Here is a 124867-nt window from a genome sequence, read left to right on the forward strand (position 1 = left end):
GCCTCCTCATTGCTTGGACCCAGAGCAGACCAACCTTGGTATGCCACTGCATTAAAGGGTAATAAGTGAAATGGAGAAAAATAGAGCTGGGATGGGAGATGGGGAACATGGTGGGGGATAGCTTGTAATTTTAAATAGGATAGTCAGGGAAGGCCTTATCGAGGTACACTTGAGTAAAGATCTAGAGAAGAGTTCCAAGCAGAAGAGACAACAAGTGCAAAGGCCCTGAGGCAGGAGAAGGTGAGCAAGGGGGCGGTAATTGGAGGTAGAGTGGTAATGGCAGGACAGGCAGATGCATCACACAGGGCTCTACAGGGCTTTCAGATGAATATGGCTGACCCTCAGAATGAGATAGGAGGGAAGCAGATGTGGCTCAAGTGATTGGGTTCTCATCTACCATATAGGAGGTCCAGGGTTTGATTCTCAGGACCTCCTAGTAAAAGTGAGCTGGCCCAAGTGGAGAGCTGGCCCACACTAGGGCTGGCTCATGCAGGAGAGCTGACACAGCAAGATGATGCAACAAAAAGAGACACAGGGAATAGACAATAAGAGATATAGCAGACCAGGAAGTTGAGGTGGTGCAAGAGATTGAGTACTTCTCTCCCACTCTGGTGGACAAGCAGACACAGAAGAACACACATCAAATGGACACAGAAAGCAGACAGCGAGTGCAAAACAAAGAAAGGGTGGGAAAAACTAAAAATAAGTATTTAAAAAAAAAAGAATGAGATAGGAGGGGAGAGCTATCACCTAACTCACTTTTTGAAGGATCACCCTGGCTGCAGTATGGGTAATCAACTGAAGGCAGGGGAGAGGGGGCATGGGATCATTTGGGAAGAGTGGGAGCAGAGAGAACGAAGAATGAGTTAGGAGTCTTTTGTAATCCTCCAGCCAAGAGATAATGAGGGATTGGCCTAAGGTGATAGCATTTAACAATAACGGTGGTGAGAATTGTCTTTTTTTTTTAAGGTAGAATACACAGCATTTGATAACTCAATGGATGTGAGATTTGAGCCTAATAGAGAGGCCAAAGAGGATACAAAGGTTTTCTGAACTGCCATTCGCTGAGATGGGGATAGCTGGACAAGAGCGGGTTTGGCAGGGAGCCTGGGGATGAACAGGAGCTCAGTACCAGAAGAAATGCCCGTTAGCTGCTCAAGCAGAGATGTCTTACAAGCAGTGGGTTCAGAGGAGAGATCCAGGCTGGAGATTTAAATTTGGAAATCAGTGTATAAATCATATTTAATGCCACAAGACTGGATAAGTGATGATAGATAGAGAAGAATTCAAGGACTGAGCCTTGATGTACTCCTCTGTACTTCCTTTGGCTGGAAGTGGAAGAGAAGCTAGCAAGAGACACAGATGCAAAAACAGAGTATCTATAACTGCAAGCAAGACAGTGCCTTCCATCTGCCCCATGGGATCTGTATTAGTCAGCCAAAGGGTTGCTGATGCAAAATACCAGAAATTAGTTGGCTTTTATAAAGGGTATTTATTTTGAGGTAAAAGATTATAGTTACCAGGCCGTAAGCATAAGTTTCTTCCCTCACCAAAGTCTATTGCCATGTGTTGGGACAAGATGGCGGCTGACGTCTGCCAGGGCTCAGGCTTCTTGGGTTCCTCTTTTACCAGGGCTCTGTTTCTCTCCAGGCTCGGCTGCTCCACAAGTCCAGGTGTAGACTATCGCGCAAAAGGCTCTGTCTCTCTGCCCAGGGCCTCTGCCGTGTCTAAGGAGCCATCTCTGTTCCTCTGTGTTCTTCTCTGGTGTGTTCCCTTCACAGGCTCCTACTCAAAGCTCTCCACCCCATCCTTTGCCATGTCTTTTACACCCCAATCAAAGCCCTAATCATAATTTAATCAAGTAAAAGTGAAACCTCACACAGTTTACAAACATAATCCAATAACTATTTTTGGAATTCATAAGCCATATCAAACTGCTACAGGATCTAAGGCCCCTCTCAGTTGGAATAAGAGTGGGCACCACCATTCCCAAATCCTCAAGATTGAGGAATGAGTAAACATACGGGGGAATGCAACTAAGGACCAAAGTAGATTTCTTATTATTCTAATAATGGAAGAACTTGTAACACTGATATAAAGATAGTGGTCACTAGAGGTTCTGAGCGGGAAGGAGGGAAGAATAAGGTAACATGGGGCATTTGGGGGACATTGGAATTCTTCTGCATCATATTACAATGACAGATACAGGTCATTATGCATTTTGTCAAAACGTATAAAATTGTGCAGTGCAAAGAGTAAACCATAATGTAAATGATAGACCCTAGTTAGGAGCAATGCTTCAATATGTGTTCATCAATTGTGACAAATGTACCAATGAAAGGTGTTATTAATAGGGGAAAATGTGAGAGAGGGAGGGGGTGGGTTTATGGGTATCCCCTATATTTTCAAAGTAACATTTATGTAATCTAAAATTTCTTTAAAAATAAATTCAATAAATAAGTGAATAGAAAAAAAGAGAAAAAGAGATGGAACAGACAAACTAGAAGGGAAGTGTGGGGACCAAAGCCCATGGCACTCTCTTCAGATGCCTTTCATCTTCTCAGTGAAATGAGAAGCAAAGCCATCCCTTGAGAAGGCAAGAGGTTGATTTAGGGAGGAGCAGCTACAAAATCATCGTCTAGGTTAAGAAGGGCAGTGAGTGGGGCCCTGACTCTGTCGTAGTACTCCCCACACAATATCCCAATTTCTCATTTAATTCTCTTTTCCCCTTTCCCCATTGGACTGTAAGCTCCACGAAGGCAGGAACCTTGTCTTTTCTTCATCATTGCTCCCTGGTGCTGGCATAGTGTCTGCTGCATACAGAAAGCACTTATTGGATAATGAATGATTGAATAGTTGAATGAATGTTCAAAAATCACAGGGGACCTGAAACTTGTTAGCCTTGTCCTAAGTGGTCTCCAGCCAGATTCCCAGGGCTATTCTGACTCACATACTTATATTTGCAGCCAGCAAGTCCCAGGGCTACCCTGGGCCAGTTGGTGACATCAGGCAAGACTCTGCCTTAATCTTCTCTCTCTAGTTGTTGAGTTTAGTAGGGGCTAGGTTTAGGGCTCCTTACAAAATGACCAATTTTATCTATGTGAAGCATGCCACATTTTGTTCATCCCTTACTCTTTTTTCCCTTTCCCAGTCACCCTTGTGTTGTCATATTTATTCCCAAACCCACCAAGGAGAGCACCATGGCACCAGTGTTCCACTATGGGCAGAGAGAAAGTTGGGAGATTCAAGCACATGACCCATTAATTTTATAGGAGTCATTAAAATTCAATGGCTTTGTCAAGGTACAGAGAATGGTATTCTATTAATATTACTAATATTCTATTAATACTGCTAATAGCTTAAACTCTTTGAAATCTTCTGGTCCAAGTCAGAACTGTGGGGCTGTGGGGAAAGGGTCCCGCCTGGGATGAACTAGGACAGGGGTAGGACAGGGCATCCTGCAGGACCCTTCCAGCCTGGGAGTCTGGGTCCTCATCCCAGGTCCATGCAGCCCGAAGCCTGTGGACAGGCAGTTCCCACCAGACTGCACTCAACCAGAACAAAAAACCCAGAGGAGACCCAGGGCTCCACCACCCCGTCCAGCCCATCCTCCTCCAAGGTTGAACCCATTATGCAACCCTGTCAGATAGACCTCCTACTTCAGGGTGAGCAGCCAGTTTAAAAGTCAACTGCCAGGGAAGCAGACTTGGCCCAATGGATAGGGCGTCCGCTTACCACATGGGAGGTCTGCGGTTCAAACCCCGGGTCTCCTTGACCCGTGTGGAGCTGGCCCATGCACAGTGCTGATGCACGCAAGGAGTGCCATGCCACGCAGGGGTGTCCCCCACGTAGGGGAGCCCCATGCGCAAGGGGTGCACCCCATAAGGAGAACTGCCCAGCATGAAAGAAAGTGCAGCCTGCCCGAGAATGGCACCACACACAGAGAGCTGGCTGACACAACAAGATGATGCAACAAAAAGAAACACAGATTCCCAGTGCCACTGATAAGGATAGAAGCGGTCACAGAAGAAGACACAGTGAATGGACACAGAGAGCAGACAACTGGGGGGGAGGGGAGAGAAATTAAAAAAAAAAAGTCAACTAGTTGCAGTATAGCCATACAATGGAATGTTATTCAGCCATGAAAAGGAATGAAGTTCTTTTGTACATCAAAGGAAATTATCAAGAACATGAAACAACAACCTATAGAACAGGAGAACATAGTTTCAGCCCATATGTATTAGTCAGGGTTCTCTAGGGAAACAGAACCGACAGGAGATATTTGTAAATTATTTGGGATTTTTAATAAAATTGTCTCATGCTACCCTGGGGATGCAAAACTCAAAATTCCACAGAACGGGCTGTAAGCCAGAGCCTTAAATAAAGGTCCTCAATAAGTTTCCCAGGAGATACTGACTGTCTGAAGTAGAAATGGGAATTCTCTCTCTCTATGCTGAAATTACTTCTTTTTTTAAGGCTTTCAACTGATTGGACGAGATGTCACTCATTGCTGGTGGCAGTCTTCTCAGCTGATTTGGATGTAATCATCCATCTATGCAAGCAATTCACTGATGATTAAAGTCCATGAAATCCTTTTTATTACAATTAGCCCAATGCTTGCTTCACCAAACAACTGGGCACTATTACCCGGACAAGTTGACACACTAGCCTAACCACAACACCATATATTAGATAAGGGTTTAAAATCCATAATATATAAAGACCTTTTACAATGCAACAACAAAAAGACACACAACCCAATTTAAAAATGGGCAAAAAGACATAAATAGGCATTTCTCCAAAGAAGATGTGCAAATGGCCAATAAACACCTGAAAAGATGCTCACCATCAACAGCTTTTAGGGAAATGCAAATTAAAACCACAGTGAGATGGGAAGCAGACTTGGCCCAGTGGTTAGGGCGTCCGTCTACCACAAGGGAGGTCTGTGGTTCAAGCGCCGGGCCTCCTTGACCCGTGTGGAGCTGGCCCATGCGCAGTGCTGATGCGCGCAAGGAGTGCCGTGCCACACAGGGGTGTCACCTGCGTAGAGGAGCCCCACGCGCAAGGAGTGTGCCCCATAAGGAGAGCCGCCCAGTGCGAAAGAAAGTGCAGCCTGCCTAAGAATGGCACCGCCCACACGGAGAGCTGACACAACAAGATGACGTAACAAAAAGAAACACAGATTCCCGAGCCGCTGACAACAACAGCAGTGGACAGAGAAGATGCAGCAAAATAGACACAGAGAACAACCCGGGTGAGGGAGGGTGGAGGAGGGGGAAAGGGGAGATAAATAAATAAATAAATAAATGAATCTTTAACAACAACAAAAAAACCCACAGTGAGATATCACTTCACACCAACAAGGATGGCTATTACTAAAAAAAAATGTGGAGTGGTGAAATAACAAGTGTTAGAGAGGATGCAGAGAAACTGGAACTGCAGTAGTGCATTATTGGTGGCAATGTAAAATGCTGCAGTCACTGTAGAAAACATAGAATTACCATATGACCTAGCAATTCCACTTCTAGAAATAAACCCAAAGAGAGTGAAAACAGGGTCCCAAACATACTTCTACACAAATGTAATAGCAGCATTATTCACAATAGCCAAAAGCTGGAAATAGCCCATGTGTCCATCAACAAATGAATTGATAAACAACATGTGGCATATACACACAACGTGATCTTACTCAGCCATAAGAAATGATGAAGTTGTGAGACATGCTGCAACTTGGAAGACCCTTGAAAAAATTATGGCCAATTAAACAAGCAAGACATATAGGGAGAAAAATTGTATGATATCACTTATAAGAGAAGACTAGAAATAGCAGAGTCACAGAGATAGAAAGCAGATTAGATGTCACCAAGGGAGAGGGTGATGGGATGAGGAAGGGAGAGGGGAAGTGTAATAAATTAATAAATAAAACCTAGCACATAATGAGCCCCCGGTACCCCAAGGTGGGAGAGGGCAGCCAAGTCCTTAGTCACCTGCACACTGTCACTTGTGCAGACCCACGCGCCTGTCCATAAGCCCTGCCACCCTGGAGGAGGGGCTCTCTGAATCCCTCTGCCACTCATATCCCCCAGCCCTGCTCAGCATGTTCCCTTCCCCATGGCCCCTCACCCTTGGCTTGTTTTTTGCCCTGGCAGAAACAAGGCAAGCCTAAAATATAACAGCCAACTGGCAAGTGATGAGTGAAAAAAACTAAAACGAGAAACTTCTCTATGATGAAAGACACCATTAACACAATTGAAAGGCAAGTGATGGTCTGGAAAAAATACTTGCAACCTATGTAACAAACAAAAGAATAGTATAATAGATGTATAAACCCATAAGCAAAAAGACAAACAACCCACTAGAAAAACAACTTGAAGATATGAATAGGCTATTCACAGAAGAGATATGGTCAATAAACGTAAGAAGATGTGTTTATCAATACTAAAATAACTTTTTGCCAGCCAACATATTGACAAACCGTATTTCACAAAGCTTGATTCGCTCCAGAACTGACAGGGTTATGGGGAATAGCTTCTCCAAAAAAATTGTTTAAGGAATAAAATTTGGATATATTGTACAACACAGATCAATCACAAACACATTATGCTAAGTGAAAGAAGCCAGTCACAAAGGTCAAATATTGTATGATTCCATTTATAGGAAATATCCAGAATAGATAAATGAATAAAGACAGAATGCAGGACAGTAGTGGCCAGGGGCTTGGGGGTCGAGAAAGAAGGGAGCGCTGCAGGGAGGAGTGGGGAGAGGGAGAGGGTAGAATGGAGACAAATTGCCTAGTGGATTAGGTTTCACTTTCCAGTGATGGAAATGTTTCGGAATTGGATAGATGTGGTGGTTGCACAACACTGGGAATGTGTTAAATGCCACTGAAGAGTTCACTTTAAAATGGTTAATTTATGTTGTAGCTTCACATCAATAAATCATTAAAAACAAATAAAAATGTGACGAAGGAGAAGCAGTTGTCCTAAGTGCCTGCCAAGGCCTGTGTGTCTGTCATCTCTCTGTCCTCGCCTCGCACGCTGGGTCCCAGTCCAGAGAGGGCGGGGCGGGGCCTGGCCCTGCCAACTCCTGTGACAAGGGACACGCCGGCCTGGAGTTCCAGGTCCCGGGCCCTCACTGCATCTGCTGCTTCGGAGCGGCAGCTTGGCAGCATCTGGGGAAGGGGGACTGTCTTCCCCGAGAAGCCTCCTTTGTCCTGGGGGCATCAGAACAGCAGCTCACTGCCCCAGAAAAGGCTTTTAATTCCTATCCCCATCAAGCTTGAGAGCTGGCTCTGGGAGGAAGGAATTCAATTATTTATGTTACGAGTATTTATTGAGAGCCTACTCTGTGCTGTTTCGGTGCTTAGGTTACCTGAGTGAACAAAACCAGCAAAATCCCTGCCCTGCGGAGCTGGTCTTCCAGGGGAAGGAAAGGTCGGGCTCAGGTGGCCCATCAGGCTGTGAAATTGCCTTTCCCTTTCAGGAAAGGGCGCTGCGGCCCGTGCCCGTGCGTCCCTCCCATTTGCTCAGAGGCAGGGCCAGCCTTGCCTCCCGTCAGGGCTTTTTTTCACATGACAGAGACCCAGAGAGGGCTCGGGATGTGCTGAGCGCATCAGCAGACTCCATCACCTCCTCGGAGGAACTCAAAACCACTCGGCAATCAGCAGGATCAGCCCCCGGCCACGGTTGGTGGCACGCCCAGCGCCCGCTGCGGGGGCCCCTGTGGGGTCAGCTCCCTGCCACCTGCTTCCTGCCTCGGCAACCACACGGGAAATCCCACCTTCTGAGGAGGTGGCGTCTGTCACCAGATAAGCAGCCCTTCTCGGGCTGTCGCTGCTGCTGCCCACTTCAACAGGAAAACACACTTTCTAAGAAGCCAATCTCCTGCGAGTTGTTTTCCTGGCAACTCAAAGCAGCTTGAACATCTGCAGATAGCAGGGAGGGGGTGGATTAAAGTAAATGCTCCTTACTTTTTAAAACACCCACCACGTCTCCAAATCCAGGGTGGCTTCCCAAATATAACCTTTTAGAGGAGTCCAGCAGCGGAGGTGAGGAAACCAGCCTCGCGCCCTGCGCCTTCCTCGCCACTCTGGTGTGCTGCCCCAGCAAGTGCCCCCGTGACGAGGCGGCGATGAACGCGGCAGGCACCGGGCAGTGCTTCGCTCACTGTCGAGCAAGCATGCACATCTGCATTATTATTATTTTCTAAATGGGCTCCTTAAAGGAAACAGATGTGCGGAGCCAGGGAGAAGATAGATCCGAAGTTGTCTGGGATTTTTGTTGAACGGAGGTAGACACGTCTACCACTGCTGCGCTCCTGCCCCAACCAACTCCCCATCAGCAAGCTGAACAAGACCGATGTTCACAATCACTGCAAGCGTCAACGTATAGAAATTAAGTCTTCATGGACAACTGTGGAGGGGATTTCCAGGACAAACACACAAGTACCTCCATGGTATGTATAGTACAATTCCTAAAACTAAATAAAATAATAATCATCAAAACATGGAGACAATTTGCATGAGAAGTTTCTTTGGACGGTTTGAAAAGGTCAGACTGCCCCATAGCTCATCTTGATGGGGACGGTGTGGCTACACATGAAAATAGTGGGGGTCAGTGGCCTTGAGACAGCGCAGTCAGCGGTGAGCTCGTCACTAAGATTCTACCTCCATGGTACCAATGGCTCCTCCCAGCCGCTGATTACAGTCAGACTGGAAAGTTCCATTTGAAAAAATATTGGCGATCATCAGCCGCTCTTTAGCTGGACCATGGGTGTGAGGAGAACAGGAAGTCTGGCCTGTCCTGGGGCCACAGGGCACCAGGGAAGAGAAAGGGGAGAGGACACCCCTCGCTCCTGGGCACCAGGCTCACCCGGGCTGTGGCAGACACTTTCCACCAGCCTGTTACCAGCGATCAGAAGGGACTTTGTGGCAACCAAATTTGCAGCATTTAAACCAAAATTTTGCCCCTTCCCCACAAGTCAGTAATGGTCATAATCATGATATAATTTATTAATTTAATTTTAATTTTATCCCGCCCCAAGATGGCTCCCTCATCTTGCTCATCTTCTCTAGGAGGCAATGGGAGCCAAATCCAGTACCTCCCATGCAGGAGGCAAGTGCCCAACTGCTTGAGCCACTTCCACTCCCTGCTGATTGCATCATCTGCTGGTTGTGTCACCTGCTGGTTGCTGTGTCTGCTGGTTGAGGCATTTGTTCCTTGAGACATCTGTTCGTCTTCGTTAGGAGGCACTGGGAACCGAATCTGGAACCTCCCATGTGGGAGGCAGGAGCCCAATTGCTTGAGTCACATCTGCTCCCCAGAATCTACTTTTATTTCCTATTATTTTCTCATCACGTTGTCTTTAATTATGCATATGGGGCGGGGAGGGCAGCTGTCTCCACTTCTTCTAGGGCAGGGAAAGTCTTCGTCAGCAGGTCCAGGGCCTGGCATTGTGTCTGGAACTGTCAGAGATAAATGAACAAATCTCTTAAATTTGGTTTCTAAAGTCAGTGGCTCTCAAAGCGGGGAGGGACACCAAAGGGTAGGGCCGTGGGGGCCTGGGAACCTAGTGTTCAGCTAAGGGGAGGCTCAACTTAGTCTAATAAGAAATTCTGCAGCAGTGAAGCAAAGATTCCTTCCCCTAATTCCAATGGCTTGCCTGGCTCTGTTCCTGAATATTAGCTGGAGTAATAAGGCTATCACCCACGAGTCCCGAGCATTCCAAAACTGTCCTGTTGTTCTTCCAAGAGTTAATGATCTTCAGACCTTAAAAAGATCCTGTAGTTTTGGCTGGATATCAAAATCAACTACCCACAGAGGAGCGGATTCCAGGAGGCTGAGAGCCTTACTCTGTGCGTATGGGGGTGGGGTGGGGTAGGGAGGTAGGACAGGGGAGAAGGGCTTCTGTTCAGACTCACATGCACACAGTCACATATACACACCCACAATCACTCACACCTGTGCACACAGGCACCAACACCAAAACTGAAGTATCAGCTGATCTAAGGAGATGATTCACTTTCTGCTCACTCAGTGATATGCGTGTGGTGTAAAGTTGACGTTCCCCTCAGATGTAGTCTGGTTTATGCCTTCTGTGGCTTGCCTGTCTTTTTTTTTTTTTTTTGTCCCAGATCCAACTCAGAGCGTCCTTAAGTATGACATGCATGACATGCAAAGTTTGATTTGGGGGGAATGGTTTATCAGCCTTCTTGGAGTTTTCTATATTCTCTTCTTTCCCCAAGATGACCTTCCCCTTCCCAGACTAGTCACAATGATGCCCTAAATACTGGTTAATAATAGCAGAAAATATCCATGTGATAACTGCCTCCACGTTTAGCATAGAACTGTTGTCAACGCACTGGTCCATCATATCACTCTCCAGGAGCCCCTCTGAGAAATTTCTCTCAGAATTCGAGAGGTAAATTTGTTTCTTCTAAGGAACCAATATACCTCTTCTCCACCCCCCCACCCCCCCCCCACCCCCCACCCCCACCCCCCGTCCCATCCTGGGCCCTGGGAGCCTCAGAGCTAAATTTTATATTAGTATTAGGTGTTGTATATTTACTTCCCTCCTCCTTCCCATGGTCCTGAAAAATGGGATGACTGCTTTAAGTCTTTAATGTAAGTTCTTTGTTGTAAGCTATCTTTTTTTTTTTTTTTTGGTGGCAAAACACAACCTATGCATGATCTTAGGGTAAAATGGAAATAAATGCAGGATCCTATATTCAAAGAGAGGAAAACAGCTGCATAAATAGTAAAGAATAATTTCTTATGAATAAAAGTTCCTGAAAAAGATGAAGGGGTCATTGTGGGGCACAAGCTGATGAGGCAACAGTCACTCTGTGCCAGAGGGAAGCTGGGCCGAAGAGCCTGGGTATTTGGGTGTGTGTGCACCGTGAGAACCCTTCCTTCTCCAGGGTGCTATTTTATTTCAATACTCCATGAAGGGAATAAAAAAGCTCGGGAAGCAGATTCTGCTGTAGCACAATGAATCTGGTTGGGAAAAGAGAACATTTCCTGCTGGTCAGGCCAGTCAGATCCTGGGGTGCATGTCCAAGAACAGACTCCCCATTCTCCCGGCCTTTAGAAACATCTCATGGTGGGGGATGGAGGGGACTGGTATGAGTAGGGCCGGGTCTGAACAGAAGGGTGTGCTGCTGCAGTCTTAGAACTCCTGCTCTGCACATCACACCAAGACCCAAACTCAAAAACACACCTCCTTGCTCTGCCGCAGAGCCAGCTCCTGGAAGCCTGGCAAGAAGGCCTACCTCCCTGCACGGTCTTAATTCCCCCTTATAATCCTCCACAGCCTTCGTTCCTGGAGCTGCTGTGCTGGGTGTGCTGGCACCAGTGGCCATGTGAGCCATGCTGGCCCCTTTCCCTGACTTTTTTTTTTAATATAAATTTTGAAATGTGACTTTGAGATGAAAGTAAGAATGCCAAAAGGAGGCCGATGCTTTCTTGTGCTCAATTACAGCCCTGGGGAGTACCCCACACAAGGAACTGCTCAGAGCTCCAGCCAAGATGAAATCTGCTTTTCCAATAAGCACTTCAAAAGGCAGAGGGTGTTTTTGGCTGGTTTCAGCAACTGGGAAGCCAACAGTTAATAGGGCTGGGCACTGAGGCAGGGCTCCCTGCCATCAGGGAAAATCTGAAGCGGCTTTCACCGCAGTCGAAGTTATAAGGCACTTGTCTGGTTCCCCCAACCTAGTGGCACGAACCCTACTTCATTGGACCTCATTGAGCAGCTCTTCAAGATTAAAGATTTCAAAATCGCAGTTAATGACTCCCCATACAATTTTTTCTTCATTATTTTTCAGGCCAAATTCCTTTATAATAAGTTCTAGGTATGTTCCAAATTATTTTATTGAACTAGAATTTTGTTGATTTGAATATAGGACATACCAGGAGTGTCGATAATAATGAAATGAAGATGGTAGTGGTGATGATGGATGGATGGATGGATGGATGGATGGATGGATGGATGGATGGATGGATGGATGATGGATGGATGGATGGTTGGGCAGATGGATGATGGATGGATGGATGGATGGTTGGACAGATGGATGAACTGATGGATACCTGGATGGGCTGGTGGTATAGGTGGCAGTAGTGCTGTGAGATAAGCAGGGAAAGTTTTAGCTGTTCCATTTCACAAACCTGGAAGCTGAAGCTCCTCAAATCAAATCAAGTCACCATAGTTGAACCTGCTCTAGAGCCCAAGTCTTCCAAGTCATGCTCTTCCCATGACACCAGCCACTGTCTTCACTAACACGGCTGCGTTCTGACTGGGCATTGGCATTGGCCTCCTGCCCAGCACTGACCTAGAGCTTTCCAGACTCTGTCATAGTCATGGGTACATTTTGCCTATTTGCACTGCTAAGTATTAGTCAATGATCAAGTCACCAGGAGAATCAACACCAGGACTCTGGGTTTCCAGCTTCACCCTTGAAGCTCTAAAGCCACATCTGGATTTGGGCAAATAGTTCCTGATCTATTAGGTGAAAGTCTTGCATGAAGAAGAAGCACTTGAGTGTGGAACAAAGATTTTTAGATCAGTGTGTATAAATGATTTGTTAAAAATACATACATATTCCCAGGCCCCATTCCCCAAGCTTCTGAATGAGCAGGTCTAGGCCCAGGAAGCACGTTTTCTTAGGAGACATTGAAAACATTTATTTCTCTGAAGTCTTGCTTCAAATGTCACCTTCTCAATGAGGCTTGTCCTGACCACTATATTTAAAATTGCAACTTGCATACCATTCCCTCACTCTCCATCCCCTTTTTATTATAGCACTCATCACCTTCTAGTATACCATATAGTCTACTTATTTATTCTACTTTGTGTTTGTCTTTGTTCTCCCCCAAACGTGAAATCTCCATGAGGGCAGGGTCTGTTTATTCACTGACGAGTCCCCAGATCCTGGAGCAGTCCCTAAGTGGGTAACTATTTGTTTAAAATGACCAACTGAATGCTTCTAATGCAAGTGCCCCGTCGTGCACACTTTGAGAAACGCTGGTCAAGGGGAGAGTATGAGCTTTGATATTCTCCAGACAAGGATCTGGACCCCAGCTCTATTGCTTGGCCTTTAGACAAAGTCCTTAAGCCCCCTGGGCACCCATTCTGTCTTCCCTGAAATGAAGATGGCACCGATGGCCTAGAATTGCAACAGTGAGGGTCCGTGAGAAACCAGGCCCAAGGCAGTCCTCCACAGACAGGACTTCTTTTCTCTTTCCTCATCTTACAGGTGAGATTTTGCTTTCAAAGGCCTCTGAGCAGAAAATGAATCTGAAACCTCCCAGGTGGGAGGGAAGTGCAGTTCCCTGTTTCTCCTCAGGTGGAGAAGGGCAGGGAGGAAGAGCTAATGGAGGTCACCCGCCAAGGGGAGCATGTGTCATCCTGCCGGCTCCCCGGCTGCCTCTCCAGCCCAGAGGACACGCATTCACCTCCCACCTTCCCGCCATCCCTCCCCACCAGCTGAAATGAACAAGCGGTTTCTCTGAGTAAACAGACTATAAATCTCGGGGTGGAATCAGCACCCCTCTCTCCGCAAAGGCGGCATCATTCCAGAGCTCATCAGAGACAGTGCTTGGGTCTGCAGTTTGGCTTTGGAGACAGCTCCCCCAGCCGTGCACACCCCGGGGCGAGCATTCCTCCCCAGACAGCCCCCACCGTGGCCCCGGAGTGCGGCCCACAGACCCTTGCCAGCCCCACCTGGAGGGACCTAAACTAGAGCTTGGGGGGTTGGGGTGAGGTGGGCAAAAGGATTTCCTGGTGGTGAACCTGGATAGGTGAATCTTTTCCTCTAGGTTTTATGAAGCAGATAGGATTTGGAGGCAGACAGAAACAGAAAACAGGGAACGTCTACACGCACAAAGACACACACACATCGCACACACAAAGAGGAAAAGAGGGCAACCCCTGCAAAGCAGAATCAAGCCATCTGTCCACGCAGAAGACAGGACAGTGGCGAGGACGCACGACCCCAGAGTCCAGAGCCTGCGTCCAAGCTCCTGCTCTGCTGCCAGTTGTCCAAAGGCCTTGGACCAGTGCCCCTGCCTCCCTGCCCTCAGGCTCTCACCCATAAAACATCAGCCTCGTGGCCCTCCCAGAGCTGACGTTTCACTAGTCCCCATCTGGCTTGGGCCAGATGCATTGCTGAGGCTTAGGGAAAACTGCCCAAATGTGCGGCCATCTAAATCTCCTTGTCCAGCCCCCACCCCCATTTGCGATCCAAATCAACACTGGGACCTTGACTTTCAGAGACCACGTAGGAAGGAGCAGGGTTTGTACGGACTCGCCACTCTTCTTCCCTGGCCTCTTGTCCCCTGTGGGGGCCAGGGCCTCTGAGGCTAAATCCCCTCTGAGCCCTTGGGATGCGGCTTCCACCCAGAGTCCCTGCTGGGGCTGTGACTCAAAGCTGCCCCAAGGTCAGACTGCGCTCTGGAATGACATCTGCCTCTGGCGAGCAGCTGCTCATATGAATTCAAAGAGAAACCAGGGTTCTTCAAATAGAACAGGCTCCCTTTCGAGCCCAGCCGCCACTCCCTCCATACCCAAACTGTCACACCCTGGCACCTTGGAGGAGCTCTGAATGGCCTGGCAGAGGTTTCTGAGGAAGGGGAACTGCCAGGAACCAGTTTTATGACCCTGAGCATCCCCTTCCCCTCTCTGGGCCTTGGTTTCCCCATCTAGGTTGGCCTAGCTCTCTGCCACGTACAGAGCCCGCCCACCTCACCGGCTGGCCCTGATGGGGGAGGAGAGATCTCAAATGGAAGAGATGAGGAGCAGGCACTTGAAGTCAGGGTTAGAGGGCTAGAGGCAGAAATCAAGCCTGTTTCCTATTTCCCAGAATTATTTCATCTTCTCCTCTTCTGCCGAAAGCCCGAAGAGTCCTCGGGCATCGGCCAGGCCAGTGGTGTTCAAACTCTTTTTTACCCAAACAGAGCCTTTCTCCAAAGGAAATCTCACACCAGTCAAGCCCAGGCTTTCAAATAGATGAGGAGGGGGCGCAAGCAGCGATGAAACGGAGCATTTGGGATGAAGGTGCACCAAAAAAGAAATGAAGAAGAGGAAGGAACAAAGGGTAAAGGGGCAACTCCGTCGAAGTGGCTGGGGATGCTGCAGGGAGGGGCGTCCTCAGGCAGCCAGAGGAGCCACCCGGAGCCTCACTGCCCTGCACTGTGTTTTCCACTACAGAATAAACTCCCCACCCCTCCTTACGGCAAGTAAATTTTTAGGAAAAGAAAAGTTTCATCAACTCCCAGGCCCCTCATCCTGACCACAGACACACAATGTTCCTCGTCAAACTGCAGCAATCCCCGACCCCATTCTCTTGTACCCCTGTATGAAGACCCATTAGCTTGAAAGCAGCAAGCCACAGAGCTCAGACAGAGAAAAGGGGGGAGCAGGCAGCAGGGAGGCCACTGAGCAGAGAAGGATGACCAGAGAAGGAGGGAGACAGACCCGGCAGAGCAAGTCCGTTCATGGCCCTGATCTGGCAGATCTGACCACCCAGAGCCCTCAGGTTCCTGGCAGGGCAGTGAGGAGGCAGGAAGCTGCCAGGGAAGCCGGGAAAGGACACTGGTGTCCCAGTGTCGTGAAAGTGGAGGAGGGACTCCCAGGTCTTTGGGGAAGCCTGACCAAAGGCTCCTCGCGGGTCTGAGCCCGATGGCCTGCCTGGAGGAGGTGAGCAGCCGTGCTGGCCCCCGGGGCAGGGCGATCTGTGCACTGGCCGCGATTCCACAGCACGGAGAACATCAGTGACGTCAAGCGCGGCGGGGCGCGGCCAGCGCTAACTAGGCGCAGATGCAGGGGAGAGGGCCGGGCTCCACGAGGAGGTGCTCCCGGAGCGCGGGGCCCCCAGTGCGCGGCGGGAAGGAGTCCGAGCCCGCCCGCCGACTCCCAGCAGCGCGATAGCGCGCCCTCGCGGCCGTGGCCGGGAGCGCGCTTTCCGGGGAAACCAGCGGCCAGCGCAGCGAGAAGCCCGGGAGCCCGGTCAGGGCCTGACATCCAGCGCTCTTTGGCCTCACGTTTAGAATCACCTGGGAGTATTTAAAAATCCCGATGCCCAGGGAGCGTCTCATCCCAAAGAACCTAGAACCCCTGACAGTGGAACCCAGGCATTGGTATTTTTAAAATTCTCTAGGGGCTTCCTATGACGGCCAAGTTTAGAACCAGTTCGTTAAGGCAGTGGTTCTTAAACTTGACGGGGCTTCAGAATCATCTGCAGAACATATTAGAACCGGATTACTGGACCCTACCCCAGACTAGCCTACCCAGCACCCCCGGAGGGCCAGCCTTACAGCTCGAGTCCGTCTCCAGGTGCTGCAGCTGCTGCTGGTCCCAGAACTGCCGAGAGAACCGTCGTAAACTCTCGCTACTGCCACTGCTCTTGCTGGCGCAGGGATGTCACTGGGGAAATGGCTAAAAACACAAGTTTGGGGGTGCCACCTCGGATCCACAGCATCAAGGTCCACATTTTAACAAGAGGCTGGTGATCCGTAGGAGGTTAAAGTTTAGAAGTGCTGCTCCAAACGCCATTTGGTCAGGCCCACCACCCAGGCTGTGCTGCACGCTGACAAGAAAGAGCTCCACGACCTCCCCAAGCCCTCTAGGCCAGGGAGCTGGACGCTACTGCCAGGAAGATCTGGTCCAACTGTCCTGCATGACAGTTGGGGAAACGGAGGCCCAGAGGAGGGAGAGCCTGGCACAGGACCCTGAGTTCTAGGGTGACCAACTGTCCCCATTTGCCCTGAACTGGTTTCCCAGGACCAAGGACTGCAGTGCTAAAACCAGTGCAGTCCCCCTAATGTTCCCACAGGTCTCATCTACTCCTAAACATCCCCTCCTGCTCCCCAGGAGACAGAGCTGGTGCGTTCTCGCCTTCTCCACCAGTCAGGCGGCAAGGGCGCTAGGAGCCCACGGAGGCCAGCTCCTCCTGGCTGCTGGCGAGCAGGCTGAGGCGGCGAGCGGCGATGCGAAACACCGCGACGGAAAGCACGGAGGAGAGGAGCCAGGGCCAGGGGACGCCGGAGGGGCCAGGTTTGAAAGGCGAGTGTCCGCCACTGGCCCTCAGTGTTTAGACTCGGACCCAGTTCCTGTTCATGGTTGTTCTTCTGAATTCTCAGGGGGAGAGAGACAGGTTGGAAGCCTGGCCTCAGGCACCGGGAGCAAATCTGCACAAACTCTACCTGAAGTGGCACTGGCGCCCCAGCTTGGACTGCCATTCACGGTGGGTCCAACCTCTTTATTTGTTTGTTTATCCTGTTACATGAAAAGTTCAGCATGAATCCTGGGCCCCGAGCCAGGTGGCCTTCACGTGGAAGTCCAGTGGCCGAAAGGTAAGTGCTTTCCGCGGTCACCATCCTTGCAGTCCGTCTGAAGGTAACAGACCCATTTTGGCCACAGAGTTAAAGACCAGTTGGAGAGACTAGACAAAAACACAAATAAATGACAATAAGAGAGATATCATAAGACTGTGGCAGTTTTGATGTCCGTGAGGTGGAGGGAGGGGTGGCATTTGGAGTGGGCAGACACGAGAGTGGTGCCTGCCTGTGGGAAATCAGAGCAGGCTTCATGGTGGAGGCTGTGGGGCTACCACACTGGGGAGAGGTGGAGCTTGGACATGACATGTGAACCTTGACTTGTCTGAATTTGAACCTCATACTCCTAACTACTCCTCCAGTCTGTGCTCAGAGGGGTCGAGGAAAGACCCACCTCACCATCTATCAGGGTGTGTAAGTGGGATGGTCTGGCTGGAGAAGAAGGTCCCACTGAGACAGCCTAAGCTGGACAGGGAAGGAGGGGCCAGGGGAGGGCCTTGAATTCAACGTTGATGAGCTTTATCCTGGTCCTCTGGGAAGCCATCTGAGTTATGATGCAGGAAAGTGACACTAATGAAAATCTCAGGAAGATTGAATCTTTCTAGAATCTGGCACATTGCTGATGTACAAAGTTCTGGCTTTAAGGGAGCATGATGAAATAATCACTAATGGCCTTTATTCATGTATTAGTCAGCCAGAGGTGTGCTGATGCAAAATACCAGAAATTGGTTGGTTTTTATAAAGGATATTTATTTGGGGTAGGAGCTTTCAGTTACCAGGCCATAAGGCATAGGTTACTTCCCTCACCAAAGTCGATTTTCATGTGTTGGAACAAGATGGCTGCCGACATCTGTGAGGGTTCAGGCTTCCTGGGTTCCTCTTTTCCCAGGGCTTGCTTCTCTCTGGGCTCAGGGTTCCTCTCTTCCTGGGGCTGGCTTCTCTTTCCTCTGTGAGCTTAATTCCTGGGGCTCCAGCTTAAGGCTTCAGCATCAAACTCCAATTTCAAAACTCCAACGTCAAAAATCCTCAACTCTGTCCTTTGCTATGCCTTTTATCTGTGAGTCCCCACCCACCAACACCCTTATGACGTGGCCCAATCAAAGCCCTAATCATAACTTAATCTTGCCCAGGTACAGACCAGATTACAAACATAATCCAATATCTATTTATGGAATTCATAACCATATCAAACTGCTACAATTCAGTTATATCATTTTGGAGGACCACATTTCAATGTTCTGCATTCATTTCCATTCATTCCCAAAAAGCTCTTGGGAAACGACCAATTTTTAATTGTTAAATAAAAACAAGGTGGGTATTTGTTTTCCTCACATATGTCTTGCTTTTTTACATTCCCAACTACATTGCCCTGCTATCAGCCTCACAGAAAAAAAGAAACTGAAATTAAAAATTAACCAAGAGCATTTAGAATGTCAGTGAAATGAACAGCCCTGGTGTTAAAGAGCGCCCCCTAACTCTCTGGTTTATTGCTCCAACAGGAAGGAGAGCTGGGGCAGCAGGTCCTTGGCTCCCTGGGTTTGGGAAGCCAGCTGATTGGAACCAGCTTGCCATTCAGTTCAACAAGCGTTTACTGAGGTAGGTATCTGGGGGACTCGGAAAATGTCCCGGCCTTTGAACTCAGGTCACTCGTAGGACCAGCTCTGATGGAAGCACATATAAGAGGCTAAGGACAAAAGAAATAGAGGCTATGGAAATGGGAGTGGAGTGGGGTGGGGAATGGGGAGTTAATGCTTAATGGGTACAGCATTTCTATTTGGGGTGATGGAAAAATTCTGGCAATGTACGGTGGTGATGGTAGTGCAGCACTGGAAATATACTGAACACCACTGAACTGAATGCTTGAAAGTGGCTAAAGTGGGAAATTTTATGTTGAACGTTACCACAATAAAAACGAAAATGAAAAGACCATTGAATTGTCCAACAAAACGAGTGAACCTTAATGTAAACTATGGACTTCAGTTGATAATAAATTGATAATAGAGTTCAGTTGTAACAAATGCACCACACTAGTGCAAAATACTAATAATAGGGAAAACTGTCATTGAGGGAAGGTTGGTATTTGGGGACTTTGCACTTTCTGCATAATTTTTCTGTAAAATTAATTATTTTATTATAAAAGGCTGTGAAAGACAGAAGGGAGACTGATGCATGCCATACAGAGGGCAGCATTTGTGCCCTAAAAGAATCAAGACTTTTACTAATAAAAAAGAAAGGGCAGTCCAGGCAGCGGGAGCAGCCGAACAGAGAGGTGGACGGGAGAGCGCCGCGTTTGGAGGAAATGGCTGGAGTCCGGTGCTGCTGGAGTGGGGGGTGCAGCGGGAGGAGGGGTGTGCCCGGCTGCCAGGCAGCTGGGGACCAGACTGGCAAGGCTAGCCCTAAGGCATGGGCGGGATGAGGAAATGTATGGGGAGCCTCGCTTTAGGCTCTTGGTGTGGGAGAATTAACACATTCCAACAGGCCCTTGGGCCCTGCCTGGTGGCGGGTGGCTGGCTGCAGGCCCAGGTGGAAGATTGCTGGGGTCATCCAGGCCAAGGATGATAAGGACTGGCCAAGGCTGCAGCAGGGAGGAAGGAGAGGCAGGGAAGTTCCTGAGAAGTTCGGGAGGCCCAGGTTTTGACTCGGTGACTAAAGGAATTCTACTAGTCAGCATCCAGCCACACAGCAGGATCCACACTAGTATTTCAAACAGAGGGAACTCAATGCAGAGAATGGTTGCATGGGCCACAGAAAAGCTGAGAAGCTAAACAAGAGGTTGAGGCAGTGCAGAGGTGAGCCATGGGAGGGAGCCACCGCCACCAGACAGAATAAGAGGGGCCAAAAAGGAGGCTGTGGAACTAGAGCCCAGAGGCCAGGAGCTACCGGCCAAGCCGAAACTAGAGCAGGCCTGTTCAGTGGGAGCTCGAGTCAGGGAGGAGACTCGCCCCCGCTGGAGATGCTTCCTACAGCAGAGAATGAGGGGAAGACACACCCTGCTTCTCCCCTCCACCCACCTTCAAGTCTTCCACCTTCCTTTGGTCAAACCTACTTGGAAACCAGGAGAAAGGGGAGCCTGGGAAACTTCAGGTTTTCCAGAGGAGACAAAAGCTGACTCGTGCCTGAGTCACACTCTCACCCAGCTCAGAGCCTCCTGGGTGCAGCCAGGTAGGGAGGTGTCAGGAGGCTCCCTATCAGGCCGGCCCTCAGGTGGACGAGAGAGGACGGTGCCCTGCAGACAGGGCTGGCCTGGAGAGAACCGGCGCAATCCTGATGGATGCAGGATCACCAAACACCTGAAAGTAACTTGTTTCTCTCTCTGTTGCTAGAATATGAAGAAAAGAGTCGTATGTAAATCAGAAAGTAATGAAATGCAACCCTCTCTTTGGGCTAAATTCTACTTTTGGTGGTCAAGAATATCCTGTTGAAGCAACGAAGTTTGAAAACCAGCTTCAGCCAGTTGGCGGGACCTGCGCAGAAGCAGCCTCTTGCTGCCCTCACTTCAACTTGCTTAATTAACATAGTAAAATTCCCACCCGGGGTGGAGTTATCCACCCCTTTCTTGATCATGCAATGTATGTGCAAGCGTGATTTCCTGAACACACTAATCATACAATTATATAACCAGCTATGTGTGTTCCTCCATAGGATGGACGCTAATGCATAATCAAAGCAAATGCTAAGTAGTAACTTGGGTGTTTAAACAAGAGTGAAACTGCGGCACGGGGAGTTGGGTCTGAGTCACTTCAGACTGGCCTTGGCTCCTTACCTCTGCAGACGTAAATAAATGTGAGTTTGCCTAACTTGCGTGTTGAAGGCCCTGCTTTGAGGCCTAACAATCCCAGTTCTGAGGACAACTAGCTGTGTGACTTTGGGCAAGTGAAGGATGCTCCCTGAGCCTTGGTTTCCCATCTGTAAATTAGAAATAGCACCTCCCCCAGTGTGAGACTCAAAATCACATAGAAGGGCTTTGTGGACAATGAGGATCTATCAAGGATGGCGATGTCTGGCCAGGGCTTAGTGATGCCGCCAGCTAGGCGAGGCGTTTGGAAGGAGGGCTGGGGCTTCCTGGGGTGACCCACCCATGCAGAGGTGAGTACCATCGCCCCACTGCCAGTATGGGCTTAAAGGCTAATTTCTGGTGGCAGCCTGGCCACATCTCTGGTCATTCCTCTTGGGGCCAGCCATCCCTACTTGAAATGACTGAGACAGCAGTGCAGCTGGTGGAACCCCAAATAGAACCAGATGGCCTTGTCCGTGTGAACCTTGGACCTGTGACCTCATCAAGAGGCAACTGAGCTGAGAAGAAAGACCGTAGGTCTGCCAATCAGCGCTGCGTGTGAGAAAGCTTTCGTGAGAAAGACGAGATAACGCAGAGAGTACATGTCACACTTAGGAGTCTGTGGACAGTTGCCAGGGTCCTTTCTTAGGAAAGGCTGGAGTTCATTCATAACTATGTCCTTCTTTCTTTTCATGATGTCAAAATGTCCTTATATGAAATTACAGTAACAGTAGACAATGACAATTGATAGTCTTAACTAACAAAATAAATCCCCAATTTTTTTGCTGTTGTTTTGGTTTTTGTTTGGTTTGTGTTTTGTTTTGCCTTACTGGTCCATGACATCTAAATGTGGAAACACTGACCCAAATGTCCACCCAATTCTCAGCCCGGTGAGGTGGGGCCTGAGGGACGCACACAGCACAGGTGGCCCTGGTGCGTCCCTCGGGAGCACCACGCCCCAGCACAGGTGCATCAGTGCGTGGTGTTTCGACAGCCACACACTTACCTGGGGGGGGGTGGGGGCAGAGCAGAGAGCAACAAAATGGGGGCCTTTCAGCCACCAGCTTTGGTCCAGGGGTACCTCCCTCCCCACAGAAGGCTCAAACTTCCTTTCCTGATCCAGCTGAGACGTGAATTCTTCCCACCCTTCCCCCTAGAGTCTCCTTCACAGCCACTGTTGAGTGGGGGGTCCAGTCCAGCCCCCACGTAAGTGCAGGGAAGGAAGAGACCTTGAAATCAGCTGGACCTGGGCCCCAGAAACGGTGTGCAGAATCTTGTGGGTGCATTCTTCCTGGACAGGAGCCATGTCTTTGCTCCGATTCTCAGAGGGGTTGTCCCCCCCGGGGGCATGGACTTCAGGTGATGCTCGCCCCTCTGCAGCCCCCGTCCCACTGCTCCTGCCTCACGCAAACTGCTCCAGCATCCCAGAACTGCAGGGAGTTGCCCAAACACCCTGTGCTGCTTCAACGCCTGACTGTAGTGGAAGCTGCCCCTCCACCTGGACTCTCTCCTTCTTCACCCCTTCTTCCCAAGCACTTTTTTTCCTCTGGTCTTTAAGATTCCCATCAAGCATCACCTCCTCCAGAAAGCCTCTCCTAGACAGGTGAAGCATATTGTATTTTCCATACCCTCATCCCATCCCTCAGGTTCTTCTGCCTGACACTCCTCCCACCCAGAGGTGGATTCTGTGTCCCTGTCCCCCCAAATCCGGGTGGAGCTCAGGACTGTCCTGACCAAGGAAGGATGGTGGAAGTGATTCTGTGGGACTTCCAGGCTGGGTGATGGAAGGACAGGGCCTCTGCCTGGCTCCCATTCATATTCTCTCTGTCTGCCCCCCATCCCTCCTTCCGCAGCACTTGCTCTTGGACCCACTTTACGTGCGAAAGTCCAGGCCACAGGGAGAGGGCGTGTGCCTGGCAATGGGCATCGACCCCAGGCACACCAGGTGAGGCCATGGACAATTGTGGAGCCAAGTGTCCCCACTGAGTCCTGTCTGCATCCTGACCCACAGAAGCCACCAGAGGAAATAAATGATTACTGAGTTTTAAGCCACTATATTCTGGGGTAATTTGCACTACAGCAATTGCCAACCAACCCAACTGAGTGCCCTTCTCTCAAGCCGCATGATCCCTGGGCTTCTCTTGGCAAGAGCATTTTTCCCCAAGCTGCATTTGTTGGCTGGCAGGACCATCTGTCCATCTTCACTGCCCTGGGCCCAACACAGTGCTTGGAGCTCGAGGGCACTCAGCAAACATTTACCCAGTGAAATCCAGGAAATCAAGAGACTATTTGGTGTATCAGTAATGAATCCTTAGATGATAGAAATTTGAGCTTCTGCTCTAAACATATAACATCTTTTAAAGTGAATGAAATAGGGGTAAGAATATATTCACTTAACCTTTAAAGTTTCACGAATCAGTCATTTTCGGCCGAGGTCTCTGATTGGACTTGCAGGGGTTTTTCTGTGGAGCAAATGGATGATGGATGAAAGGAAGTCTTTGGCCCCAAAGGCAATATGCCTCTGCAGCCTCGATGACCTCAGGACCCACCAAGTTTTACTTCTTTTAATTTCTCTAACTGTGACTCCAGAGCTTCCCCACACACAGGCAGGCCTGGTCCAGGGGTGCACCACTCCCTCCCTCCCGCTTGCCCTGGCCTTGGGCAGGGCCCCGTCAGACCCCCCTCCCCAGGCTCTACCCCCAGGGAGTGCTCACCCAGGGCCCCCAAATGCAGAATATCGCCTCTGCTCTCCCAGACCAGGCTCCGCCCTGGGCCCCTGGGCCTGTGCTCCTGGCTTGGAGGGTGAAGGAATTTCACTGTAATGCAGACCTCACCAGGAACACTTGACAGTTCTCAAAGCATTGTCTCCTACATCACTTCACTTGACCTCCATGCCCATCCACTGAGGCAAACCCGGCTGGGATTCGAGTCCATTTTACAAAAGGAAGCACCTTTTTCAGTGGCACTGAGAGTGCAGCCTGGGACTTCTGATTCTGACTGTCACACCCCTCTAGGACCACTGTCAGCCAGGCTGCTGCTCATCGCAGTGGTGGGTGGTGCTGTATGTACACAGGGCCAGCAAAACCACCCACGGACACATGACCGTCCCAGTTTAGCTGCTGGCGTCCAGCACATTCCTGGACCTCCTCAACCCACACGGTCAGTAACTGGAAGCGCAGGAAACCTGAGTGCAGGTGAATTAAGTAGGATTAGGCTGGTACTTCTGCTGCCAAAAGAAACACACAAGCACACACACACAGCAAAGGAACAACAGAAGGACAAAACCTTTCCTCTGCATTCCCGAGCCAATTGCAAAGAACTGCTCTGGAATACGTACAGTTTGGGTTAATTTGTGCTCCCTCTCCTTGTATCAAAAATAAGACTCAAGTTAGCTGTGCTGTGTCTAGTTCACAAATGTCCGCCGATGTAAATATTTAGAGGATCCGAGCCTGTGTCCACACACGCACACAGCCCTGTCTCTGGAGCTAGAATTCTCGGGGTGAGGATGCGTTCTGGAATCCCTCTTTCCACACCTAGCCCGTCTGGTCACTGTCTCTGAGGACAGCTTTCCTCGAGCTGAGGGACGGGCAGGCAGGAGGCTGCGCGCCGTGCGGCAGCCAGGTCAGCTTACAGCTAGCTGTCAGCCCGGTTACTGACGCCCCAGCGAGGCCATAAATAACAGCCTTGGACCCGCAGCAGGCCGCCCGCCCCCAACAACTCCCTCCTCCATCAATCTGCCCTAATGACTGCTTGGCATTCAGCCTTCCGCCGTGACCCGACCCCGGCCCCGGGCCTGCGTTTCTTCCCAGGCACAGAACGGGTCAGCTGGGAGCACATGGCTTTGAGAGGTCCCGTGTCCTGTCGTTCACTTTATGGATGCCTGAGAGGGGGCAGGCAAACGCTCGTCACTCAATACACCCCCCTCCTGAGACGGGCTCCAGCAGGCCGCGCTGTAGCGCTGTTGTTCATCTGGTCATGGCAGATTCCACGCCACAGAGGATCCAACTCAGCAACTGCTTCCCTTGGCCATAGCCCAGCTCCGTAGTGGGTGGGCAAAAGCCAAAGGATACCGTAGCTCAAGTGTTTACACTTCTTTTGTCCTGGCACCAAGTGGCAACTACCTTTTATTCCTACCTTTCGTTCTTAAGCCTTATTTGCCTCAACTATCTCACCTAAAAACATCCCACCTAAAATCACTTCCTCCTCCTGCCCCTTCTCTTGATTTCCTGTGATTGAATTTACATAAATAAAATACTCATATGAGTCCCCTCTACCATCCAATAAAACAGTTTGGTATTTGAATATCTTTAGATAAAAAAATAAAGGATGACCAAACGACTGTTAAAAATTGCACTCTATCAGTACACACACCCACACCATCATTTTAAGCCTCTGTGACCTCAGAGCTGTAGAGGATAGAACAGCTGTAGAGTCAACCCCTCCCTTACATGTAGGAAACTGAAGCCCAAAGAGGCAGTGACTTCCCTAAGGTCACAGATGGAGGGCCCAGGTCTCATCGGTCCCAGCCCAGGGCACTTGGGCGGCAGAAGCAGCCAAGGCTGGTTCTCCCCAGTTAGACACTAAGCCCCTTGGCCCAGCACCTGGCACAGAGCAGTGGACACTGGCAATGCTCTACCCAGACCCCTGGGGGCCCTCTTGCTGGTTCCACATGCCCTATCTCAGCCTCTGGGTGTTTTTGCTTCTAACACCAGCACCTTTGACTTTGGAGAACTGTCCCTGGACCACTGAACAGCTTTACATCCAGGGGTGGGGGGCAATCTTGAGTTTGGGCAGACTCTAAGAGATAACTCAAATTCTACTGTTTTTCTGCAGGATCCAGCTGGTTCTTCACCTGCAATCATACCCTGCTTGACTCCCCACCCCCTTGCCTGTCCTGCTCCCCACCCCGCCCCATGCCAATGTCTCCTGGGATCGCTTCCTTTTAATAAATCACTCGTATCTGGACTCTCATCTCAAGGTCTGCTCCTGGGGAACTTGACGTATGACACTGGTAAATATTTGTTGAATGAATGGATCTTACCCTAATACCAGCTAGAGTGAGGTACTAATGGAAAGTAACCTTTGGTTAAAGGAAAGGGCAAACTAGGGCAAGCAGCCCCAGCAGAGGATGGTCAGCAGTAGAAACTGTGTTTAAGCTTCCTGAGGGCTGAAGCCAGGATTGATTAAATCTCCAGTTACCTCCATTTAAAATTGCTCCAGTTGGTTATTGTAACCATGGCGACCACCTAGCATAGCCGCAGAGGGGCCTGGTTGTTTCAACATTCCCAAGGACACTCTGTTTATCTGGAGCCTTCTGCAAATTATCAGTCTGGATTGGCTCATCTCCTGGATAACTCAATGCTTACGTAAAGTGATGAAATGTTTAATATTTACCCTAATTTAACATTTACACTCTTTTTAGAGCAGATGCCACTTTTTGCTGCTGCTTTAAACAGAGGGAACCTACAGCAGATGCCTTCATCCCACCCTTTCTCCAGCAGTCACTTCTTAGAGAGGTCTGTGAGAGCTCAGCAGTGAGGGAGCGGCCCCTCGCTGGCCATTTTCTTTGTCAGGCAGCCTTCCCATTTGCTCCAGCAAAGCTGGAGGTGGGGGGCAGTCTCAACCAGCAGTGACAAGAGACGGCTGATAAATACGCTGCATCTTGTCCACTAGGAGGACGGTCTGGAGGTGTTCTGGATGCTTCCAGGAAGTCCTTATGGAATCCAGCCTGGTTGTCCCCAGAGCAGCCTCCTTGGTGCATCCTTGTGGTGGTCTTTCTTGCCTGTCTCACAGTCCTGATTTCTGGGATCATCTCCCAAATATACAGCACCCAAGTCCTTGCCTTGAGCTCTCAGGATAACACAAACTAAGGCATTATTTTACATGGTTTAGACCAGGGGTTCTTGACCATTTTTGTTCCACGGATCCCTGTGCCAGTTAGGTGAAAACCACAGACCCCTTGCTAAGTCCGCACTATGCTGGGTATTATTTAATAAACGTATCATACCCGCACCCCACAAGAATAATGTTTTTTGAATTTCAATTCAAGCTCATTGACCCCTTGGGAAGAACCCCTGATTTAGACTTTCTCCAGGCGATATGGAGCCATGATTATACATGTCAGCTCTTACTCTGTGCTGAAGCAACGCATTGCTCTCAGGAGAGGCCGAGGGGCCCTTCATGAAATGGCCGGGGCTGCTCTTCTTTTCTAGTGCTTGTGTCTGATTTTGCCATTTTTCGGCCTCACCCCTTTCTTTGTTGTTAACAAAGTGCCTGCAGCAGCACTTCCACCCTCCTGCCAGTTTATTATGTTTGTCTTCAATCTACCACAGTCTGGAAACCATTATGGCCAAATTGATAGACATATATCTAAAGGAAAAGTGAACAGACTCTGAGTGCAAGAATGTTCCTTTGAGCAAATGCATGTGTTTTCATTGGAGGCACTGGAAACCTCTTTTGGTTTCTCAGGAGACAGTTTTGTTTCTTCCTGGTTTAGAACTCCATTTTGAAGAGTGTAGAGTTTGGATAGTGAAGTTTCGTTGAGTGAGTTCTTATATTTCAATCTGCTTGTGGGCAAATGCACTGAGTCTAATACTTCTCTCAAATGCCCTAGGGCTTTTGGCTTGCCGTTCATTAGGAAATGCCAGGTTCATAGATCTAATTTTTAAAGACTCCAGGAGACTTCACAAGTTGCCAGCTTTGCAGATGTCAAAACAATATCATATACAGACACACAAATGGTAGTTCACAGACATATTTCAGAAGAAAAATAAAATCAAGCAGGCCTTGATGCTGCCCCATTCAGCTTCCAAGTCTAACATACAGGTCCCCTTTCCTCTCCTGAAAATTTGTTCATTCCCCTTGTGGGCAGGAGGAATTAGGTGCTCACATTGGCTCCAGGGTGACACAGCGAGATCTCTCTTAGGAAGGAATTCTGCTCTGAGGCTCACCTCCTGTATTCATCAGGGTTCTCTAGGGAAACAGAATCAACAAGAGATATCTGTCAATATTATGCGATTCTATAAGAGTCTCTCACCATGACCGTGACCCACCGTGACCATGAGGATGCACAAGTCCAGGTCCCGCAGGCAGGCTACAACCAGGGGCTCTGATGAAAGTCCAGTGAAGGCCCTTGAAGAGTTCTGGGAGACTTTGGCTGTCCAAAGATGAGCTGGGAAATTCTCACTCCATGCTGGAATCACTTTCCCTTTTAAGGCATTCAATTGATTGGATAAAGCATCACTCACTGCTGATGGCAATCTCCCTGATTGATGTAACTGTAATCAGTTATCTATGATTTACCACTGCAGTAAAATCAATGGTGACTAAAGTCCATAAATGCCCTTGTATTACAGTTAGCCCAGTGCTTGCTTGACCAAACAGCTGGGCACGATTACCTGGCCGAGTTGACACAATAGCCTAACCATCAGGGGTCCTGGCGCAGGCCTCTGGGTGCCATGGTTGATGGGCACAGCTGATTAAGACCACAAAATAGTCAAGCTCTGGGCACATGGTAAGAACAAGCTCCAGCAAGACCGTTGCCTGTAACCCACATGGAAACCCTGGGCAGGGTGAGACCAAAGGCTCCGTGGAGCTGTCTACTGAGTGTTTTCTGTGCCTTTGACACAGGGGTGGGCAAAAACTTTTGGGGTACTGTTGTTGGAAAGGTTAAAGGAGAGAGGGAGGCCATTGCTGCAGGGATCTTCCTAGGAAGGCGGTTGTATTAGGGTTCTCCCTGGAAAACAGAACCAATGGGAGATAAATATATATAATGTAAATATAATGAGATTAACTATAGGAATTACTTCATAGAACCATGGGGATTGGCCAGGACAAATTCCATTAAGCAGGCTACAAATTGAGTGCTCCAATTAAGGTTTCAATAAATTCCCCAGAAGAAGTTGGCTGGCAGAAGTAGAGAAAGAAGTTCTTCTTTCTGACTGCTGAAATCATTCTCTCTCCCTTTGAGGCCTTCAACTGATTGGATGAGTCTTCTCCCATTGCTGAAAGCATTCTCCTTTGTTGATTGTAGATGTGATTGCCATAGATGCAATCTATTGACTAATAATTAAAATCCACAAAACATCTTCACAGTAACAATCAGACCAGTGCCTGCTTGACCAAACAACTGGACACCATTACCTGGCTAAGCTGACACATGAACTTATCCAACACGGCAGTGAATGGGGAGTTTTCTTCTTGAATGGGCTCAGCCCTACATGATGGTCACATGCTCCCTGCTGGTTGGGGGACTAGAAGTCCAGGCAGAGGGAGTGCCTGGCTCCATCCCAATGCCATGGCAGGAAGCCCACAAAAACTGGTATTCTGGGCATGGTTGTAGGTGATAGGAGAGGTCATGGTTGTCTGAAAGGGTATCAGGATTGGTGAAATTGTTGTCATCATCACAGGTATGGCAGATTGAAATACAAACCCATGTTCTTAATCTTAATCCATTCCTGTGGGTGTGAGCCCATTGTAAGTAGAATTCTTTGATGAGGTTATTAAAATGTAGCCAACTGATTCATAATGGGCCTTAATCCTATTACTGGAGGCCTTATAGAGAAGCCACAGGGAGAAAGTCAGGGGGAGATGCTAGAAGCTGGAAATAAATGGAGCCCGGAAGAGAAAGAGGAGGACATGGCCATGTGACAGTAAAGCCAAGGAACCCCACAGGTTGCCAGCAGCCAGCTTCCAAACACCACAGACTTGGAGGAGAAAACATTGCCTTGCTGATGCCTCGATTTTGGACTTCTAGCCATGAGCCAATAATTTCCCACTGTTTAAGCCAACCCATTGTACAGCATTTGTTTTAGCAGCTGGGAAATTGAAGCACTGGGGTTGGTCACTTATGTGTGCTTTGGGGGCTGGAGTTAGCACACAGGATGTGGTTGGAGGCTGAATGTTGTTGGCTGCAGGGCAGCTGGGTGTGGGAGGTTGTTAGGGTGTCATCAGGACTGAGCGGTTACAAGGACACTATGGATGCTCCTGAGGCTGGTGCTGCTTCTGCAAGGGGTCTATAAGCAAAGCCGTTCTGTGCGCTTAAGTCATGCTGAGTATTACACAAAGGGTGGCAATGCGATACTGACATTTCACCCTCGTGGGAATCCTCTTGGAGGACCTGTAAAGGATGTCTGAGAGCTTAGATGGGAATGCAAACAAAGCCCCTCCAGACAAGCTTACTACAGTGGTGACTCCAGAAAGAGACTACTCACATTGCAAGAGAAGAAACCACATCACACTGTAAAGATGTGGTTTAATTTGCCTCCTAGCTGAAAACTATGAGTTTTCCAAATCCATGATTCCTCAAGGCAGAGCTGAAACCTAGTTATGAGAAAGGACCAGCTTCTTGGTTAAGGGAATTTGACAGAAGCACAGAGCTGCCAGAAGTTCCAGCTTGGACTGCATTCCCGGGAAGGTAGCATTGCATAGCTGGACTGGGAGTGTCCACAACTAGTTTGAATTGGTTTCCCCTGTGTGTGCTTGATTGGGACAAAGAACAGGAGACAGGACCTTCACAAGGAAGTTGCTTTCCAAATTCACCATTTCCAACTGAAGGAGCTTCTAAAAAAATCTTGGTCCCATTGCCTCGAATGTTCAGTTGAACCAGGTGTACCAGGTTGTCCAGAATCCTGGGACCTGGTCTCCAACTCTGTTCTCTGCATATAGAAGGGTTTTCAGCAAGGACAGTCCCTGAAAAATGCTTTTTTGGAGGAAGGCAGGGATCTCCTCTTTGGCCATGTGCACAAAGGTCAGGCGGCATCCTGCTCCCCTGAGCAGAAAAGGAATGTCAGTATTGTCCAAGAACAGTTCTTCCCAACTCTCAAGGTCATTAAACAATCCATTCTCTTCACTGATTGTCTTTCTCAAGACATGAGTTTCTGCAGCTGGCACAGTGGTACCTGAAGTGCCTTAGAGACATGCCTCATGAACTGAATGCTCTAGAAATCCTTTTACACACCAATCCTTTCAGATTATCAGTGGATCTGGTTCAAAGGTCTGGGGTAAATGCTGCACTTTCACTTTTTTCAACGTTGCAGGACCTTTAATGCTTCTTATCCAATAACCAGAATACCCTGGACCACAAAGTATCTCTCTAGGAAGGCTGACCCCATCATCTCTGGAATTGCTGTGACATCCGGCTTGACAAATAAAGCCTGATGGGCCAGCCCGTTGGAACCAAACAGCACATGGCACACAAGTCATATTGCTCTAAGAAAGAAAGAGAAAGCTCTCTAGAGTCACCGATGGACGAAATCTGCCAGGCAACAGCCCACTAAAATGACTTCCCCGTCTACCACGGGACCACGGGCCCCGGCCCTGCAGGAAGGCGGCCAGCGCTGTGCTCCATACTTGGGGTCCATTCGCAGCAGGAGGAAGACATGGCCTTCAAGACGACCTTCGGTCCTGAGCTTCTGTGACCACTATATTGCAAGAAGCAGCCACTTGTAAGAAGGCGCTCCTGGGGATGTTTAGACTGAGGACAGGGTGACCTGGGAATGGTTGAAGGGTCATGAAGGCTGCTTTCACACTGAAAGGCTTTTGCGGGGACAGGAGTGTCCACTTGTTTTAGGCTAGGAGGGAACATTGCAAGGAGGCTTGTCTGCACAGTCAGAACTGCCCAGGAAGGGTTGGGCTGGCTCAGGAAGGAATGCGCTGACCATCAATGAGTGCGACCAGTGGGCAGGGAGGTTGCAGAAGCAGCTCTTGAGCAGTCAGGCTAAAGGCCATGATGGAGCTCTGCAGGCTGGCAGTGCCCCGGTTGTCTAGCTGCTCCCAGAGTTCTGAGAGTTTAGCCCCAGGCCATGTGAGGAGGTGGACACCTGCCAGAGATGTAACAGACCTCGGTGGCCTGGGACCGAGGTGGGGCCTTCTGCATACCTGCTGAAGGGAATATCTGGGCTCAAGGCTTTCAGTCCCTGGTTAACAGATGAAGATGAGAGGCCCAGAGAGAGGAAGTGACTTGCTCAGTCACAATGTAGAGGCAGAAGTGATGCCGCAAATCAGGACTCCTAGTCTTTTCTTTCCTTCCAAATGCAATCTGAATCTCTACTCACCTTCACAAAGCCTCCTTGGTAAAGTGGAGATGAGGGTGCACACAAGCACGGGAAGGGGGAGCTACGGAGGAGGAGGAATGCAGCGCGGGGAACAGAGGAAGGCCCGCCGCGAATGTGGCACCTCCAGCTTCCTCCTTCTGTGTGCGCTCGAAACATTCTTCTTTTTCCAGCAAATAATTCATAACACTGCATTCAGCCTCCCCAAATTAAAAAAAAAAAAAAACCCACAGGTAACGTAATCAGGCAACAGTGAATTTAAAGATAAACTCTTCTAACTTCTATATAAATTAGAAACGAACAGTCCTTTATAGTGAAAATCATTATAATGAAATCATATCCCCTTCAGTATACAAATGCTTCAGTTAGATCTCACAGGAGGACACGTGAGGCAATCAGATGCCTTCACCTGCTTATAAGGAATAAAGGATGAACGTAAGAGAAGTCACGTTTCGCTTATATTTGATATTCTGAAATAAGAGCTAAGCAGTACCAAGGTGAAGAGATTTTCCAAACTGCTGAACAATGCTTGGCAAAATTCCAAAGAAAACGAAGCACAAACTTTCCACTATTTTCACGGCAAGGGCTGTCCGGGAAAACTCAGTACGCGAACACCACTTTGTGTTTATATGTAAAACAGTAGGTTCTAGACTGATGTCGTTGTAAGCAGGATTCTTACCCACATCAGCTTCAGGCTGGACTCCCGCCCCAGCATTTCCCAACGCCACCAGGTGGCGGCGCCGCGCGGTGGAGTGGCACAGCCTCCGCGGTCCGCGGGGACTGGCTGGAGACCCGCGCTGCGGCTGCTCCTCGGCGCGGTGCGGACCCGGCACTTTTCAGAGTTGCAGAAGATAGGTGTTACTGCAGCCCTGCCCGCCGGCAGGGAAGGGGCCCCGCACACCACGTCAATGGGCTCGGCTACGTCCGTGGACCCCGGTTCGGACTTCCCCGGAATAAAGCACGGCCTCCGGGTAGGAAAGGCGGACAGGACGGACAAAGCTCCGCGGCGAGCCCCTCGCCCTCCTCGGCGGCGGGTTCCCGGCGGGCAGGGGCGGGCCCGGGACGGCCTCCAGTCCCCCTCCCTACGCGGCTGGGTCGCGAGAGGCAGACGCCTGCGGAGCTGCTGTAAACGACGGAAGAAAGCTATTCTTCCACTGGGCCACAGAGGGGCGCTCAGAGACCCAGCATCGGAACAAACTCCCCGCGAGTTACTGGCTTTGAGAGACCGTGAAATGTCTGGAGATCTGCGCCTGATGGAAGCAACTGAAAACACAAAGTGAGAAAGAATTCACTATTGGATTTGTATGGTGCTAAATGGTCTAATCTTTTACAGCACCTTCCAGTTCCCCAATATGCACTTGCTAACACACAACCTTTTTGTAAATTGCATTACCAGTCCTCTCCAATAAAACAATATGTAAACTGCACTTTTAGCTTCTTTCCAGAAACAAACCAACAGGAACAGGTAATACAGGTAAAACTTGAGAGTGGGGCATATGGAAATTGGGAGTGGGGCATATGGGAATCCCTTATGTTATTTTATGTAACATATTATGTAATCTAAGTATCTTTCAAAAATAAATTAAAAATATACTAAAAAATAGTGGATATTAACTAATTAGGTCTCAGTGCTCTTAAAGTAGAGTGATATTTATAAATGGGGAAAATAGATGTAGCCTTTAATGTTTTGGTACAGGACTCATCTTTCTCAAGAATTAATTTCTGTAGACTTCAGAGGCTTTCTGAGGAAAAAAGAGATGGTCATATGTAAGATTTTCTTAGCTTGATTCTAGTCAACCTAGTGTTGACTAAGCACTTTAGTATTTTTATTCATCAGATACCAACGTCAAGATCAATTTCAAGACCTATTCAGGGATTTATGGAACCAGGAAATGGCATTCTGAAGCATCTCTTCAGCCTCATGACTGTCTAATTCTCTACCTGAATTGGCTTGAAGATTTAATGCTTTTGAATTTCTGCTTTTTGACATTTGTGATGGAGAGTTACACTTATAAATTCTCATATCATCTTTAAAAAAAAAAAAAAAAAGCACGAGTCTCTCATCCCCAGTGAGAAGTGGAGCATGGAGAGCTGCCAACTTCCAATACTGGTCCAAGCAGTTGGCCTCCCTGGGAGACTGACTCTGATGGAATCTCTTCCCCTGCTCTTTGTGACCCTTTGTTCTGTGCAAGGAATGAAGTGTTTATTTACACACACACACACAAATTGTTGTGGCCAAGTAATTTGCCAGTATTTGCTCCACCATCCCACCCCGGCTCACCCCCCTACACACACCTCGCATCTAGAAATACTACCATTAATGACGCTGAATCAAGATAACATTTTATGAGAACTTACCAAGTTTCATTGTTTTGGGTACTTTACATGGATGCACTATTTTTCTCTTCACCAATAGCACTGTAAGGTGTGTACTATTATGCCCACCTCGATGAGTAAACTGAGGCACAGAAAGGTTAAATAACTTGGCCAAGGTTACAATACTGGCAAGTGTCAGGGACTCACTGAAGAACTGCAGAACAGTCAAAGCATCCTGGCCGGGAGTCCTGCCTTGCTGGAAGAAGGTGCTGTGGAATGACTTAGCCATCCTCATGCTGCAAGAAACAAGGCAGCATGCACCACCTTGTAGCTTCTTCAAAAAAGCAAAATATAACTGAGAGCATCGAATATGATCAAATAAAAACATCAAGATAAAAGTTATAAAAACATTTTTAGGCAGTTTTGTGGCTTGTTTCGTTCATGCACTCATCCACAGCATTTTATCACGTGGGTCTGACAGGTCTAGTATTTATTCCACTATCCTGGGCCCATAAGACCTAGAACTGAATCGTGCGTGAGAAAAAGTCAATCCCTGGGCTTTCACCCCTGGCTGTGCTTTAGAATTTTGGGGAAGTTTTAAACACCAACCAAACAAAAGCACCTGATACCTGGGTCCCACGCAGGCCAATTGATTCAGAACCTCTGGAAGTGGGGCCCCAGCACCTTTTTGTTTTCAAACTCCCGGTGTTCAACCCTAGGGTTCAAACACATTGAGAATCAACCTCCTTGTTGTATAGATGAAGAAACTGAGGCTCAGAGTGGACACATAACTTGCCCAAAGCTTTATGCTAAGGAAGGGTAGAGCTGGTCTCCTGACTTTCATTCCAGAGCCTGTCAAAGGCTTTTGGGCCTCGCTCTAAGGAGACAGGCAGCAGGACTCGGGGACCTCTGGGTGTGCGGCACACTCACAGCGGCCTCTTCACCCTGCTCCCTCTCCGTCTGAGGTGGTGGGTGCTCAGCACTTCCTGCTTCCTGTCAGCTTGAGACCTTCCTGGCGCCCCCCAGAAACCAGGGCCTCTGCTGACTCTGCCCTGGCCAGCCAGACCCTAAGGACAACATCTCTCCCCTGTCAGGTGACTGGGGTCGGATGAAGGGCAGGACACCCAGGTACCTTTGGGATTCAGATAAACGACGAATAGTGTTTTAGCCTCAGTGTGTCCCGTGCAAGATTTGCATGTTTGTTTGCTAAATCTGGCCATCCTACCCATAGAGCACAGTGACTCTGGTCCCATCTAGCCCACGTGACAGGGAGAGCAAGCAGCTTGCCCAAACCACACAAACCCTGGTTGGCAGACAAAGCTGTTTCCACAACACCATCAGGCACGGAGGGAAATTCTTCTGTTTTAATTGAATGAAGAATTGTGTTTTGGAAAAACTGGTAACTGAGAGAAATGCGTGCTCCTTTATCCCTGCTCATGGGCACACGACTAATGGACCACGAGCTGTAGCTCAGACAGGCATTCATTTCATGGGGATTCATGAAGCTCTTCCTAAGTGCAGGCAAGGAGTTTCCTTCCCCAAACAGTGGCGAGGAAGCTAGCCCTTGGGCCTCAGCCTTAGAGCACCAAGCCTGGGGGCATGAAAGAGCCGAGGCGCTCAGAGGCTCCTTGGCCTTCCTGAGGGAGGCAAAGCTTCCCGAACTTGGAAGGACCTGATGAAAATCATTCTTAAACTAAATTGCTGAAATGGGGGAGAATCTGTTCCTTTGGTGAATATGCCACACTACCAACCATTTGCCTTAGAATTTAACCGATTTAAGCCTTAGGAAACTTTTTTTTTTTAAGGACCCAGTGTTGATGAAGAAGTTGCGCGTCCTTGTCTGATGTGGCGCATCTTGCCCCTCCCTTCCCCTACCCGTGCCCCTGCCCCCGGGGAACAGCTTTGCTGTCTTCTCAGCCACCCAGGACTAGGGCTAGGCTCACCCCAGGTTTCTGCCTCTCCCCCCAGCTCCATCCTCTTCCTTCCTCACCAGACCCTTTCTTTGACTCAGACCTGCTAGGTTTTTCTCCAGAGCAGCTGCACCTGCCAGCAGTACATGGGGATTCCCAAAGGTCCGCCTTCTGGCCCACACTTGGCATTATCCAGCTTTCTAGGTTTTGCTGGACTAATAGGTTTAAAGTGATACCTATACTGTTTAATTTGCATCTCCCTAAGTCTTTTACTCTATCTGCACATGTGCTGTTAAGTTGCTGAAAACTTTTCATTCTGTTTTGCTAGCATCTCTTTTCCGTGCATCCCTGGCCCTCTGGGCACTCATCTTGCCCGAAGCGAGGTTCTCCTCAGAGTTTTCTCTGCCTCTTGCTCTCCTCAGCCTTCCACCCGTGCAGCTGTCTAAGACACAGGCAGGAGCAAGTCCCTCCTCTGCGTGAAGTCCCTCAAAACCTCCCGACACATCCTTAATAAATATGCAGGCTTCTCACTCTTTCGGCTCTTCCTCCTTCCAGGCCCTGTAAAATCAGGCTCCACCTGGCTTTACAGCCTTGTCGTTTCCTCCCCTGTCCCCATCGAACAGCTGCTCCAGGCACCACAGCCCTGACCTCAGCCGCCCTGCCATCTCCATCACTTGGCTCATGCACTTCCGCACACGCCTGCAGTGTCCTCTCTGCTCTGCCTGTTGGCCCCCTCCAGGCCCGGAACCAAATGTAGCTTCCTGAGGTCCCCCCCAGCTGTGGCCTCCACCTCCTCTGAACTCCCCAGCGCTCATCTGGCTTCACCCCTCCCACGTGCCCGCCTGGTCTCTCCAGCAGGCTGTGAGCTCCTGGAGAGCCTGCTATGTTTCAGATTCATTTCTCCCTCCCCCAGGCCAGCCCACGCCCCAAGCAGGGAAACCAAGCTGCTCCGCAGTTCACTCTAGGGAGACACAAAAAGTCTGGGGCTGGGAATGGAGATATGGACAGAGCATTCACGGAGAAGCCAGCCATGAAGACAAAGGGAGATTGGAGACCAGCTCCCAGCTCTTGGGCTTGGCGATCGGCTGGGGGCAGACATTGGTGTCACCGTGTTTGTGACCGTAATGGCAGAGAAGGGGGACTGCTGAGCAGACAGATATCTCTGTACTGAAAAAAGCTGAGCCTGATGTGAAGATTTGGGGCCATCGTTGTGGAGGTGGCATCTGACTCTGTGGCGTGCATGAGATGGTCCAGGGAGGCAGACTGACAGCCAACCCCGAGGAGATCCACATGTAACAGGTGGCTGGGGAAGACAGAGACAGAGAGGCCTTGGCTGGAGAAGAGGGATGACTCAAAAACCAAGGGAGAAACATGTCAAGGAGGGAGTGCGCCACAGAGTCATTGCTGTGGGAGGTGAAGAAACTAAGGACCTGCCGACCCAGCTCATTCGCCCTCCCCTCTCCTCTCCTCAGTGCTTTTCTTTCTCCCTTGACCCCCAGAGAACTCCTGCCTAAGCCCAAGCCCGGGGCTGGCCCAGCCCCCTCGGGGAGCAGCCGCCTGGACTGCTGGGCAGGCGAAGCCTCAGCCAAGCCCCTGGGGACTCCGGGTGATGAAGCCCAGCAGCTCGCGTCGACCGTCCCAGGCACCCCCCATCTTGGTTTCTTCTGGTCACCAAAGCCAAGGTTTCCCCACACTCCGAAGTCAGCCCCCCTGCACCTAATCTTTCTGGTCTCTTCTGCTTCTGTCACCTCCTTTTGTTTCCTCTATACCAATTAAATGCAAAATCCAGGGAGAAAACTAGAAAAAGATGTTTGACTTCTGACCTGGACGTCAGAGGGGGTGGGCTTCAGCTGAGTAACTGGAACCGTCGTGAACGCCCCCCAGGGTTGGAACTTCAGAGCAGAGACGAGAGCAGGTGGTATTAAATAATAGAAAGACACTGGGCTGGGGCCGGGGCCCGGGATTTTATTCTCCAGACCAGGAAGCAGCTTTAATGGGTGCTTTGCGAAGCATAAAGATGGCCTTGTGAAGTCTGGGACTCCAAGGAGGGGTGAGAAAAGAAGGGAGGGGAGGAGGCTGGGGGAGAAGCCTGCCTGTCCCGCCCCACCCCGCCCGGGCCCCTTCCCCACCTTGGAGAGGTGGCCGCCACCCCTGCGCCTGAGAAGCCCGTGCCCCGGGGCTCGTTCTCCCGTCGTCCCCAGCCCTGGCCCGGCACTGTGCGCCCTCACTAGGCCCCCCCTGCCCGAGCCTCAATCGACACGGTGAGCCGCACGGAGCCGCAGCTCGACCTCAAGTCCCACTCCTGACTGGCATTGAGCATCAGTCCCACGGCGCCCAAGCCCTGCCGGGGAGACAGCTGAATGTGCAGCCGGCGACACCGGGCGTCGTCGCAGGCCAGCTCCACGGTGCCCTCGGGGTTGCTGTAGGTGCACTGGCTCCGGGGCGCCCTGTCCTCCACGGCGGGATCCCAGCTGCCTCCCGGCCCTCTCACGTCCAGCCCCGGGGCCTGCAAGTCCAGGCGGTGGCGCGCGGCGGGGCACGCCAGCTGCTCCTCCTTCAAGGCCAGCACCGTCTCGCCCTTCAGGTGGGCAGGGCCCACGCAGTAGGTCTGCGAGTTGAAGAACCCGTCGCTGTACTGGAGCAGCCAGTTGAAGAGGTAGGCCAGGTGGCAGTCACACTGCCAGGGGTTGCCGTGCAGGTCCACGTGGAACAGGTTGTAGTTGGCGTTGAAGATGCCCTCGGGGAGCGTGGTCAGGAGGTTCCCGGAGAGGCTGAGCCGCTCCAGCCGGGACAGGTTCCGGAAGAGGGCTGGGTGCAGGGCCGTCAGGTTGTTGCTGTCCAGATAGAGGTTGACTAACTCCTCGTGGTCCCGGAAGACGCCGGCGGGGAGGTGCGTGATGGCGTTGTGCGAGAGCGTGAGGGAGCCGAGGCTGGACAGGTTGACAAAGGCGTCCTCGTCGACGCTCTCCAGCCGGTTATGAGACAGGGACAGCCCTACCAGGCCCCGCGTCTGGGCGAAGAGGCCGGCGGGCAGCCCCCGCAGCGCGTTCCCCTGCAGGCTCAGGAAGGTCAGGTTGCCCAGCGAGGAGAAGACGGAGAGCGGCAGGTGCCGGAGGGCGTTGCGCTGCAGCCACAGCTTCTCCAGGCAGAAGAGCTGCGAGAACACTTCCGGGGACAGCTCCGAGATGGAGTTGCTGTCCAGGAACAGTTCCCGCAGGCTGCGTAGTTTGGCAAACACGCCCCGGGGGAGGCGGGACAGAGCGTTGTTGCTCAGCCTCAGCGTGTGCAGGCCGGGGAGCGGGTCAAACAGCGCCTCGGGCAGCTGGGCCAGGCGGTTCTGCGCCAGGTTGAGGGTTCTCAGCCGGCGCAGGGCGTGGAAGAGCCTCCCGGGCAGGGCCTGGAGCCCGTTCCCCTGCAGCTGCAGGGACTCCAGGGCCTGCATGTCCTGAAAGAGACCCTCGGGCAGGCTCTCCAGGCTGTTGAAGTTGAGGGTGAACTTGCCCAGGGAGGTCAGGTTGGAGAAGATGTGGGCGCTCAGGCTGGACAAGGCGCTGCCGGTGATTTCCAGGTCCTCGAGCCGGGGCAGCCCCCCGAAGGCGTCCGGCGCCAGGTGGCTGAGCTGCGCGTTGAGGAAGACCACCTTGGTCAGGTTGGGGCTGCCGCTGAAGGCCCGGGTTCCCACCTCGGCGAGCGAGGTCTCCACGAACACGATGTGCGTGGCGCGGGGCGGGAGGGCGGGCGGGACCGCGGCCAGCCCCTCGTCCGAGCAGAACACCTCCCGCGCGAAGCAGTCGCAGCCCGCAGGGCAGGGCTGGGTGAGCCTGGCCAGCAGCAGGAGGGAGGCCCAGCACCACCGGGCTCCAGGAAGCATCTCCTAGATGCAAGCAGGAAGAAAAAGAGCAAACAGGAGAGGGGCCTTTATCAAGGGCAGTGGGCACGGTGGCCAGAGCACGGGTCTGAGAGCCAGAAGGCAGAGCCAGGCTGGGAATCAGGATCGGCCATGGCGGGAGGCCGCCTGCTTGGCAGCGACGACCACGCCTATTCCTCCGGCTTTTTTGTTAGGTTTAGTTTTTTTACTAGAGAAGTTGTCAACTTAAAACAATCATGCGCATTTCCTGTAATCACCCTCCACCAACTCCTTACGTTGTTGTGGAACATTTGATACAGATGAAGAGAGAACATGCTCAGACTATTACCACTAACTGTGGTTGGTGGTGTACTCCTGGCATTTTTTCCATACACCCCCTATTATTAACACCACATATTAGGACTGTACGTTTGTTATAGCTCAGGAGAGTGTTTGGCTTGAGCAGTCATCGCCCCAGTAGACCTTTGAATATTTTCCTTAGTCCAAAAGAAAAAATCCCACGTGCCTCCATTATTGACCCTTAGCATTGATAAAGTACCTTCTTTGATGCGGATGCAAGAATATTACAGTATTGCTGCTAACTGTCGTCCGTGAGTTACATTAGCTGTATTTTCCCCGTGCATCACCTTATTCTTACCGCGTGGGAACAGCGTGTGTCATTCCACCTCACAGCAAAGTAGGGGGGCCTGTCTCTCGCCTCCACGTGACACTGAGGGTGTCACGGGCCTGACCACAGTCCAAGTTGGTGGCAGTGGCAAAGAGCAAGTTGGTGGCAGTGGCAGGACTGAGACTCGGGTTTCCTGGACTTTGTATGTCCAGAATGGGAGGAAAACTAGAAATAAGCACAGAAGAGAGGTATAAAAGGAGATGATGGGAAGCAGACTTGGCCCAGTGGTTAGGGCATCCACCTACCACAGGGGGGTCCGCGGTTCAAACCCCAGGCCTCCTGACCCATGTGATGAGTTGGCCCACGCGCAGTGCTGATGCACGCAAGGAATGCCCTGCCACCCAGGGATGTCCCCGCGCAGGGGAGCCCCACGTGCCAGGAACGTGCCCTGTAAGGAGAGCGGCTCAGCGCGAAAGAAAGTGCAGCCTGCCCAGGAGTGGCACCGCACACACAGAGAGCTGACACAACAAGATGACGCAACAAAAAGAAACACAGATTCCTGTGCCACTGATAAGGATAGAAGCGGTCACAGAAGAACACACAGCAAATGGACACAGAGAGCAGACAACTGGGAGGGGGAAGGGAAGAGAAATAAAAAATAAATAAATCTTTTTAAAAAATCAATTGTTGATTTTCAAAAAAAAGGAGATGATGGGGATCATGGGATTTTTTAAGATTATGTATCAGATATGGGCAGATTCTTCGGGGGACATCTCTAAATCATAACTTCCTGGGTTTCTGAATTTCAGAATACACCAGAGACTTACTCATGAGGTGATTCTCACCCCCTGCTCTTTGCACCATCTGCCGATGGCAAGTGCAACTGCAAATAAAAGAATCACAGGGTCTTTTCTGAAATGAGGCAACAGGCTCCTCGGTGCTGTCGCCAAAATGCTCTCCTTGCACCCACCCCCTACTCAGCCCCAGTGGAGCCTATTGGAACTTTCAAACGTTGTAAGAACAGGAGGATTCCAGCCTCAGGGATCCCACAGATGAGTAGCTTTGTTAAAATAAGGCAAGGGGGCCAAATTTTATTTTCTAAATACTGATTTAAAGGATGTTATTTTTTAAACTTTAACCATTTACCCATCGGTCACAAATTGGTGACACAGCTTACAAATGTGTTTGTGTACTCTTTGATGGTCTTTTTTCTATATGAACTAGTAGCTAACATTTAAAAATTGGGAAATTCCATATTAAAAGTCTAGAATGTGGGGGGCTCGCATTCTCACATGGCTTAGTAACCTCTGCCCCACTGGAGGCTGGGCACTTTCTGCCTGACTTCTGTTTCCTCCCACTTCACCCATGTACAGGGCTTGTGATGGCTCAGATTCCATGAGTTCAAATCCCAGGGCATCACTTTCTAGCAATGTGACCTTAGGCATATTACTTAGTCTGCCGTGCCTCAACTTCCTTATCTGTAAAAAGGGATAATAATAGTGCCCACCATACTAGGGTAAGTGTGAGGCTTAAATGATTACATATAGATAAAGCTTTTGGACCAGGGTCTGACAAAGAGTGAGCAATTAATAAACCATGTTTATTGCTGCCAGCCACCATCATTACAGAACAGGTCATTTGAACATCAAAAAAGTAGGAAGAATGAAACACCCTTTAAATTGAATACATATGGGTTTACCAAAAAAAAGCAAAAACCCTCAAAACATAATCGTAATGTTTCTAAATTTACTTCTTAGCAGTAAGAATTTGCAAACAGAGCAGTTTTGGGGAACCTGGGCCCCGGAGGCCGCTTTGCCAGTTGCCTCTTTGCTGTCCTCTGCTGGTGACTTCCTCCATCTGCAAAAGGTATCCCATGCAGACCCCGCGTTTACAAAAGCTTCCTTGAGCCTCCTCCCATTCAGACACTCACTCTCAGTTTTTCCAGGAATTGTGTTTGCCTAATCAACAGAGAAGGAACAATTTCTCCCTGAGCAAACGCATAGCCACCTCGAGGCTCTTCCGACCCACGCGTAGTTGCTGCAGGAGGTGGATTTGTGTACCAGGTAAGGAAGGACCAGCAGCTGACCTGGGATAAACCTGACTCCTGCGATTGCTCCTTCCAGGAAAAAGGTCCTTGGCGCTAAGGACCTGTGAGGGAAAGGAGCAAAGCAAGTGTGCCTTGTGGTTCTGCCCCCTCTGGACACGCCTTTCCGAGTTTAACTATAATGCATGAGACTGTTGGTTCTCTTGAGGTTGGATGCAGAGAAGACAGATAAAAAGCAGAGGGAGAGGGACCAGGTAGTCATTGCCCCACCCCAATCAGACACTGCCCCCTGGGCTACTCCCAGGTGCCTACACAAAACCCCCAGGAGTCCTGGAAAAAGTCTTCCCGGTCCACCAGGAACAAGGCACCTGGAGGGTTAGCTCTCCATCTTAGCACTTAGTTTAGTTCCCAAAATACCAGTTTTCGCAAGATGGTTGTACTCGCCCCTGCAGCCCCAGCATCCAGCACAGTCTGAGCTTATTGACCTGACGTCCATCCCCAAGACGGGCTGAGCGCGGCCTCAGGAGCAGCCTTGAATCCTCCCCAGGGTAAGAGGCGAGCAACTCTTACCTTAACACACCAGTCACGCTGCCCTCTAACGTACCACTCCTTCCCCCCCTCTAAGTGGTTCTCAAAGGCGGTTTCCAGAAAATATTCCACTAGAGTGAGGGGCCACATGATACCAGCTCATAGGAGGATGAAGCAAAGCACCTGCCTGAGGTACCCAGGCATCAGCACAGAGCTTGGGTTGCAACCCACATCTCTTGGTTTTGTTGGCTGTGCCTTCCAGGAAAGCCCTGACCAAAGCAAGGCGTGCCTGATGAAAAGAAAACCAGATCCTTTGGAGAGAGTGTGCCTCATCTTATGAGCCTCTTAAGACTGGTCTCCTCTTGTCCCCTTGGCCTTGGCCTCTGAATTTTAATCCATTTTCATTCAGAAATAATGTTCTTTAGAAGCTTCCACCAAAGGAAGCCCAGCTAGTGCTAGAATTCAGATCTTGAATCAAAACTATAGCATCGGTGGCCCAGAAAATCAAGTTTAGGCAAATGGGCTTCTACTGGGTTGGGGACAGGTGGGTGTCCTGTCTGAGATGGGGGCTGAACTGAGGGGGCTGTTCCCACCTGCCTGCTGTGCAATTCCTCATAGCAAACCTGGAAGTGCTCAGAGCAGGGAAACTGGGGCTCCCAGAGCTGTAGGGACCTTTCCAAGGGCACACGGCTAAGAAGCACGGGGCCAGGATCAAGCCAAAGGTGTGAGCTCTAAGCAGGTGCTTTCTACACCACGAAGCTTCCGCACTGGGGTGGGGGAAGGCAGGCACATGCTCACAATTGCAGGACCCAGGATGAAAGGATAAAAGAGGGCCCCTCCCACTGTCTGCTCCCTTCCCACCCCTGCTCTTCCTGGACTGCAAGTGGAGACCCCACCCATAAGTTCCCACAAACAGCTGCCCCTTGGCCACCCCACAGGCTGAGGGGGATGAGCTTTTATGACATGATCGGCCCTGGGAAGATGTGCCCAGCAGGCAGCCCACACAGGCCATGGGGCCTGGGTACCTGCAGTGTGGTTTAAAATGGGGGTGCAGCCTCTGGGTGGGCATATCCCCTGGATCTTGCAGGCTTCTCACCTCAGGTGAGTGTTCTGGTAGGAGGACGGCCAGACAGGGCCCTCGGAAGTTTAGGGCAAGACCCCTCTTGCTGGTTCTATGGGGGCTGGGGAAGGGCAGAGGATGGTACTCATAGTGAGGATGCAGAGCACTGGTAATTTCCAGACGATCCAATCCCAGCCTGAGACTTACTTTCCCATCACTGGCCCAGTTGCAATTTTGGAGTGACCAAGAGTTTATGCTCTGTCTGACCAGATTGTCTGATTCCATATTCTGTCTCTGTCCCTTATTAAGCTGTGCAGCTTTGGCTGAATTACTTAACCTCTCTGTGCTTCAATCTCCTCACCTTTAAAGCAGTGATTACCATGGTACCTTGCTTGGGGATCGGTTGTGAGAACTGAAGGAGAAATGCATGGAAAACTCCAAGCCAGAGCCTCACACACCATGCGCCTCAGGAACACTGAGCTTCTGGTTGTTCTGAGTTGGGCCCGTGTTCGCCCAGCTCTGCTCTGAAGCAGTAACAGTGGTTAGGCAGGGAAAACCCTTGAGCTCCTCCAGCCGCCCCACTCACCCACCAGCGAGGCGCCGCTCTGCAGCACTTTTCCTGGCTCTTTCTTTGCCAAGCAAGGGAATCAAGTATTGCTTTGTCCTTGGGTTAGCGGAGCACAGATTTTGAGGGGCCTCGTCAAAGCGCCCTGGACTTGCGTCCCTTCCCCAGCCAACAGAGGGGGCCCCGGGGCGGCCGCCAGAAGCTTCCTGCTTTTCATCTGGGAAGCCTCCTCTGCATTTGTGCCGAGACCAGCAAATGCCCACAGAAATGTTCCATGCGTTCAGCCAGCCAAGGAGCCTGGCTCTATTGGTTGGCTAGCTGCCGACGGACTCCTTCCTGTCCTCAAATTGCTCCGAGGCAGAGGCATTTCTGTGTGTGCCCCGCACCAGTCTGTCATCCAGCACAGAGCCGAACCTCCCGCTTTCCAGAGGGTGGTGGGAGCCCAGCCCCCCAGCCCCAACCCCCCAGGGAAATCCTGCCTGCTCCCAGACCTCAGTCCCCTTTCCCTCAACCCAAGAAAATAAGTCAAGCGACTGGGCAGTCAAGCCTGGCTTGGACCCCTGCCCCTGCTCCCTCCCTGCCAGCCCTGCCCCACCCCACTGCCCAGCTGTGTCCAAGGGAGAGAAGTAAACTTTCAGGGCCCCACATTCTACATCTGTGAGTTGAGAAGAATAATAATACCTAAGGTGCAGCATTTTTAAGGCTATCATGGTGACTAAATGAGATATCGGGCAGTGGGTTACAGCAAAAAATCGAAAACAACCTGAATGCCCTGCATGAGGGATTGATTCGATGAATTATGCTGCAAGGAAACAATGGAAAAGGCCTCTGCTGTCTTTTAAATGATGTTGTAGATTTGCAATAATTGACACGATGTTTGCAATATATTAAGAGAAATCTCAAAATGCTAACTTTTCAATTTTAAGGTATTTTTAGGCACAGAAAATATAATAGATTATACACAAAATATTCAGTGTTTATCTCTGAAAAACAGAACTGTGGGTGGTTTTATTTTTTTTTCCTCTTGCTTAATAATATATTTTCTAGATTTCTTCTAGATGAGCACATCTAGATGTGTGATGAGCACATCTCATTTTTGTAATAAGGCGAAAGCTGTGTAATGCTAACAGCTGAGATAATTGTGTGAAACACCAGGCACAGTTCCTAGCATGGAACAGGAGCTCCCTGGATTTCTTTCCCTTTCTGCATGGACAGAGCAAAGGCTTGAGGGCACTATCAGATGTGTCTGTGCTCTTGAAGAAAAGAGAGCTAACGTTTTGAAATGAGATGAGGCACGAGCTGACACCGTCCTTTCTTCAGGCACTCCCCACTCCCCAGCCTATGTCGTTCTTTCACATTCCAGCAGCGGTGCCTGACCTTCCGCACTTCTGCCCGCCCTCCCAGGCCAGCAAGAGCCACGCTTCCTCCAGGAAGCCTTCCTTCCTTGACTCCCTGCTTTGTGGGCCCTGCAGGTCACTCCCCGTCTCTGTGTTTCAGTCCACTGCTCGCACCAGAATACGAGCCCCCAGGGCTGGGACTGCCCCCCACTCCTGGCTCCTGCCAGTGGAAAGTGTGCATGAGCCACTCCCCAAATCTCAGGCCTCACCCTTCTCCCTCTTAGCGGGGTGGGTTGGCGCTCAGGCTCTGCCGGTTCCAGGACAGGTTCAAACGCTGGCACCACTACCTCCCAGCTCTATGGCCCAGGGCAAGTCACGCCTTCTCTCTCAGCCTCGATTTCCCCACCCATAATTACCACCCTGCCCTTTAGGGTTAAAAGTAGCACTCAATGGCATAATAAATGCACTGTATTGGATGGCAAACATAAAATGCTTAACACCGTGCCTGGAGAATAGTAAATGTCCAATAAAAGGCAGCTAGAGCAACCACGGACTTTGCCATCTAAACCGGAGCCCTTCTGAGTGACGGGACAACGGGCAGAAGCCAGGGCCGACCAGGCAGAGCTGGACACACGGACACCCCGCTCCCCCCGCCATCTGCCGTGAGCTCCCTGAGCGCAGGCCTGGGTCCCCTCCACCAGGAACCCCTGTCGTGTGACCTTCCCCTGCCTCTTCCCGACCCCATCCTGAAACCTCGGGGCTTCTCCTTGAGGGGAGGCACGCAGCTTCGGTAGGCCCAAGCCGTGAAGCCCTCTAAGCCTGGGAGGCGCAGCCAGCCCCTCCCCTGCCCTAGCCAGACCCCAGCCTCCTGCCCGTGGCCACCTCCCTCCCTGCAGACCCCTGGTACCCTGTAGTGGCCCCAGGAGACGTACCGTGAGGGGCTGAGCGGGTCCGGATGGCAGCCTGGCGCGTCTCGGGGGCAGAGGGTGTCTGGGCGGGCTGTGGTCAGTGTGAGCCTGGCCCCAGTGCTGACCAAAGTTCCGGGCAGCGGTTCCCCCCCTCGTGTGGCCTGAGTGTTCCCAGAAGGTCACCAGGGTCATTGAGGCAAGGCCTCTGAAGATTACAAAACGACCCTGACCTACTCCCACACGCGGATCCCCAGCGGGGCCAAACTCCAGCTAAGGCCGTGGGCCCGGCTCGCATACGACCGGCGCCTCCGCCAGGCCCTAGAAGGTTCCCGACAGCCTGGTCCAGGGGCGAGGCCTGGGGCCGGGGCCCCGCAAGCCTGGACTCCCGGGGGCGGCCCCGTGCTGGGCGGCCTCTGCAGGCACCTGCTCCGCTCTCGTCCTGGGAGAGAGTAAGACTGTTGTGCCTTTCTGCTTTGTTTTGTTTAATGAACTAATTCTCAAATCCCTCTCTGAGTTCGAAGAGGGAAAATAATAATAGAGAGGAGAATTTGGGCTCAACGTGGAGAGGAACGCTTTCACACTCAGGGATATCCATGAACAAAAGAATTTGCTTTGGGAGGTAGTGAATTTCCTCTCTGAGGGTGTTCAACTGGGGGCTGCAGAACAGGGTGAAAATGTGCATGTGTGTGTGTGTGTAAAGTCACACGCAGATACGTGCAGCTTGAGGAACATCAGGTGTGCGTGCGCTGTGTGTGGGGAGGGGAGATTGGCATTAAAGACTCCGGGGATATTCTCGGGATAAGGGATGAAGACTCTGATCTCGTAACTCCTCTCCCCACCCCCCAATTATCCAAAATTCTTAGGAACCTAAGTGGACCAAGGTCCAGAGGCAGGAAGGGCACATCAAAGCCCTGCCCTTCGTCGCTGAGGGGGTCTGGCCCTGGGATGTGAGGACATAATTGATCCTTGTCCTGGCCCAGCCCTCCAGGACAGGCTTCCACCTGGGAAGGGATCTGAGGAGCCCTGGAGATGGAGGCCGTGCCAAGCACTGGTGGGAGTCCAGAGACGCGTGGGATCCACCGTGTGCGCGTGCGGGGAGCACTGAGGGGGCTTCAGGGCCTGTCAGGTGGCAGAGGGGAAACCTCAGCCCAGGAGCCCGGAGGCCGCGCCACGGGGCCAGCGCAGCCACGGCTTACCTGAGGGGAATCCTTTCGTTTCCTGACAGGGTTTTTCTCCATCTATAAGATGGGCTGAACCTATTCTTGGGGCCCTGTCCAGCCACAGTGGCCTATAGCTATCACTTGTTACTGCCTTTCTGGTCCCCACTCACTTTTCAAAGGACTTGTCTCCCTCTAAGAGCTATTCCCCAACGGGGCTGCCTGGGTCAGGTTGCACCTGCATGCAATCCCCTCTCCAAGACATCAGTAGAGAACACACAGGTCTTGTGTACACCATTTATTGTTGATTCTGTACACCAAAGTTGTTGCAAGCAGCACCCAGCAAAAGACAGACCCCGACCCAGCCCACCAGGGCTCACACTCTGTAAAACCCCAGGGGCCTAGAAACCTCTAAACACAATGCTAAGCACCTGGGGCTATTTGTAATAATTCTCTAAGCAAGGCAAACAGGCTCTACTGTTGAAGGCAGCCTGGTGAGAACAATCTCTGTTTAGGTGAAGAAGAGACCTCAGACTGGGGGATTTCGCCTGGAAGTGGCTGCCAGCCCACCCTCTCTGAACCACAGCAATGCCCCCACCCACCCAGGACCACCAATGACTTTCCTAATTCTCTGGATTCCGTTCTGACGGTGAGATCTGCGGGCTGAACTCTTGGAGGGGCTAGCAGCTAAAGACTAGGACACACCTAAGGTCTTTTTAACAACTCTAGTAGCTCTCTGCTCTCCACAAGCCTCCTGAGCTGAGATAGTGGAGTCCGGAAACTGCTCTATGCTGACATTGGAAACGTTGTGAAAATTGTTTTGTTGCCCATGAAAAAGGTCCAGGGATGCTTCTGACAACGCTGTTGTTCCCTGAACTCTGAAGAGGAGGAGTTATACACCACACAGCCCAACGGTCTCCAGGAGAAGGGCCAGTTTTTCCTGAACTTATGCTGAATGTGTTTCCTGAATTACAAAGGTTTTGGTCCTTACAGCACCAAGTGAGGGTTCAATGACCAAAAGTGTGGGCAGCAATGAGAGGGTGGCTCGGTTTCCTTTTGTTTAATGATGAAAGCCCAAGGCAGGCCCCAAGGTTTTATACAAAGTCTGAAGACAGCATTAAAACCCACACCTATTGAATAATGTTACAGAAGAACAAGTGTTGTTCTTGTTCTTATCTTATCACAAGGGGCAAACAATAGTCTTATCACAAGGCTGCTGAGGACTGAGAAGGGACTGTTCGCCAGGGCTTTGAAGGGGACGAAGGGTCTGGCTGGCTTTTCTTATCTTTCTTCCAGCAGTGATCCTCCTACCCCAGCTGGAGGCTGGTGGCTGGCCAGGTGGCCAGGAAGCCAGTGAGCAGAGGGAAGAAACAAACTGGAACTCTGCACGCTACCCCAATTCTTTTGGGGAGCAAGCGGCTCATTCCAGCCCCAAGAGGTGAGATGCAAACACATCATTCTGCTGGAAAGGAGACTCCATCCAGTTTCTGTGGCAGCTCCGGGGCCAGACAACATAGCTTAGGGAGGCCGAGAGGCCTGGTGGAGAGGAGGAAGCCTCGTGGCTTCATCCAACGTGGTCTGCTGGACAAGGGAACAGGCTAGCTGGAAGGCCACGTGAAGGTCGGCCACCGTCCACCGAGGGTGCTCCTAGTGGGGTCATCTGAGGACACCTTCCCTCTGTGAACTTCTGACCAGGGAACACAGGTTGTCAGAGAAAAGTTACTCCAATGTCATGGCCAATGCCAAAAGTCCCCAGGACTTCTGGGTGCAGACTGGCAAGGCCACGCTGGACAAAGGATTCCTGCCATCGCTGGCCCATGTGTGCCCTTGCAGAAAGAGATGCGAGAGCAGCCTTACAAGGAGTCACCTGGTGGTCCTGAGTGGGTGGGATTCCATGCCAAGCCACGCCCCTTGACTGGAGGAGAGGAGACCAGGCCTCCCGGGCTGACCCCTGGATGACCACAGCGGGCTTCTGTCCCAAACTCTGGGCTCCTTTCCCTGTGGGCTCTGGCAAGCCATGCTCCATGTCCACCATTTGCTACAGATATTTTGAAAACACTTTGGAGACCCAGATTTACCTTGAGGAGATGAAGCCTATTGACTCAGAGTTTTCACGCCTCCTAGATTTCCTGGGACAGAGAGTGAAAAGCTCCAAAGCGCCCTGGTTCTCACCCACACCTCCAGGGAGCGGGAGGGGAGCTGGTCTGCTGTCAGCATCCTGCTGCTAAAGCCCTGAGTTCTTATCTGCCCTGGGGGTGGAGGACTAATAAAAGCCCCTCAAGATGGGGAACTCTTGCATGGGACTAAGGTGAAACTCTCCTTTTCACTGCTGTTTTCACCAGGTATCCAGAGAATGACATGAATTGCCATGTATATAATTTCTTTAACAGTGTGTAAAAGTGCAAAGGCAGGTATTCATGTAACTGTAACTCGAGCAGTAATCAGAGGATAACGCAGGACCAACAGTTCAACACTCATAACCAGACCGCAGGCAGGAGGAGCTCCCGAGAGAGCCCCAGCCCCACGCTGCTGGGCCTGCTGTGTGCAAGATTCTGCATTTCAGCTGCGGACAGACCGTAATGCTGATGGAGAATTTTACCACGACCTTAGAGGGATTGCTGGATCCCATTACACTTGGCTGTTCAATTAAAGGACCTCATCTCTGAGCTATTTCATTTCACCCAAACAGAGAATGAAAATTAAAAACAGATAGAGGCATCTCATGTCCATAAAAGGCTCGGGTGGAGGGGACAGCAGCAGATGGCACGTTGGCAGGAAGGGGTGTGTGGCCGCGTGGTCCTTTACTGTTGAGATGTTTCCGACGTGGCCAGCCAGGCGCCTCGTGGTCTCCGGATCTAATGAAATCTCACGTCCAGGTCGGAATGTTCCCACGTCTTCTCCTCCGTGCCAGGCAGCTGGGCCTTTGCAGGGACCGGCAGTGGCCGGGCAGCAGGGACTGGCAGTGGCCGGGCAGCAGGGACTGGCTCATGAGGAGCAGTTCTCAGGGAGCCCTCACCAGGTGCGGGTGACAGGGTGGCATTCCGCTTCCTGATCGGGCTGCTGATACGCAGGTGTGACGGGCTGCTGGGAATTCCTCAAGCTGTGCACTTGCCATGCCCCACTTTTCTGTACAAACATTATCCTTCGATACCAAGCTAAAAGCAGAAAACCACAAGGACCCCCAGGTACCAGGTTTCCTTCTCCACCCAGTACCAATAAGCTCAATTTAATGTTTTTATGGGTCAGAATTTTTCCATGATTTTATTCCTTGAATAAGGGCTACTATTTTCAAAGCAAAGTTGCAGTTCAGAAATATTCTCTAAAAGGCCGAACTTGTTGTGCTGGTGACTTTCTTCCTTTCCCAAATAAAAATCACAAGAGAGATGCCGAGGATGGCTCCATGTCCAGGAACAGAGCGCCGTAGCTTTTCCTTTTCTCTCTTACGGCGTCTTCAAAGCTGGAGCCCTTGGCAGCTCTGAAGAAACCTGTTAAATGGTTTGAAGCCTTCTTTGAGGAGAGTCCTCACCCTGCCTTTAGGAGCAGAAAATCAGGAGAGCCAGGACGCAGGCAGGAGCACGAGAAGGGAAATCAACTTATGTACTACTTGGGCGAGAGGGCGGCCCCGCAGAGAACTATTCCCGCCGAGGGAGCGGGCTTTGGAATAACTGAGTCTTCGGCGGCCTGGAGGGGGCAGGGGCAGCGGGCATCAAGAGCTTGTTCTTGGAGTAGAGGTGGTGAGGATGTGGAGGAGGGGTCTTCTAGAAGGAAGCCCAGGTGTGTGAACTGGAAATCCCCCAGGGTCTTTGCCATGGCCAGTTGGATATCCCTGGAGGTCACAAGACCCTCCAAAACCTGCTTTTCTGCGGAAAAAATCAGAGGGAGCAGGAAAAGGTGGGCGCACTTTTCTCTCAAGGCACAGAGAAAGTGATCAGCGAATGGGTCCGTGGACCCAGGGTGGAGGCAGAACAGTGAAATCCCCTGCCAGCTCTCCAGGACCCTCCAGCCTCCTTCCCCAAGCCCTGCCCACCCCCCCACCCCCCCACCCCCGCCTCTTTAACACTCGTTGGGTGCTTTCATCTGCATCAGGACCTCTTGGCTCCTCTTCTTGCAGCAGCAACAGGCGATGCAGGTAACCAGGGAGCAGATCAGGGCAATGATGCCGAGGACAATGGCAGCGATGGCCAGCCCGCTCTGGGCCTGGGTCAAGCCCCACGTGTCGCGGTCTTCGGTGGCCCCGATGGTGGTCAGATCGGTGAAGTCATCCCTGGATTTGGTGTACTCGGTGGAGTAGGAGACAGAAGTGGTGTCAGGAAGACTGGGTGTGTCCGAGTATTGGGGCGTTTCCGGGTATCGAGGTGTTGCTGGATAGCTGGGCGACTGGGGGACCGCTGGGACCTGGGCACTGGGGGCAGGCATGTTGATGTTAATGATGGTCAAGGGCTGGCCTCTGAAATTGGCTGGACTGAAACATACCGGGAGGGTGTCCGTCCCCAGCCTGCGCCCATTGAGCAGGAGCCAATTGCGGAATGGAAGGATGTTGGAGTCACACCTCCAGGGGTTATTATAGAGCCGCAGCTCATACAGGTTCCCCAAGTGATCAAAGATGCCCATGGGCAGGTTCTCCAACTGGTTGTTCTGCAACTGGATGGTGATGAGGCCATTGAGGTTGGCAAAGAGATTCCCTGGGAGCTGTCTGAGGTGGTTGTTCTGCAGGGAGATGTTCTGCAGGTTGACCAGCATGTGGAAGACGTTTCCATTTAACTCCTGCAGCGCGTTGGTGTGGAGCGACAACTCCCGCAGCTCCCTCAGCCCGTTGAAGGCACCTGGGGAGATGAAGCGGATCTGGTTGCGGCTTAGGACGAGGACTTGCAACTGACCAAGGCTGCTGAAGACGTTGTCAGGTATGGATGTGATGTCGTTGTCATAGAGCCATAGCTCCCGCAGGTTGTGCATGGGCCCAAAGATTCCTGGAGAGAGCTCCTTCAGGGAATTCCCAAAGAGTGTGAGCCGGTTGAGCTGGGGCAGTTGCATGAAGATGCCAGGAGGCAGCTGGGAGATGTGGTTGTTGGACAGATAGAGTTTCTGGAGGTTATGGTTGTTGTGGAAGAGGCCTGAAGAGAGCCCACCAATCTGATTGTTTTGGAGGGCCAGTTCCTGTAGGTTGCTCAGCCCATCAAAAGTGCCCATGGGGATGTCGGAGAGCCTGTTCTCATACAGCCGGAGAACCTGAAGGTTGCCCAGGTGTTGGAAGACCCTGGGAGAAAGTTGGGTGAGGCTGTTCCTGCCCAGATTGAGCTTGGTGAGGCCCCCCAGGTGGTCGAAGACGCCATCAGGGATGTATTCCAGGTGGTTGCCATGCAACTGCAGTTCCTTGAGGTTGCTGAACTGGGAGAAGTGGGCTGGCTGGATCTGCAGCAGCTGATTGCTGGACAAAAGGAGCGACTCGAGGTTGTTCAGCCCCTGGAAGAGGTCGAGAGGCAGAATCTGAAGCTTGTTGTTAGCAAGACTGAGATAGCGTAGTGAGCCCAGGTGGCGGAAGGCACCAGGCATGATGCGAGCCAGCTCATTCTTCTCAATCCTCAGGGCCAAGAGATCCGAGATATTGAGGAACGGAGACTCGTTGAGTTCGGTGATGTGTGTGTTAAGGATCTGCAGGCTCATGGCATTCCAGGGCAGAGGCGTGGGCACCGCCACGATGCGTGCCCCCGTGCACTCCACCTGGGAGGCCCGGGAGCAGGTGCACTCGCTAGGGCAGCCATAATAGGCAAACCCTATGCCCCAGGCCTGGCAGCCCACCAGCAAAAGGAGATAATATTTCAGCAGCATGGCCTCTGCAAGGAGAAAGCACACATTAGTCAAGACCATCCCACCTACACGGCAGCTGTTTCCAGGCCACCAACCTTCGGCTTCTCCTTGAGCCCCATCACTACATCCCCGATTTAGGCTCTTGCCCTATGCTATTGCCAGAAAGCCCTTTCCCCTTTCCCCATGATTCCCACTCCCATAACCTCACTCAGTTTCCCCTACCTGGAGTCTCTGCTTCCTCATCCAAATTTTCCCATACTTCAAAGTCTAGCTCAAACGTGATCCCCTCTAGGAAGCTGTCCTGGATCCCAGGAGTCAGAACTCATTGCCTTCCCACATGCAGGTGGTCTCCCCACCCTCCATTCCATGTCACAACTGGCCTAGTGTGGCATGCATATGTCCCTTCTGTCACCGTCGTTAGTCCATAACCTCTTCAGTAAGATTTACTAGTCAATAATCTTTCATCCCTACAAATCCCTTAAGGCAGGGATGGTATCTTATTCATCTCTGTATCCTGCACAGCACCTGAACATGCTAGTTGAACCCAGCCTCCTCTGGATGAACAGAGAATAAATGAGAAGAACAAATAATAGGACTTGAACCTGGGGGACGATGCTAAGGCCACAAACACGGTGGCTGCTGGGAGAACAGCACTCAGCAGAGGAGGGGAAAGACTACAGGAGTAGCTCAGCTTGCCTTCATCCCATCCCTCCACGCTGCCCTGCCCTGCCCTGCCTCACCCCAGTACCACTATCAACGGCCTTTGTTTATCCTTTCACACGTGCTCCATCTAGGTTTAATTCAAACCACCTCCACAATAAAAGGAAATTATCTGTCTGTACTACTTCCGGTCTTCCTGGGAGAGGCTGCTGTGGTTGAGCCAATGCCTGGGCCTGACTTCTGGGCACAAGTCCTAGTTTCTACAGTGAAACATTGGATGGTCTTGAGCAAGTCCCTAAATGTAGGATGCACTTTGAGTTAAAAGGCAGTAGGACCAAACACTTACGCAGACCCAGGGCCGATGTGGGGATGGTGCCAAATACATGAAAATGGTAGTATTTGAGGTTGCTGCGGCTGCTGATTTTATATTTATTTATACTTATGGGTAAATATGTAAAGTGTAGAGGATGTGGAGACACCGGACATGGGCACTGGCCCCTGCATGAATATTTAAGGACCACTAACTAGCTGTCCAACCTTGAATGAGTCACTTGAGTCACTTGAGGCCACTTTCTTGTCTCATCTCATTGGTGGGGGTGGTAACCTCTGCCCCCTCTCCTGAGCCATTGTGAAGACAAATGGGAGATGGCGATGAGGGCGAATGTGCATGGTTGTTACCAGGTCACCCATGCCGTGGGCTTCGTAGGCTCTTGGAAGCAGGCAGGCCTCAGATCACTGCTAATCGTCGTGTTCCTCATCACGACACTGAGGATTCCTTGCATATGTGAGAGCACCTGTAACTTCCACCTGATGTTCAAAGAGGCCTGTTATACCCGAAGCGCTAAGAATGGGCGATAATATACCCATTTTACGGATTCAGGGAGCAGGAAAAGAGGCTCGGATAAGGCCCAGGCTTCTAGACTCCCAGATGAGTTCTTTGTCATTGTTGTGCCTCCTTTTAATGTGCAAAAGTCCTGGGTCTGGGGAAGGATTTCAGATGATGGAATATTAGACACAATCTGGCTGGATGGAGAAGGTAATTCTCAGGTCTAAGCTCATGGGGTCCTGACCTGGCTCTACTCAGAATAATCCAGTCTTCCCTTTCAGGCCTCAGCCTGTCCAGCCCTCTGCCCCGCTATCAAGCTTACCCTGAGACTGAAGCCAAGTTCCTCCACACCCACCCAGACTTTGATTTTTCACTTTCTCATGGCCCATCCAAGTCCAAGCTGCAGTACCTTTGTACTTATTTTCACTTTTGCATTAAGGACTTAACTAAGTATTTAAAACTATGCGGGAAAGAGAGAAAGGAAGGGGAGAATGGTTTGGCCAACAGAGTCCAGATGCAAAGTAATTGGGCCAGACTAAGCTGTGGACACATTTAAAAAGATGAAGTCATAAGGACAATTGTCAGGGCCAGAACTTGAGAGCAGAAAATGAACTACCTAAATAAGGAGCACAGAAAAGACGGCTCAACGTCCATCCCAAGAGAAAGACTTACGACTTTTTATTGGTGGTTAAGTATATCTGAGTCAACAAAGAAAGAAGGCTGCCCATAAAAGCGAAGGTAATCTGTATCAAGTGTGGAACAAGGGAGGCGACGGTCTCACACTACACTGCCCTGATAAGGCCATGCCTTTAGTGCTGTACTCAGCTCAACCCCTGCACTTCAACAAGGCCAATGACAAACTGAAGGGTATCTAGAGAAGGGTGACCAAGATAAGGGGACCCAAAAACCAGAACATCTGAGCATGCACTGAAGGAACTGTGGATGAGTAGTGAGAATATGTGAGGAGCTCACAAGACTTTCTTAGGATACATGCAGGATGCCATGAGATTAAAAAAAGCAGCCTTGTTTAGTGTCGCCCAGGCATCATAACTAGTGAGTAGAAGCTACAGGGTAACAGATTTCAGTTCACCACCAAAGAGAGCGTTCTGGATTCAGAGTGGACAGCTTCATAGAGTAATATGCCATCACCATAAATGTTCAAACAGAGGCTCAGCAACCACTCAGGAAGGGCTGGAGAGAAGATTCCTGAATTTGGTAGAGTATTGGACTGGAAGACAGTTGATGTCCCGTCTATCCCAAAGTTTTTAGGATTCTGAGACTGAGTCCCAGAACACAGATATGAGATTCATCCCCCAGGACAATCGTGTCTGTGCTCACAGGGGTCTGTGTGGACAGGTGAGGGTGTCTGCCCATTCTTGTGTGTGCGTGTGTGTGTGTGTGCATGAGAAAGAGAGCTTTACCTCGGGACTAACTTATAAGTGTTGAAGCTCTAATTGCTCCCTGCGAAGTGCTTACTAGCAGTTGATGTATTTATAATGTATACTGCTGTGCCTAGCCTACTTCAAAATGGTGCTGCGGCCTGAATAGCAGAGTCTAAATTAAGTGGCACAAGCTGGCAACCCCAAGGGAGTCTCTGTTGAATTTCCCTACATGTAAAATGAGGGGTGGGAAGAGGACCAATCTCCATGCCGCCTTCCCTGAGTCTGCAATCTCCAGCTGGGAAGCGGGTGCCAAGCCAGCCCCAGTAGGGCCAGGGGAGATGCCTCACGGCCTGGGAAGAAGAGTAAGAGGCTAGCTCCCCTACGGCATCAGAGCCACTGTTGTCTAAAATGAGCCACACCTCAGTTCAAAGAATACTACAAGAATTTGTGGGTTTCACTCAGCTAAGATGGAGTTGAAGAAGGACAACCACCACACCATGGAGCCTAGAGTGATTACAACTGAAAATGGGAGGATTGCATCCAGCATCCATGTGGAATCTGAGCCTCCTCTTGACATAGAGGTGCAATGGACACAACCAATCCAATGTCCACATAGAAGAGGTGGCATTGGATTGGGAAAAGTGGACATGGTGGACGATGGGTATGGGGAAAGGCAGGAAGAGATGAGAGGTGGAGGCGTCTTTGGGACATGGAGCTGCCCTGGATGGTGCTTCAGAGGTAATCACCGGACATTGTAAATCCTCACAGGGCCCACTGGATGGAATGGAGGAGAGTATGGGCCATGATGTGAACCATTGTCTATGAGGTGCAGAGGTGCCCAAAGATGTACTTACCAAATCCAATGGATGTGTCATGATGATGGGAACGAGTGTTGTTGGGGGGGGGGAGAGGGGGGGTGGGGGGGTGGGGTTGAATGGGACCTCACATATATATTTTTAATGTAATATTATTACAAAGTCAATTAAAAAAAATAGTAAAAAAAAAAAAAAAGAATTTGTGGGTTTGTCTTTTTGTAAATCCTCACATCTCAGAGCCCACCAAGGCACGACAGTCAGTGGTGTCCTGTTTCCCAGCACTCGTTACTGCCACGGCTGGCACCGACTGCTGCAAATGGCTTTCAGCGAGCCCCGCTCTGGGAGGCAGCTGCAGCAGAAGCCGAGCTGGAGACGTTGGCCCTTGGATTTTCAGCAAGTGCTGCAGGCAGGCGTGGTGGCCCTGGTCTCCTCAGGAGCCCCACACACAGTGGCCTAATAGCCCACGCTGCCCAGTGCTGCTTGGCAGCCGTGACAGATGCCAGTTAAAGGCCCACGAAGCTAGCCTAATTACACCCTCCTCCCCAGGCGGCGGAGCGCGTCCTCGGTGGCTGCCGTTGGCCCGGCCCAGCCCCTGTCCAGGGGAGAGGGCGTCTGTTGAAGGCACGTGGAGTCAGCGAGCCCAAACAGACAGATGGACGGCTCACCTGGACACTCCAGAGCACTCCCTCCCCAGGGAAGAAGCCCTTGAATCAGGCCGCTCCAGCTATGTGTCTCGTTACCAAGAACACCCTGTGACTCATGAGCAAACACATAATTAGCCACGAAGCCCTGGGCTTTGCTGGTTTGGCGGCTCGGAGTTTTCTGCTTTCATACCATCATTCCCATTTCCTAAATACACGGCACCCTGGGAGGAGAAGTCACAGAGCGAAGCTTTTGCAAACAGCCCGGCTGACTGATGTTCTACTCTGGTCTTGACATAAAGTTGGAGCGTGAGTTTCAGGCAGGTCTCCGGGACTCAGTTTCTCCACCTGTAAAGACTTTCAAGGGCCCTTCCAGCTCTATCTTCCAACTGGAGGGAGAAAGGTGATTCGGCCTGCCGCCCCACCGTTTCTTCATGCCACCATCACTGAGGGACTCCTGCCCATCTTTCCAGGACCACCTTGCTTCAAAAGCTTTCCTTTTGTTAATTGAAGCATCTTCACATCCAGCCATAGCCCTTCCATGGACTCCAATTGCTGAGCGGGGCCTTAGTGATCCTCTGGTCCCACTGCCTCCTGGCACACCTGGGGAAACTGAGGCCCGGAGAGGGGACCTCCTTCCCTGGCCTGGGCCCTTTCCCCAACACGGGGTCCCCTAAACGTGGCCTCATTTGCAGTGAGACTTTACCTCAACCAGCCTGAGGGTCCCCAAGAGATATGCTCAGCCTTGGAGCTCCATCCAGCAACAGGTCAGAAGCCACCCCCTGACTGACAGGCTCCACTTGAGCACAGACCTCAATGCACCCAGAACTGCCCCCACCCCATTTCGCTCCACGGGCGTAACTGTCCCTTCCTCCAGATCAAGAAGTAAGAATCACCTGGGAAGCTTGTTTCAAAGTGTTGCTGGGAGGATTACATGAGTTAATACATGTAAAGTGCTTAGACTAGCTCATGACACAAAGTGAGTGCCCAATAAATGTTGGCTACAATTATTATACTTGTTGTTGAGTAAAATCAGGATCTCTGGAGGCCCCACCCACAGGGATCTGAATTCCAGAGGTCTGGGTGGGCCCGGGACTCTGCATGTTTAACAAATTCCCCACGCGACTCTGATGCAGAGGTCCCCAGACCACACTGAGAAACGCCACTTGTGGCCTGCACCAGCTGGGGCCACACCCATGACCTGTGTCTTTTACTGCCAAGAAGAACAGACAGAGAGGCAGGGACGGGGGAGGCCGAAGGTCGGGCCGCAGGCCTGGCCCAGCTCCCTCCGTCAGCAGTTCCCTCGGTGGCCCCTTCTGCATCCCCAGCAGGAACCCAAGCTTGTGCTGAGTTGAACTCAGCAGTAGAAGCTGCTTCCAGAAGCAACACTCAGAGCCCAGAGCATCCCAGATGCCAGGGCTTTTTGAGACCATGTGGTCATTCAAAAACTGAGGTCCAGAGGGAGGAGGGGGTTTGTCCAAGGTCACATCATCTGTTGGAAATGTGGGTTACCAGATCAGGGGCCTTAACCCTAGAGCATGGTGAACCCCTGAACTTTAAGACCTTGTGAACCTGGTGTCCAGGCAGTGGCTGGAGAGAGGAGGACGTGGCTTTGCCGCCTCCATCTGTAGGTGACCTGGGAGGCTCAGGTGCAATCAGCCTGGAGTTGCCCGGCATTACCACTGAGGGCAAGCGCTTCTCCCAGCTCCCAGGCTGCATGGTTGAGGGAGGTCCTGCTCTAAGTCAGCTCTGGGGCTCACATTGGCTCATTTTCACCTGGATGGCCTGGATGAGGGGACAGGAAGGGCGGGGGCAGTCTCCAGAAGGAGTGGCCCCAATAACGTGACCACACCGCTGATTCATGGGCCCCCAGTTGTGGGACACTCTACTCCAAACACAAAGCCTCCTTGAACCCCAAGGTAAGATAAGACAGAGCCTGCCACATCTTCATCCCCTAACTTGCACAATTGTTGTCCTCAATCTCTCATGGCCTTTATTGCTCATTTGTTTAAAAAGCAAGTCCTTTCCAGGCTCTCTTTTGGGGCTCTTCCCAGCTTTGGGGTGGGGGTGGCAGGAGAGAACCCACTTCCTGCAGGGGCTGGAGCAGGGCTGTAATTAGAGCAGCATAAGTGGCAGAAGAGATGGACAAACTTTCCAGCAAGGCAGGGAAAACCTCCCAAACAGGACTTTTTACAAAAGCAGCCAATGGGCTCCAAACAGCCCCTTCTTCAGGGGGTCAAGACTAGACAAAAATGGATCAGTCTCTGATCAAAGCATGTTGAAAGTGGCTTTTAACTTCTGTGTCCCAAAAGCCAAGGGAGACAGTGAAACCAGAAACTGCATTCGATCTCCGTGGTCAGGATTTAGGGAAGCAAATTGCCATGTGTAATCCCAGCCTTGGGAACATTTGCTGGCAGGGCCGAGTCGGGCAGCCTGTTCCGGGCTCCTCTCTCATCTCTTCTCTCTCCATGCCTGGGACTACTCCCACCCTCTCCCCGCCAGCCCCTCCACTTACTGAGCAAGCCAAGGTGGCAGCCCTCACCCCCACCGTCTGACATTATACTGGATCCATTCAGAACACTTTCCCCTGGCCTCGTCTTCTCCCAAATGTCTGTTTCATCACTGCTGAGCCTGCCTGACTCAAGACCACAGGGAAATTGGAATGTCTGGCCCTGAATTTACTCCCAGATGTTCCTTTGATACAGACTGGAAGAAGTGACTACCGTTAGAGAACTTCTAAAGTATGGAGCCAATGGTGCCAACACATGGTGCACGGTCCAAGATAAGGTGATAAAATCCCAGGTAATCCTAAAGAAGCTGAGAGTGTCATGTGTGGACATCCAGGCCCTTCAGTGTGGCGTGTGTGGCATCAGGGAGAGAGGCAGAGTTGCCCTCAGCTAACACCCTTGGCCCCAGAGGCAGGATGGCGCAGGTGGGCTGGTCCAGAACAGCCGTGGTTTTCCACGGTGGGTTCCTTGGCCCCAGGTCCTGCCTCTACCTTTCTGCAGAGACGCTGGAAAAGGCATTTTAAATCCACATCACCCCTCATCACAAAGTCATCCCTGCACAAAGCCACTAGCCTCAGTTAAGGCCGGACACTTCTGGCTGGCAAGGGGGGTCACCTAAGCAGGACCCAAACCAGTTCTGAGCCTATAGCTGAATTCCAAATTGGAAATCTGAACCAGGGACAGGCTTCTGTACCAACTCAGTCTATGAAAAGACATCTCTCCCACAGCAAACCCCCACGGGCTTGCCACAATGTAGGGTCTGCCGCTGGAGGCCACCACGGTAAGGGCAGGGAGTTAAGATGTGGGTTCAAATAGCCAGAAGCTTAAAAAGAGAATCTTTCCCCCACAAAGGAGCTGATGGTGGGAAAGAGGTAAGGTCCGTGGGTAACTGGTGTAACTTAGTCAACCTCATTTTGCCCTTCTAACACGTCTTCCCAGCACCCAAGTGCACATCACAGAATGACGGGAGCAAGGGGAGCAAGAAGCTGATCAGAGATTCTGCAGAGGGTCTTGTGGCCCTCGATGTCCTGGGCAGTGGGGCCGGCCACTACTCCTCTAAGTGGAGGCTCCAGCTGGCCGCGTCCTTCACAGAGCATCCTCAGGTGCCACGCCAGCCCTGCCCTCCCCGGGACCTCTGGAGCCTCTCTTGGCAGTGGACGTGAGGGTCAGCACATAAGGGAGTGGGGGGTAAAGGGAGGGAGGAGGGGGCCGTCTTGCTTACTTACCAGCAGCTCCGTGGAGAAGAGGGAGCCGGAGAGGAAGACGCGGCGGCTCAAGGCTGCAGCATGAGTGAGGCTCGCCAGGCTCTCCTGGTATTTAAGTTATCCCTGCGTGAGTCACCGCAGGGACAGTATCAGGGGTGGGGCTGAGGGGGGCGGGGGGCTGGGCAGGACCAATTTGGAGCACAACTGCAGCTCCCCGATGTCCGAGGTCGGAGCCCTTCCCAAGGAAAGCACAACCTGGCTTCTCAAGTTTGGAGAGTTTCCTTCTGCCACATGTTTAAAAAGACCACATTTTCCTCTTTCTTCCTGTGCCCCAAGGTTTCTTTTGGACTCACTCGCTGCATTGGACCGTGTACCCCTTCCCCACCACACATACACACCCCTTTCCTGGGGGTCTGGGAGCCTGAGCTCCGGTCCTGCACCAGCCGAGATCCAAGGACGGCTGCTGAGAGGGGCTGCCGCTTCAGGGCTCCAGAGGAGACTGCACTTCCTCTCCCTGTGGCTCCAGAGAAGGCATTCATTCTTTACTTTCTTTTTCTCTTTTATTAAAAGGGAATAATTTCAAATTTATAGCAAATTTGCAAAAATAACACGAAGAACACACCTGTGCTTAACCCCATTTGCCTATTAACATCTTGACAAAGGCATTTATTTTAAATTCCAAGGAAAGATAAAATTATTCCCACAATATGCCTTCCTAAAAGCGATGTTTTTAATTCCTCTCGACATCACCCTTTGTCCCCTCACTGCCACCTCCCAGCTCGGCAAACAGAAATGGCTCTGGGCAGGGGCGGGAGGTCACGGTGCACCTCAGGCACACATTCGAGAATGCAGATCTCCCCTAAGCCCTTGGTCCACATTAACCCTCGAACCTGCCGCTCCCCTCTGCCCGCCACCCCACTGCAGGATGAGAAGCCATTTCTATGCACAGCATCCCCAAGAGGGCCTGGGGGAGGGGATACAGAAGCCAGACGTGCAAAGGTGGGGAGGCTGGCAAAGTCCAGCATCCCCTGCGAGATGGAGCCCCAGCGAGGCTCAGGATGCTTGGAGCCGAAGTCACCTGCCCTTCCCTGGCTCAGGTCACCCTCTCCGCCAAGTGGGGAGAGTGAACTTTACATCCAGTGCCTCGTGGAAGGCCACGAGCCTTAATTAATGTTTGCACTGTGCTTTTAGATCTGCGATGAAAGGAAGGCATAAAAATGCGTAGTGTTATTACGGAAATACTCATTTGGATGAGTGGCCCTGGTCAAGCCATGCAGCCTGAGTCATGAAACATTCCTCCTCACTGTGCCACCATGATTCAGAGCCTGAAACGAAGCGCGCCCTGTCCATTAAGTGGCGCGAGCCCAAAGGAGCAGGCACTGCTGGGGTCAGTCTCCACCGCTGCCAGCCTCATCTCCTCCACCCCGGCCTCCCTACCAGAGGACAGGCCACGGGGGAAGCACCCTCCCTCTTGCTCTCCTGGTGCCCTCACAATCTAAAACCAGGGTCTTTTGTCTTCGTCTCCATAGAACCTGCAAGAATAAGCATACCCCTTTCCCTCTTTCCTTCCCTCCTAATCCCACCACGTGGCTACTCTGTGTGAGGCGCCGTGCTGAGAGCAGTGGACGACACAGAGGTGAATCACGTACATTTCTTGCCCATAAATAGCTGACACTGGGGGCAGGCAGGTAAGGAAGTCATTCACGAAGCACCTGCTATGGACCAGCGGCCCCGACGGTACCTACTTCATCTGAACCTCGTTTCATTGGCACCAGCCTCGTCACTGTTGACATTCAAGCCAGGTGATCTTTTGTCATGAGGGACTGTGCCAGGCGTTGCAGGACGCTCAATTGCATACCTGTCCTCTACCCACTAGACACCAGTAGCTTTGCAAACCTCCCCCTACCCAACCACAAATGGCAAACTCGACCCCCTCCCCTGTCAAGGACCAGTGACCTATGAAATAATTCTGTGAATTGCAGCTACGGGCACTGAGGCCCAGGCCAGTTAACCACCTTCCCCAAGGTCACACGCTAAGTGGTAGGGTCAGAGCTCAAAGCCTCGTCTGGAGCTTCCTGCTGTTGCCAGGACACGCAGGAGCTGTGGCAGGCAGGAGTGTGGCTGCGTCTAGAGCAGTGCAGATCCAGGAATGTGTGACAACAAGGGCTGAGGCCACCCACAGCACCTTCCTCGGGGTAAGGGCAGTACATTTGGGCACATTTGAGGGGATTTGATTCTAAGTTCACGCAGGAGGTGGCTTCCACTGGTGAGCAAATGTGGAGGGGGCTGGTGGGTTAAAGACAATAAAGTCATTGCAAGAGGGAGAGCAGGAGCCATCGGGCAAATGCTGAGTTTGGCTGGAGCCTAGGAGGCATCCGTGGGGTGGGCTTGGAAGGCTCCCTGAGGGGTGCGATGTCCCCTGAGGGCAGCAGGCAGCCGCCAGGGGCTTTCACGGAGGAGAGGCGCTCAGTCGGAGCGAGGCTGAGCAATGAAGCCTGGCAGCATTCCCAGGTTTCGCAGAGGACCCCTGAAGGTCTGCAGGGTGACAAATTTCCCAATACTGGTCCCATCCTCCTTCATCATCTGCCAGGACTGGGTTTCAGAAGTCACGAGGCCATGCAGGAAGGACCCAGCTCCCCGGATGTGGGTGGCTGTGGAGACCCAGCGACAGGACCTCTTGCGTTTCACCGGCACACTGGAACCCTCTTTTCAGGGGGAGGCACACGCTCTCCTCCAGGGAAAGCAAAGTGTCTCCTGGTCAGCCCCAGCAGCCACACCTGTCACTGGGGGAACTCCAGTGACCAGGGAAGAGCTAGCCTGGTTCACAGCCCGTGGGACTTCTCGGGGCTCTCCTTCCAGCTCCCAGCGAAGAACCAGATTAGCCAGGGGTGCTGCAGGGCTTCAAAGAACCCTGGTGTTTCCCAGCCACACACATTTCTCCATTCTGTTTAATCAGCACAGAATCCAGGGAGTTGGAGGTCGCGTCATCTGGCTTCCACGCGGTGGAGGAGACCCCTCCTCGGCACCCTCCAGTGGGGCTCGAATCCCTGCTGCATCCGTGCCAGAGGCAGGGATATCACGACCTCACCAGTAAACCCCCAGTAGGCCGGCAAGAGTATAAGAAGATGGATAACAGCAAGGGTTGGCCAGGACGTGGGTATAGAAACTGGTAGAGCAGTCGCTATCAGCATTCAAACTGTGTGAACCTCGCCAGGGCCAGCCCCCAGACGTGATCGCGGATGTGCACAAAGCTATACGTTCAAGAATGTTCACTGCACCGTTATTTGTAACAAAATATCATAAACAGCTAAATGTCCATCCACAAAGCAATGATCAAATACTTGATGGAAATCCATACAAAGGAGCCAATTTTAAAAGATGAGATACATCTTTATTTGTTAAGGAGGAAGATATATCAGATATATTAAACAAGGCAAGTCACCAGTTAATATATATAATAGGATTGCACTTATTGGTCTTTTTTTAAAAAATACATAAGTGCCACTGAACTGTGTACTTGAAAGTAGTTAAAATGGGAAATTTTATGTATGTATAATACACAATAAAAAATAAAAAACATAGCCCATAGAACTGTACAACGCAAAGAGTGAACCCTAATGTAAACTATGGGCTATAGTTAATATAATATAAAAATATTGGTTTGGCAATTTTAACAAATATACCACAAAAATGCTACCATGGATCTAAGCTCCCTCTCGATATAGAGGTCGAGTGGACATCACCATCCCAGGGTCCACAGGATGGAGGAATAAAATATGGATTAGAGTGGACTTATTGGTATTCTACCATAGAATTATTGTGACTTACTCAGTTTTACAAACTGAGGAGCAGCAACAAGAAAGAACAAAGCAGGTAAGATAAATTGCAGCCATCTATGTTAAGATGTATGTATATGTATATATATATGTGTGTATATCTTTGTCAATCCCTATGTCTATTTACATATAAATGTACGGAAAAAGATCTGCAAGGATATACAAAAAACTGTTACAGTAGTGGGGGAAAGTAGAAATGAATGAGAAATTTTTATAATTGTATCATTTTATGTTTAATTTAAATATATATGCATTCCCAAATTGCTTTTGTAATTAGAACAACTATTTTAAGAGATAAAAATACAGCTCTAGGAGTGACGGACTTGGCCCAGTGGTTAGGGCGTCCGCCTGCCACATAGGAGGTCCGCGGTTCAAACCCTGGGCCTCCTTGACCCGTGTGGAGCTGGCCCATGAGCAGTGCTGATGCACGCAAGGAGTGCCCTGCCACGCAGGGGTGTCCCCCGCATAGGGGAGCCCCATGCACTAACAGTGCACCCCGTAAGGAGAGCCGCCCAGCGTGACAGAAAGTGCAGCCTGCCCAGGAATGGTGCCGCACACATGGAGAGCTGACACAACAAGATGACGCAACAAAAAGAAACACAGATTCCTGGTGCCACTGACAACAACAGAAGCGGACAAAGAAGACACAGCAAATAGACACAGAGAACAGACAACCAGGGTGGGGGGGAGGGGAGAAAAATAAATAAATAAATCTTTTTAAAAAAATACAGCTTTATTTTTTAAATGTACCTTTCAGGGAGCAGATGCTGCTCAAGCAGTTGAGGGCCTGCCTCCCACGTGGGAGGTCCCAGGTTCAGTTCCTGATGCCTCCTAAAGGAAAAAAAACAAAAGAGATAATGAACAGACAATGAGAAAAACAACAAGCAAACAGACAAGGGCACCATCTCGGGGGTAGGGGAGGGGGATGTATCTTTCTATTAAATTGAAATCTGCCTCCTTGGACCCTCTGTGAGCTGATTCTCTCCCACCTTAGATTCCCCTGGCCCCAAGGATATTTGGCACCCATGAGCATGCTTGCTCCCTGCCAAAGCCCTCTCTTAGGTCTCTCAACACACCATGCACAGTGTCCGCCCTCAGCCATCTGCTTGCTCACATTCACTCAACAATTGCTCACTGAGCATTCGGTGCCAGCCAGGCCCAGGACCAGGGGGCAGTGTACAGAAATTAGCCAGTTCCGAGGGGGACTCAGACTCGTAAACAGCTATATTCACGGGCAGAGCACGTATGGGAGAGGATCACCCAAGGGAGCAAAATTCCTGCAGTTTGAGGAAGGCTTCCCCCGAGGAGGTGACGCTTGAACTAAGCCTTATAGGGTGAAGAGGGATTTGGGCATTTGGGAAAACACAAAGCACATTTGCAAAGGCACGAAGGCATGAAAGAGCACATCATGTTCAGTGTATGGCAAACCGTTCAAGACAACCAGAGAGCGGGTGCATGGGAGTGATGAATAGAAACCCCACCCTGGGAGGAATGCGAGCTCAGTTCAGGACGGTCTCGACCTACCTGGGACTCATTCCGTAGTCACACAGGGCCACAGGGCCACTGCAGAGTTTAGCAAGGAGAGACAGCAGGTTGGTTCTCAACTGGGAGTGAGTTTACCCACCCCAGGAGTCCGTTGGCAATGTCAGGAGACATTTTCTGTTGTCACAATATGGGGAGTGCTACTGGCATCTAGGGATGCTGCTAAACATCCTATAATGCACAGCGCAGCCCCCACAACAAAGAATTATCTGGCCTGAGATGTCGATAGCACCAATGTCAAGAAACTCTGGGGTAGAGAATGGAGAGTTCCAGGAGCAGTGTAGGGAAGAGGGGCTTTACCAGGGCTGGTGGGGACAGGGAGACCTGGTAAGAAATTATCACTGTGGCTCAGGTAGGGGATGATGCCATAATAAAGTGAGCCCAAAACACCATGAGCTTAAACAAGGTAGATATTTACTTCTCATCTAGGACGGGAATGGTTACTTGACTATACTGAAGTTTGAGTTTCCATCTGTCTCACTGTTCTGCCATGCTCATATCATAGCTGCCATCTCATGGTCTAAAATGGCTGCTCCAGATCCTGCCTTCACATTCACATTCCAGTCAAAGGAAAGGTAGGAAAGAGGAAGAGAGGGGCTCAATCCTTCCTCTTAAGGGCATATCCTAGAAGCTATACAGATCACTTCCAGTCACATTGCATTGGCCAGAACTTAGTTATGAGTTTGCACCTGCCTGCAAGAGAAATGTAGTCTTGAGTGGAACAGTCATATACCAAGTTAACATTCTTATAACTGTAGACATTGGGGTGAACCTTAGCCCAGGCCATAGGAAATGGGCAGGAAGGTTTCAGCCTGGCAACCAAGTGGGTAGTGATAACTTCAAGTAGGCTAGAGAAGTTAGGAGGACGGGCAGGTGTGCAGCAAGATGGCAGACTTAATTCTGGACAGATTGTATTTGAGGCTCCAGGTGGACTTTCTGGCAGAGTCTAAAATCTAGGTCTGATCTCAGGGGAAGGGTCTAGGCTGGGGAGAGTGATCCAAGAGTAGTAGCTGGATGTTACCAGAAACGGTGTTTAATCTGCAGCTGAGGTCCCACCCCATAAAGCTCCCAACTTAAAGGACTTCTGGAGGGGAAGGGAAAGGGAAGAGATGCATCCCATAAATGTCCTGAAATTGTATGTAAAAGTATGTGCAAATGTGCTATGGATGTGAACTCTTATGGGGAAACAACTCATCACTTTCATCAGATTCTCAAAGGGGTGTGGGGTGTAGAGTGAGGTGAGAAGAGGTTAAAAAAGGAAGCCTCAGGCTCCCCCAATGTTAGTGACAGATAGAAAAAGAAGAACTAACCAAACACACAGATAAGGAATAGTCAGCAGAGTAGTAGGCACACCAGCATGGAGCATTTTTGGAGCCCTTGGGAAATAGGGGGCGGTGGAGTTTAAGGAGAATGTGGCAGTCCATAGTGGCAAACAATTCAAGGGGGTTAGGAAAGGAGAGAACTTGGAGCAGTCCATGGGCCGAGGCCCTTGGTGTACCAGGAAGCCCTTTGTGAGGGCATGGTCAGGGGTGTGGAGGGGAGAAGGGGACAGTGTCCTCACGGGGACAGTCCCAGAAGGTAAGGCCAACCCTGGAGGGGACACGAGCTTCTTCAAGCTGGCAGAGAGGTAAATATGTCTATAGGCTGAGAGGAAATGTCCAGGGGAGAGGGAGGGATTGAGAAGAGAGTAAATTATATTTTCTTCTTGAATCAGACTCCTAAAAGCAAACTCGGCTCAGGTGTGGCTCTGGGTGTGGCTCCAGGTGTGGCTCCAGGTATGGTCTCCCAGTGGGCAGGAGCAGAAGTGCTCAGTATCACAGGAAGAGCTCCTGCTTCCAGGATGATTTTCAAATCCCAGCCCTGCCCATCCCTGGCCAAGCCTTAGGCAAGCGAATCTGCCTCTCTGAGCCTCCTTGTCGTCATGCGTGAACACAGATAACAACTCTCATCACCTGACTGATGAAAGGTTTAGAAGGAAATTCCTATGTAAAATTCCAGGGATGCTTAGTAAGTGGGGGTGCCTTCTCCCCTCCCCAGGCCCCTCTCTTTCCATGGCCTTTTTAACAGTTAGAGCAAAGGAAAAAGTCAGAGTCTTGGAGGAGAGGACTTTATAATGTCCCTCCTGTCCCAAAAGGGCAGGACTTGGTCTATTTAAAGTATGAGGCACCATCCTCACGTGGGGAGAACGGAGGCAGAAACATGGCAAATACACAGAATGATAATAAAAGGACAAACGCGCAGACAGTCACCTTCTTAAAATCCTGTGACAACTCCCAGACTCATCTCCAGCCATACCTGATTATTAGCATTGTTTCCCCAACAACAAGTTTCATAAAATTGCTCTTTGTGAAAGGCAGTCGGGTCTGCAAAGCCCCCGGCGTCGTGCCTGGCACGTTGTAGGCAGGGACAGAAGGCTTCAGTCAAGTCTTCCTTCAGAGGGCTGTTGCACCTTTGCCTCTGCTGAGCAAGTAGGGCTATGATAGGAGGACGCGTCCATCCTGAAAATGGCAGGGAGCCAGGAAATGGTTGAGCTGAGGGCCTTTGGAGTATCCAGGATGTGGAACTACTGCTCAGAAATGGAAAGAAAAAAAAATCTTAAGGTAATGAATGGCCAAATAAATTGTTCATCTAGGGCAATTTTGCCCTTAGAGAAATGTGACTATCCGTAAGAAATGCATTTTATATCTTGACCCTGTACACATGTATACATACATATTTACGACTGAAATAAAATGTTTTGAAATAAAAAAAGTTTTTTAAATTGCTCTTTGTGCCCAGGGTTCCTTTCCTGACAGGCTGGCATGTTTCAGAGTCATTAGTTTTCTGGGGAAGCTCTTTGCCCGGGAGAACCTCAAGTCTGGGAACAATGCGGGGGCAGGGGCAGGAGTATTGGGGTATTTCACATGTGAAAAAGCAATCTGCAGATTGAATTACACTGGGGAGAGTTGAGAGTTATCTTTTTTAAACAATTTTATTCACACACCATACAATCCACCCAAAGGCTCTCAGTTTAATCACGGAATTGTACATTCAACACCACAATCAATTTTAGAACAATTTCATTACTCCAAAAAGAAAAACCCCGTACTCCTTAGATTTGGTCTAGTACCACGGTTATCAGGGATGAAAAAAAATTACAATATTACTGTTAACTATAGTCCATAGTTTGCATTTGTTTTATTTGAGGATCTTTTATTTTAAGATTTATTTATTTATTTTATTTCTCTCCCCTTCTCCCCCCTCCCCGCCCAATTGTCTGCTCTCTGTGTCCATTTGCTGCGTGTTCTTCTTTGTCCGCTTCTGTTGTTGTCAGCGGCACGGGAATCTGTGTCTCTTTTAGTTGTGTCATTTTGTTGCGTCAGCTCTCCGTTGCGTGTGGTGCCATTCCTGGGCAGGCTGCTCTTTCTTTCGCGCTGGGCGGCTCTCCTTACAGGGCGCACTCCTTGCGCGTGGGGCTCCCCTACGCGGGGGACACCCCTGCGTGGCAGGGCACTCCTTGCGCGCATCAGCACTGCGCATGGCCAGCTCCACACGGGTCAAGGAGGCCCGGGGCTTGAACCGCGGACCTCCCATGTGGTAGACGGTTGCCCTAACCACTGGGCCAAGTCCGCTACCCTGAGGATCATTTTTTAATTGGTGAAATTAGATTCTATGAAATTTTAAATTATGCCTTTCTGAAACATTATCAAAAATAAAGAACAGGGAAACGCAGCCCAAGCCCCTGCCGAGCCGCCGGGTTGGGGGTCGGTGGAAGGGCGGGGAGACGGCGCGCGCAGAAGTCCGTCCCCTCACAGGGAAGCCCGGCTGCTGCTGGGCGAGGGCAGCGTCCTTCTGCCCTGTCATCTGGTCTTTTCTGTTTCCCCCTGTTTTCTGAAGTCGGCCTGACGGCTCCCACTGTGGCGGAGGCCCGGCCGTCGCCTGGGTCTGGAGGAGCCGCGCGCACCCCGCCCCTGGCGGCCGAGCTGCCTCCTCAGGAGGGACGGCGCTGCCGGGCCTGGGCCGCCGACGTTCCCTCCAGTGAGTCAGCCCGGCAGGCAGGGGGCGGGCGGCGCTACCGAGCCGGCGGGACGCGGGCCCGCCCCGAGCCCCGAGCCCCGAGCCCCGGGCCCCGGGCCCCGAGCGTCGCGGGCGAAGGCCAGGCCCGAGCCCGTGGGCGCCCGCGTCCTGCGGGCACGAGGAGGGGAGGCTTGTCCAGCCGGGACGCCGAGGGCGGCCTGGAGGGCAGGACGCAGGCCCCCTGAGGCCGAGGCGCTGGCGGGGTCTGGGGGCGGGCGGGCTTCCCAGCAGGGGCACCTGGGAGGAAAGGCCCCAAGGCAGGACAGGGGGGCGAGTTCTAAGGTGACTGGACGGTGAGGCCCTTGTTTGCCAGGCCCAAGAATTTGGATTTTTCTTTCCATTGGTGATTGGGAACTCAGCAAGGCTTTTCATTGTTGGTGTTGTTTCATTTGTTTTATTTTAGAGACTGGACCAAGTAAGGGGAAAGTTAAGGTTGTATATACATTACTAGAATCAATTAAAAAACAACAACGAGGGGATTAAAAAAATAAAAAAGAAAACAACGAAACCAGAGGCCTGCGTAACACACATGTAAACCACAGACTATAGTCAAGAGTGCAATTATAATAATGCTCTTTTATCAGTAGTAACAAACGTACCACACCTATGCGAGGTGTTAGTAATGCAGTATTTGGGAACTCTGTAATTTCTGCAAACCTATACCTTCTCTAACAGAGAGAGCGAGCCAGGACCCCCGACCCCCAGACCTGCCCCACCAGGCTCAAGGGCAGACTGAGTCCTTCCGCCAGCCCTCCCTAAGCTTACAAAATGCCTTAGAAACATTGTTTCTCAAAGAACCCACCTCATTCCTTTCCCTAGAAGGGTTTCAGAGTTTGAAATTAGACAGTTAACAGATGGGGCAGGGCTGGTTGTAGGGAGAAGGGAAAAGTTCTCTTTGGCCTGAAGCAATTTATTCGAGTTACATTTAATTGCATGTTTTAATATGAGACTTCTAAATTTTATGTTGCAATAAAAGAGCAGCCTTTGAAATGATTAAGCTCACAAGTTCGTCGTCCTCATGACTGGCGCAGCTTTCAACGCGTCACCACACCTAATTAAAAGTCAGAGGTGGTGCTGTAAGAGCTGCGCGTTTTCCTTAATTAGTACATGAATGAACAGGCCGGTTCTGAGTTCCCCACAAGACTGAAAGTTGCCCAGAAGCACAGGGGCATGTGGCCTCAAGCCAGGGAGCTCCATTCTCCCCCGACTCCCTTTGTCACACGCACCCCCGGCCCTCTCAGTGTGCAGCCCAAAAAGGAATAGGAAAATGCCATTAGCCAGACAAGCAGGTCAGAACACAGACCCTGCGCCTTAGCAAGTTGCTGCTTTCCCTCAGTATCAGCTTCCCCACCCACAAAGAGGGTGACATTACCCCCGTCACTAATTATGACAGTGTGTTATTTTATGAAAAAATCATATCTTTTCACCCCACCTCCTCTGATAAAGAAGGAGAAGGAAGGGAGGTAGGGGAGGGAGAAGGTGGGGATGGGAAGGAAGCAGGCAAAATTTGTCCCCACTTTGGCTGTTCCGAGACCCTCTTGACTGTGCACAGCCCAGCACACGCACGTCAATTTAGAACCTGATCTGCCAGCCTAGAGTGGCTGTTAGATAAATGCTAAATGACAGTAATGGTTCCACTTTCAGAGCCATCGCTGAATCCTTGGATTAAGTGCTGCCTATCATGTGCTGTTTCCCTGTTGACAAATTAAGGGACTTAGCCTTGCTTCTTAGGGCAGAGCACTGTGAAGACCGAAAGCCACAGCGGCGCTCGTTACACAGGGAGGGAGAATGGAGGCGGGAATGGACAGAAGGGGAGCCAGCCAGCAAGGGACGGGGGCAGAGAGCTGATGTCAGAGCTAGTTAAGGATCACCTCCTGGGCTTGCCCCATCCCTCCTGGGAGGCATTTTTGCACTTCCAGGCCCCAGCCTCATCTCAGACCAGAGGCCCCGGGTGTGTGGACTCCCTGGCCGTGCCAGGGAGCTAAGTATGCGTCCCTCCACCCACTCATAAACCGTGCCTTTATTTTTATCCCTCCTGGTTCCAGAAAGGATTTGAGGAAGCGCACACAAAATATAACGAAGATAAGGTAAATTAAAAGCAGGAAGCAGAGAAAGAAGAAAAACAAAAGTGAAGGACTGAAAGGGAGCTAGGAATGGGAGTAAAAATGAACATTTCAAAATCCTTGCTCAGCAGGTGTCCATTTGTGATCATTTATCCAGCTGCACACTTGTGATTTACCTGCTTTCCATGTGCATGATAGACAGATAAAAATCCATTTATTTTTTCAAAAAGGCTGGGATGCATTTTTGCCCTCCATCCTTCTCTCGTCTCCCCACCTGGAATGCAAACATGAGGCTGGAGGTGCAGCAGCCGTGGGAATAAACGCCACAGGCCACATATGGTAGAGCAAAGAGCAGACAGGAAAATAACAAGTGTTGGAGAGGAGACAGAGAAATTGGAAGTTCCATGCATTATTGATAGGAAAATAAAATGATGCCACTAGGGAAAGCAGTATGGTGGTTCCTCAAAAGGTTAAGCACAGAATTATCATATGACCCAGATAGTCAACTTCTAGGTATATACCTGAAGAAAGTGAAAACAGGGTCTCAAACAGATACTTGTCCCCCATTGTTTTAGCAGTATTATTCACAACAGAGAAAAAGTGGAAACAAGCCAAGCATTCATCAACAAAGGAACGGATAAACAACATGTGATACAGATACACAATGGAATATTATTTGGCCATAAGGAATGAAGTTCTGACACATGCTGCAAATGGGAGCACCTTTAAAATATTATATTCAGTGAAATAAATAAGTCACATAAGGACAAATATTATATATCATTTATAAGAGATGACTAGAAATAACAAATTCATAGAGGGAGAAAGTAGATTAAAGGGTGCCAGGGATTGAGGGGGGGTTGGAAATGAGAGTGATCAATTTGAAAGATTTTTTAAAAATATTTTTTTGTAAAGAAAGTAAAAGAAAACAGGACTGGAGAGTCCGATGACATTGTGGAGTAGCTGTCTGCACGCCCCAGGTCTGTCTCCGTGCTCATTGCTATGTGGGGCAAGCCATGCCCAACTTGGCTAAGCCAGCAGCCTCCCCGCTCCTGTGGCAGGAGCAACTGGAGCCCAGGGCTTCATGAAACTGCCTCGGGAGCAAAGAAAGATTGAGAAGGGAGGAAGGCAAGGCCAGAGGCTTCAGGGGCTCCCAACACGTGAGCGCTGAACCTGCAAGGGAAACCGAGGAGAGAAAACCAGAGAGGTAGAAAGTGCGGGACAACCTTACCAAAGTGGGTCATTTGCCTCGAAGCTTCTAGCAGGCAACGAGGTAAAGGAAATCAGGTCTGTACCTCCAGACACAAAGACAGTGGCTGGGAAGGAGTGTAAATAACCCTGAGGCGTAGGTCAGACAAGCATTTCTCTCAAAGGTGTTTGTACACAGACATCCCTTAGTACAAATGTTCCCAGCAAAAGCATCCTAACAGCAGACAGAGCTGTGAGTTCCACGGGACTGTTTCTTACAACCTCCCTCAGTGTGAGCCAATGGTGTCACCACAAACCAGGAAGCAAATTCTCAAGAGGACTCAATACGTGGGGTCTGGACCCCAGGTCTCTGCTCCTCTGGCTGGCTTGAGGGACATCTTTTAGATTACCAGGTGGGATGGATCACCAGCATGCCTCTTTCCAGAAACTCTCCTAAATATTATTCCTCTCGCCTGGTCTTTTTCTTCTTTTTTTTTTTTTTAGGGCTGGGATCAGAGATTGAAACTGGGACCTTGTATGTGAAAAGCCAGAGCTCAACCACTGAACCACCTCAGCTCCCCTGAGTTGGTTTTTTCATTTGGTTGCTTGTTGTTTGTTTTGTTTTCAGGAGGCACCAAGGACTGAACCCTGGTCCTCCCATGTAGGAAGCAGGTGCTCAGCCTCTGGAGTCACATGCGCTCCCATCACCTGAGCTTTTAAACCATGTTGGGTTGCCATGAGGCCAACTCTGCCCTCTTGGTCAAGTGTAAGGTGCAGGGCTTTCCCATCTCCAGAAAATACAGAACAACCCACGCTGGCCTTCACCTCTTCTTATGAAACCAACCTGCCTAAAAAGGAAGTATCTTTACATGATCAGTGGAGGAACTACTGGGTTAATCTGAGCTAAAAGCAGGAATTCCTCAGGAAGAAAGGAAGATGCAGGAGTTGGTGTCCAACCAGGCCTTTAAGTAATATCCCATAACTGAATCTATAAACCAAGACCACAGGGCTGGGCTCATTTAAAGAGGATGACATGGCAGGCCTGTCCAGATGATGACGCGCTTGGGAAGCCATGTCTTGCATGGAAGGGATGTGTCCTGTGAATCACCCCCCTCTCTTCCACTGGCCATCCTCAGTGAAGGAGGAAACCAGACCTGCGGTGCAGCACCACAGGGAGCTCAGTTGCCCACCAGCTCCATTATTCTGCTGAGCTGCCCAGGCTGCTCTGGTTACCCTGTTGCCTCAGGTTTGGTAGCAAACCTGTGTGATCCAGGAGTACCAGGGGAGGTCCTCGAGTTCACCGAGTCTTGCCCTTCATAGGACCATGTGGATGTCTATAGAATTGAAATGAACCCTTTCCCTTTACAGTTGAGGAAACTGAGTCTGGAGAGGAAAAGGATCTGCCCAGGGTCATGCAGAGAGGGGCAGAGCCAAGCAGGGAGTCGTGCACACCTTCTCGCTATCTTCCACCCTCCCTCCTTCCCTTCCTGCACCCTCTTCGCTCTCACCAGGAAGTATCTGAACCCAACACCTCAGACCTTGTGTACCTGCTGACCTCTTAGGTGCCTCCCCATACGCTGCCAGGGGAGAGCCTGCTTCACTGAGTATCATGGATGCTCAGTTACCTTCTGAACATAGTCATTCCTCACACAGTGTTGTGCGGGTCACAAAGCATTTTCTCATCCATGTTTCCTCCGTGGTTGTTCTAAGAACACACCAACTCCCAGCCATCCTCAGAGGTGAGAATAAGGCTGCAAAACCCCAGTGCACATTTATGTTTGCACTAGGAAAAATAAGATTCTGGTGCAATACGATGAGCTCTCTCTTTGTGGGCAAGGGGCAGGCAGCCTGTAACTTCTCTGGATCACACAGGCAGTGCTCCCAGTTGGCAGTGAGCCTTGGTCCCAATGGCAGCATGAACTGATCTGAGAGAACCTCACTCACCAGGCCTCCCTCCAACCAGGAGTCACAAGAACAACCAGCTGAGATGCATTTTTGCGCAGTGTGATGAGGGTGGTGGGAGTGTATGAGGGCAGGGACATTGGGGCAGGCCCTGGAACTGATTTCCCATCCATTCTGCAGTTGCTTGAGTGTTGGGAGGGAGACGGGAGGGTCAGCCACTTAGGTGCAGCCTGGGAAGGTGGGGGCAGGTGACAAGGATGGAAGTAGTCACTTCAGGACTCTTGTTCCTATAGCGTCAGAGTTAGAAGGGCCTTCCAGCCCAAAGTCCCATTTTACGGATGGTAACACTAAAGGCCCAGGGAGAGGAAAGTGCTTGCTCAAAGTCACACAGCCTCTGAGTAGCAAAGTGAAGAACCGAACCTCGATTGGAAAATGTGGCAGGATTTTCATCTAGGAACTCCTTGCCACTTTTCCATCTTCTCTCCCTGATGCCATCTCTGAAGTCTGGATATGGTAGGTGAGATACGGTGGGTCCTCTGTTCTGATGGTAGACCAGAGACCCATCATGGCATTACCGATCTTCACCTCTTGGCAGAGAGTCATCTCACTGAGCTCTCCGAGGGTCAATTGGCAGAGAAGGAAGGGGCCAGAACTAAGCTGTGATAAAGGGCTGAAAGGAAAGAAAGGTCAGAAGACCAAAGGGCTCCTGGAAAGGAGAATTCTGAAAGGGATGCCTGGGGAGGGGGTAGGGGTACTGGATGTCTAGTGGAAGGGGCACAGAGAAGGTGCAAAAAAACCGGACGCACACTTCAACCCCCTTGTTCTGGACGGAGCACAGCACCATAAAGTCTGTGTGTGAAGCCAGCCAGGGACATAAATTCCAAGGAGGCACCTGCAGACCAGCAAGAGGCCCCACCTGTGGAAATAGCAAGCTGCAAAAAAACCCTGTTATTGGACGGCTGTTTTTACATGTGTTTGTTTATTTGAGGACATGGACTGGCCCTAGGGCACTAAGCACCCAAGCCAACACAATGCCTTCAAATTGTCCCTCCACTCAGTGCAGACCAGCTTGACAATGCCTTGGTCAGTGTCCTAAATGACCAGTTCCTAGGCAGTAGGTTACACCTACATCCACCCACTTCAACCCAGGGCAGTACCAATTAATCACAGACTGGACAAGAGAGAAGGCATCATAAAGACTATTTTCCAGCCTCACATCTCTCTCCATCAAATACTGGAACTCCTTCTCCTGGAACTTGCACAGAGACGGGAGCTCCAGGTCCCATGTGGCCAGCCATTCCATCCTTGGATTCAGCCAAATTCTCCCTGCCTGTATTTCGAATCAGTTGGTCCTCATTCCATCCCTTGGAACCACATGGAACAAATCTCCTCGCTCTTCCCCATGCCAGCTCTTTAACTGGTTAAACATAGGAAACAGTACCCTAGAATCACCTCTTTTCCAGGTTGAACACCCGGTTCTTTTAACCAGTTTCCACATGACTGGTGGACTCACTCCTCCCTACTTTCCAACTTCATTCTTTTCTATTGAATTCTCTCCACTTGATTAATTACAGCTCCCCAGGACTGAACATGGCAGTCAAGTTGAAGAGCACATTTCAAATCACCCTCCTGCTAGAGGTCTAAAAGATGGCCTGTCCACACACCCTTTCTCACCAGATCTAAGCATCAGAGACTCAGACAGGAAGGCCACACTTTGCTCAGAGACAGCAATCATTGGCACCTTGTGGCTCATAGTTAAATATTTGTGGAAAACTGATTTTCCAAAACTAAATAAGGAAGAAGAATATTTAACTCTTTTAAAGGTAGCGAGGTCAAAGAAACCCCTATAGCACAGCATGTTTAGAAACTAACCTCTGTACTTGCTTCAGCAGCACATATACTAAAATTGGAACAATACAGAGAAAATTAGCACGGCCCCTGCACAAGGATGACGCACAAATTCATGAAGCATTCCATATTTTTTCTAATCTTTAAACCTATCATTACTATTTCATTTTCCTTTTAATTGAATTTGGCAATATAATAGGCTACATTTTTTAAGAAGTTTTGGACCACAGAGGGGTTCAGCTATGGCAGGGAAGGAATGCTGGTCTGGGGTGTTATTGATGGGGGACACATGGTTGGGAGGGAGTTATCTAGGGCATGTATATAGGGTATATAAAAATGTGCAGATATTCGTTGGGTATTTTCATAGTAGTTACAGTTACAAATGACAACTGAGGGAGTGCTGAGCTCCTAGCCAGGGGAGATCTGTCACATTCCCCAGGAGAACAGCAACAATCCCCCAAGTGCAAGGGCAAGGACCAGTGAGGAAGGATGGTCAGGTGATGAGTACTCGGTGCTGATGACTATGCTTGTGAGCCTGTGTGCCTGAGATTTCAACTGGGCCTGGGGCTGCAGGGTGCCTGGGAGTTGCATCCTGGGAGCCTCCATGCCGCTCGAATGTGGCCACTTTCTAGCCAAACTCAGCATGTGGATGCATTGCCTTCCTTCCAGTGTGGGACGTGACTCCCGGGAATGAGCCTCCCTGGCACCGAGGGATGACTACCAATCACTGACCAGTGATTAGCTAGAAAAAGACCTTGACTAAAAGGGGGAAACGGTAAAGACGAATGAGTTTATATGGCTAAGAGTTTTCAAAGAGGAGTCAGGAGGTCATGGGGTGAGGGGTCACACTTATGCATGCCTCAGCAGGATCCCAGAGACAGCCAAAGTAGATGCAACCCTAAGTACTGGTATTCCTGAGGGCTAGAGAGACACACAGGATCTTCAGTCATGGCAGATGATTCTGGAGTTTAGTGCCTTGTCAGTGGGCCCTACTTTTTAATTTCTGTTCCTGAGTGTGATGGAGTTGGACTCAGATGTGACCTTTGTACACATCCCTCTTCTATCACTTTTACTGAACCTGTGGTTGGTGCTGGGGTTGGTGTATACTCAGGAGACGTGAAGCTCTGGACTGGCCATGTGCCAGCTGGGCCCTGAGCCTCAGCAGAGTTGCAACACCTATTCTCCAGTTCGTTGGACTTATCCAGGTCAGCTAACAAGGAGGTGAAGATGGTCAACCACACCAGGGAACCAAGAGTGCCTACAACTACAAGCAAGAGAATTGCGTCTATCAGCCATGTGGGATCTATGCCCACTCTCAATATAGAGGTGGAGTGAACATTGCCATCCCAGGGTCCACAGGATGGAGGAATAAAACATGGATTAGAGTGGACTTACTGGTATTCTACTATAGAACTATTATGACTAGTAATGGAAGAAATATAGCATTGATGTGGAGAAAGTGGCCACAGTAGTTGCTGAGGGCAGGCAGAAGAAAGAAGAGATGTGATGTGGGGGCATTTTCGGGGTTTGGAGCTATCCTCAATGGTACTGCAGGGACAGATGCTAGACATTATATATCCTGCCATAACCCACTGAAAGTACAGGGGGAGAGTGTATACTACAATGTAAACTATAATCCACGCAGAGCAGCAGTGCTCCAAAATGTATTCACCAAATGCAATGAATGTGCCACAATGATGAAAGAAGTTGATGTGGGAGAAGTGGGTGTGTGGGGTGTGGGGTATATGGGAACCTTGTATATTTTTTAATGTAACATTTTTTGTGATCTAAGTATCTTTAAAAAAAAAACAATAAAAAATTATATTAAAAAAAAAAAGAAACTAATCTCTGTCAGGTCCCATTCTGGGTAAATGACTTATGTATTACACATTCATCCATTCAGGAGGTGCTAACTCTGAGCACCGACTATGTGCCGATCCCCGTACCAGCACCATGGGGGAAAACTAATTAATACACAGCTTTCATTCCAAGGATCCCAGTTAAGGAGATTAGAACATAAAGACCTACAGTGAAATGTGCTAGACACTGTAATCGAGGTATGGAAATAGGAAACCATTAGTTTCTTGTGTTTGCTTTACAGCTTACAACAAACTTAGTGGCTTAAACAACGCAAGTTTGTTACCTTACAGTTCTCGTGTCTACTAGTACAAAATAGGTCTTGCTGGGCTAAAACCAAGGTGTTGGCAGAACTGGTTCCTTTGGAGGCTCCAGGGGAGAATCTGTGCCCCTCCTTTTTTCAGCTTCTGGAAGTCGCTTGCAGTCCTTTGGCTCATGGGCCCTTCCACCATCTTCAAAGCCACCAGTGTCGCAGCTGCAAATCTTTCTCTGGTGCTAACCTCCTGCCTCCTTTTTTTCACTTACCAGGGCCCTTGTGCATTGGGCCCATCCAGATAATCCAGAGTACTTCTCCCCATCTCAAAATCCTTAACTGAACCACCTCCTGTGGAGTCCCTTTTTCCACATAAATTGACATAGTCACAGGTTCTGGGGACAAGAACGTGGACATCTTGGGTGGTTACTCTGCCCACCACACGGAACAACCCTAACTCTGCCTGGGGAAAGGATTATATTTGAATGGATCCTTGAAAGCTGAGCAAGAAAGCCTATCTGGCATAAAAGGGGAAAGATTTATAAGAAGAAGAAAGAAGCACTTGCACAAAGCATGGTACCAAGAAAGCCTGGTTGGTTTTTGTGGGTTTTTTCCCCTTTGCTTTCTTTTCCAGGAAGGAGCCAGCCTCTGCAGATTGCCTCTGTATGAGAGGCTCACTACCTTTCAAGGCAGCCCTTGACCTTCTTTTGTCAGCTCCGACCAGAGAAGACTCATCCTAAATTGAGCCCTGATGTTTTCATCATCACTGAAAATAATCATAGATCTCCCAGTATCCAAGAGTTAATTTAGATAGACCACAAAGGTGTACTGGGTAGTGGGAAGGTCATGGTAAGCAGGGGGCTGCTACATACCCAGGGAGCTCTCGAAGCTCACCCCTGAACAAAACTGTGATCTTCCTCAATGCCCCCAGGCAGCTTGCTGACCAGTAACTTACTAGAGCAATTCCATTCCCGAAGCTGAGTGGTCATCAGAATTCCACCGATCCCATCTCCCCTACACCTGCCCTACAAATCAAATTACAAGAATTTGAACTGAGGCCATAGCTTAAAGTACAAAATTAAAATTAAAAAACAACTTCAAAATTCTGATATTTTCATTTCTCCTTTGATGTCACTGGGAACATAAAGTGCAAACATAAAGGGTTTGGAGCCAAGAAGGAATCCCCATTCCCCCTGTTAGTCCCTTCTCACCAAGCAGGAATGCAGCTGCATTACAGGGGCTCTGACAGGCCTAGTCTGGTGCTCCCTGCTGGGAAGGTCAGGAGGATAGAGTAGGAGGCTCTGGGCTCTGTAGCCTGTGATGTGGGAGAGGCCTGTCTTGAACACCTCCATCCTAATACTTTCTCTCTCTCTCTGCATCCTCCATTGACATCGTTTGGTCCCAAGAGTAGCCTGGCACAAAGGAGTACAGCCTGGGTGCTGGAGGCAATGGACCTGCCTCCCCAGTGCACCACCCACCAGTGGAACTGCTCCCAGCTTCAGCCTACAAGGCACCTACTTGACTCTCATGACAGCCCAGTTTGGATGGGGAGACTGGGGTTCTAGAAAATAAAGGCACAGTATGTGGCAAAGCTAAGACCCACATCTTCTGAGTCCAACTCTCTGCTGTTCCCACTGCCCAGGACACCTCCGGTGGACTCCAGGTCCCTCCTGCACTTAGATTTCTACCTCTCTCTTACCTACTTTCTCTCCCACCTTACCTCCCTCCCCATTCTTTTTTCTTTCATATCCTTTTATCTTTATTCCTTCTTCTTTTCTCTTTCTCAGTAGCCACACTCCCTGAAAGTAATGCTCAGCTCTCAGGGGCCCCACTAGGCTTGAGGGTGAGGGACCAGAACCCCTGGGACAGGCTGGCTAGTCACAAACATGAGTACCCTCCTGGCAATTATGCCTTCCCGCTTAGCATGTGCCTGGGTCGGGCAGCTGACCCTGTCCACACCAGGGGAAGCAATGGGGGCGGAGGGCTTAGTCAGGCTCTAGGCCAGAAGCTGGGAGACTTCCGCTCATAGACAGCTCTGCCAGTCATGACCTGAGCTATGTTCCCATCCCACTCTGGACCTCAGGCTTCCCATCTGTAAAGTGGGGTAATGTTACCTATCTTCCAGGGTTGTTGTGAGGGTAAAGAAAATTGACCTCCCAGCGACAGGCATATATTAGCTGTTTAACAAAGGTTGGTTGAATATGGCAGCAGCTGGAACACAGAACCCTCCCAAGGGAGATGTCAGATAGACTTGGAAACATCATTATAGGCGCTGGGTCGATAAAAACCAGGACGCATCTTGAAGCATTTGACTCCCACGCAAAGGGAATAGAAAAGGGTGTCACTGGGCAGAGGCTGACAACTGTTTTTTTTTCTCCTAGACATCTCAGGACTCAGGATCCAGCCACTGGAGTCAATTAATGTCTGTTTCTTTATGATGTTGATAGAATCACCTTGTAACATTCCAGCTGCCTGATGAAGGTGCGAGCAGCTGCTGGGTAGTGAGCCCAGGAATTTCCCGCCTTTGGCACACCCTGGTAGTAATAGTGATTTTTAAAAGCTGGGAAGCCCAGAATGACTTCTCCCAAAACAGACCTGGCCAGTCCAACGCCAGCAGAGCCTTACCTGCAGTGGCTCCAGAAAGAGAAGCCAATTACACCACCATATGGGAAGAGTGTCGTAATGGTGGCAGCCCCCAGGGCGAGAGGAACCCAGGGCAAGGAAGGCCCAATTTGGCCAGGGGAAGAAGTCAAGAAAATATCCAGAGCTGGAAACCTGAAGAATGACAGTGGATGGACATTTAGCTAAGCATGCAAACTGATCACATCCAATTATCTCTTTTCCCACCCAGGGAACCCCACGAGATGGTAGCGAGGGGATTAAAATGATATAAACTTACAAGTCACAGGGTGCCTGAGAGGAGTGAGTCATCAATGGACTGGAGATTCCAGTAAGCCTATGAAACAGAGCAGCTGCAGGGGCATTAAAGTGGAGGAGAGCAAGTCACAGCTGAGTATGAATAGAGAGATCCCAGCTTCCAAATAGAACCATGGAGAGGCTTGAAAATTGATTTCTCTGGGTAAAATATAGGACCAGTGTGAGATATTGGAATAAAAATCAGGGCTCATTTGAATGTTATGGTATGGAATAGTCACTCCTACTTCCATCCCCAGGAAAACAAAAGAGTTCTTTAAAGAAATTAGAAGGTCCTAGAGAAAACAACCCTCAATAAGCATCCTGGCTTATAGAGGTTCCTGGAATAACCCTCAGCTTGTACCCCAGTACCCTAAAAGCTTGCCTGTCGATAACTGTTGCCCATATGCACAAAGCTCCCGGAAGTTTTTACTGCATGAACTTCCAAAATATTAACCAACAACCAAGGGTTTAAAGGAAGCAAGCAAGTAAGCAAGCAAATAACAACAAAAGTTCCAGATTAAACATGTAGAAAACAAAAGGAACTTTAAAAACTAAAAACTTTAAAAACTTCAGTATCCCAAGAATAATCCAAAAATAACTTGCACCCAAAACCAAAAATAATATTCTATAAAAAGGAACAATGACATCAGAAATTAAAAATACAAGTGCAGAAGTTAAAATTTTATTTAAAGGGTTGGAAGATAGAGTTGAGGAGTCTCTCAGAAAGTAGAAAAGAGAGATAGATTTAAAAGATGAAAGTAAAGAAAAGAAATAAATATTTTAAAAGAGGACAGAAAATTGTCAAAGAAACAATAAGAGAATGTCACAAAACTTAAAGACACACATCTCCAGAGACCCTGGAAGTGCCCATCAGAGTGAATGAAATAAAAAGCAATAGACAGCACATCATACTGAAATCAGAATACCAAGAAAATAGAGACATTCCAGAAGTCTTCCAAAAAAGGAAGGAGAGGTCACCTATAAAGAATGACAGCAAATTCTTACCAGCAACCTTGGAGCTAGAAGATAATTTGGATTTAGAATTCTATTCCCAGCCAAACTAGCAATCAAATATAAAAGAAGAATAAAGGATAAAGAAATTTGCAAGCAAAGACTTAGAAAATTTATCTTCTGTATCTCTTTTCCTAAGAAGTTATAAATGAGGGAGTAAAAGAGAAAGAGGATGGCATGGAGTTTTAGAAACAGGAAAGCAAGGAAAGAAAGCAGCAAAGAACAGCTCCAGGAAATAGCTGGAGAAGAGGCCAAGAGAGCAGCCATTCCAGAGTAGTTCCTAGAAATTCTAGAGAAGTGCTAGAAAAGAAATGCAATTATAGTATACTACTTGACACTATAATAAACAATATTTATAAAGAAACAATAATGTGAAACCCTTTTTACTGACTTTCAATTTTTGAGCAATCAAAAAATTATGGTAAGAGCAGAAAGAATATATAAATCATCAATCCTGACAGCAGCTGGGAAGTGGAAGGAACAGGAGAGCACACTAATTACTCACAGAGTGTGGTGTTAATAGAGAATGTCTGTAGTTAATGGAACAAGGTATAAAGGTGAAATTTAAAGTTACAAATGTAAGTATTAAAAGTACTATAAATAGTGCTAGAACTTTTAAGTTAAACCACTGGCAACTGCTGTTTTTAGGTCAAAAAGAGATGAATATCAGAAATTCCATATGGGTCAATCTAATAATGTGATCAGAAATACAGAATACCTCAGGAAATTAAGTGTAACTACTAAAAAAAAAAAACCTTTATTTCAACCAAGGATTGTCCAACCATAGTTAAATAACAAGAAATTAAGGATGGTAGTTGGTATATTTGACCGGTAGTTAAGACACAGTAAAATCCATGTTTGGAAAGAGAAAAGAAAGACTGAATACTTTAAACATCATTGGAAATTTTATTATGTATGTTACAAAAATAAAAGATAATGACTAAAAGAATAATAATTTTTCAAAAATCCAATATACAACTTCCAAGCCAGGAAAGAAATAAAGAGAAAGAGAGAGAGAGAATGAAAGATTTAAACTTTATCAATCCATGAGAGGGCATGAAAGGAAGAGGAAAAAATCAAAGAAAGAATGGGTATTAAAAAACACAAAATAACTTAGTAGTAATAATAAAATGTAACCAGCTAAAATAAATGTAAATAAATCAATTTTGCTTATTAACAGAAAGATATTAACTAGATAAAATTTAGAAAAATTCAGTTATATGTTGCTTATAAAAGATACAACTAAAGTGAAACTAAAGAGATAAAGTGAGTAAAGTGGATGTGGCTCAAGAGCTGGGCACCCACCTACTACATGGGAAGTCCCAGGATCGGTTTCCAGTGCCTCCAAAAGAAAATGAGCAAGACAGTGAGCTGATGCAATAAGATAACACAATGAGAGACACAACAAGCAGGGAGTAGAAGTGGCTCAAGTGATTAGGCACCTCCCTACCACATGGGATGGTCCTGGGTCCAATTCCTGGTGCCTCCTAAAAAGAAGACAAGTAGACACAGAAAACACACAATGAACAGACACAGAGAGCAAATGTTGAATTCCACCAATGAGGGGGTGTGGAGAAATAAATAAAATAAATCTTTAAAAATATATAATTATACATAATTATAAAAGGTTAAATTCACTAGGAAATTTTAATAATCTTAAATATGTGCCTAATAATATAATATATACATTATATATACATGTTTATACAAATTGAAAGAATTATAAGGGGTAATTGACAAATCCACAAAATCAAACTTTTCTCAGTAATTAATTGATCAGTAAGTTTACAGAACAATACAATAGAACAACACAATTAAGCTTCATGTAATGGATATATATAATATCCTGAACTCAATTTAGAAAAGAATATAATTTTCTCAAGCACATAAGGAACAAAATTTGATTATGCACTAGGCCATAAAATAAGTCTCAAAATTTTTTCATGAATTGGGATATACAGACCACTATTAAGTTAGAAATTAATAATAGGTTTAAAAAGCATCAGAATAAAAAGCACACTTGTAAATAATCCATGGTTCAAAAAAATCATAATGGAAAAGAGAAAATACAGAGTGAATAATAACGGAGAATTAAAAATAATATCATACCTTAAAACATGGGAACTACTACTAAAGCAGTGCTTTCAGGAAACTTATATGCTAAAAAGAAGAAAGGATGAAAATTGACAACTTAAAATGTCGGGGATAAAAAACAACTAAATAAACTCAAAGAAAACAGAAGAAAGGGAGTAATAAAAGCTGAAAACAAGTGAAAGAGAAAACAATGATACAATGGAGAGATGCAAACAAAAACCAAAGGTTTTTTTGATAATAAAATAGACATTTTACATTGCAAGATTAATAAGGGAGAAAGGGATATGGCTATAAACAATAATAGGGATGAAACAGATTTTAAAGCAAAATAAAAACACAATGAGCAACTTTTGGCTAATAAATTTGAAAACTTAGAGGCAAAATGGGCAATTTCGTCAAAAATATAATTTAACAAAAGGAAAAAGAAAATTGAATAGCTCTCAAACTACTGAAAAAACTTAAATCAGTAGTTAAAAATAAACCCCGATAGGACTGTACAACACACTGAACCCTACTGTAAATGATGGACTATGGTTAATAGCAAAATTATAAAAATGTACTTTCATAAATTGTAACGAATGTACCACACGAATGCAAGATGTTACTAATCGGATGGTATATGAGAATTCTGTATTTTATGCATGATTTTTCTGTAAACCTACAACTTCTCTAATAATATATATTTACAAAATAAAATAAAATTTAAAATCAACACACACACATACTGTGGTAGCCAGGCTCCAAAATGGCCCCCAATGACCCTCACCAACTAGTATTCATGCTCTTGTGTAGTGCCCTTCCTCAATGGATAGGGCTGTCCTGTATAAACCAGTAAGATACTATGGAAATGATGAAGTGCAACTTCCAAGGATAGACCTTAAAGACCTTTTGGCATCTGCCTTGGTATCTTTCTCTTGGATCACTTGCTCTGGGGGTACCCAGCTGCCATGTAGTGAAGACACTCAAGTAACCCTACGGAGAGGTTCACGTGCCAAGGACCTGAGGTCTCCTGCCAATGACCAGAAAGAAACTGCCAACAACCATATGAAGGGGCCATTTTAAGCAGATTCTCCTGCCTCAGTCAAGCCTTCAGATGACTGCAGTCCAGCTGACGTCTTGATGACAAGTTCATGAGAGACCCTGAGCCAGAGGCACCCAGCTAAGCCACTCCCAAGATTCTGACACTCAGAAACTTGGGGGGTAATAAATATTAGTGTTTCAAGCTACTGAGATTGGGATGTTTGTTATGCGGCATTGGACAACAAGTACGCATGCACAACACCAGGCCAAAATAGTTTTACAGAGGAGTTAAAAACAAAGTACAGATCATCTCATTTTTTTTCCGAACTATTCCTGAGAGATTGTCCCCTCCCTCTGATTTTATGCAGTTGGCATAATCTGTTTGCAGAAACCAGTCGAATATATTGTTTTATAAAAATTTACAAGCAGGGGAGTGGATGTCTCAAGTAATTGAGTGTCTGCTTCCCACATGGGAGGTCCCCGGTTTGGTTCCCCGTGCCTCCTAAAAAAAAAACAAGCAAACAAATGAAAAAAAACAATTCAAGAGAGCTGATGTGGCTAAGTGGTTGAGCACCAGCTTCCCACTCATGAGATCCCGGGTTCAATCCCCAGTCCTGGTACCTCAAAAAATAAAAATAAAAATAAAAAATAAATTTACAAGCAAATCTCACTCATAAACAGAGAATAAAAGTTCTAAACAAAATATTAGCAACCTGAATCAAGCAATGTATTTTTTTAAACTCCTGGCCATCCTTGGTTTACCACGGGAACACAAGAATGCATTTACTTTTAAAAATCTATAGACTTAAAAGAAAAAAGAATCTGTAGATTTATTCACTACGTTAACACATTGAAGGAGGAAAACTTAAGTTTCTCAGTAAATAAAGATAAAAACATTTGATAAAATTTAACACCTACTCATCAATTAAAAAAACACTTTAAAAACTAGGGTTAGATCCAAGATGACGGCAGAGTAGGGAGCTCTAAGATTCAGTCATGAGCTATCTAAATCAAAAGTTTGGGGGCTGTGGAGACGAGAAGAACACCAAACACCATCCAGGGAAGAATAGAAGATTACAGTCTGCCGTGAAGATCTGCGTAGATCGCTCCACCTGGTGGAGGCGGGGTGCCCATCCCCCGCTCGCGCGGCAGGCCGCCTCAGGAGCGGAAATGGAAATGGAAATGGAAATGGAAATGGAAATGGAAATGGAAATAAAAGCTCCGTTTCCAAAAGCAGGGGAGGGGAGGGGTCCCGGCACCGACGATGGGTGGTGGTTAGCAAATTGGGCTAGCTGGATTCCAACTCTAAGTACAGGTAAAATCTTAAACCCATGTAAGCCAGCAAGAAGCCAGGAGCCTTTGTTGTAGCTCTGCCACCGGCAGGAGTGGAAGCAGGGTTAATTGAGAAGCACAGTAGATTCCCAGGAGGGCAGGGATCAGGTTGGAGACCCACCTGTGGCCCCTGCGCAGGCCCCCACGCCCAGCAGGGGTGGAAGTCCGGCACAGTTTGAACACTGTCTCGGGGCAGCATGGCAGATTCATCCTGTCCACCTCGGAGAGCCCAGCACAGGTGGTGGTGATTGATTAGAGAACTCAAATCCAAGGGTCTGGAATATGACAAGTTTCATCCCAGCGATGCTGGTGGCCTCCGTCGCAACCACACCCGGGACAGAGGCTAAATCAGCTGAGAATTAAAGGCACAGCAACACCTTGGGCTGTCAGAGGTGTGAACAGCGCCACCTGCTGGGTATGTCGGGAAAGCAAAGATTCAGGGAGTCATAGGAGAAGTTTGGCAGCCTTTAGGGTCTCCTCCCCATTAGTATGGATTTTCACCCCCTTTCTGGGTCCCTGGGTCTGTTTTCGTGGGGAAATCTGATCTGGGAAGGTTATCTCCAGGAAGACACCCCTACCAAAATTAGCCTTCAGGTAATAGCAGCTACAGAAAATGAATGGACTATTAAACTTATGTAGAGGCAAATCAAAAAACAAAACAGATTAACATTCCTAGAGGAGGAACAGGGGAAAGGAAGCTTTCTCCTAGAGATGAAGTAAGTGCATAAATAGTGCAATCTTGAAATCTGAACTATATATTCAGGGTAAAAATCAGATTAATAAGAGCTTAAAAATTCTGATTTGTTAATCACAAGCTATTTTAAAAGTTCAAAATAAGTTGAAAAAATACAAAAGAAAAAGAAAACAAAAAAAATAATACTAAGTTGAACCAAGTATCAAAGAGGAGCTTTAGCAAGAAGCCAACCAATAAGAAAATCACAGGCTAAACAGAGAAACAGCCGAGAATAAATGGACATCAAGTAAATCAGATGCTGGGACACCATCAAAAAAATTATAAGCTATACTAAGAAACAGAAAGATATGGCCTAAATGAACAAACTAAACGTCCAGACAAGATACAGGACATAAGCCAACTAATTACAGATGTCCAAACAAAGTCCTTAATAAATTCAAAGAGAGCCCTAAAAATATCAAGGATATTAAGAAGACAATGGGTACTAGCAAAGAATTTGAAAGCATGCAAAGAAAAATAACAGCTCTCATGGGAATGAAAGGCACAATGAATGAAATTAAAAATACACTGGAAGGGTAAGAAAATAGGAGCCATCTATATGCTGTCCACAAGAGAATCACCTTAGACCCAAAATACCAATAGATTGAAAGTGAAAGTCTGGAGAAAGATATTCCATGAATGCAGTAACCAAAAGCAAAAACAAAAAAAATAAACAAACTGGAGTACCTATACTTATATCAGATGAAACAGACTGTAAAAGAAAACTATTAGAGACAAAAAGGAAATTATTTATTAATAAATGTGGCAATTCACCAGGAAGAAATAACAATCATAAATGTGTATGCACCTAACCAGGATGCCCAAAGATACATAAGGCAAAAATTACAAAACTGAAGGGAGAAATGATATCTCTACAATAATAGTTGGAGACTTCAATATACACTCTCAGCATTGGATAGAACATCTGGGTACAGAAACAATAAAGAAACAGAGGACTTGAATAATATGATAAATGGACTAAACCTAATAGACATATATGGAACACTGCACCTCAAAACAACAGCACATACATTCTTCTCAAGGGCTCATGGATCTTTCTCCAGGATAGTATTATGTTGGGTCACAAAGCAGCTCTCAATAAATTCAACAAGATCAAAATCATACAAAGCACTTTCTCTGATCATAATGGAATAAAGTTGGAAATCAACAAGAAGTAGAAAATCGGGAAATTTACAAATATATGGCGATTAACCAACACACTCTTAATCAGTGGGTCAACCAAGAAATTATGAGAAAAATCAATAAATATCTCAAGATGAATGAAAATGAGAACACAACATATCAGAACTTATGGGATGCAAAGAAGGCAATGCTGAGAGGGAAAATTATAGCCCTCAATGCTTGCATTAAAAAAGAAGAAAGAGCTAAAATCCATGACCTAATTACACACCTGGAGGAAATAGGAAAAGAACAACAAACTATTCCCAAAGCAAGTAGAAGGAATTAAATAACAAAGATCAGAGCAGAAATAAATGAAATTAAGAACAAAAACAAAACAATAGAGAGAATTAACAAAACCAAAAGTCAGTTCTTTGAGAGGATTAACAAAATTGACAAACAAAAAAAGAGAGAAGATGCAAATAAATAAAATTTAAAAATGAAAAAACTGACCCCACAGAAATAAAAGAAATCATAAAAGGATACTATGGACAACTATACACCAACAAACTAGATAATGTAGATAAAATAGAGAAATTCCTAGGAACATATGAACAAATAACTCTACTGACCCTAGAAGAAATAGAAGACCTCAACAAGCCAAACACAAGTAAAGAGAATGAAACAGTCATCAAACAACTCCCCAAAATGTAAAGCCCAGGACCAGATGGCAGGTGAGTTCTACCAAGCATTCAAAGAAGATTTAATACCAATCTTACTCAAGCTCTTCCCAAAAAATTGAGCAAGAAGGAATACTACCAAACTCATTCTATGAAGCCAATATCACCCTAATACCAAAGCCAAATAAAGATATTATGAAAAAAGAAAATTAACAGACTCATTTCACTAATAAATACAGATGTAAAAATCCTCAACAAAATACTTGCTAATCGAATTCAACTGCACATTAAAAGAATTACTCATCCTGATCAAGTGGGTTTTGTACCAGGCATGCAAGGGTGGTTCAACATAAGAAAATCAATCAGCATAATACACCACATTAATAAATCAAAGAAGAAAAATCACGTGATCTTATCAATTGACACAGAAAAGTCATGTGACAAAATAAAGCATCCTTTCTTGATAGAAATATTAGAAAACTCAGGAAACTTTCTCAACATAATAAAGGCCATATATGACACTAATGCAACATAATAAAAGCCATATATGAAAAAGTCCACAGCTAACATTATACTCAATGCTGAAAGTTTGAAAGCTTTCCTGTTGAGATTGGGAACAAGACAAGGATACCCACTGTCACCACCATTATTCAACATACTGCTAGAAGTTCTAGCTAGAATAATCACACAAGAAAAAGAAATAAAAACATCCAAATCATATGGAAAGAAGTAAAACTTTCACTGTTGGCCGATTATATGATCCTATACCTAGAAAGTCCCAAAAAATCTACAATAAAACTGCAAGAGCTAATAAAATATTTCAGCAGAGTGTCAGGATACAAGATTGATATGCAAAAATCAGTGGAGCTTCTATAAACTAGTAATGCACAATCTGAGGAGGAAGTCAGGAAAAAAATTCCATTTACAATTTTGAATACTGAAAGAATCAAATATTTACGAATAAACTTAACCAAGGTGTAAAGTAGGTGTATTCAGAAACTACAATGCACTGCTAAAAGAAAGTTTAGAAGACTTAGTAATGGGAAGAACATTCCATGCTCATGGATTGGAAGACTTAATATCATTAAGATGTCAATTCTACTCAAATTGATATAAAGATTCAATGCAATCCTGATAATAATTCCACCAGCATTTTTTAAACAAATGGAAAACATAATTATCAAATTTATCTGGAAGGGTAAGAGACCCCGAATAGTGAGAGGAAAAGAAAAGTTGAAGGACACTCACTTCCAGATTTTAAATCATATTACCTAGTTACAGTGGTAAAAACAGAATGTACTGGCTTAAAGAATGACACATAGATCAATGGAACCAAATTGACGGTTCAGAAACAGACCCTCACATCTATGGTCAAGTGATTTTTGACAAGGCTGTCAAACCCACCCATCTGGGAAAGAACAGTCTAGTCAACAGATGGTTCTGGGAGAACTGGATATGCATAGCCGAAAGAAAGAGGACCCCTATTTCACACATACAAATACAAAAATTAATTCATAATGGATCAAAGACCTAACTATAAAAGCTAAAACCATAAAGCTCCTAAAAGAAAATGTAGGAAAACATCTTCAAGACCTGGTGGTAGGAGGTACATTCTTAAACCTTACACCAAAAGTATGAGCAATGAAAGAAAACATGGATAAATAGGACTTCCTCAAAATAAACACTTTTGTGACTCGAAGGAATTTGGCAAGAAGGTGAAAAACGCAACCCACTCAGTGGGAGAAAATATTTGGAAACCACATATCTGATAAGAATTTGATTTCCATTCTGTATGAAGAGATCATACAATGCAAGAATAAAAGAACAAGCAAAATGGACAAAAGACTTAAATAGACATTTATCTAAAGAGGGAAAATAGCCATTATTTTAAAAAACAGGAAATGATAAGTGCTGGAGAGGATGTGGAGAAATAGGAACACTCCTTCACTGTTGGTGAGAATGTAAAATGGAGCAGCATCTGTGGAAGACAGTTTGGCAGTTCCTCAAGAAGCTAAATATAGAACTGCTATATGATCCAGCAATTCCCCTACTTGCAATATATTCAGAAAAACTGAAAACTGACATGAACAGACATCTGCACACTAATTTCATAGTGGTATTATTCATAAATGCCCAAAGATGGAAACAACCCAAGTGTCCACCAACCAATGAATGGATAAATAAAATGTGGTATATACATATGACAGAATACTATGCTGAAGTAAAAAGAAATGAAATTGGGACACATATGAAAACATGGATGAATATTGAAGACATTATGCTAACTGAAATAAGCCAGATACAAAAGAACAAATATTGCATGGTCTTATTAATATGAACTAAATAATAAGAAAAAATGGATGGAGTTAAAATCAAGAGTATAGGTTATTAGGAGATAAGAGGTGGGCTTTGAAGGAGTACTAATGCTTAATGTATATAGAAGTTTTAATTAACTTGGCTGTAAAAGTGTAGAAATAGAGTTGATGGTAACACATTATAGCAAGTAGCAGCTGGTTTATAAATGGGATTGTTTCTGAAAAGGGTAGTCTAGGGGTGGAAATTGAAAGAAAGCTAGAGAATAATCTAGGGACAGAGTAACTGAACCCAGAGGTGAATGAGAATTGTGGTTGATAGTACAAATCTAAGAATGTCTTTCTGTGAATTAGAACACATATATGTCACTATTGCAGGGGAGTGAGAATGTGGAAAAGCATGGGAAAAATACAATTAATGTAACCTATGGACTATACGGTAAAATCCTTGCATCAGTGCCAAAGATGTTCTGTGTTAATAATAGGGGAATATGAAAAAAATATTCCAAATGTACACTATGGACTATAGCTAGTGGTAATGGTCTGGTGATATTATCTCATAATCTGTAAGGAATGTTCCACAACAGTGTGGTGTGTTAGTGAAGGGTTGTTGTATGGGAGTTTTACACATGTGTATGATTGTTTTGTAAGTTCACAACTTCTACAATAAAAATATATTTTTAAAAAATACACTAGAGGCATACAATAGCATATTTGAAGAGGCCGAAGAAAGAATAAGCAAGGTAGAAGACAGGGTTTCCAAAACTGAACAGACAGAACAGATAGAGAAAAGAATGACAGCACAAGGTGCACAAACATATGCATCATGGATGTCCCAGAAGAAGAAACAGGAATAGGGACAGAAGGAATATTTGAGGAAATAATGATCAAAACTTTCCCAATTTATTTGAAAGACATAGGTACACATGTCCAAGAAGCACAATGTACTCTAGTCTAAATAAATCCAAATAGACCTACTCCAAGATACATACTAATCAGAATGTCAAATACCAAAGACAGACTACTGAAAATACTCAAAGAGAGAATATTGAAAGCACCAAGAGAAAAGTGATTCATCACATACAAGGGATGCTCAACAAGACTAAGTGCTGATTTCTCATCAGAAACAACAGAGGCAAGAAGGCAGTAGTATGATATATTTAAGGTACTGAAAGAGAAAAACTGTCAGCCAAGAATTCAAGCAAAATTATCCTTCAAATGGACGAGTATCCACTAAACAAAAACTGAGAGAATTCATTACCAAAAGAATGGCCCTACAAGAAATACTAAAGGGAATTCTGCAGCCTGAAAGGAAAAGACAGGAGAGAGAAGCTTAGAAGAGAGTCTAGAAATGAAGATTACTAGTAAAAGTAACTAAAAGTGTAAAAAGAGTGATGAAAATAAGATGTGACATATAAAAGCCAAAGGACAAAATGGGTGAAGTAGGTACTGCCTTCACAGTAATAACATTGAATGCTAATGTATTAACTCCCCAGTGAAAAGGCACAGACAGGAAGAATGGTTAAAAAAGTATGAGCCATTTATATGCTGTCTGCAAAACCCTAGGCTCAAGGATACAAACAGGTTGAAAGTGAAAGACTGGAAAAACATATTCCATGCATGCAACAACAAAACAACAACAAAAAGCTGGGGTAGCTACACAAATATTGGATAAAATAGACTTTAAATGCAGAGCTCTTATAATAGACAAAGAAGGACATTATATATTAATAAAAGGAGCAATCCACCAGGAAGAAATAACAATCATAAATGTCTGTGCACCTAATCAGTGTGCCCAAAAATACATGAGCAAATACTGACAAAACGGAAAGGAGAAAGAGATACCTCTACAATAACAGTTGGAGACTTCAATACACCACTCACTTCAACAATAGAACATCTAAACAGAAGATCAATAAGGAAATAGAGAATTTGAATAACTTGATAAATGAACAGACATATTCAAAACAGTGTACCCCCAAACAGCAGGATACCATTCTTCTGAAGAGCTCATGAATCATTTCTCAGGATAACCTACATGTTGGGTCACAAAACAGGTCTCAATACATTGAAAAAGATTGAATTTTTTTTTTTATTTCATTTGCTATTTTTTATTTTTTTTTATTTTTATTTTTAAATATTTATTTATTATTATTATTTTTTAATTACATTAAAAAAAAATATGAGGTCCCATTCAACCCCACCGCCCCCGCCCCCCACTCCCCCCACAGCAACACTCTCTCCCATCATCGTGATACATCCATTGCACCTGGTAAGTTCATCTCTGAGCATCACTGCACCCCATAGTCAATGGTCCACATCATAGCCCAGACTCTCTCACGTTCCATCCAGTGGGCCCTGGGGGGATCTACAGTGTCCCGTAATTGTCCGTGAAGCACTATCCAGGACAACTCCACGTCCCGAAAACGCCTCCACATCTCATCTCTTCCTCCTGTTCCCCACACCCAGCAGCCCCCATGGCTACCGTTCCCACACCCATTCCACATTTTCTCTGTGGACACTGGATTGGTTGTGTCCATTGCACACCTATGTCAAGTGAGGGCTTAGGTTCCACATGGGTACTGGATGCACTCTTCCCGCTTCTAGTTGTAGACACTCTAGGCTCCATGTTGTGGTGGTTGACCTTCTTCAACTCCATGTTAGCTGAGTGGAGTAAGTCCAATAAGTCAAACTGTAGGAGCTGAAGTCTGTTGAGGCTCTGGGCCTGGGTGTCATATTATCAGTCCAGAGATTCAAATCCCCTACATATATCTTAAACTCAGCACCAACTACAATTCCAATAAAGTAGCATGCAAGTCTTGTGAAAAGAGATCCCCTCTGAGTCCATTTCCATCACGCAGAAACACCAGCTCCAAAGAAGGGCCATCTGTCATGGCAGTGAACCCCTTCTGCCATGACCATAGAACCCGTGGGTCTCTTTATCCCTCAAAAGAACCAATACCTGGGGTTGTATCCACCCTATCTGTCTCTTAGACTCTGTTCAGTTGTACATAGGGGTATTCCTTCTGACAACCTCCAGACTCTTTTTTAGAGACTCACAGCCTTATAATCTCATTTCTCCTTTCCATTTCCCCCTTACATTAGGTCAAACTGCTTCCCGAAGTTATGTTATTATATGTAGACAGGTATATTCTGCTGTTCCGCATTGAATCTTTAATTCAAGGTCATTTTCTAGTTGCTTCTTCAGCTGGTATGTGGTAGTGATCCCTCGGTGCCAGGGAGGCTCATCCCCGGCTGTCGTGTCCCACACTGGGGGGAATGCATCACATCTACACTCGGAGTTTGGCTGTGAGAGTGGCCACATTTGAGTAACATGAAGGCTGTCAGGAGGAAACCCCCAGGCACAATGCTACTCTAGGCCTTGTTCTTATTGCAGGTGCATAGGCTCAAAAGTGTAGCCATTAGTATCAAGAGCCCACTGTTGGGCCCTCCTTCCTTCCTGGTTCTTGCCGTTGCACCTGGAGGATTGCCACTGCTCTCCCAGGGCCCACAACAGTGACCCCCCAGCCAGGAGCCCAGTACCCCCCCAGCTGTTGTTTTTAATTGTTTCCACTATGAGTATATATAGACATTACCATATACCCTGGGCATATGCCCTGTATAACTCCCTGTCAACCATATATATCCTGTCAATAACATCCCATATCAGTATTCCTCCGCTGCCATTGTTGAACCACTCTGTGATCCAAAACTTCCCGTAAAGTGAATCCCAACATAATGTCAGCTTCAGAAGAGTCTTAGATCACCAAAATTCATATATACAATATACAGTATTTCCCCAGATCCACCATAAAACCTTTTCCCTTCCACAGCAATAATCTTTTAACTTATTCATATCATATTTCCTGAAACTGATGTACAGATTCCAAAACTATAGTTTTCAAACAAGGTAACATTTGTGCTTACTATGTGGTCCATACTTTAGGTTGTACAGTTTTCTAAATTTTTTAGTTATCCTATGTTTTGTCTTGTGGTTTTCATTATTAGTCTGTCGTCCCCTATATGTTTTTGGTGTAATATTAGCTGTTTTATATTCATCCTCGTGTACTCTCACATAACTCCTCTTTTGCCCCCTTATTTACCTTTGTTCTATCCATTGCACGTCCATTTTCCCCTCCCCTTAGGGCCCACAACGCCTGCCAATCTAATGCCCTGGGAGCCGTCCTTTCTCACGAGAGATACAGTTCTCTCTATTCGATGGCATTAGTCTTCCCCAGGATATAGGTCCACCCCACCCAATGGTAGAACCCACCTTGGCAAAATGAGCCTTCAGCTATTCCCTCCGGAGCCCGTCCCGCATCAGACCATACCCCCTGAGCGTCCTAATCAAGTGACCCTCCTACTTATACTTTGATACGTTTTACTCAACATTTAGTTCTCAACGAACTTCTGGCACTCTCCCATGTTTGTATGTTGCCCCTCCCTCCCACCTATTTCTTGGACCATATTACCCCTCTTCCCATCCCCAGCCCCCCTCAAACCTAGAAAACCCCACCCGAAGGTAACCCCTTGCCCCCATTTTGTCCCTTCTTTGTGCTCATACTTACCCCCAGCTCATCACAGATTCCACCCCTACAGACGTTAACTCACATCCTTCCTCCACCCCCCGATTTCCTGTAAGCCACTTTTCCAGACTCTAGCTCTCTGAGGCAGTTAACTTATTTCATATCATTGAGGTCATATAGTATTTGTCCTTCAATGCCTGGGTTGCTTCACTTAACATAAGATTCTCAAGGTTCATCCATGTTATCACGTGCGATTGTAGTGTATTGGTTCTTACAGCTGAGTAGTATTCCATTGTGTGTATATACCACATTTTATTGATCCACTCATCTGTTGATGGACTTTTGGATTGATTCCAACTTTTGGCGATGGTGAACAATGCTGCTATGAACATTGGTGTACATATATCGGTTTGTGTCCTTGTTTTCAGATCTGATGGGTATATACCCAGCAGTGGTATTGCTGGGTCATATGGCAAATCTATGGATAATTTTTTGAGAAACTGCCAAACTGTCCTCCAGAATGGTTGGATCCTTCTGCATTCCCACCAGCAACGGATGAGTGTTCCCCTTTCTTCACATCCTCTCCAGCATTTGTATTCTACTGTTTTTTTCATGGCTGCCAATCTTATGGGAGTAAGATGGTATCTCATTGTAGTTTTGATTTGCATTTCCCTGATAGCTAGGGATTTGGAGCATTTTTTCATGTGCTTTTTAGCCATTTGTATTTCTTCTTTGGAGAAGTGTCTGTTTAAATCTTTTTCCCATTTTTTAAATGGGTTGTTTATCTTTTTGTTTTCGAGATCTATGAGTTCTTTATATATGCAAGTTATAAGTCTCTTATCAGATATATGGTTGCCAAATATTTTCTCCCATTGTGTGGGTTCCCTTTTTACTTTCTTGACAAACTCCTTTGATGTGCAGAAGGCTTTAATTTTGAGGTAGTCCCATTTATCTATTTGTTCTTTTGCTGCTCGTGCTTTTGGTGTGATATTCATGAAGCCATTTCCTATTACAAGGTCCTGTAGATGTTTCCCTACACTGCTTTCTAAGGTCTTTATGGTCTTGGCTCTTATATTTAGGTCTTTGATCCATCTTGAGTTGATCTTTGTATAAGGTGTGAGATGGTAATCCTCTTTCATTCTTCTACATATGGCTATCCAGTTCTCCAGGCACCATTTGTTGAATAGGCCATTCTCTCCCAGTTGAGAGGGTTTGGTGGCTTTATCGAATATTATATGGCTATATACATGAGGTTCTATATCTGAACTTTCAATTCGATTCCATTGGTCTGTGTGTCTCTCCTTATGCCCGTACCATGCTGTTTTCACTACTGTAGCTTTGTAGTATGTTTTGAAGTCAGGAAGTGTGATTCCTCCTATTTCGTTTTTCTTTTTCAATATGTCTTTGGCTATTCGGGGCCTCTTTTTATTCCAAATAAATTTCATAGTTAGTTTTTCTAGTTCCTTAAAGAAGGCTGTTTTGATTTTTATTGGGATTGCATTGAATGTGTAGATCAGTTTTGGTAGGATAGACAAAAAGATTGAATTTTTTAAAGTAGTTTCTCTGATCCTAATGGAATGAAGCTGGAAATCAGACGACTGGAAAATGCAGAAATTTATGGAGGCTAAACAACACACACTTAAACAATCAGTGGGTTAAATAAGAAATTGCAAGAGAAATCAGTAAGTATCTCAAGATAAATGAAAATGAGACCATAACATATCAAAACCTATGAGATGCAGCGAAGATAGTGCTGAGAGGGAAATGTATAACCTTCAATGCTTACATTAAAAAAAAAGACTAGAGCAGAAATAAATTATATTGAGAACAACAAAAAAAAATAGACAAAATAAATAGAACTAAAAGTTGGTTCTTCAAGAAGATCAACAAAATCAATAAACCTTAGCTAGGGGTGGCGGACTTGGCCCAGTGGTTAGGGTGTCCATCTACACATGGAAGGTCCGCAGTTCAAACCCCGGGCCTCCTTGATCCGTGTGCAGCTGGCCCATGAGTCGTGCTGATGTGCGCAAGGAGTGCCATCCCACGCAGGGCTGTCCCCTGCGTAGGGGAGCCCCATGCGCAAGGAGAGTGTCCCATAAGGAGAGCCACCCAGCGCAAAAGAAAGTGCAGCCTGCACAGGAATGGTGCCACATACACGGAGAGTTGACATAACATGATGATGCAACAAAAAGAAACATAGATTCCCATGCTGCTGACAACAACAGAAATGGACAAAGAAGACGCAGCAAATAGACACAGAGAAGAGACAACCAGGGTGGGAGGGGGAAGGGAAGAGAAATAAAATAAATAAATAAATCTTTTAAAAAAATAAACCCTAGCTAGACTGACAAAGAAAAAGAGAAGATGCAAATAAATAAAATCAGAAATGAGAGGGGGACATTATTTCTGACCCCACAGAAATTAAAAAGACCATAAGAGGATACCATGAAAACTATAGCAACAAACTGGACAACATAGATGAAATGAACAAATTCTAGAAACACTAGAACAACTTACAATGACTCTAGAAGAAATAGAAGACCTCAACAAACCAATCACAAGAGATCGAATGAGACATCAAAAACCTTGAGGTTGGAAAGTGGACTTGGCCCAGTGGTTAGGGCGTCCATCTACCACATGGGAAGTCCACATTTCAAACCCTGGGCCTCCTTGACACATGTGGAGCTGGCCCATGCACAGTGCCGATGTGTGCAAGGAGTGCCCTGCCACGCAGGGTGTCCCCCGCATAGGAGAGTCCCACGCGTAGGGAGTGCGCTCCGTAAGGAGAGCTGCCCAGCGTGAAAGAAAGTACAACCTGCCCACACGGAGAGCTGATCCAACAAGATGACACAAACAGAAACACAGATTCCCGTGCCGCTGACAACAAAGAAGCGGACAAAGAAGACACAGCAAATAGACACAGAGAACAGACAACCAGGGCAGGGGGGTAAGGGGAGAGAAATAAATAAATAAATAAATCTTCAAACAAAACAAAACAAAAAAAAACCTTGAGGTGGCTCAAGACATTGGATGTCTATCTCCCACATGGGAGGTCCTGGGCTGAGTTCCCAATGCCTCCTAAAGAAAAACAAACAAACAATGAGCAGACAGTGAGCAAAAACAAATGAGCAGGGAGCGGATGTGGCTCAAGTAGTTGGGCACCTAACTCCCACATGGGAGGTGCCAGGTTCGGTGCCAGTGCCTTCTAAAGAAAAAAGAGACAATGAGCAGACAATAAGCAAAAAAACCCAAACTCACACATACACACAACAAGCAGACAACAAGCACAAACAACGAGCAAAAACAACAAGCAGACAGATGGGAGAGACATCTCAGGGACTAAAAAACAAAACAAACAAAACAAAAACCCAAAAAAGAAAGCCCAGGGCCAGATGGCTTCACAGATTCTACCAGCCTTTCAAAGATTATTTAATACCAATATTTTTCAAAGTCTTCCTCAAACTGAACAGGAGAGAATGCTACCAAATTCATTCTATGAAGCCAACATTACTCTAATACCAAAGCCAGATAAAGATGCTATGAAAAACAGAAAATTACAGACCCATTTTTCTTATGAATATAAATGCAAAAGTCCTCAACAAAGTACTTGCTAAGTGAATCTAACAACACATTAAAAGATTTGAATAGACATTTTTCCAAAGAAGAAATACAAATGGCTAAAAAGTACATGAAAAGATATTCAACATCACTAACTATGAGGGAAATGCAAATCAAAACTACAATGAGATTATAATGTAACCTTTTTTGTGGTGTATGTGTCTTCAAAAAAAATACAAAAAAAAATAAAGTAAATGTATAAGAAAAAAAAACTACAATGAGATATCATTTCATCTCTTATAAAATGGCCACTGTTTAAAAAAATAGAAAATTACCAGTGCTGGAGAGGATGTGGAGAAATAGGAACACTCCTTCACTATTGGTGGGAATGTAGAATGGTGCAGCCTCTGTGGAAGATAGTTTGGTGGAGTCTCAGGAAGCTAAATATAGAACTGCCGTATGATCCAGCAATTCCTCTATTAGGAATAGATTCAGAAGAACTGAAAGTAGGGACATGCATGGACATTGGCACACCAATGTTCATGGTAATGTTATTCACAACTGACAAAGGATGGAAACAACTCAAGTGCCCATCAACCAATGAATGGATAAACAAAATGTGGTACATACATACAATGGAATACTATTCAACTATAAGAAGAAATGAAGTCAAGACACATATGGCAACATGGAAAAACTTTGAAGATATTATGTTGAGTGAAATAAGCCAGACACAAAGGGGCAAATACTGTATGGTCTCATTAATATCAACTAAATACAATGAGTAAATGCATGGAGTCAAAATCTGGAGTATAGTTACTAGGAGGTAGACTGAGAGTTGAGAAGGTAGAGCTGATGTCAAATGTATGTCAAATTTTTTTAAAGATTGGTTGTAAGTGTTTAGAAATGGATATGGTGCTAACACATTATAGTGCATATAGTGTATATAATGTGTTATATGCTGATTTAAAGATGTGATAGTGGCTGAAAGGGGTAGTCTAGGGTCATAATTGTCAACAAAAGGAAAGTCAACAGATAAACTTGGGACTATATAACATTGCGAACTCAGTGGTGGGTGAGGAATGTGGCTAATAGTATAAATGCAAGAATGTTCTTCCATGAAATAGAACAAATGTAGGTCATTATTACAAGGTGTTAATATGGTGATATATGGGAAAATATAACTAGTGGAACTCATGGACTAATGTTATAGTATTAGCAATACTGTAATTTTTTTTTATCAGTTGCAATGAAGGGACCATATCGATGATAAGGGTTAACAATACGTTGGTAGAAGTGGATAAGGGATTTTTCTTTTTGGAATAGTGAAAATGTTCTAAAATTGACTGGTGAAGATAACAAAACTCTGTGATTAGGAGGTGGACTTGGCCCAATGGATAGGGTGTCCGTCTACCACATGGGAGGTCCGGGGTTTGACCTCCTTGACCCGTGTGGAGCTGGCCCATGCGCAGTGCCTATGTGCGCAAGGAGTGCCCTGCCACGCAAGGGTGTCCCCCGCATAGGGGAGCCCCACGCGCAAGGAGAGCACCCGGTAAGGAGAGCCATCCTGCACGAAAGAAAGTTCAGCCTGCCCAAGAATGGCACCGCACACATGGAGAGCTGACACAACAAGATGATGCAACAAAAAGAAATGCAGATTCCCGGTGCTGCTGATAACGATAGAAGTGGTCACAGAAAGAACATACAGCAAATGGATACAGAGAGCTGACAACTGGGCGGGGGGGAAGGAGCGAGAATTAAATAAAAAATAAATCTTTGGAAAAAAAACAAAAAAACTCTGTGATTAGACTGAGAGCCCTTGAGTGTACACTTTGGATAGATTGTAAAAAACATGAGCCTGTATTACACAGTGAACCCTGTGGTAGATGATGAACTATGGTTAACCGTACAAATATAAGAATATTCTTTCATGAAGTATAACAAATATACAATATGATTACATGATATTAATAATGGGTGATACATAGGGAAGTACACCTAAAGTAAGCTATGGACTATAGTGAGTAGTAATAAATTAAGAGACTTTCATTAACTGTAATAAAAGTACCACCCTGGTGCAGAGTCAACAGCGAGGGGTATATGAGAATGTTGTATTTATTGTGTGACTTTTCCATAAATCTACACCTTTCTAATTTTAAAAAATGCAAACAAAAACCAAAAAACAAAATGACTAGGGTTAGCCACATCACATTTATTGATGAAACACAGGCATTCCATTTGCAATCAGAAATGGTTTTAAGAATGCTCATTATCACCATTTCTTTTCAACATTGTCTTAGAGGTTTTAGCCTGTGCATATAAGATTTTTAAAACTAGAACAATAAATAAATAAAACGTATGTGGTTTTAAAAAGAAAAAAAAGAATTAAAAAACAGAAAAATGTATATGGTTTTAATAGGAGGAAACAAATTATTTAAATTATTACTGTATATAAGATAATTATGTAAAAGTAAATTCTATGCCTATATACTGGTAATAAATAATTAGAAAATGTAATTTAAAAAAATATCAATCTACAGTAGCATCAACAACCCAAATAAGGCAAGGCAAGGATACCTAGAAATAAATCTAAAAAAAAAAATTCTGCAAGATTTTTATGGAAAAAATTCTAAAACATCATTGAAAGATTAGATAACTAAATAATAGGAAAGATGAGCAATGTTTATTGACAAGAACACTAAATATATAGAAATCAAATTTCTCTCCAAGTTAATCTATAAATTCACTGCAATTCTGATTGAAATTCTAGCAGGGTTTTTCTATGGAACTTGACTTGCTGGCCCTAATATGTGCATAGACTTGCAAAGGGCCAAGAATAGACAAAATATTTCTGAAGAACAAGGTGGAATGTTGAAGACAATGAGTATTATACCGGAATAGACAAACCAATGGATTAGGCTGCAGAACCAAGAAACCAGCTGTGGTAGATTGAAGAGTGTGCTCCACAAAGGCCTGTTGGGGTCCTAACCCCTCTGTTTTGTGGGTGTGGACTAACTGCTAAATAAGACTGTGTAGATCCTATTTGAATGAGGCCAAGTTGAATCAGAATGGTCCTTAATCTAGTATGACTGGAGTGCTTGTAAGAAAAAGCACCTGGAGTGGAAACCACAAGAGAAGAGAGAAAGACAGATGTGGAGCCATATGCCAAAGGCAGAGAGTGATTATCAGCAAGCCACCACCAGAGCAGTGCAGACTTCAGAAAAGGCATGGCCTGCTGATACCTTCCTTGATTTGGGGCTTCTAGCCTCCAAAACTGTAAGACAAAAAGTTCCTGTTATTTAAGGCACTTTGTGGTATTTGTCATAGAATATCTGGCAAATTAAGACACAAACTCTAAAAACTTGATCAGTGACATCAGGGGCATTGCAAATCAGTGGGGAAATAAATGGTGTGGGACCATTTAGATATACATTTAGAAAAATACTATTAATTCCCTCATCACACTCTCCACAAAAATAAATTCCTTGTGAATTAAAGACCTAAATGTGAAAAACACTACTTTATAATTTTTAGAAGAAAATATAGACTACCTTTATGATCTGAGAGTAGGAAGAATTTCTTAAACAAGATTTTTTTTCTGAAGACTCATCATAAAATTATATTACTAAATCTGGCTAGATTAAAATTACAACTTCTGTTCAACAAGACAGTATAAACAAAATGAAATAAGTCACAACTGAAAGAGAATATTTGGAAAGTATATAATTTACAAAGAATTAGTATCCAGAATATGTAAATAATTCCTATATATCAATAAAAAAGACGAACTATCCAGCTATAAGTTGGTCAGTGTCTATGTACAATTAATTCTCAGTAGAAATCTGAATGTTTAACAATTAAAGGAAGCTCAAGTGATTTTTGTGGGGGATGAAGATTGTGGTTAATAGCACAAATACAAGAATAACTTCTATGAATTAGAACAAATGTACATCACTATTACAATCTGTTAAGAATATGATGATACATGGGAAAAATACAATGAACGTAAATCATGATCTATAGTTAACAGCAATAGTGAAATATTTTTGCAGCAAGGGCAAAAAAGCTACTATATATCAATTCAAAGGGTAAAAAATGGGGGGATATAAGGGTGAATGGGATTTTCCTCCTGGAGCTATGAAAACATTCTAAAATTGACTGAGGTGATGGTAGCACAACTTTGAAACTGAGAACATATCTGGGATAGACTGTGCAACTCATGGGACTATATAACACAGTGGACCATGTGGTTATTGATGGACTGTGGTTAACAGTACGAATATGAGGATCTTCTCACATATACAATACATGAGAACGATTATATATACAATACTAATTCATGGTGTTAATAATAGGGTGGTTTGTGGGGGAAATACAGCAAATGTAAGCTATGAACTATAGTTAGCAGTAATATTTTGATGATGTTCTTTTATTTGTAACGAATGTTCCACAACAATGCAAGTGTTGGTGGTGGGGTGATATATGGAAATCCTGCAAGTTATACATGATTGTTTTGTAAACTCACTTCTTTAATAAAAATTTTTTTTCAAAAGGAAGCTCAAGTTCACTACTTATCAAGGAAATATAGATGAAACAACAATGTACTACCATTTCATAGCTACCAGATCGACAAAAATTTTTAAATCTGAATTATCAAGAGTTGGGGAGAGGTGCTCTGGTGAAATGAGGTGGCATTTAATTCCAGCAGATGAAAACCAACCCCGTGTCAAAATGGCATACAGGAGGCTCCCCGCACATGCAGCGCAGTTTCAGTACCTCTGCACACAGACTCTCCAAATGGGTGGCCTCTACCCTGCCACACACTTTGACCTCCCTGTGAGCTCCTGCTTCTTCCTCAAGTCTCTGCTCCTTCCACATTCCCAGTGGCACTCAGCCCTGACCTCTGACTCAAATGCCACTGGGTGCTGAGCTCCTGGAGGGACAGCTCTGGGTGTTCTTTATCCCTCAGTCTATCCCTGAGTAGGCCCCACCTGCAAAAACAGTCCCGGATTAAATGGACTCCAGAGTTCCCCAAAATAACCTGCAGGTCAGAGACAGAAAATGAGAAACATAGGGTAAGGACATGCTGGCTACCTTTCAGATAAAAGCAAAGAGAACCATCCATCCTTTCCCCCAGGAAAAGCCACCATCACTTGGATCACATGTATTCACTTCTTCATTCATTCATTCGTCCCACATACATTTACTGGACACCTAGTATGTGCAGGAGACAGGCCTGCCCTGGAGTTGGATCCTTCATTTGTTCCCTCATTCGCCCTGCAGCACCCCCCACCCCACCTCGATGCCAGGCACAAGGGCCAAAAGGATGGGCCACGCACAGTCCATGGCCCCAGGAGCATTTGACAGAGGAGGAGACAGCAGGGAGCAAGCAATGGCAATGTATAAAGGTAAAGGGTAGTTCTGAAGAAAGAAAGGGAGGAGGCGAACGGGTAGAGGAAGGATACAGACAAAAGGGGCCTGGGAAAGAAAGAGGGAGAGGGGCAGAAAAAGAAGGAAGAGGAGGGGAGGGGGCAGAAAAGGGAGGAGAGAGGGAAAGGGAGAGGTGGGGAAAGGCCTGAAGGAGAAGCTGAGGAAAAGGAAAAGGGGATGAGAATAAAGGAGGAAGAAGTGGGAAGGAAGAGGAAGAGGGAAAGAGCAAGCAGAGGTGGGGAGGACAGGAGCGCACAGCAGCGGGTCTGTACTCTCCCCAGAGCCATATTTAGCAACACTCTGGCCACGCTTTAAATAACGACAAAGTTTTCCCAGTGACTTAAAAAAGAGCTCGCTCTCTGATTAATTTTCGGAAGAGACGGCCGATTTTAATCATAGCAAACACAATGACCCCGGTTATTACGGCCTGGACGGCTAAAAGCAGAAAATAAAGACCCCAGTACAGGCTGTGGTCTAGACTTCTGCTTTTGGCCACCAGCTGGACCCAGGGCCAGGCTTCTGAGCTGTTGGGCACCAAAGCAGTGAGAGCCGGGGCCGTGGGCAGGGGGCTGCTGGGCAGGGCCGAGGAGGTGGGGGCTGCCGAGGCGTCGTCCTGACCGTGGGGCGGCAGTCCTCGGTAGCCCGGGCACTCGGCGTCTTCCTTCCGCAGGACCCAAAGGGGCAGGCCGGCGCGCTGCTCCGGGCCGCGGCACCGCGGGGGTTCGGCTCGGCCCACGCGGCCTTGATGCTGTTGCAGCCACCCCAGGAAGGGCCACAGGGCGCAGTCGCAGCGCCAGGGGTTGTGCCCTAACCAGACCTCTGTCAGCTGAGGCAAAGCCTCAAACACGTCGCCAGGCAGGGTCTCCAGCTGGTTGTGGTTGAGCTCGACCTTCTCTAGGCTGCTGAGGTTGCCGAAGAGCGCGCGGGGCAGGGCCTGCAGCTGGTTGTTGCGCAGCGAAACTTCCCGCAGCCTGCGGAGGCCGCGCAGCAAACCCTCGGGGAGGTAGGACAGGCTGTTGGCGTACAGGGCGAGCACCTGCAGCTCGCCGAGGCCCCTGAAGGCGCCCTCTGGGAGCGCGGTCAGACGCGGGCTCAAGGTCACCCCCAACACTTGCAGGTGGCTCAGGTTGCGGAAGGTGGAGTCGCGAAGGGTGCGGAGCCGAGTTTGGTTCAGCCACATCTCCTGCAGGCCGGTCATCTCCCCAAAGAGCACTTCGGGAAGCTCTTCCAGCGGATTCTCAAAAAGAGTCAAATGAGTCAAACTGCGCAAATGAAGGAAGAGTGCAGAGGGCAGAAACTCAAGGTGGTTTCTAGAAAGAGTCAAATACCTCAGGTTTCGGAGACGGTCGAAAGTGCCCGGTGCAATGAAACGGATGTGATTTCTGTCGAGCTGCAGCTCAACCAGGGTGCCCAGGCTATTCCACTGCCCGGAATAGTCCAGAGACATGAGCTGGTTTGAGTGGAGCAGAAGTTTCTCAAGCTTAGCCTGTGCCCCAAACAATCCCTGGGGCAGGTGGGTCAGATTGTTTCCTGACAAATCCAACCATTTCAGGTTCCCCAGATTTGTGAAGAGATTAGCAGGAAGGAAAGCTAGTCGATTCTGGTTCAAAAAGAGTTCCTGCAGGTTAACCGTTTTCTCAAACAAGTTTTGGTGAATGCTCCTTAGTAAATTGTGGTCCAAAAACAACTGTTCCAGGAGCACCATTTTATCCAATAGCGCACCTGGGAGATGAGTGATTTTGTTGCGCGACAACCTCAAGGTTTTTAGTTTTATCAGGTCATTGAAGGTACCAGGAGCAATGGCGGAAACGTGGCTGTCTGAGAGGATCAGGCGCTGCAGGACCGTCATGCCACTGAAACTGTGATTCTGCAAGGCGCCGCGGTCCATTCGGAAGAGCAGGATGTGCGTGAGGTTGGTGGGCAAGCCCAGCGCCGGGACGCTCGCCACGTTTCCACCGGAGCACTGCACCGCGTCGCGGAAGACGCACTTGCAGCCTGGTGGGCATGGGAAGCGCTGGGCGCGCAGCAGCCCGAGCACAGCGCACAGCAAGGTCCTCCGCAGCATGTCTGAAAAGGCAACCGCGGGAGACGTTTGAAAACAGACAAGAACGTTTAAGAGCACTTTGGATCTTGTAACTCTAAACACTACAGAGGCACAGTCCTTTTGCCAGGATCATCACTGACTTTGACGGTTGTTCAGATACAACCAAGTTCAGATGCACTTCTTAGGAGTGCAGATTTCCCTGTGTGGTAAAAACAAACAAAAAATATTCTACACTATGAGATCTCATTCTTTTGTTTTATTGAATTTCTACTCAGTTTAAATCATTGAAATGAAAGCATTTTCAAGCAATAGAAAAGCCAATACTTTTAAACATAGACCAAGACTTTTTACATAGAGACCTAATAAAAATAATCATTTTCAAATTCAAGCTCATAGACATCACAAAGCAGTACCCACTGTGAAAACCTAGGATTGGAATTAGCCAAGAGTCACAGAGAGAACAAGGAAGTCTGTTAAGACCACCACCTCTTGATTCTTTTGTCACAATTAGGCTATTCCTAGAGTACCTATTAACTCTGCAAAGACAATGAACACCCCGAAACAGTGAGAACCCTCACTAAACAACGAAGCTGGATAAAGTAGATAATACTTATCACTTTATTTATTTATTGTTCTCATCACTTTATTTTATATTAATTCATTTCATCATTACAATAACCTTATTAGGTAAGTACTATTATCCCCACCAGATGAGGAAATTAAGGCCCAGAACGATTAAGTAATTTAACCAGTGTCACAGGTAGAATTTGAGGGTGGTATTTCTGACTGAGCCATAAAATTAAAATTTATATTAATTCATTTCATCATTACAATAACCTTATTAGGTAAGTACCATTATCCCCACCAGATGAGGAAATTAAGGCCCAGAACGATTAAGTAACTTAACCAGTGTCACACAGGTAGAATTTGAGGGTGGTATTTCTGACTGAGCCATTTTTAAGGTGCTTAGTAAAAATTAGTACCCATAGCATTAAATTATCTGTGAAATACACACAGTAATATTAATCTACCAGAACAATGGCTCCCAAATGTAATTTTGCACAAATTACTCCTTGTACTCAATTTTATTTCTTAGGCACACACAGACTCACCTGGCCCCTCAATTTCCCAGATTAAATTTAAAAATTTTTGACTTACCTGAAATGGTGCTGCACTCCAAAGCAACTGAAAAGCTTAGAGCTTTGCATATAACTTAACACTTTCCAAAGGAAGAGGGAAGTATCATTGCATCCTGAAGATAAATACTTCACAGGAATAAAAGTCATGGAAAGAACCATATCTCAGAGGACACATTCTGGCTTTCAATGACAAATATTTTCAAACTGAAAAAAGACCACATATAACCTGAGTCCCATTATCAAAGATGTCTGAAATTAGAAGGAGAGGGGTTTATTCCATAAATAGCACACTAACTGGGTGATGCTAGAGAAGTTCAGTACTATGATGGGTCATGTGGTATTGCTGACAGACGTGGGGGCCTCAAACAAAGAGAGCAACTTCTTTCTTTTAATGGAGTGAGCGTTAAAGGAGAGCATCATGAAAAAGCTGGAGAGGAAAGGTTAAATTAGTAGTACAATATACACCCAAAGTCTTAAATGGAGTCACGTTTTGAAAAAAAATGAGACCAGCAAAACGCAGCCAACAGACCTAATGTAGTTCAATTTTGCTTTTAGCTATAGGTTTACTTGTGGCCTACTGAGGGCCACAATGCCAATGATTGGAAAAAACAAAAACTTCCCATGAAATTCTCCTTACATTTTATAAATGCCTTTTTTTTAAAAGACAAGACTGAAAAATCTAAAATTTGAAAGAAAATTTGAAAGAAAAATTTGAAAGAAAATTTCAAATTTAGGAAAGAAGTAGTAATAACTTGTACATACATTAATTTAACTTTTTTTACTAAGCCCCAAGTAGAATAGTCCCCAGTCTTTCTACCAAAAACCCCTTATTATTGAAAGATTTGTCTAAAACTTAACCAGTTCAGGTTTCAATCTAAAGCTGCCATTCAGAGCATCTAATTAGCATGAGATAACCAGGTTAACAACCTTGAAGTGATAATATGAGGAAAAACTTTTAAAGACTTCACTTAACCTATACATTCTAATTGAGATCTATTCAATTTTTTTAGCATCAAAAGTAGGTGAATAAGTATTATAACCTTTGTCAAGGGTTCACTGGCCTCAGGCTGGGAGTCCAGGTGTATACGCCAGACATTGTATATACGCACACAAATGAGTCGTAAAGATTAAGTAAGTACAATAGGTAAAGGACATATGGCCCTAAATATTTAAAAGGGAACAGTGCATGCTTCTTATGGGCTTCAGTGCAGCAAGGGGCAGAGATACAATTCACTGAACCATGGTTGAGAACCAAGCTAGGGGGGAAGCGAGAGAAAAAGTATAGAGCCCTGGGAAGGCAGAGGGGAGGAGCAGGGAGGCTTCATGGACCAGGTGGATAAATGCCTATTTTAACATCATGTATGGCTCCAAAGATGCATCACTTTTTTTCTGACAAGAATAAGTAAAAAATAGTGAGGACAATTCTGTCCTCCTGTTGTTACAGGTTTTTTTCAAAAGGAGATTTTGTCATAATTCACCATTTGTACTTCTTCTTTAGAAAAAATGTCTATTCAGATCTTTTGCCCATTTTTTTAATCAGGTGATTTGTCTTTTTATTGCTGAGTTATAGGATCTCTTTATATATCATGGATATTAGACCCTTGTTGGATGTGTGATTTCCAAATATTTCCACATTGAGTATTCTGCCTTTTACCCTTTTCACAGTTGTCTGAGGTATAAAAGTGTTTAATTTTGAGAAGATCCATTTATCTATATTTTTTTCTTTTGTTGCTTGTGTTTTGGGTATAATGCTTAAGATACCCCCACAAGATCTTGAAGATGTTTCCTTACATTATCTTCTAGGACTTTTATAGTCCTGGCTTTTATGTTTAGGTCTTTAATCCTTTTTTTTTTTAATATTTTTTTTCAGCACTTGTTTTTTTTTTTTTAAGATACATAGAGCACAAAAAATGTTACACTAAAAAAATATAAAGGGGAAGCAGATGTGGCTCACCTGATAGAACGTCCACCTACCATGTAGAGGGTCCAGGGTTTGAAACCAGGGCCTCCTGGCCCGTGTGGTGAGTTGACCCATGCGCAGGGTTGCCGCATGCAAGGAGTGCCATGCCACACAGGGGTGTCCCCCACGTAGGGGAGACCCTCACACAAAGAGTGTGCCCTGCAAGGAGAGCTGCCCCACATGAGAAAAGCACAGCCTGCCCAGGAGTGGTGCCACATACATGGAGAACTGACACAGCAAGATGATGCTGCAAAAAAGAGACACAGATTCCCAGTGCCACCAAGAATGCAAGAGGACATAGAAGAACACACAGCAAATGGACACAAGAGAGCAGACAATGGGGGTTGGGGGGGTGGAGAGAAATAAATTAAAATAAATCTTTAAAAAAAAAATATATATATATATATATATATATATATATATGAGGTTCCCATATACCCCCACTCCTCCCACATCAGCACCTTCTTTCATCATTGTGGCACATTCATTGCATTTGGTGAATACATTTTGGAGCACTGCTGCTCTGTATGTATTATAGTTTACATTGTAGTTTACACTCTCCCCCAATACTTTCAGTGGGTTATGGCAGGATATATAATGTCCAGCATCTGTCCCTGCAATATCATTTAGGACAACTCCAAGCCCCCAAAATGCCCCCACATCACATCTCTTTTTCTGCCTGCCTGCCCTCAGCAACTACCATGGCCACTTTCTCCACATCAGTGCTACAGTTTCTTCCATTACTAGTCACAATAGTTCTATAGTAGAATACCAGTAAGTCCACTCTAATCCATGTTTTATTCCTCCATCCTGTGGACCCTGGGATGGTGATGTCCACTCCACCTCTATATTGAGAGAGGACTTAGATCCCACATGGCTGATGGATGCAATTCTCCTGCTTGTAGTTGTAGGCACTCTTGGTTCCCTGGTGTGGTTGACCATCTTCACCTCCTTGTTAGCTGACCTGGATAAGTCCAACGAACCGGAGAGTAGGTGTTGCAACTCTGCTGAGGCTCAGGGCCCAGCTGGCACATGGCCGGTCCAGAGCTTCACGTCTCCTGAGTATACACCAACCCCAGCACCAACCACAGATTTAGTAAAAGTGATAGAAGAGGCATGTGTACAAAGGTCACACCTGAGTCCAACTCCATCACATTCAGGAACAAAAATTACAAAGTAGGGCCCACTGACAAGGCACTGAATTCCAGAGCCATCTGCCATGACCGAAGAACCTGTGTGTCTCCATAGCCCTCAGGAGCACTAGTACCTGGGGTTGCATCTACTTTGGCTGTCTCTGGGGTCTTGCTGAGGCATGCATAAGTGCAACCCCTCTGATGACCTCCTGGCTTTTTTGAAGACTCTTAGCCCTATAAACTTATTTGTCTTTACCATTTCCCCCTTTTAGTCAAGGTCTTTTTCTAGTTGAATCACCTGTTAGTGATTAGTAGTAATCCCTTGGCACAAGGGAGGTTCCTCCCCTGGAGTCATGTCCCACGCTTGGGGGAAGGCAATGCATTCACATGCTGAGTTTGGCTTAGAGAGTAGCCACACTTGAGCAACATGGAGGCTCTCAGGAGGTAACTCTTAGGCACCCTCAACTCTAGGCCTAGTTCAAATTTCAGGCACACAGGCTCAAGCATAGTCATCAGTATCAAGTGCTCATCATTGGACCATCCGTCTTCACTAGTCTTTGCTCTTGTACTTGGGGGACTGTTGCTGTTCCATTGGGGAATGTGACAGAAATCCCCTGGCTAGAAGCTCAGTACTTTCTCAGTTGTCATTTGTAACTGTAACTACTATGAAAATACCCAACGAATATCTGCACATTTTTATATACTCTATATACATGCCCTGGATAACTCCCTCTCAACCATGTGTCCCCCACTGATAACACCCCACATCAGCATTCCTTCCCTGCCATAGTTGAACCCCTCTGTGGTTCAAAACTTAACTCCCTCTCAACCATGTGTCCCCCACTGATAACACCCCACATCAGCATTCCTTCCCTGCCATAGTTGAACCCCTCTGTGGTTCAAAACTTAAAAAAAGAAGCCTATTATATTGCCAAATACAATTAACAGGAAAATGAAATAGTAACAATAGGTTTAAAGATTAGAAATTGAATACATACGAATTTAGAAAAACTAAAGTAAAGATAAATTGGGGTATTAAAAAATGAAAAATATCATAAAACTTTGTTTTTTACATTTGGCCTTTCATCACTATAATAGGTGTTGCCCTGTATGTACAGTGGCAAGGCAATTTCTTTCATTTCTTCCTCATTGTCTATATCCTTTTTTTTTAATTTTTAGTTTTGTCTTCAAAAAAGTTTCATATCACAGTAAAGTCACATATACAATATAGGGGACTCCCATATATCCAACATCAAACCCTTTTTCCCCTTCCCCAGCAATCATCTTTTTACATGTCCATGTTATATTTGCTGCAGCTGATGTGCAGGTGTTAAAACATAGCTATCAAACATGGTTCCATTTTGGCTTACATTATGGTTTATATTTTAGACTGTACAATTTTCTAAATTTTTTAGTTAAATTATGGTTTACATTATGGTTTACATTTTAGCCTATAGACTTTTATACATGTTTGGTGAAATTTAACATGTCCTATATCGATCATTGCATGATCTTGCCAAACACTTCCATTGCCCCCCAGTTACACTGCTTCCATCTATTCTATTCCTCTCTCCCCCTCTCCTCGGGGTCCACAGTGACAACGAAACTTCACAGCTTGAAGGTCCAGATTCACAGATACTAGCAATAACGCTGAGGACTTGACATTCTAGACTGTCCTCCCCCATTGGGAGCCACCGATTCTCTTGAGAGACACAATTCCCTCTGTTGGAGAACATCAGGCCTCCCCAGGATGGGGGTATACTTTCACTCTCATTATATGGGTCTCCACCCAATGATATAACACAATATAAAAGACAAGCACTCAAACACTCCCTAGAAGCCTGTCCCTGCTCCAGATGCCCTCCTCTTAAGCACATTAAGCAGGTAATCCTTCCTTATTATATTTTCGAAAGTTTTCTCAACATTATAATTTCAACCACATACATGACAATCTCCCATGTTCAACTGTATCCCCCAACCCTCCCCCCAATTCCTTCAGCCATCTGACCCATTCTCCCAACCCTAGCCTCCCTCAAGCCTGCAAAGCCCCAACCAAAAGTATCCCTATGCCCCCATCTTATCCCTTCGCTGTACAAATATGTACCTCCACTTTATCATAGATTTCATCCATGTAGGCATCAGCTCACAATCTTCCTCTTGCCCCCAATTTCCTGTAAGCCTATCATAGAGTCTCTAGCTCTCTGAGACAGCTTGGTTTGCTTATTTCATATCAGAGAGGTCATGTAGTATTTGTCCTTTAATGCCTGACTTGCTTCACTCAACATAAGGTTTTTAAGATTCATCCATGTTATCCCATGTGTTTATACTATATTCCTTCTTATAGCTGAGTAGTATTCCATTGTATGTATATACCACATTTCATTTATCCATTCATCCATTGATGGGCATTTGGGTTGGCTCCAATTTTTGGCAATAGTGAATAATGCCACTATGAACATTGGTGTGCATATATCAGTTTGAGTCTTTGTTTTCAGTTCTTCTGGGTATATATCCAGCAGTGGAATTGCTGGGTCATAAGGCAGATCTATAGCTAACTTTTTGAGAAACCACCAAACTGTTCTCCAGAATGGCTGGATCCTTCTGCATTCCCATCAGCAGTGGATGAGTGTTCCCATTCCTCCACATCCTCTCCAGCACTTATAGCCTTCTGTTGTTTTGATAGCCGCCAGTCTTATAGGAGTAAAATGGTATCTCATTTTTGTTTTGATTTGCATGTCCCTAATAGCTAGTGATTTTGAGCATCTTTTCATGTGCTTTTTTTAGTGATTTGTATTTCTTCTTTGGAGAAGAAATCTCTTCATATCTCTTGCCCATTTTTTTTTTATTTCATTTGCTATTTTTTATTTTTTATTTTTTTAAATATTTATTTATTATTATTATTTTTTAATTACATTAAAAAAAAATATGAGGTCCCATTCAACCCCACCGCCCCCGCCCCCCACTCCCCCCACAGCAACACTCTCTCCCATCATCGTGATACATCCATTGCACCTGGTAAGTTCATCTCTGAGCATCACTGCACCCCATAGTCAATGGTCCACATCATAGCCCAGACTCTCTCACGTTCCATCCAGTGGGCCCTGGGGGGATCTACAGTGTCCCGTAATTGTCCGTGAAGCACTATCCAGGACAACTCCACGTCCCGAAAACGCCTCCACATCTCATCTCTTCCTCCCGTTCCCCACACCCAGCAGCCACCATGGCTACCGTTCCCACACCCATTCCACATTTTCTCTGTGGACATTGGATTGGTTGTGTCCATTGCACACCTGTGTCAAGTGAGGGCTTAGATTGCACATGGGTACTGGATGCACTCTTCCCGCTTCTAGTTGTAGACACTCTAGGCTCCATGTTGTGGTGGTTGACCTTCTTCAACTCCATGTTAGCTGAGTGGAGTAAGTCCAATAAGTCAAAGTGTAGGAGCTGAAGTCTGTTGAGGCTCTGGCCTGGGTGTCATATTATCAGTCCAGAGATTCAAATCCCCTACATATATCTTAAACCCAGCACCAACTACAATTCCAATAAAGTAGCATGCAAGTCTTGTGAAAAGAGATCCCCTCTGAGTCCATTTCCATCACGCAGAAACACCAGCTCCAAAGAAGGGCCATCTGTCATGGCAGTGAACCCCTTCTGCCATGACCATAGAACCCGTGGGTCTCTTTATCCCTCAAAAGAACCAATACCTGGGGTTGTATCTACCTTATCTGTCTCTTAGACTCTGTTCAGTTGTACATAGGGGTATTCCTTCTGACAACCTCCAGACTCTTTTTTAGAGACTCACAGCCTTATAATCTCATTTCTCCTTTCCATTTCCCCCTTACATTAGGTCAAACCGCTTCCCGAAGTCATGTTATTATATGTAGACAGGTATATTCTGCTGTTCCGCATTGAATCTTTAATTCAAGGTCATTTTCTAGTTGCTTCTTCAGCTGGTATGTGGTAGTGATCCCTCGGTGCCAGGGAGGCTCATCCCCGGGTGTCGTGTCCCACGCTGGGGGGAATGCATCGCATCTACACGCTGAGTTTGGCTGTGAGAGTGGCCACATTTGAGTAACATGAAGGCTGTCAGGAGGAAACCCCCAGTCTTGCCCATTTTTTAAATAGGTTGTTTGTCTTTTATTTTAGAGATATAGTTCTTTATATATGCAGAATATTAGTCTCCTATCAGATATATGGTTACCAAATATTCTCTCCCATTAGGTGGATGTCTTTTCACTTTCTTGACAAACTCGTTCGAGGTGAAGAGGCTTTCATTTTGAGAAGGTCCCATTTATCTATTTGTTATTTTGTGCTCATGCTTTGGGTGTGAAGTTCATGAAGCCATTTCCTATTACAAGGTCCTGTAGATGCTTCCCTACATTGCTTTCCAAGGTCTTTATGGTCTTGCTTCTTATATTTAGGTCTTCGATACATCCTGAGTTGACTTTTGTGTAAGGTGTGAGATGGTAATCCTCTTTCATTCTTTTGCATATGAATATCCTGTTCTCCAAGCACCATTTGTTGAAGAGGCCATTCTCTCCCAGTTGAGAGGGTTTGGCGGCCTTGTTGAATACCATATGGCTGTATATATGAGGATCTGTATCAGAAATCTCAATTCAGTTCCATTGGTCAGTGTGTCTATCCTGGTGCCAATGCCATGCCATTTTCACAACTGTAGCTTTGTAGTATGTTTTGAAGTCAGGTAGTGTGATTCTTTTTCAACATGTCTTTGGCTCTTCAGGGCCTCTTTCCTTTCCAAATAAATTTCATAGTTAGTTTTTCTAGTTCATTAAAAAATGTTGTGTTGATTTTTACTGGGATTGCATTGAATCTGTAGATCAGTTTGGGTAGGATAGACATCTTAATGATATCTAGTCTTCCTATCCATGAATAGGGTTTATTCTTCCATCTATTTAAGTATTCTTTGATTTCCTTGACCAGTGTTGTGTAGTTTTCTGTGTATAAGCCTTTTACATCTTTAGTTAAATTTATTCCTAGGTATTTGATTTTATTCTGTTTACTATTGTAAATGGTATTTGTTTCTTGATTTCCTCCTCAGTTTGCTCATTATTGGTGTACAGAAATGCTACCGATTTTTGCTCATTGATCTTATAACCTGTGACATTACTGAACCCATTTATAGGTTCTAGAAGCTTTGTTGTAGACTTCTCAGGGCTTTCTATGTATAGGATCATGCCATCTGTAAATAGTGAAGTTTTGACTTCTTTTTTTCCAATTTGGATGCCTTTTATACCTGGTTCTTGCCTCAGTGCTCAAGCAGGTGCTTCTAACACAATGTTAAATAGGAGGGGTGATAGTGGGCATCCTTACCTTGTTCCTGATCTTAGAGGGAATAATTTTAGGATTTCACAATTGTAAATGATGTTAGCTGTGGGTTTTTCATATATATCCTTTATCATGTTCAGAAAGCTTCCTTCTATTCCTATCTTTTGCAGTGTTTTTATCAAGAAATGGTGCTGTATTTTATCAAATGCTTTTTCTGCATCTATAGATATGATCATGTGTTTTTTTTCCTTCAATCTGTTTATGTGGTGTATTACATTAATTGATTTTCTTATGTTGAACTATCCTTGAATACCAGGAATGAAACCCACTTGGTCATGGTGTATAATTTATTTAATATGTTGCTGAATACAATTAGCAAGTATTTTTGTTGAGGATTTTCACATCTAGGTTCATTAGAGAGATTGGTCTGTAATTTTCCTTTCTTGTGGTATCTTTGTTTGGCTTTGGTATTAGGGTAAAGTTGGTATCATAGAATGAATTAGGCAATGTTCCTTCTATTTAAATTTTTTGGAAAAGTTTAAGCAACATTAGTGTTAGTTCTTTCTGGAATGTTTGGTAGAATTCACCTGTGAAGCCTTCTGGCCCAGGGTTCTTCTTAGTTGGGAGGTTTTTAATGACTGATTCTATCTCTTTACTTGCGATTGGTTTGTTGAGATCATCAATTTCTTCTTTTATCAGTGTAGGCTGATTATGTGTTTCTAGGAATTTGTCCATTTCCTCTAAGTTGTCCTTCTTGTTGGCATATTGTTTTTCAAAGTATCCTCTTATGATAGTCTCCATTTCTGTGAGGTCAGTGGTGATATCCCCTTTCTCATTTCTTATTTTGTGTATTTGTATCTTTTCTCTCCTTTTTCTTTGTCAATATAGCTAAGGGTTTGTCAATTTCATTGATCTTCTCAAAGAACCAGCTCTTTTCATTTGTTTTTACTATAGCTTTCTTATTTTCTATTTTTTTTAGTTCTGCTCTGATCTTTGTTATTTCTTTCTACTTCCTTTGAAGTTAGTTTGTTGTTGTTTTTACTTCCTCCAAATGTAAAGATAGGTCTTCAATTTTAGCTCTTTCTTCTTTTTTGATGTATTAATTTATGACTATGAATTTCCCTCACAGTACAGCTTTTGCTGCATCCCATAAGTTTTGATATGTTGTGTTGTCATTTTCATTTGTTTCAAGATAGTTACTGATTTCTTTTGTGATTTCCTCCTTGACCCACTGTTTGTCTAAGAGTGTGCTGTTTAACTTCCATATCTTGGTGCCAAATCTGGGTCTCTGGCCCTTGCAGATTTCCAGCTTCATTACACTGTGGTCAGAGAAATTATTTTGTATGATTTCAATCTTTCTGAATTCATTGAGACATTCTCTGTGGCCTAGCATGTGGTCTATTTTGGAGAACGATCCATGTGCACTTGAGAAGAATGTATATCCTGCTGTATTTGGGTGTAATGTCCTGTAAATGTCTATGATGTCCAGCTCCTGTAATATATTGTTCAAAGTCTTTGTTTCTTTATTGATTCTCTGTTGTGATGTTCTGTCTAATGGTGCTAGTGGTGTGTTAAAGTTCCCCACTATGATTGTAGAAGACTCTATCCCTTCACTTAGTTTTTCCAGTGTTTGCCTCATGTATTTGGAGATGCCCTGGTTAGGGGCATCAATATTTATAATTGTTCTTTCTTCTTGAAACATTATCCCTTTCACTAATATGTAGTGTCCATCTTTGTCTTTCACAATAGTTTTGCATTTAAAGTCTATTTTGTCCAACATTAATATAGCTACTCCCGTCCTTTTTTGGTTATTGTTTGCCTGTAGGATTGTTTTCCAGCCATTCATTTTCAACCTCCTTGAATCCCTGGATCTAAGATGTGTTTCCTGTAGTCAGCATATAGATGGGTCATATTTCCTTAACCAATCTTCCAATCTGTGTCTCCTTACAGGTGAGTTTAATCCATTGACATTCAGTGTTATTACTTTCAAGGAATTACTTATATCAGCCATATTTTCTTTGGATTTGTGTTTGTCATATGTTGCTTTTTTCTCTTTTGGTCATTTTAGTTGTTCTTACACTCTCATCCAACCCTGTCACTCCTGTTTTTTTCTTTCCTCCTGCAGGACTCCCTTTAATATTTCTTGAAGGCTAGGTTTCTTTTTGGCATATTCTCTTAGTTTCTGTTTATCTGTGAATATTTTGAACTTTCCACCATTTTTGAATGCCAGCTTTGCTGGATAGAGTATTCTTGGTTGGAATTTTTTTCTTTTAGTACCTTGGCTATGTCATACCACTGCCTTCTTGCCTCCATGGTTTCAGATGAGAAATCAGCACTTAATCTTATGGAACCTCCCTTGGATGTGATGGTTCTCTATTCTCTTGCTGCTTTTAGTATTTTCTCTTTGTCTTGAGCATTGGATAATTTGACAAGTATCTGTCTTGGGGTAGGCCTCTTGGGATTTATGCTGCTTGGGATGCATTGTGCTTTCTGGGCATGTACATCCATCTCCCTCAATACGTTTGGGTAGTTTTCAGCCATTATTTCCTCCAACACCCCTTCTGTTCTCTTTCCCTTCTCTTCTCCTTCTGGGATGCCTATAATGCATGTTTGCATATTTTGCATTGTCATTCAGGTCCCTAATTCCCTGCTGGATTTTTCTATCTTTTTATTAATCAATTCTACCATCTGTTTGATTTCAGATGTTGTTATTTGCTGAGAAGGTATTTTTGATTTCTTGGATTGTACAATTCATCACCATCATATTCATTATCTTTTTGTGTATGTTTACAATTTCTTCTGTATGCTCTCCAAATGTTTTCTTAATATCTTTAATCTCTTCCTACTCTTCACTAAATTGGTCCATGATATAGTTATTGATAACTTTGACTAGTTGTTTGATGTTCTGCTCCTCTTCCTGGTTTTTATTTTGTTCATTCGATTGGGCCATGTTATCCTGATTATTGGTATGGTTTGTAATTTTTTGTTGCTGTCTGGTCATCATTTTATCTTGGTGGGTTTATTCAGTTTTTTGGCTTCTCCTTCTAGTCTCAGGGTTTATTTAGGTGGTGTTTTTGTGTGCATGTTAAGTCTTCTCTTTGACACTTTGTTTTTCTTATTCTATTTCCTTGTTTTTGTCTAAGTTCCCTTGGAGGAAAGTATTAGGGCCAGGGAAAGCAAAAGAGGTAAGAAAAAAAAAAGTATAATAGTAGTATTGATAGTGAATGTTAGCAGAAGAACCATGTGAGATCTAGAAGAATAGATACTAAACTCATGTAAGCGCTATAGAGTTATAACAGTAAAAAAGTGCAGTAACTACAATGAGATGGTAAACTGAATATGGGAAAGAATATAGTATGAATTAAAAGGCCAGTGTGGGGAAGCAAATTTGGCTCAACTGATAGAGCATCCACCTACCACATAGGAAGTCCAGGGTTCAAACCCAGGGCCTCCTGACCCATGTGGTGAGCTGGCCCACACACAGTGTTGATGCATGCAAGGAGTGCCATGTCACATAGGGGAGCCCCATGCCCAAGGAGTGTACCCCTCAAAGAGAGCTGCCCCATATGAAAAAAATGCAGCCTGCCCAGGAGTGGTGCCACACACATGGAGAGCTGATGCAGCAAGATGATGCAACAACAAAAAAAGAGACACAGATTCCTGGTGCTGCTGACAAAAATATAAGCAGACACAGAAGAACACACAGCAAATGGACACATAAAGCAGACAACTGATGGGGGGGGGCAGGGAAGTGGGGGGGGCAGGGAAGAGGAGAGAAATAAAATTTAAAATTAAAAAAAATGTTTAATGCATGCAGAAGTTTTAATTAACTTGACTGTAGAAGTGTGGAAATGGATAGAGTTGATGGTAACACATTATAGTTAGTAGCAAGTGGTTTACAAATGGAATTGTGGCTGAAAAGGGTAGTCTGGGGAAGTAAATGTCAATTAAACAAAAGCTAAAGAATAATCAAGGGACTGAATAACACAGTGAACCCAGAGGTGGATGAGAATTGTGGTTAAGGGTATAGATGCAAGAGTGTCTTTCTGTGAGCTAGAGCAGATGTACATCACTATTGCAGGGAGGTGGGAATGTGGAGAAGCATGTGAAAACTACAATTGGGATGACCTATAGACTGTGGTTAACAGCAATACTATAGTATTCTTGCATAAATGCCAAAGATATACTGTGTTGATAATGAGGGTGTATGGAAAAATTGTGGCATTGGTGGTCTGATGATATTATCTCATAATCTGTAACAAATGTCCCACCATAGTGTGGTATGTCGGAGAAGGGGTATTGTATGGTAATTCTACACATGTGCATGATTGTTTTATAAGTTCACAGCCTCTATGATAAAAATGTATTTTTAAAAAATAGGGTGGTTTTGGGGAAAAATACACCAAATGTAAGATAAGGGTTACAGTAGTAATACTTCAATGACACACTTGCATAGTTTGTAACAAATGTTTCACAACAGTGCAAGGTGTTGGTGGAGGGATGATGTATAAGACCCCTGTATGATGTTATACATGTTTATTTTGTGAGTTCACAAACTATACTATACACTTATTGTTTACGCATGTTCATGTATGAATGATAATATACTTCAATAAAAAATATATTTTTAAAAAGCCAAAAAAAGCAACAACAACAACAACAACAAAAAACACATAAGAGGCAAACAACAGGAGGGAGACTTGAAATAATAGAAGAAAGAATAGGGAAACGGACTTGGCCCAGTGGTTAGGGCGTCCGTCTACCACATGGGAGGTCCGTGGTTCAAACCCCGGGCCTCCTTGACCTGTGTGGAGCTGGCCCACGCGCAGTGCTGATGCATGCAAGGAGTGCCCTGCCACGCAGGGGTGTCCCCCGCATAGGGGAGCCCCACGCACAGGGAGTGCGCCCCATGGGGAGAGCCGCCCAGTGCAAAAGAAAGTGCAGCCTGCCCAGGAATGGCACCGCCCACACCTACCGTGCTGCTGACGACAACAGAAGCAGACAAAGGAACAAGACACAGCAAATAGACACAGAGAACAGACAACTGGGGGAGGGGGGCGGAATTAAATAAATAAATAAATCTTTAAAAAAAAAATAGAAGAAAGAATAAGTGAGGGAAGCAGATGTGGCTCAAGTGGTTGGGCCCCCACCTATCACACAGAAGATCCCAGGTTCAGTTCTAGCACTTCCTAAAGAAGATGAGCAAAACAGCAAGCTGAAGCGATGGGCTGGTGCAGTGAACTGACCCAATGAAATGACATAATGAGATGATGCAATGAGGAGACAAAACCAACAAGAAATGGATGTGACTCAAGTGATTGGGCACCTCCCCCCCACATGGGAGATCCTGGGTTTGGTTCTTGGGGCCTCCTGAAAAAAAAAAAAAAGGAAGACAAGGAGACACAGAGAGCACACAACCAACAGACACAGAGAGCAGACAGCAAGTACAAACAAAGCGGGGGAGGTAAAGAAATATTTTTTAAAAAAGAATGATACAGAGGACAGAAGAGTTGAAATAGAAGAGAGAAAGGAACAAGGACAGAAAAGAATGGAAAAAAATTGAACAGGGGCTCAATTTTTAGCATCAGGGGATGGTCTTGTTTGGAACACTCACACAAGAGGTGAAAGATAACACAAAATGCAACAACATACATGTCATGGGATTTCCAGAGGGAGAAGAGAAGGGAAAAGACACAGAAACAGTATTTGAGGAAATAATGAATGACAATTTCCTA

General features: G+C 46.8%; 3 protein-coding genes, 1 long non-coding RNA gene and 1 other non-coding gene across 8 annotated transcripts; 1 reads left to right on the forward strand and 4 right to left on the reverse strand.

The window, feature by feature from the left end:
• Positions 1–8994: 8994 nt before the first annotated feature.
• On the reverse strand, positions 8995–33629 carry LOC131278230 (uncharacterized). 3 transcript variants are annotated; one of them, XR_011648637.1, is made up of 4 exons: positions 32833–33629; positions 23501–28074; positions 17196–17434; positions 8995–9463 (listed from the first exon to the last, which is right to left on the reverse strand). It is a non-coding gene; the product is annotated as an uncharacterized lncRNA (long non-coding RNA). The 3 variants fall into 3 exon arrangements; XR_009185517.2 differs by lacking the exons at positions 23501–28074; positions 32833–33629 and adding an exon at positions 18135–18908; XR_009185518.2 differs by lacking the exons at positions 8995–9463; positions 17196–17434 and having other exon boundaries at positions 26470–28074; positions 28155–33629.
• Positions 33630–38322: 4693 nt separating this feature from the next.
• Positions 38323–47520, reverse strand: CPN2 (carboxypeptidase N subunit 2). Of its 2 annotated transcripts, XM_004479644.2 has the most exons (3): positions 47321–47421; positions 40885–41079; positions 38323–40253 (listed from the first exon to the last, which is right to left on the reverse strand). In XM_004479644.2, exon 3 carries the CDS (start codon positions 40248–40250, stop codon positions 38607–38609), a length of 1644 nt encoding a protein of 547 aa, XP_004479701.1. In that variant the 5' UTR covers positions 40251–40253; positions 40885–41079; positions 47321–47421; the 3' UTR covers positions 38323–38606. The 2 variants fall into 2 exon arrangements, with proteins under 2 accessions (XP_004479701.1, XP_004479700.2); XM_004479643.3 differs by lacking the exon at positions 40885–41079 and having other exon boundaries at positions 47321–47520.
• Positions 47521–48738: 1218 nt separating this feature from the next.
• Positions 48739–89592, reverse strand: LRRC15 (leucine rich repeat containing 15). Its single transcript, XM_058295553.2, has 4 exons — positions 89334–89592; positions 69968–70238; positions 66881–66961; positions 48739–54284 (listed from the first exon to the last, which is right to left on the reverse strand). The coding sequence occupies exon 4, from the start codon at positions 54277–54279 to the stop codon at positions 52507–52509; it is 1773 nt and encodes a 590-aa protein (XP_058151536.1). The 5' UTR covers positions 54280–54284; positions 66881–66961; positions 69968–70238; positions 89334–89592; the 3' UTR covers positions 48739–52506.
• Positions 78758–78864, forward strand: LOC111760865 (U6 spliceosomal RNA). Its single transcript, XR_002794443.1, has one exon. It is a non-coding gene; the product is annotated as a U6 spliceosomal RNA (small nuclear RNA).
• Positions 89593–105888: 16296 nt separating the features above from the next.
• Positions 105889–111424, reverse strand: GP5 (glycoprotein V platelet). Its single transcript, XM_004479641.3, has 2 exons — positions 110773–111424; positions 105889–109637 (listed from the first exon to the last, which is right to left on the reverse strand). Exon 2 carries the CDS (start codon positions 109633–109635, stop codon positions 107911–107913), a length of 1725 nt encoding a protein of 574 aa, XP_004479698.1. The 5' UTR covers positions 109636–109637; positions 110773–111424; the 3' UTR covers positions 105889–107910.
• Positions 111425–124867: the final 13443 nt, after the last annotated feature.

This window comes from Dasypus novemcinctus, chromosome 4, assembly GCF_030445035.2.
Source record: "Dasypus novemcinctus isolate mDasNov1 chromosome 4, mDasNov1.1.hap2, whole genome shotgun sequence".
Lineage (NCBI taxonomy): Eukaryota > Metazoa > Chordata > Mammalia > Cingulata > Dasypodidae > Dasypus > Dasypus novemcinctus.

Coding starts and splice junctions, on each gene's coding strand:
- GP5 (XM_004479641.3), bottom strand. CDS start 109,635: ATGCTGCGGAGGACCTTGCTGTGCGCTGTGCTCGGGCTGCTGCGCGCC.
- LRRC15 (XM_058295553.2), bottom strand. CDS start 54,279: ATGCTGCTGAAATATTATCTCCTTTTGCTGGTGGGCTGCCAGGCCTGG.
- CPN2 (XM_004479643.3), bottom strand. CDS start 47,488: ATGACCCTGGTGACCTTCTGGGAACACTCAGGCCACACGAGGGGGGGA. Junction 40,254..47,320: donor GACCCGCTCAGCCCCTCACG/GTACGTCTCCTG, acceptor GCTTGCATCTAG/GAGATGCTTCCTGGAGCCCG.